General features: G+C 37.5%; 3 protein-coding genes across 8 annotated transcripts; 2 read left to right on the top strand and 1 right to left on the bottom strand.

Annotated features, from left to right (window-relative positions):
* Positions 1-27,644: 27,644 nt before the first annotated feature.
* ZNF214 (zinc finger protein 214) lies at positions 27,645-55,708 on the bottom strand. Of its 5 annotated transcripts, none has more exons than XM_050756187.1 (5): positions 55,444-55,708; positions 55,008-55,070; positions 54,398-54,484; positions 33,258-33,419; positions 27,645-32,101 (listed from the first exon to the last, which is right to left on the bottom strand). In XM_050756187.1, exons 4-5 carry the CDS (start codon positions 33,382-33,384, stop codon positions 30,408-30,410), a joined length of 1,821 nt encoding a protein of 606 aa, XP_050612144.1. In that variant the 5' UTR covers positions 33,385-33,419; positions 54,398-54,484; positions 55,008-55,070; positions 55,444-55,708; the 3' UTR covers positions 27,645-30,407. The 5 variants fall into 5 exon arrangements, with proteins under 5 accessions (XP_050612144.1, XP_050612142.1, XP_050612145.1 ...); XM_050756185.1 differs by having other exon boundaries at positions 33,258-33,404; XM_050756188.1 differs by having other exon boundaries at positions 33,258-33,400.
* A 94-nt stretch (positions 55,709-55,802) lies between these two features.
* Positions 55,803-114,262, top strand: NLRP14 (NLR family pyrin domain containing 14). Of its 2 annotated transcripts, none has more exons than XM_050756101.1 (12): positions 55,803-56,129; positions 73,337-73,646; positions 74,411-74,479; positions 77,073-78,669; positions 81,367-81,531; positions 84,322-84,489; positions 95,573-95,743; positions 96,169-96,339; positions 97,801-97,971; positions 100,434-100,604; positions 108,589-108,759; positions 114,053-114,262. In XM_050756101.1, the coding sequence occupies exons 2-12, from the start codon at positions 73,358-73,360 to the stop codon at positions 114,084-114,086; spliced, it is 3,177 nt and encodes a 1,058-aa protein (XP_050612058.1). In that variant the 5' UTR covers positions 55,803-56,129; positions 73,337-73,357; the 3' UTR covers positions 114,087-114,262. The 2 variants fall into 2 exon arrangements, with proteins under 2 accessions (XP_050612058.1, XP_050612057.1); XM_050756100.1 differs by lacking the exon at positions 114,053-114,262 and adding an exon at positions 109,476-109,865.
* Positions 114,263-126,516: 12,254 nt separating this feature from the next.
* On the top strand, positions 126,517-128,553 carry RBMXL2 (RBMX like 2). The gene has a single exon (XM_050756256.1). The coding sequence runs from the start codon at positions 126,771-126,773 to the stop codon at positions 127,953-127,955; it is 1,185 nt and encodes a 394-aa protein (XP_050612213.1). The 5' UTR covers positions 126,517-126,770; the 3' UTR covers positions 127,956-128,553.
* Positions 128,554-132,399: the final 3,846 nt, after the last annotated feature.

Genomic DNA, 132,399 nt, shown 5'->3' with positions numbered 1-132,399 from the left:
TGCAAATATGCTCACTCTGTTCAAACAATGTTTAAAGGCACCTAAATAAAAGATGTTTCTAGGACTGATATTTACAGACAAATCTAAAGATCAATTTTGGGAAATTTCACATTTTAAAAATACTGTGTCTTCCAATACATAAACGTGGTGTGTCTTAAAGTTTTTTATATCTTTTGTCAGTCTTCTGTAGGTTTCAGCATACAGAACTTACAAAGATTTTGTTAGATATACTTCCATGTAATTAACATTTTTAGTACATTATAAATAGTACTGTTTTTGTAACTTGAATTTCCATTTGTTCATTCCAGTGTATACAAACAAAATTATTTCATATTGACTTAGCTTCCTATAAGGGTGCTAAATTCACTCTAGTAGTTTTTTGTTATCTCATTGAGTTTTTTTATATAGACAATCATGTCATCTGTGACTCCTTTTTAGTATTTTAGTTCTGTCTTCAGGGAGGATACTGGTCTTTTAATTGTACGTCTTGGTCTAGTTTGGATTAGACTAATGCTGGTATAATTAGGTGAGTTGGAAAGTTGTTCCTTATTTTCTATTTTCTGGAAGAATTTCGGTAAAACTGGTATTATTTCTTCCTTAAATATCTGATAGAATTCTCCAGTGAAACCTTTAGGCTTTGAGCTTCCTTCGTTGGAAAGTTTTAAATTATGAAATCTATTTTTAAGAGAAATAGAGCTATTGAGGGTTATTTGTTTCTTCTTGAGTGAGCCTTAGCACTTGGTGTTTCAAGAATATACCATTAAATATTACACAGCCATAGAAAAGAATGAAATCATGTCCTTTGCAGCGGCATGGATGGAGCTGGAGGCCGTTATCCTAAGCAAATTAATGCAAGAACAGAAAACCAAATACCGCATGTTCTCACTTATAAGTAGGAGCTAAACATTGAGTACACATGTGCATAAAGTAGAGAACAATAGACATTGGGCCTAGTTGAGGGTGGAGGGTGGCATGAGGATTGAAAAACTACCCATCAGGTACTATGCTTATTATCTGAGTGATGAAATAATTTGTACATCAAACCCCAGTGACACACAATTTACCCATGTAACAAACCTGTACGTATCCTCCCCAAAACTAAAATAAAAAATAAAAGTTGGAAAGAAAAAACAATGTTTATATCATCTAAGTTGTGGACTCTATAGGCATAATATTCTATGGAAAGAATTGTTCACAATATTATCTTGTTTTCCTTTTAACATCTATAGGATCTGTGGTCCCTTCTTTCCTGATAGCGTAACTTGTATTCTCCATTTATCTCTTAGTCTGGCTAATGGTTTTTTTCATTGATTATTTTTCTATTTTTAATTTCATTTTTATAATTTTGTTCCTTCTGCTTGATTTGGGTGTACTTTTTTGTTTCTTAAGGTGGATGCTTATTTTTTTAAGTATATGGGAAGTTGACATTTCTTTTATTACTTATTACACTTTAAGTTCTGGGATCCATGTGCAGAACAGGCAGGTTTGTTACATAGGTATACACGTGCCATGATGGTTTGCTGCATCCATCAACCCGTCATCTGCATTAGGTATTTCTGTTAATGCTATCCCTCCCCTAGCCCCCTACCCACTGACAGGCCCTGGTGTGTGATGTTCCCCTCCCTGTGTCCATGTGTTCTCATTGTTCAACTCCTACTTATGAGTGAGAATATGCAGTGTTTGAGTTTCTGTTCTTGTGTTAGTTTGCTGAGAATGATGGTTTTCAACTTTGTCCATGCCCCTGCAAAGGACATAAACTCATCCTTTTTTATGGCTGCATAGTATTCCATGGTGTATATGTGCCACAATTTCTTTATCCAGTCTATCATTAATGGGCATTTGGGTTGGTTCCAAGTCTTTGCTATTGTGAATAGTGCTGCAATAAACATACATGTACATGTGTTTTTACAGTATAATGATTTATAAATCTTTGGGTACCCAGTAATGGGATTGCTGGTCAAATAGTGTTTCTGGTTCTAGATCCTTGAGGAATCTCCACACTGTCTTCCACAATGGTTGAACGAATTCATACTCCCACCAACAGTGTAAAAGGGTTCCTATTTCTCCACATCCTCTCCAGCATCTGTTATTTCCTGACTTTTTAATGATTGCCATTTTAACTGGCGTGAGATGATATTTCATTGTGGTTTTGATTTGCATTTCTCTAATGACCAATGATGGTGAGCTTTTTTTCATATGCTTTTTGGCCGCATAAATGTCTGCTTTTGAGAGGTGTCTGTTCATATCCTTTTGTTTGTTTTTTTCTTGTGAATTTGTTTAAGTTCTTTGAAGATTCTGGATATTAGCCCTTTTTCAGATGAATAGATTGCAAAAATTTTCTCCCATTCTGTAAGTTGCTTGTTCACTCTGATGATAGTTTCTTTTGCTGTGCAGAAGCTCTTTAGTTTAATTAGATCCCATCTGTCTATTTTGGCTTTTGTTGCCATTGCTTTTGGTGTTTTAGTCCTGAAGTCTTTGGCCATACCTATGTCCTGAATGGATTGCTTAGGTTTTCTTGTAGGGTTTTGATGTTTTACGGTCTTACATTTAAGTCTTTAATCCATCTTGAGTTAATTTTTGTATAAGGTGTAAGGAAGAGGTCCAGTTTTAGTTTTCTGCAAATGGCTAAGCACTTTTCCCAACACCATTTATTTAATAGAGAATCCTTTCCCCATTACTTTTGTCAGGTTTGTCAAAGATCAGATGATTGTAGATGTGTGGCAATATTTCTGAGGCCTCTGTTCTGTTCCATTGGTCTATATAGCTGTTTTGGTACCAGTACCATGCTGTTTTGGTTACTGTAGCCTTGTAGTATAGTTTGAAGTCAGGTAGCCTGATGCCTCCAGCTTTGTTCTTTTTGCTTGGGATTGTCCTGGCTATATGGGCTGTTTTGTGGTTCCATATGAAATTTAAAGTAGTTTTTTCTAATTCTGTGAAGAAAGTCAATGGTAGCTTCATGGGGATAGCATTGAATCTATAAATTACTTTGGGTGATATGGCCATTTTCACAATATTGGTTCTTGCTATCCATGAGCTTGGAATGTTTTTCCATTTGTCTGTGTCCTATCTTATTATACATTTCATCTCCTGATTACTCTGAATTACATTTTAACGTCTCTGTGTGGCTCACATATATGGGGCTTTTTTTGTTTGTTTGTTTGTTTGTTTTGAACAGGCATTTTGGTATGTAACAAGGTTTGAAATCAAATTTAAACCTGGGCACAGGTGGCTCACACCTGTAATCCCAGCACTTTGGGAGGCCAAGGTGGGTGGATCACTTGAACCCAGGAGTTCAAGACCAGCCTGGGCAAAAGGGCAAAATCCCATCTTTACAAAAAACACAAAAGTTAGCCAAGCATGGTGTCACATGCTTGTAATCCCAGCTACCAGGGACGCTGAGGTGAGAGGATCACCTGAGCCCAGGAGGTTGAGGCTACAGTGAGCCATGAGCATGCCATTGAACTCCAGCCTGGGCAACAGAGTGAGACCCCATCTCAAAAAAAAAATTACTTATATTCATGTCCCTATTTTCTAGGTAAATGTTTTAATAAAACAAGGCTTGAATAAAACAAGCTGCTTCTGGTTTTCCAAATGCCTCTCTAATTGTTCATTACATTCTATGATTTCTTTGCATGAGAATTAGTCACTGGCCTATCTTTCCATTATTATGCCATGTGCTGATTCTTCCTAATAAACTGGGTACTTTGGTGTTGAATCACTGGATTTTATTCAGGTTTCCATTTCTAAATGAAAACCAAAATGTGAATTTATTCCATGTCCTTATGCTTTTAAGAAAGAAAGAGCCCTCATATTGACAATTAGAATCTCAGTAACAGTGACTTTGCTTCCAAAGATACACTTGTAAACTGTGAAAGAACATGTCAAGTACATTGTCACTTTAAAGGCCATTACAATTTCTGTTTACTTTCCTGTATCAAATTTTCTCTAAATATACATTTGAGCTACTCATTGTAGAATTAAGAAAACCCACATTTTTCCTGATTATCTTAATCTCTGATTACTGAGGTATGATTGCCACCACAGAGAAAAAGCTCTACTAAAAAGATATACTTTTTTTCCAAAAGCAAACAAGAAAATTTTCAACCTATGTGTACAAATAACTTGAATGTACTCCATTTTAAATTTTGACTTTGGAATCACATAAATGTTTTATATAATTAAACATAATTGCATCAGTAAAGTGAAAATAGCTAAAAAAAAAAAAAAAAAGTTAAAACTAATGAACCCAACTATATATTGGTAGTAAAAGCACAGAATTATCTCAAGATTTAAAATATAGTATACTTACTAAACATGATGGATTATGTCCTAAGAAAAAAACTGCAAAGAGCTTTAAACTACATAATAATGCTCTCATCTTTCATAACTGATATTAGCATTGGTAGTCTGTTATTTTTTATTGTTTGAGATGGAGTCTCGCTTTGTTGCCCAAGCTGGAGTTCAGTGGTGCAATCTTGGTTCACTGCAATGTCCACCTCCTGGGCTCAAGGAATTTTTGTGCCTCAGCCTCCTGGGTAGCTGGGATTACAAGCACCTGCCACCATACCTGGCTAATTTTTTGTATTTTTAGTAGAGATGGGGTTTCACCATGTTGGCCAGGCTGATCTCAAACTCATAACCTCAAGTGATCCGCCCGCCTTGGCTTCCCATAGTGCTAGGATTACAAGCGTGAGCTACCACACCTGGCCAGCATTGGTATTTTGAAATATATATCAACCCCTATGACATATTCTTGTTAAAACTCAATCTATTCAAACTTCTAGATCTATAAGTGCAGAAAAATATGGAAATATGAATAATACAGGATGATAACACTACAAAATGCAATCAGTGAAAATATAAAAATCTGTACAGAAAAAAATGATCCAATTTCTTTAACAAAATGCATGAGAACAAGTTATAGATGACAAGCGACTTAAGAGGCATATTAACCAAGTCCAATGTCTTGCCCTTGTTTAGATCCTGATCCGAACAAATCTACTGTAAAAAGATATTCTTGTAACAATTGGGAAAAATTAAACATGGACTAAATGTTAGAAAATATTTGGTATTTACTGCTATTAACTTTGTTAGGAGATAAAATGTATTTTGGTTATTTTTTAATCCTTGTATATTAACAGTACACACTAAAGTGTTTACGGATGAAGTAGTGCTTAAGATTTGCTTGAAAATACAGATGAAAACGAGATAATTTAAACAAGAATGACAAATTATTGACAATATTTAAGCTTGGTGATGAATAAGTGGGCATTCAGTATACTGTTCTCCCTGTTTTTGAAATTTTCCATCCTGAAAAGTTTTTAAAATAATTTACCCTCTCTATCTCACTTGTGTCAGTGTGCAGGTACCTACTACAACATATGCTCTGCTTCTTACTGAGCACACAACTAGATATTCCCAGACTTCCTTCCTTGCAGGTACATGTATACATGTGATAGTTCTAAACAATGGAATGTGCACCAAACATGATAAATGAAGCTTTCAGAGCCGCCCCATACAGCCCTGTGGGGGAACTCTATCGTGTTCTTCTCCCTTGCAAGTGATTGGTAGAACAATGACTAGAGCAATCTTGAAAGCCAAGTGTTGAAGATGACAGAGTGCAGATATCCAGAGTAATCTGAAGGGTCATGTGGAGCAAATACCCCTTCAGCCAGCTTTAGCCCTGGACTGTCACATGAAAAAAAAAAATGGATTAAGTTTGGATCACTACATTTGAGCGTATTTCTTAGAGAAGTCTGCCTCCTTAACTAATAAGAATCATCTCTTGCCTGAATCCTGACTGCCTAGCACAGTGTCTGAACATAGCAGATGTTAAAAAATGTGTAAGTATAATAATCCTAAATCTTTTCCATCACATCTGTCAACAGTGAATCATATCTCCTTCTATGAGAGATTATTCTTCCTCTGTAGCAGAGTTGTTGCTCCTCTGCATTTACATAGCTCTTTGGGCTAGCTTGTATTGCAGTCTTTTCATTGCAGTTTGGTAATACCTTCTCCTCTATCTCCCTGAAGATAGGAATAAATTTTTCTGTACTATTTTGTATCCCATCACCAATCAGAATGCCAGGAATATAGTAGATGCTCAATAAATGCTAACTAATAAATGCCTATCATAGAGAAAGCATAAAATGGATAGATTAAAACATGAAAATCTTTGAGTTCTTTGAGTGCATATCTTTAAAAAGGAGCAGAGAAGAAAAGTAAGAATTATTAGATTTTTCTTTAAGAGGATAAGCCAAGAAATAGGAATTAGAGATACAGAAAATTGTTAGGAAGAAACCTATGAAATGATATTATAAGTTCACACATTCTGATTCAGTCTTAGTTAAAATTGTTATCAAAACCATAGACATAAAGTCAAAACAATATTTAGCAAGAACTCAAGCTGGGAAGAGAACGTTGATACAGGTGTTTTGAGTACATAAAGCAGGGTTAGCCATTGTCTTAGGAATAAACTGGAAAATGTTAAAGAGTACTTACAGAATAGCTAACAAATTTTAAATTAAAGTCATTTTTAAACTACATATTGTCACTGTAAGGTTGTTTTTGCCAAGTCTGTTTACTAAAGGAAAATTTTTTCCCTGTACTACTCAGAGATTTGTTTTAATAGTTGTCTTCCCAAGACTACTCATCTGGAACCTTGAGACTGCCTACTATAATCTGGGAAACCACATTAAATGTTTGAGATAATTATATTTGTTAATTTAAAGTTATGGATCAGGCATCAGTAACCCCTCCCCCTTTTTTCTGTAAAGAATGAGATAGTAAATAATTTAGGCTTTATAGGTTATATAGTCACTCTTTGTCAAAACTACTAAATTTTTTACGAAAGCAGCCATAAGCAATACATAATGAATGGGTATGACTATGTTAAAATAAGATTTTAGTTACGAAAACAGGTGACAGGCCAAATTTGGCCCATATAATTCATCAGCCCCCTTTAGACTAAGTTTATCCTACGAGACTTTTTTTTTTTTTTTTGGCCAATATTGTAGCAGTTTATTTCCTATAAATTCACAGATTGTTTTTTATATTTAACTCAATATTGAATAACTATAAACACTGTAAACTCTCCTACTAAATTGGGAATGTATCTAAGGTTTTCTCCTTGCAGGAGATTTTTGCAAGTAAAATTCATGAGTGATTTTAATAAATGGATTTTAAATTAGAGTGGAAGATCTTTTACTTTCATAAATTCCAAAACTCTTATATAAATCAATGGAAGGTGGAATTTCAAGGAAAGTAGAAATCTTCCCTGGCAAATGCCAAAGAAATTTTGACAGAGATGAAACTAAAATAATTCCATTATATTTTCCCATAAAATGATTACCAGGACAGTATTAGTAGAGTAGTGTGAACTATAAAATTGTAGAGCTCAAGAGGCTAGAAAGAGCTGATCTGTGGAGAAATTCAGACTCTGTATTTCCAATGTCATAAAATAGCCCTCAGCATTGAAAGGATTTTTAAAAATCTTTTAATTTGGAATTTTTGTGGGTACATAGTAGGTGTGTATGGGGTACATGAGATATTTTGATACAAGCATGCAATGTAAAATAATCACATGGAGAGTAGGGTATCCATCCCCTCAAGCATTTATCCTTTGTGTTACAATCTGGTTACACACTTATCTTTAAATGTACAGTTATTATTGACTACAGTCCCATTGTTGTGCTATCCAATAGCAGGTCTTAATTAATTTTTTTTTGTTCCCATTAGCCATCCCCACCTGCCTCCCTGCGCCCAACTACCCTTTCCAGCCTCTGATAACCATCCTTCTATTCTCTATGTCCGTGAGTTCAATTGTTTAGATCTCACAAGTAAGTGAGAACATGTGATGTTCGTCTTTCTGTGCCTTATTTCATTAACATAGTGATCTCCAGTTCTATCCACATTGATGCAAATGACTGGATCTCATTCTTTTTTATGATTGAATAGTACTCCATTGTGTATATGTTCCACATTTTCTTTATCCATTCCTCTGTTGATAGACACTTATGTTGAATCCAAATCTTAGCTGTTGTGAACAGTACTGCAACAAGCATGAAAGTGCAGATATTTCTTTGATATACTGATTTCCTTCTTTTGGATACATACCCGACAGTAGGATTGCTGGATCAGATGGTAGCTCTATTATTAGTTTTTTGAGAAACCTCCAAACTGTTCTCCATAGTGGCTGTACTAATTTACATTCCCATCAACAGTATACAAGGGTTCCCTTTTCTTTATTGCCTGTCCTTTGTGTATACGCTATTTTAACTGGGGTGAAATGATATCTCATTGTAGTTTTGATTTGCATTTCTCTGATCAATTATGTTGAGTACCTTTTCATATGCCTGTTTGCCATTTGTGTGTCATCTTCTGATAAATGTTTATTCAAATCATTTGCCGAGTTTTTGACTGGATTATTAGATTTTTTTTCCTGTAGAGTTGTTTGAGCTCCTTAAAAGGAATTATTTCTTAAAAGTAAAAACAAAATAAATCTCATGTAAAAGTGGCCTGAGTATCATAAAATTGATTTATTTTCCAAAAAGTCTGATTAATGTCTTAAAATATGAAATGTTGAAACAGAGACCAAGGATGCTAACATCTTATGATGAAAATAAGGGCCCAGGTGAGGTACATGAGAATAAATTCAGAGAACTGGCAGCGTTTAATTGATGAAGAAGCACCTACATTGAATTCAGAAGAGCATATGAGCTAATCAGTATACAGAAGATATGTGAAAATGATGTTGCAGTATTGAGGGAACTTAGCTGACTTTTGTCTTATTCTCAGACAAAGGAAACTTAGAGGAGTTTTTGTTGTTGTTGTTTTATTTAATAATTCCATTTAAGAAGAAATTGGTTCCTCTCTGGCTAGCAAATACTTTTTGGTTCTCACCTGGAGAGGTAACTTACAGATTATTTTATTCTCCACTAATCATCACTCTTCCCCAAGGTCCAGCTGAGTGATTACAATTGGCTTGAAAAATCAGTATCTTGTTTGTGGAGAGAAATGTACATGTATATGTTTTCTGTTTCTTCTATCAGTTTCCTGTGGCTGCTATAGCAAATTACCACAAACTTAATGGCTGAAAACAACACATCTTTATGTTCTTAAAGTTCTAGATATCAGACGTCTGAGATCAGTTTTAATGAGAAAAAAGTCAAGATGTTGGCAGCATCGTGCTCTTTCTAGAGGGTCTGGGGAGAAGCTGTTCCTCACCTTCTCTAGCTGGCATTCCTGGGCTTGTGGCTATATCACTTCAATCTCTGTCTTTGTGGTCGTATCACCTTCTCTTCTGTGTGAAGTTGATAGGGACTGAATTGTGTCCTCCAAAATTCATGTGTTGAAGCCCTAATTCTGAATACCTCAAATGTGACTGCACAGTAGTCTCCCCTTTTCAATGGTTTCACTTTCTGTGTGGTCAACCATAGTCTAAAAATATTAAATGGAAATTTCCAGAAATAAATAATTCGTAAGTTTTAAATTCTGAGCCATTCTGAGTAGTCTGATGAAATTTTGCTCTCCTGCTCTGTTCCACCATGTCCAGCACAGGATGTGAATGATCCCATTGTCCAGCATATCTGTACTATAAACTCTACTTGACAGTCACTTAGCAGATACCTTGGTTATTAGATTTTTAAAATTTTGGTGTATATAAGGCTCTGTACTCTCCGAGGTTTCAGGCATCCACTGGGGGTGTTGGAATGCATCCCCTGTGGATAAGGAGAAACTATTATATTTGGAGACTGGGCCTCTAAAGAGATGATTAAGTTAAAATGATACCATTAGAGTGGGCCATAATCCAATCTGTCTGGTATCCTGATAAGAAGAGGAGATTTTGACCCACAGAGAGACCCAGGTATGCATGCAAATAGAGAAGGAACATATGAAGACAGAACCTGCTGACACCTTGATCTTGGAATTTCAGCTTCCAAAATTGTGAGAAAATAAATTTCTGTTGTTTATGCCATCTAGTCTGTGATATTTTGTGATAATGAATACACTCTTGTGACAACAAACCCACTCCTAAGATAACATTAATTCATTCATAAGGGCAGAGCCCTAACAACCTAATCACTCAGAATTGAAATATATATACTCAACACTGTTACACTGAGTTTTAAGTTTCCAAAACATGAACTTTGAGGGACACATCTAAGCCACAGCAAAAGGAAATCATAAAGATCAGAGACTCAAATCTGGGAAAAGGCAATAGCTCACTGTTGGTGAATTTCACCTCCATCAGTGTAATATCTCTTTTTTTCTAACTAACATTACTGAACATTTACTACCCAGCAACTGATTCAAAAATAATGTTTTCTCCCATTTATATGAAATGTCTAATATAGGTAAAACAGTGTTCAATTAGTGAACCCAAGTGTTCAGTAGGAGAGTGGATAAATTTACTATGATATATTCATAAAAATAATACTCAGCAATAAAAAGGAATGTGCCCCTACACATGCAACATGGATGAATGTCAAAAATATGCTGAGTAAATGAAGCCTTAGAAGAGAAAATAATCTATGGTTTCATTTACATGAAGTTCTTGAACAGGCAAAATTCATCTATGGTGGAAAACATTCAGAACAGAGATTACCTCTGGTGGATGGTGTTGGGGACTGATTAGAAAAGGGCATTTGACAAAGCTCAGTGAATATACATTTAGGAGCCAAGTTGAAAACAAATATTGGACTCTGATTAACATGTATGCTGCAATATGTAGGAGATAGTATACTGATGTCTTTAGTTTCACTTGAAATGATTGAAAAATAATATGGATTGATGGATAACAGAAAAATAGACAGAGGAACAGATATGATAAATCCAATATGGTAGAAGGTGAATAGAAGATCAGGTGTAGTGGCTCACACCTGTTATTCCAGTGCTTTGGGAAGCTGATGCAGGAGGTTCACTTGAGGTCAGGAGTTCAAGACTAGCCTGGGCAACATAGCAAGTCTCCATCTCTACCAAAAAAAAAAAAGTATTCACTGTAAAATTCTTTCAACTTTATGCTTGAAAATGTTCATAATAAAATGCTGGAAACATGGTTAATATAATCCACCTATATACTTAATTTTAAAACATTAATTGGAATTAGTTGAATTATAAGATGAATAAAAATGAGAAATGTAAACTCATAAAATTGAAATATGTTTTCCAGCTCTATCACCGCTAAGATAGTGTTGCTGCCTAACAACAGCAGCACTTCTGCTCACTATTGTAATAAAATTACCGTGTCTCCCATTGCCTAAATTTTATACTGTTTTAAAGCTCTTATCCACCAAAAGGAACAAGCACACCTTGCCATATAATGGAATACAAATCTTGGATCAGGACAGCATAAGGAGGGATATATGTGCCAATTATCAATTTATTGTCTCTCAGCCCCCAGTCCCTTTCTTTGTCCAGCTCTATGATACTGTACTCTGAGTGACATAGTAGCAATACTGTTTCCAAGAATATCAGGGACAATGTTGAAAGGATAAAGGAATAAATCTAAAGGGACTCCTGCTAGCAAATTTTACAATTTGCTTATTGCATAACACAGTAATAATAAAATAATAACAATTGTGGTATATTAGAACAAGCTGAGTCTGTGAAAAACCACAGATTTATAATAACCTGATTTTTAAGCTTTTAAAAGAAGAGTTTATCTAGATGGACATTGTGTCTCTTCTATTACTTATATCTGTTTATAAGTATTTGCTCTTTCTGTCTGTGTAAGCAGGAAAGACAAATACTGTGAATAAGCCAAATAGTCCAATTAAAAGGAGGAACTATTTTAGGAACAGTAATGAGTAATCAGTGCTGTGATTTCCACATAACATCCAAGTAGAAGAAGGAGGTTAAGCAGCATGTTTAAATGTCCTAAAGAGGAGAAGTAACTCAGCCGAATTGATTCTTCATCTCCTAACAGGTAGCTCTATTAATTATAATAAAATATTAATAAAAATTTGTTGCTTTTAAATGTTATTAACAGACTAAGTCAAAATATAATGACATATAATGACTTATAAAGTATTGACCAAGAAAATAATTTTAAAATATATTGCTGAGACGACTGGGGATAGTGGGGCAAGAAAATAAAACCTACATGACAGCTATAAATGTGATAGACTTACAGATATAAAATGTATTTTTTCAAAGTTTATTTTATTTTGTTTTTCAACCAACTTCCTGAAATGTAACCTAGAAAATTATGTCAATCATTAATACTAAAAAGCAACAAGCACACACACACACACAAAATTTAAACGCTAAAAATGAAGTTCAGCCCAATGATCGGTGGTTCAGGATTATATTATTTTGGAAGAAGCATTAAGTTCCTTTGTCAAGAATCAATCAGTTAATAACAAATCTCAGAAGCTATGTATGTATGCCTTTTGTGTTTGCTCTGTTAAAATTACTGCAGTCATTGGAAGAAATCAAAATAATACTAAAACTCCAAGAAAAATTAAAAATACAGCTTATTTTGCTACAACAATTACATAAAAATTAAAATAATAAATGAAGTAAACATATGTTATTTTAGAACAGGTTTAGGTGTAACTATAGCAATGTTCTGGAATCATTATAAATACCAGTTTGATATTTAATGGTTTGGAAGTGATTCAGAAGGCTCTACAATACTAAATTCACTTGCAATTGTTTAAAATACTTCAATCAAAGTTTTAATAAGTCAGTGCTCTAGAAAAATTAGTTTTCAATGTTTGAATTATTAAACATTTTAGTTTAATAAACTAAGTGTACAAATAATTTCAGTTTTCCTTTTTGTTCCTGGGTATTAAGTAATCTATCAAAATCAGCCAGTCATTTGAAAAATGAAATTAAACTGATCTTAGTTTACTTTTTATAAGAATATAAATTCCAAATGTATCAAAGTTTTAAATATGAGAACTAAAATAATTTTTAAAAACTAAAAGAACATAGATATATCTTTTTAAAAATATTATGAAGTGGAAATAGCAAACCCAGAGACATTGTTTTAAACCTGTTAAAGCTTTTATATATTAGAAAATATGAATAAAACCAAATTAAACTGGGAGAAATCATTTCACTACATATGGCAAATGAAGTGCTAATATCTCTAACATAAAATGCTGATAAAAATAAGGAAAAATAAGGAAAAGACAAAGCATCAAGTAGAAATCTGGCAAAGGATATAATCCAAAATGCTACAGAAAATGTCCAAATGAATGTTAAATACATATAAAGGTGATAGGCTTATCTAATATTTAAAGAATTATAAAGTTTAACACCAATACAGCATTTTTTCTCTTATGAGACTAAAAGCCTAAAACATGTGATAGTACTCAGTATTGGTAAAAGGATATAAAAATTAACATACTCTCAAACTCTATCTTTGGTGGTATGAAGTGGTAAAATATTTCAGGAAGATAATTTGACAATGTCCATTATTATTACTATTATTATTTAAGATGGAGTTTCACTCTTGTTGCCCAGGCTGGAGTGTAATGGCACCATTTCAGCTAACTGAAACTTCCACCTCCCAGGTTCAAGTGATTCTCCTGCCTCAGCCTCCTGAGTAGCTGGGATTATAGGCACCCGCCACCACACCCAGCTAATTTTTTGTGTTTTTAGTAGAGATGGGATTTCACCATATTGGCCAGGCTGATCTTGAACTCCTGACCTCAGATGATCCGCCCGCCTCGGCCTCCTAAAGTGCTGGGATTACTGGTGTGAGCCACCACGCCTGGCTGTCCCTTAACATTTTAAATGTGTCTATGACCTCCTTTATTCAATATATGCATGAAGATATTTGCCACAGCCTTGGTTGTAATAACAATATGGAATTAGGTCAAATATTTATCAGTAAGAGACTAAGTCATATTGTGCATATATTGAAATATGTGATAAAACTAAATTTACTGACAATCTGCCCATGATTTACTTTTATGGGAAAAAAGGAAGGTGAAATTTATTGTATATGGTATGATTCCATAGTTTGAAAACTACAATATAAATTGGTATGTTGCTACCTGCACAAAGAGGGAAAAATTACATAAACTAACTTTTTAGAAGCCATTTTATCCAGATAGTAAGATTAAATTGGGTTTTCACAGTCTTTTACATTTCTCTTATTGAAGTAAAAAATAGTTAAAAAGAGAACAGACCAGTAATACGTTCCAAAATTGAATCAGTGATAAAAACCCTACCAACCAAAAAACTGCACTGGTCCAGATGGATTAACAGCCGAATTCCACCAGATGTACAAAGAAGACATAGTATCAATCCTACTGAAACCATTCCAAAAAATTGAGGAGTGGGGATCCTCCATAACTCATTCTCTAAAGGTAGCATCACCCTGAGACCACAACTGGCAAAGGCACAGTGAGAAAAGAAAACTTCAGACCAATGTCCCTGATGAACATAGACACAAAAATTCTCAACAAAATACTAACAAACCAAATCCAGCAGCATATCAAAAAGATAATTCACCATGATGAAGTAGGCTTTATTCCTGGAATGAAAGGTTGATTCAACATATGCAAGTCAATAAATATGATTCGTCACAAAAATATAAAAGGAAAAAAATCTCAATATTTACATAAAAAGCTTTTGATAACATCCAATGTCCCTTCATGATAAAAAGCCCCAACACACTAGGCACCTAAGGAACATACCTCAAAATAATAAGAGCCATCTATGACAAACCCACAGCCAACATTATACTAAACAGGCAAAATCTAGAAACATTCCCCTTGATAACTAGAACAAGACAAAGATGGCCACTCTCACCACTCCTATTCAACTTAGTACTGGAAGTCCTAGCTGGAGCGATCAAGTAAGAAAGAAATGCATCCAAATAGGAAAATAAGTCCAGCTATCTCTCTTCACTGATGATATGATTCTATACTTAGAAAACACTAAAGACTCTGTAAAAAGGCTCCTAGAGCTTATAAACAATTTCAGCAGTTTCAGGATACATAATCAATGTACAGAAATCAGTAGCATTTCTATACACCAATAACATTTAAGCTGAGAGCCAAATCAAGAATGCAGTCCCATTTACAGTAGCCTCAAAAAGAATAAAATACCTAAGAATACAGATAGCCAAGGAGGTGAAGAATCTCTACAAGGAGAGTTACAAAACACTGTTAAAAGAAATCGAAGATGACACAAAAAGAAAAATGTCCCATGCTCATGTATTGGAAGAATCAATATCATTTAAATGGCCATACTGCCCAAAGCAATTCACAATTCAACACTATTCTTATCAAACTCTCAACATAATTTTTCACAGAATTAGAAAAAACTATTCTAAAATTAATGGAACCAAAAAAGAGCTCAAATATCCAAAGCAATCCTAAGTATAAAAGAACAAAGCCAGAGGCATCACATTACCCAACTTCAAACTATATACTACAATGCTACAGTAACCAAAATAGCATGATTCTGGTATAAAAACAGACACATAGACCAATAGAACAGAATAGAGAATCCAGAAATAAAGCCACACACCCACAACCATCTTATCTTTGACAAAGTCAACAACAATAAACAATGGTGAAAAAACTCCCTATTCAATAAATGATGCTGGGATAACGGGCTAGCCATACGCAAAAAAAAAAAAAAAAAAAAAAAAAAAAAAAAAAGAAAAAAAGAAACTAGACCCCTACCTAACACCATAAACCAAAACTAACTCAAGATGTATTAAACACTTAAATATAAAACCTCAAACTACAAAAATCCTAGATGAAAACCTAGGAAACACAGCTAAGTCCTCTTGCAACAAAACCCAAAATTGACAAGTGGAACCTAATTAAACTAAAGAGTTTCTGCACAGCAAGAGAGATCATCAAAGAAGTAAACAGACAATCTAGAGAATGGTAGAAAATATTTGTAAACTATGCATCCAACAAAGGTCTAATACTCAGAATCTATAAGGAACTTAACAAACAAAAACCCTATTAAAAAATGAGCAAAGGACATGAACAGACACTTTTCAAAAGAAGATAAACAAGCAGTCAACAAATATATGAAAAAATGCTCATCATCACTAATTATCAGAAAAATGCAAATCAAAACCCCAATGGGATACCACCTCACACCAGTAAAAATGACTTTTGTTAAAAAGTCAGAAAAATAACAGATGTTGGTGATGCAGCATCTGTTTCTCTGTTTCCCTGCAGAGAAAAGGGAATAATTATACATTGTTGTGGGGATATAAACTAGTTCAGCCAACCGTGGAGAGCAGTTTGGAGAATTCTCAAATAACTGAGGGTCGGACTACCATTTGACCCAGCAATACAACTTCTGGGTACATACACAAAGGAAAATAAATCATTTTACCAAACACCAATATGTTCATAGCAGAACTATTCACAATAGCAAAGACATGGTGACCACCAATGGTGGATTATTTAAAGAAAATGTGGTACATATATACCAAGGAATAATATGAAGCCATAAAAAAGAATATTATCTGACAAAGGGCTAATATCCAGAACCTACAAAGAACTCAAACAAATTTACAAGAAAAAAACAAACAACCCCATCAAAAAGTGGGCAAAGGATATGAACAGACATTTCTCAAAAGAAGACATTCATACAGCCAACAGACACATGAAAAAATGCTCATCATCACTGGCCATCAGAGAAATGCAAATCAAAACCACAATGAGATACCATCTCACACCAGTTAGAATGGCAATCATTAAAAAGTCAGGAAACAACAGGTGCTGGAGAGGATGTGGAGAAATAGGAACACTTTTACACTGTTGGTGGGATTGTAAACTAGTTCAACCATTATGGAAAACAGTATGGCGATTCCTCAAGGATCTAGAACTAGATGTACCATATGACCCAGCCATCCCATTACTGGGTATATACCCAAAGGATTATAAATTATGCTGCTATAAAGACACATGCACACGTATGTTTATTGCAGCACTATTCACAATAGCAAAGACTTGGAATCAACCCAAATGTCCATCAGTGACAGATTGGATTAAGAAAATGTGGCACATATACACCATGGAATACTATGCAGCCATAAAAAAGGATGAGTTTGAGTCCTTTGTATGGACTTGGATGAAGCTGGAATCCCTCATTCTTAGCAAACTATCACAAGAACAGAAAACCAAACACCGCATGTTCTCACTCATAGGTGGGAACTGAACAATGAGATCACTCGGACTCAGGAAGGGGAACATCACACACCGGGGCCTATCATGGGGAGGGGGGAGGGGGGAGGGGGGAGGGATTGCATTGGGAGTTATACCTGATGTAAATGACGAGTTGATGGGTGCAGCACAGCAACATGGCACAAGTATACATATGTAACAAACCTGCACGTTATGCACATGTACCCTACAACTTAAAGTATAATAATAATAAATTAAAAAAAAAAAAAAAGAATATTATGTCTCTCACAGCAACATGATACAGCCAGAAACCATTACCTAAGCAAAATAACACAGAAACAGAAAACCAAATACCACTTGTTCTCATTTATAACACGGAGCTAAATATTGGGTACACATGATCATAAAAATGGGAAAAATAGACACTAGGGAATACAAGAGGTAGGAGGAAAGGAGTGGGAAGAGTTGAAATAAACTACGTTTGGGTACTATACTCACTAACCGGATGACAGATTAATTTGTGCTCCAAACTTCAGCATCGTGTAATATACATTTGTAACAAACTTGCACATGTACCCCCTGACTGTAAAATAAAAGTTGAAAAAAGATAAAAGCAAAAGAAATAAAAAGAAATCCACATGTATGCATCTGGTATGTATATCTATCTTTTGTGATCTTTTCAAGAATTCGTTTAGAATGAGCCAGTTGCCCTGCAGCTTATTAACTCAGAGAAACTAGTCACAGTCAAGTTTCTGAAAATGCAAAGATGCAGGTAGATGATAAAGCACTCACCAAAGTAATAACATCCATTGTAGTCTCTAGTAACCAGTCAATTGTTCTTCTACTATAAACCTGACATATCACAATATGCCGCCTTTCAAATTGCACCAACGCCACCTCTGACAAATTACATGGCATTTCAGCATGTAGGGAGGAAGGACTTACCTGGGATTTGGCCGTTTCTTCTTCTTAGGAGAGTGGGAGAACTGAAAAAAAAAAAAGAAAAAGAAAGAAAAAGAAAAGTAATTATAATCAGAGCGTGCCTTACAGCTCCAGATTGATCACTTTTAAAACTTCACTTATCGGCCGGGCACGGTGGTTCACGCCTGTAATCCCAGCACTTTGGGAGGCCAAGGCAGGCGGATCATGAGGTCAGGAGATCGAGAGCATCCTGGCTGACACGGTGAATCCCCGTCTCAACTAAAAATACAAAAAATCAGCCAGGCGTGGTGGCAGGCACCTGTAGTCCCAGCTACTCGGGAGGCTGAGGCAAGAGAATGGGTGAACCAGGAGGTGGAGCTTGCAGAGAGCCGAGATCGTGCCACTGCAGGCCAGCCTGGGTGAAAGAGCAAGACTCCGTCTCAAAAACAAAACAAAACAAAACAAAACAAAAAAAACCTTACTTATCAACTATATCTAAGAACATTCTGTAGGAGACCGAATCCCTGCATCCTATGTAAGGAAGAACCATGTCGAAGTAGTAAGACTTGTCAGATTCAATGTTAAGTAAAAATTTGGAGCAACAGCAATTCATAATCATAACCAATGCATAATCTGTTCAATTACCTTGTAGAGAATTATACCCATGACTTCCTCACATCGATAGGGAGAACACACTGAAGGAGGCAGAATGAGGAGCACTAAGCACTGCAGTAGAAGATGGGGACGGCAGACTCAGCTTGACTAAAGAAATCAATCACATCTTGGCAAAGTAAGCCACTCTCATCTGTGTCTGGATTGGAGTATGATGAACATCAGAAAAGGGCTCTGTAATCAGCCTTCTTTACTAGGCCTTAATGTAACTGATTTTCCCTTTATTATCTCCTAAATTCCGAATTTTAAACAGCATATAATACAGCCTTTTTGTGCAGCTTTCTATCCAGGCACCAAGAGGGGAAACCAGCTCTTATATGCAGAACTGACATACAATGCCTTCCTCCAAAATGCTAACAACGACCAACCCTCTACCCTCAAAAGTGAACTGGTTGAGGGCAAGACTTAGGTGTCCTATCACACCAAATCCCAGATAAAGCAAACAAGACAGAACTAAATTGGCCTGTGTTTGTTCTTCAGCCTCCCCATCAGAGTTGAACTAGAGATGACTCAAACACAGAATCATTAGGGTTCCTGGGGTTTGTGGTAAAATGGAATATGAGATATGCTAAAGATGTTTTCACTACAAAACACTCATAATAACCAAATAAATATAACATGTTGATAATTTTGAACTTTACCTGAGCTATGTGATCCTAGAATCCTCTTAAGAATCTAGAGTGCAGTGGCTGATGCCTGCAATCTCAGCACTTTGGGAGGCCAAGGCAGGCAGATCATAAGGTCAGGAATTTGAGACCAGCCTGGCCAACATGGTGAAACCCCATCTCTACTAAAAATATAAAAATTAGCCAGGCATGGTGGCGGGTGCCTATAATCCCAGCTACTCAGGAGGCTTAGGTAGAGAATTGCTTGAAGCCGGGAGGCAGAGGTTGCAGTGAGCCCAGATCGTGCCAATGCACTACAGCCTGGGTGACAGAGTGAGATCAGTCTCAAAAAAAAAAAAAAAAAAAAAAAAAAAAATTATGTTGATGCAAAAGTAATTGCAGTTTTTACCATTAAAAATAATGGTAAAAACTTTTGCACCAAGCTAATACAATTGACCTCTGGGAAAAAACATCAGCACTCTGATCAAACATCCCACTTTCCCAAACCTACTTCTTTCTAGCCATGTTTACACCTCCCTGTAAAAGAAGTAGACATGGGCTCTGGAGCAAGGCCATTCTTTCTGGAGAAGATAATTATTCACCCTTTGAATAGAAGCTTCTGACATACTACTAGGCCCTAGTGGAGACTGAACACCTACCTAGAACATCAAATGACTAGGTCACCACACCCACCCATGAGCTGGGTACTGTCAGATCAACCAAATTATAAAATTGGATAGGTACTATAGCAGTCCATCATAGGAGGGAAATGGTATGTTTGAGATTGATTCAGAGGGCTAAAATTTCATTAATAGGTGGCCCAGACTCATGTTCCCTAGTTCTGCTGCACTCTTGGCTCTTCATAAACTTGTATCCATGGCCCTAAAGGTAGTTTCCTGTGACCAGCTGACAGAGGAAGTGAAAACACTGGCCTGGGTCACAGAAGAATTGGCTCAATATTGCAATTGCACCAGACAAATCTGGTTCAACTTTTATGTAACAAGGTTGTGAGTTATTTTTCAATTCCCATGGACCCTCAGGTCATGTAACCTGAGTATGCCCAGATGAACCAAGCCTGCAACCATAGGGAGAACCTAAATGCTCAGACCTAGGAGCAGAAACTGAATTAAGAAGCAGACACTGTATGTCATAACTCAGGATCAAATCAAATTGAGCTCTGGCATCACCTCCATGGCAGGATCCAATCAGATAATGCCTTCCAGCACCACCTTATTGCAAGATCCAATCAGATCATGCTTCATTGCCCTATGCTTATAAAACCCAACCCTGCCCCTAGCTCAGGGAGACAGGTTTGAGCCTTTCTTCCTGTCTCCTTGCAGGTCAAGTTGCAATAAAGCTTTTTCTATTTTCGAAAGTTTGTCCCATGGTATTGGTCTCCATGTGTATCAGGCAGCAAGCCCATGGATTACTTCATTAACAGTATGTTGGAGCCAAAATCATACTGCTGCTGTTCCTCAGCCTCACTCAAGGATAGCCTTAAAGAACAATGGTGAAGGGAAATCTTTCCAGTGGCAAACTCACAAAAAAATGGTGAAAAACTTCATCTGTTAAAGTATTATACACAGAACTGTGTATAGAATATGCTACTATTTTTATTTTAAAAAGATAGATATGCATATGTATTTGCTCATGCATGTATTAAAAATGCTTTTAAAGAATTCATTAGATACCAGAAAAAAATGGCTGCCTCCAGAGATAGGTACTGGGTACGTGAGAGATAGAAGTGAGAGGGAGACTTACACCTTACAACCTCTGTATCTTTTGTATTTACAGCCACATTAATGTATTATCTATTTTTTAAAGGAAAATTAATGTTCAGTATACAATGGAATACTATCTTTCAAAAATTCTTAAGAATGTCTTTCTGTTGTCTTTATATATGAACAGCTATTAGGTGGATATTACCTAATTCTAATTTGTCAATTGCAGATCCCCAACACACACACACGCACACACACACACACAGTGGACTTTGAAAAAGAAAGGTGATGAGAATATATTTGTTCCTACCGGATATATATTCACATTATAAAATCGAAGTTATTTAAATTAGTGTGACACACCTGCAAAAATTCAGCAGACCAGGAAAAATGAGAATCAAGCAACAATTATAAGAGCTTGTTTATGAAAAAGAATCACAAGCCAGTGACTGGAGAAGGCATTATGGAAATTGGCAAAATATGTAGGCATAGGCAAGAAATCAGGTTAGCATCACACTTGATATCCATACCAAAATGATATACTCCTTTTCAAAGCTTTCCAGCCTCTCACCATGTGAGAAGCGTGTTTTCATCAACGCCCTGACTTTAATCCTGGACAAGCTGCCTGGCCTGTGGGAAAGGGCATAGAGTCTCAGGTTGCAAACCTTATAATAATCATGGTAGAGTTCTGGACAACCGCTTACTATTTCTTTGCCTGCATTTCTTCATGGTCGAAATGGATGGGTCCTTGTTATCTGCGGTTCCACTTTCCCCCAGCCTCCCTGCTTCCCTCCAGGATGTACAGCATCAGCCAGTGTACAGGCCCAAGGTCTGGACACCCTCCCTGCCTCTGGCTCCTCTAGGACACTGCCCATGGCAGGGTTGGCGCTAGGGAAGCACACACCCTTGGGGCTGGTACTCCAGTGCTCCCCCTCCCGCCGCAGTGGACGAGGGCCCTACCCTAGAGTCCCTCAGGCCTCCTGCACTTACTGCCACCAAACTCCAAGTCACCCCTACACACCCACAACTGCTTTTTTACTTCCTCCTTAAGAGCTCAGGCTCAGCCTTCCTTTTCCCTCTGTGCTGTCAGTATCTCATCTCAGTTCAACATTTGTAAGTAAGCTAAACAATGGTTTAGAATCTTTATGACTTCTACACTTCTAGAATTCTCATATTTTCATTGCATGGTTCATATTTTCATGATTTTGTGTCCAAATTCTACTTTGCCCCTGACTTTCTGTAGGATTAATTGTAACTCCTCATGTGCTAATATTTTAATACCACTTTTAATTTCCAATATAGTCTCTTAGATTGACCGGTTAGCCAAAGCAAGCTTATTATTACTACAACTAGTTACCTGTCAATTTGTCAGCATGCCACTGGCTCTACTGGCATCTCCCCATGAACCGCCTCTTGGTGTTCATAACATTGTGTAGTCCCCTTCCTGTGAATCTAGGGTGGTCCTGTGACTCTTTTTCCCTAATAGAATATGGCAGAAGTGATAGTTTGGACCTAAATTTCATGAAGGACTAGAAGTTTCTGCTCTTGAGCTCTAGGATTCCTGAGAAACCCAGGCAGAATCCAGGAATTCTGCTGGAAATGCCATGTAGAAACTATGTGAAGAGGGAGAAGTCCTGAAACTACACGGAGAGAGAAAAAGCACAGCCCAGCTTGTTCCTTAATGCAATCACACGAATGCACACTGGCAAGACCAGCAGAACCAAGTAGCTCAGCTCAGCCTAGCCCAGACTTCACAATTGTGGGCAAATAAAATGGTTGCTGTTATGTAAAATGGCAATAGATAATCAAAACATCAGTGTTAGCAAAGTGGTATAATTAATATATTGTCAAAGTTGTATTTCAAGAGCCAAGACTGCTAATAATGGTCAAAGAATCTGTGATGCTTCCGCAACTATCAATAGGATAAACATGCTATAAATAATATGACAGGATATCAACTTTGTCTTAAATCAACCTTTTTACACTAACAGTAAAGTGTAAATAAAATGTGTAAATTGTCCTCAGAGGGAAAAATACTCAGCTATATTAGATTTCGAGGACAGGACTGACAGATTGTGCTGTGCCACAGAATTATGTCACTTGCTGTGAGAAAGCTGTTCCTCACCAAGGGGCCCATAGAATCAACCATTGGGACTTTTCTTTCAGCGTCTACAATGAACACATTTCTAACAACATGTACCAGCTCTGAGGTCTGAACTAGTCATCCAACTATGTATGCTTTTATTCTGGGACATCTGACCCAGATTAAGGTTCTGGCTAGTCACATTATTGTTAAGTAAACAGGAGCACAGGAGAGCTATGGTAATACTATTTTTAAATCAACTCCATCTCAAAACTAGCAAGGCACATTCCTTGCCAGTCACAATGCATAGTCATAACATGTTTTTGGTTAAGGAAGCAGTTAATGCTTGCAAGGATAAACTCCTATGATGGCCTAATGTCCAGATGTCCTAATATCACATAACAATGTATGCTTTTAAGATATAGTCATACTTTGATGTACTTATGCACTAAAATGCCAAAGAAAACTTTTTAAAAACAACAAAGTACTAAATTTTGTCATGCTGTCAGCCTACCCCCACATAGACATAATAGCTTTTACATAGACAAGACCCCTATACAAGAAGAGTTTAAAACAAAGAAGGCACATTCCTCCATTTGCTTTCTGAGGACACCCTACTCTGTATCTGCGTAGCTTTCAACAAACTCTTATCACTGTACTCTGCAATTCACCTTGAATTCCTTCCTGCTTAGACCCAAGAGTTCTCTCTTAAGGTCTGGATTGGGATCTCTTTTTCTGGCAACACTATTTCCTACTTCATTTTAGCCTCTGATCCTCAGAGGAATCACTTTGAGCTGATTCTTTTTGTATCTATCTACCTATTTCTAAATACTGCACTATGCTTATGTAGTAAAACTGACAATTTTAGGTACTCCCTTCTGATTTTTTTCTATTATGGGAGACGGAAATTTGGTGTTTACATACTCCCTCTCACTTCCCCTTCCCTGATCCTACTAACATAGTTTCTATCAATTTTTTGTTTATTTTCAGTGATAACATTTTTATGACTATGCCATATTGTCCAAATGGAGACAAGCAGTGTTCTGTGATTACATTTTCTTCCTTATCCTATTTTTTGTTCTTCTTATGCTTTTGATTGGCTTGCCTAGATTTTATATAGTTTAACCTCATTACTAATGGATTTCATATTTGTAAATTCACCTACTCACTACAATTTATTTATAACCAAATTCAATACTTGTAGCGCTTTCCCCAGTCATTTGTACACAGGTGCAGAGCAGAGCAAATTTCAAGTTGCCCAAGGTGCATGTGACCAGCTGAGGTTGAACAAAGCAATGCCGTACCTTCTTGTTTTAGCTCTCCTATCATAAAAAGCATACTTTTCACAATATATTTACTGCTGTTTTAGGATTTTTGTGCTTTCTGTTGATTTTTGCAGTTTGAAATGGTCCCAAGTATAGTGCTAAGGTGCTGTCTAGTGTTCCTAAGTACAAGAGGGCTGTGATGTATCTTAGGAAAAAATACATGTGAAAGAGAAGCTACCTTCAGGCATTATAGTGCTGTTGTCTTGTGAGTTCAATATTAACAAATCAATATAATAAATGTTATATATATTTTATATATTATATATTGTGATATATTAATATTGTTTATCAATAAATACTAATATCACATATTATTAAAGCCAAATTATGTATTGATCCATTGACAAAAATGTGATAAGAAACTCGTAGGAACCTCACCCTCTGGTGAATCATGAACTTTTCTATGCCACAATTTCTCTTGACTATAGAATATGCCTTGTGGGACCTTTCTCAAAGCAGTTGTGAAATTTTAATGACATTAAACTTTTAAGACTTCTGAGAATCAGTGTGCTGTGAAAATTAACACTTTATTAACATTTATTATGTGAATAGGCACTATTCTAGAGAAAAGATAAATTGTTTGGGCAGTAGCCTAAGGACTCATTTTATTTCAACATTGTATTTTATAGCTGAGGCTGTGTAAGCTCAGAGAGGTCAAAAGATTATCCCAATCCCATACCCATCAGTAAAGGACAGATTCTGGGTAAAACCCCAGTGAGCCTTTTGAATCCTTCAGCCACTGTGCTGTCACTGTTCACCAGGAAATTATTTTAAAGAATGTTAGAGTTGAATTCATCTGACGATTAATTTTAAAGTTCAGTGAAGGATATCTTATGGGTGCAGTGATTGTGGTCTGTATTCCAAATTTTAGGGCCTGATTAGACAGAAACAGAAACACACCATAGCATTGCCTTTTTGACTGGATCATACTTTTTCAGCCTCTGCATACCCCATATTAATATTCAATATATATTAGGATTTAATCATTCAATTTGATAGGAATTTCTGACAGGAACTTCCTGACTCTGATACTTTTCTCACCAGAATTGCCGATGAGAGTCTGTATTCCTCCCAGTTCACACTGAGCCAATGATTATGTTTGTTGACATTAGGTAGAAATATACGTTGTCTTCCCGAAAACTGATCTCAGCTCAGGAAGCCTTACTCTTAACCACTAGGCTATATTTATTCCTAAAACTGCATTTTTCTCACTTTGCTTGAAACACTTTTAACTCCTCCTTGTCCACCCCCTCAGGTTATTGCAATCTATTCTGGACTAAGATGAGAACCTCTCTCTGGAAAGCCTACCCTGACTCCCCAAAGTTGGGCATGACTACTCCCATGGCACAACTTGAACTTTATATTATCCAGATGAAAAATAAAACCCTCTAGTCCCTTAAGAGTAGCTTAAACCTCAACATTGATATTTGAAGTTAATGTTTTAATCTTAAAACATTAATCTAGACAGACTGATTTCACTGTCCCTAAAACACTGTGTTCAACTGTAAGATTTTACAAGCAATTCTTCCTGTCTGTAAAGTAGTAAAGGATTTTGGCCTCCTTTTTACCTATTAAAATACTACTTAAAGTCCAGTTTTAAAATTAATTTCTGATATATTCATCATGGTCAAAATATATCCAAAATTTGATTATTTCTGTCACCTCCACTGTTAACACTATTTTAACACTTTATCTCTTTTAGGGGTAACTGCAATACCTCCTAATTGGAATCCCTGCTTTGGCTCTAGCCTCTACTTTGTCAATTCTTAACACAGCATTCAGAATAAGCCTGTTTAAATTTGTTAGATTATATCACTTAAAACCCTCCAGTGACTTTTTACTTCACTTAGAATAAAAGACAACACCTTTACAATTCCTTACAAGGGCCCCTATTACCTTTAACTTCATTCCCTATTTTCCTTCTCCCTTACAGTGCTGCAGTACATTCCAGGTCCATTCCTAGCCTCAGACCCTTTGCACTTGCTCTACCCTCTATACGGAATTCTTTTTCCATGGAGAGCTCCATGGCTCACTTGCTCCCTCACTTCTTTTAGTGAGATAACATCCTGGGATCTGTGTATGTGCATATGAGATTCTACCATGTGATGTTATATAACCCTGTTCTTTACATGAGATCACTTGAGTGGATCTCTGTTCTTTACAAGCCCCCTAACAGTATGAAACTCTACTTCCATAGAACATATTCCTATAGAATTACTGTAGCAAAGAGTAACAGCAATTTTAAGGCTCAGGATTGGCCAAATTGTTTTTCCAAAAAGTCGTTACCAATTTACCCTCAACATAAGTATACATTACTCCATACTCTTGCTGAAAATTGCTATTGTCATTTTTATTAATAAAAGTGATACTTCATTGATTTAGTCCGTTTATGTTGTCAACATTTTAAACTAGGTGTCTATTTAATTAAAAAGAGTTCATACTGTCATAATCATGGCAAATATTTCTCCTATTTTTTTCTGACTTACATGTTTTTCACCCACAGTTTAAAAATTTTTATGTGGTCAAATTATGTATTTTTTCTGAGTGTTTAAAAATCCACTCTAGAGAATTTTAAATATTTTATAGTGGAACCTCCTTTATAAAAATAAAATCTTAAGTTACTTTTGCATATGAAGAGATAAAATGTGGCTAAATTTGCAGTTCTTTTGCTTCTGAAGATACTAGTCTTCATGAAACCACATGGAGGTCCATGGAATACAGCTTAAAAACTTGTATTCAATCGATGTTTTATTCTGATATAGATCATAAAATGAAAGTCTTGTTAAAGAGTTAAATTATGATCTTAGCACTATTTACTGAATAATCCTCCTATTCACAGATCTTTATCATGTGTGAACTCTATAAGCATATGCACTATATGTTAAAATACACATATATAATCCATACACTGGTATATTTCTAAACTATTTAGTGACTTAGAATCCTAACCTTTTTTTTTTCAAATATACAATTAAATTCTCCATTATTACAACTTCATATACCAATATACAATTTATTATATGTTAGGGCAATATCATTAATCTTTCTTATAATTATCTTTGCTCTTCTCCAATGTCTATTTTCCTTAAAAGACTAGAACACCTTTATCTCAAATTCATTGGAATTTTCATGAGATCTAAAATAAATATATAAATTAGGAACATTCCCTTAAGGAAAATTAAGACTTCTCTAGTCAAGTCCTCTTTTATATTTCCCCTTTATTATTATTTTCATGCTGCATTTTTATTTGTTCCTCTTTAAATTATTAAAAACCAGATTTTTTTTACCATTACATTTTCTGAATTATGCAAGAGTTTAGAATACTAATGATTTTATATTTTTACCCAACTTAATGAGTTTAACTTAGTGCATTTTTAACACCTTTAAAAACATATTGTAGGTACTCCTTTATGTTTGTCTAATAAACCTTCACCTGGTCTCACATTTAAGCAATATTGCCTTTTCATCTGTTATAGCACATAATTAGAAATTTTTAACCCAGTGTTTTCAACATTTTAAAATGAAGCATTGAATATATTTTGATACATTCAGCTTTAATCATCTTGATCCATTTATTTTAATATTTTAGGCCATCTTCTTGGGGATTGTTTTGGTAGTCATTGCTATAGAGACTGAATAATTTGTGCTTTTATCTTCTCCCATTTTGAAAGGTATATGAAATTTTTTAAGTTGTAATTTTAGGTTTGAAAAAAAATACCTTTCTTAAATTGTCAGTCAAAAAGAAAATGTTATTATGAGTCCCTGCTATTTAAGATCACAAATGTGGCACTTATGCTCTCTCTCCGGTTGCTGGATGTAGCAAATAAAAACAGAAATGACCAGTTAAATTTGAATTTCAAATGTATGACATTTTAGTGTAAGTCCCATGCAATATTTGGGACATCCTTATGCTAAAACAATTATTCTTTGCTTATATGAACTGGGTGTCCTGACTTTACTCTCCTACCCAGACTCAGCATTTGTACATTTTACACTCAGCATTTATATATTTTCTTGCACATTTAATTTTTTGAAGTTGTGGAAACTATTCAGACAACTGCATGTTTAATTGATTTCAGTGCTCATCACTAGTCCTTTTATACCATGATTTCCACATTCACAAACTCTTTAAGGCACATGTATGCTACACTGTTTTCTTGCTTATCAAAAATATTTGTTTCCTGAACATATGAAAGACACTTTTGTTATAAAACTGTTTGGTGATAATAAACTTTCCAAATCTCAAAATTCTGAAGGTGCTGTTCCATTGCCTTCTGGTTGCAGAGGTCTGTATCCACCCTCCCTTTTTGGTTTTACAGATAACCAGAATTTTTCTTTCTGCATGCTTTTAATTGCTTCTTTCTAAACTGTTTCTAAGGTTGCTTTAATACTGGTTTTGCCTAAAATTTAGTGACCGTATACTTTTAACTCAGAAAAAGTTTCTTAATGTCTTTGATCATTGATTCCATGCCAAATGTTCTTTCACCTTCCTTAGAGAAACCTATAATTCTCACACTGGACCTCCATCCTCTAATATTCCTATCTGTCTTTTCTTAGTTTTCATCTCATTATCCTTTTCAGATACATTTAAGATCAGATCAAGTTTATCCATTAACTATCAATTATTTTACATTCTTCAGTGTTAATTTTACTTTTTATTGCATTTATTTTGATACAGCATTTCAGAGCTCCGTGAAGTCCTTCTTTGTTGTACCTATTTCTCTTTTTACTTTAGAGACTCTTCTCTACTTGTGTTTTTCTACTCTAGTTTTATTGAGTTCAGGTTCTCTGTTATGCCACTGAGGACACCAACATTTTTGGAAATTTCCTCTGAAGCCTGCAGCAGCTAATTTTCAGGGCAATACGTTTCCAAGTCTTTAGGATGATATTCTTTTCTTCAGTATTGCAATTCCAATTTTCCTAAACATGCCCACTTTTTTTTTCTCTTGGTATTACTTATTTGTATATCAATAATTAGGACTGTGTATTCCTATTAACTTTAACTATTCTGACATAATGGCCAAACCCTCTTCTTACATAATTAGCTTCAGGGTTCATCGTTGCACAGAGTTCTGAGTTCAATGCTGTCCTTGCAGATATTTCTCTATTACCACTCCGTTCTACTGAGATTAAATAAAATTCTACTGCTTGGATCTCCAATTCCGAACCAATAGAGTATCTTCCATTTCTAGCACTTTTGTCCATACCCTTCACACCTTACTTAGAGAAAATTCTGTACTTCTTGTTATTTGGTATCTGAACCTATTATTAAGCGTGGAAAACCAGGAAATGGAAGGGATAAGAGTGCACTGTGGTCACCTAAAAGTGAAGCACCCCTGCAACAGAAGGACAGTCCCTGGGTTTTCTGGTTGACAGAGATAACAACTCAGAGAACACTGTCTCAGACACAAGGTCATACAATGCTTTCCTATCTTTTATTAGGTGGCTTGTGTCCATAAACAACTGAATTCTACTGGCCAAAACTGAGTTTTAAGTTCTGCGTGTTTCCATCTTTTCTGTTACTTTCTAGGGACTTTTTAGGGGAGATAAGAGATGTTGTTTAACAGATGGCCAGCCAGTTTCAATTCAAACCAAAATTTAAGTGTTTTGAAGTCAGTGAAAATACAAAGTTGAACACACAATATAATTTCACGCACACTAAAATGCACAGAAAAAAAGACTAGAATGAAATAGAATGAAGAGTTTTCTCCTTAAATGTTTAATATATTTTATGACTGTATTATATTTATAGTAGGTAAAGAAAAATACACAATAATTTTAAATATATGGGGATTTTTCTAAAGATCTCCTTTTGAAGCAAATAATTCTTAGTGGGAGATGGGGAAACTGTAAATGTTGCTTGGGATTACTTGTGTTATTTATAAGATTTCCTTATCAGCAGCATTTTAGGGTTTAAAGGTTAGGTAAACTTTGATTGAAGCTGTTAACTAAATGAACAATATTTATAAGTTTCCTCTTCTATGATTATTGTGAAGATGTGAATTATGATCAAATCCCTTATAATATTCATGGCATTTATAAGGTTTCTCTCCTGCGTGGACTCTTTGATGAATTCGAAGAGCTGAGCTATGACTGAAACCTTTACCACACTTAGCACATTGATAAGGTTTCTCTCCTGTATGGACCCTCTGATGAATGTGAAGATTAGAACTGTGACTAAAACCCTTTCCACAATCATCACATTTATAGGGCTTTTCTCCTGTATGGACTCTCTGATGAATGAGAAGATGTGAACGCTGACTGAATCCCTTGCCACACTCTTCACATTTGTAGGGTTTCTCTCCAGTATGTACTCTTTGATGAGTGTGAAGCTTTGAACTCTTACTGAAGCTCTTCCCACATTCAGGACAAGTATAGGGTTTCTCCCCTGTATGGACTCTCTGATGAATGCGAAGATCTGAGCTGTGACTAAAGTCCTTCCCACAGTCATCACATTTATAAGGTTTCTCTCCTGTATGCACTCTCTGATGAATTTGAAGATTTGAGCGTTGGGTAAAGCCCTTACCACAGTCTTCACATTTATAAGACTTCTCTCCTGTGTGTACTAACTGATGAATTCGAAGATTTGAGCTCTGGCTGAAGCCCTTACCACACTCATTACACTTATATGGTTTTTCTCCTGTGTGGACTCTCTGATGAACATGAAGTACTGAACTCCGATTAAAACTCTTACCACACTGATTGCACTTAAAAGGCTTCTCTCCTATGTGAAGTCTCTGGTGAATGTGAAGTAATGAATTCCTACTGAGGTCTTTATCACACTCAATTTTATAGAATTTCTCTTCTGTGTGAACTCTTTGATGATTGTGAAGACTAGAGATTCGGCTGAAGCTCTTACCACATGCATTACAGCTGTAAGGTACCTCCCCTATGTGAACTCTCTGATGAAAGTGAACTCCTGAGCTCTGATGAAAGTTACTGTCAACTTTATCACATCCATACAGCTTCTTACCTATGTGGATTCTTGGATGTCTACACAAGGCTGATCTCTGAGAGAAGCATGCTTTATGGATAGAACATTGACAGAGGTTTTCTCCAGGTTGATTTCTCTTGTGGAAAATACACCATGAGTTCCAACAATAAATTTCTTTACACTTATTACATCCACAGTAGTTTTCTTCCATTGAATCTTTCAGTAGGTCTTTCTGACATATCACCCCAACATACTGTGGAAGGGCTTCCTCCACTGGGATATAAGAACGCTGAACTATGAGCTTCTGTTCTTTTTCCATGGAGAGGTTTTTCCTGGATATGCCAAGATGGTATCTGCCCCCTTGAAAACCATGTGAACCACTCATGTAGATTTCTCTACCATAGTCTTGGGTGGTTTTTGTTTCTAAGGACTGCCAAGGTATAAAATTTTTATATTTTAAGTTCCTGCGATTTTTGCTTTCAAAAGTCAGTTCATAGTTCCCACACCCTGGTACTTGTGTGGAAAGTATTAACCATTTCTGACACTGGGAGCGATCTTGCTGTGTTAAGTCTTTGGAATCTTTCCCTTGAACAGTTTCCCCATAGTTCTGATTCGCACACATCTGAGCACCAGCATTCCACCAGCCTTGCCAGCAGGAAAAATTTTCATATTCTAAGTATCTGAATTTTTCTTCTTGGGATTTGTAGCTCTTATTCCAGTTTTCTAGAAAAATAAGATAATCCCATAGTGAGATAAAAGTTGTGTTGAAAAATTTCCAACTATCTAAATCAATGATCTTTAAATGATAGGAATATATGTGTGGGTGGGGGTAGGAAAGGAGGGTTATGACTCTGGCTGCTCCATTTGGGTCTGAAATTCATTTGTTTTGTTCATTCATGTATGTATTCATTCATTCACTTATTTATTCATTCCACAAGCATGTTTTGAACAGGCACTGTTAGAAAGATTTAACTTCTATTTACCAGGCACTGTTAGAAATGAGAATAATGCCAACTGCTTAATGGAAATAGTCTTAAAGACTGAGATATAATTAGATTACTTTATTTTGGATATTATTATAAGAAACAAAATATATTGTTCCTGTTTTTCTGTTCTAGAATAGCACGGTAGATTGAGAAAAAATGACTACATTAACTCACTACTTTACCTACACCTTTGGTATTCTCCTTCCACACTCTCTCTATGCTTGGCTACACAACTTGCATTGGTAACTGGGAAAATAACAAAAGTCACACAAGCAGAGACTTGAAAAGCCCCTCCCCTTTCTCGATGCTTTTAAAAATCCTGTGACCCCCACCATGTAAGTGTGCTTGGGTTGGCTTGTTTGAAGAGAGATATGTGACCAACAAATTCCCACTACCTCCACTGATACTGAGCCAACTGCCCCACATGTGAGCCAGGCCAAGCAGCTTAATCTTAGACCAGTCAGCCACAACCAAATCTCTCCAAGATAAAAGATCTATCCAGTCAATGAGAATCATAAAAAATAATAAAGTTTGTTTTTAAGCCACTAAGTCTGGCACAGTATGTTATACAACAAAAGCTAACTTATACAAATAGCATGAAGAGAGAAAAAATTTAGGACCACACAAAATTGACTACGTATGGAGATATGTGTTTTAAGGGCAAAGCAGAAAATAACTAAAACTAATAATCACAAGTATCTATTAATGATACAACCTAGGTGTCCTGGAATCTGTCTTGCTTTATCTTTTATTTGTGACCTGATTTAAGAAACATTTTTGAGAATATCTCTTCTAACACCTCAATATAACACCCAGATAAAAAAACAAAATACTCAACAAAACTGTTCCTAGAAGAAACTCTGACTATTCCCTATGAGGTGGGATAATTTTACCTACTGACATGACATTTGTGTAGTTCTCCCACATGACCTCCCTGTAGAGCCTTTTTTGAGAAGAATCCAGGAATTTCCACTCCTCCCAAGTAAAAATAATAGTGACATCTTCAAATGTTACTGCCATCTGGTCAAAGATCAGGCTTTCTAGGAAAAAGAAATCTAAGTGAGAAGATGGACAAAGATAAAGACATTTAGCAGATTAACATAAGTGGCAAGCCAAAAAGAACTTCAACAAAGAAGAAAACCAAGAAAGGTAAGGAGAGGTATAACAATAGTAGTCAAACAGCTAAATAATATATCCAATCATGAAACATCATCACTATCAAAAGAAACACCTATACAGCACTTGTCTACTAACTACTAAGTTTTTTACCTATATTTCAGTTACTCTTCACAGAAATCCCATGTTGTAGGTAGCTTTCTACTACTATTATGCATTTTAGAATGGAGAAGAGATAAATATATGTATTAAAACTGCCTAAAGTAATTCTTTTAGTGGAAAAAACAGATCATAAATTGGTTATGTGGCAAATCCATTTTATTTCTTTTTAAATTTTTCATTGTATCTATTTGATCACACATTCTCAATTCTAAATTTCAATTTAAAATATTGAGTACCTACTAAGAATAAAGGAAACAGATACTTTTAAGGAGTTTACAATAAAATGGAAGGAAAGCCAAATGCTATCATTATCAGCAGCAGCACCATCTTAGCTGCAGCTATATCTTATTGAACATTTATGAATAGGGCTATGTTATCTCATTTACTCTCAGAACAATCCAATAAGGTATTGTTATTCACACTAAATGAATACGCAAACTAACGTTCAGCAAGACTAAGTTACTTATACAAGATTATGTAGTTACATCATAGAGGTTTTTAAACTCAGCACTACCTATTAAATAAAAGTGAGATAAATTAAAAACGTTTGATAAAGTGTTTCAGCTGAGATTTCCATATACTGTCATAATGTGTTAATGTAGGGTAAAGGAAAGATGTACTGAAATATTCAAGGGTAAAAAATATGCAGCCAAACTACTATTTTCCAAATAAACTACATGAAAATATATGTCTAAACAACAAAACATTAACCACAAATAAGAACTCAAGAATGAGAACATTCAGAGCCATATATTTAAATATCTAGTGGCCTATTTTTAATGTTTATAAAATAAATTTAATAAATTTTAAATATAATGAATCCACTTTAAATATATAAATTAAAAAAAGAAAAGAAATTTGGGATGCTCAGAAACTCAAACTACAGGAGTGAAACTGTGAAAGTTGTATCTGTCTAGAAAATAAATGGACTCACTGATCTCTAGTTTTATAAAAAGTACAATAAAAATAAAATTCAATCTGTAGTTATTGGATTTGTTATTTTTTTTAAAAATTTAAGGATTTATTTTAAAAACATATTAGCAATCAGGAGTCTAATTTCTTTTACTGAAAATAAGTTCATAAATATTTAAAACATTGAAATAATATAAGTAAAAATTAAAAGCCTACCTTCCCCCAAATAATTTAAGAAATAACCACTATAACCAGTTTTCACTGTGTTTTTTCTAACCTTCTTCCATGTATACACAACACACATTCATACTTCACTGATATTTTTCCTTAATAAAGACATGGTAATTCTGCAATTTTCTTTTTTTCATTTAATACATAGCGTACAACTTCCCACTTCAGTACAGGTAGACCTATCTTATTTATGGTAATTTTTAAATATGCCCATAAATTATTTGATCCTTTCCTTTCAAGAAGTGAAGCCTAATTCCCCACCCCTTGAATATGGGCTGAACTTAGTGAGTAACTTCTGATGAATAGGAAATAAAGTGGATAAGGAAGTAGTGTTATGCAACTTTGGAGGCTGGGTCATAAAAGTCACTGCAGCTTCTTTCTTGCTCTCTCTAGGATCACTAGCTCTGGGAAAAGCTATATGCCATGTCATGAGACAACTTAAGCAGACCTGTGGTGAGGAATTGGGACCTTCTGCTTTCACTGAGAAATGAGACATCTTGCCAACAGCCATGTGAGTAAACTATCTTAGAAGCGGATCCTCCAACCACAGTGCAGCCTTCAGATGACTGCAGTCCCTGCTGACAGCTTCACTGCAACTTCATGAGAGACCTTGAGACAGCTTTGCTTCTTTCAGATTCCTCACCCTCAGAAACTGGGTAAGATAATGTTTGCTGTTTTAAGTATTAAATAATTTGTTTTGCAATAATAGATAACTAATATTATTTGCAAAACTTATGTAGCATTTCATTTTATTGATGTCCAAGACTTAACTGTTCCCATATTAATGGACATTAAGATCGCTTCCAGTTTCTTGGCTATAACATATAGCAAAAGAATTCTCTTAAATATATAATTATTTCTATTGTAATAATATTTCTATATGACAATGTCTATATGATAAATACAAATATTTCTATATGATAAATAGATATATTTCTGTATGACAAACCTCTAGAAGTGAAATTGTCAGGTATCTGTATTTCAGTTTACTAAAAAATACTATAAAATGTCCCTTGAAAATAGTTTTTAAAATGTTACAAATATTTTCCCCTAACGGAACAATAAAAGCAAGACACCTATATTCAATATTAGCAAGTACAATAAATCTAAACAGAAAAAAGAATTATATAAACAATAAACTAAGATGACAAGTAAGCCTATTGATAGAGAAAAGGATACTAAAATTGAGTTTTAAAATAAAGTGGCATACTGCTTATAAGAGATATACTTCAAACTAATGAATTCTGAAGGATTAAAAATGATCTGGCTAATTTTTTCTTGTGGCGTTTAAGTTCTTTATTTACTTCCTGTTAGCTGGTTCTTTTGTTCCAGAGACTAGATTAGACTACGGTTCATTTTTTCTGACAAGAATACCTGCGTATATACTTCCTATAGTACATTTTAGTTAGCTAAACTGAACAATGGCTTCAGGTGCTATCAGCCCAGTCCTTCCATTCCAAGATTCTCTTAAACCTTTCATTAAAAGTTTTAGCAATAAATGATGATCATTTCCTGGATTTGTGATTTCATTAGGTTTTACAAATTGGTTGTCTAATTCTGTAATTCTACCATTCCTTGTGCATACATATGCTATAATTCTTCTATAATGAAAAACTTGCCATTACAAATTTTCTGGTTATCCTGAAATGTAATCCTAATGAAAAAGATAAGATAAAATGCTTGATTATCTCCCAAACTTACTCTCTGTTAAAAATCAATTTTCAGAGTAATGAGACGGGGCAAAGCAATTACCAACTATGACCAATGAGATTTGTATTATTTTGCTTTTCAATGTTTACATACTCACTGATTCTTACATAGTGGATGGGTTGCAATTAAATTGCAATCATTTTTCTTTTAGATGTGCAAGATTCTCTCATCTCAGACTAGTAAAAATCCCTTCAGGTTGGCTCCTAGGTTTGTAATATGACCATTTTTGGTGTTTGAGAGCTTTCCTTACTTTCTGGCACAACAAATGTCCAGGTTCATTCTTGTTCCATTTCCTTGACGAACCAGGATGTAGTATTTCTCCCAGGAGTTTGGTAATTTTCCGCTCCTTTTTTGGTATATAAGTAACCCTCCAACAATATTATATAAACTTGATATCTCTTTTGTCTTCTCATCTATGAACATAGCTCTGATTATTAGTTTTCTTTAAGGTCCTTTTCAAGAAAGATCAGTTAAAATCATTCTCTATACATCTGGAGTTTTGATTCCTTCTTTTAATATTGTCAGATTTTGCTTATACAATTTGAAATGGATGCTTAGCTATATATTAGTTCATGCCTAATACATCTGCTTGATGGATCTTAACCACTGTTTAACATGATTGACCTTTTATTGTGAAATTAAATAGGTCTCTTGTAAAGAGCACAGAGCAAGATTTCTGTTTTTCACTCAATCAGTATGACTCAGTTATTTTATTATCCATGTTTATTTATTGTGATTACTAATATAGACTTATTTCTAACATATCGTTTTTTATTCTTCCTTTCCCATCTTTTAGATTGGCTGACAGTTTTATGCTTAAATTTCTTCTCATCACCACCTTTTCATCTATATAGGTTTCAATTTCACACATAGTTTCTATTATTTTAATAAGTAACCTAAATATATTTTAAACATATACTCTTACCTATTTTTCTAATAAGTCAATTAAGAAGAGAAAAAAATTCAGGAAAGGCTGCATGAAATATGACAAGAAAGGTGATCAAGTACCTTGGTAAAGTTTATTGTTATCATAAAACAAAACTAACAACAAAAAATATAGCAGAGCAAACAAAGAAAAAAGGAGACATAGAAAGTATGTCAATGCCTACATATCTGAACTACAATTCTTGACAATACAAACATGAGGGGAGAAAGAGACGGACATAAGAGTGTGTTGAAGTCCACGTCTTACTAAAAAAATGACCTAGATATTAATACATTTAAAAAGTCAGTAGGGGCAAATGAAAGTCATTGTGGGTTTTAAGTTAAGATATTAATACATTTAAAAAGTCAGTAGGGGTAAATAAAAGTCATTGTGGGTTTTAAGTTAAGCACAACCATCATAAGAACCAAAATGGAATCTATGAAAAACAAAATAAAAACAGAAGACAACTTGCTCCATGGGAAAACAGAAAATAAGAAAAGAAAAGATGGCAAAATAATATAATAATAATTAAAATAATTTTAAATAATTTAATCTTACAGATTAAAAGACCCATAGATTAAAAAATAAGATTTAGCATGTGGTTTAGAAGAGATACACTAAAAAGAAAAATATTTAAAAATACAAGGATAGAAAAAGATTACAAAAATATGAATCAAAAGAAAGCTGAAATAGCAAACTTAATTTCAGATGAGTAAAATTTATGGCAAACATACCATAAGGGACAAAAATGTTTTTTATATGAACAGTAAGAAAAAATATCCAAAATAAATTGCATCCACAAATAAAACTTCAAAACATACCAAACGACAAGTGTCACAAATGTGAGGGGAAATATATATACCATTAGTTGTAATGATAGATATTAATATGTCCCTCTCAAAAAATTATAGCAAGCAAACAAAAAAACACTAATAATATGAAGACTAAACACCACAAATAATAAGCTTCAGTTATTTTATCTGTGTTGAACTCTGCACCATCAAAATACAAAATACACATTATTTTCATGAACACATAGCACTATAAGATAGACCATGTATTAGTCCATAAAATAAATCATGATAAATTCCAAAGCATCCACATAATACAGAATACATTCTCTAGCTACAATGTAATAAAATTTGAAATTATTAACAATAGAATTTTAAAAGTCCACACTTCTGAAACCCAAGTAACATACTATATTATTAAGTAATCTTTGGATTTAAAAGAAAAAAATAACAATTCTTAATTTTTTTTCCTAAAAATCTAAATGTAATAATGACAATAATTACACAAAAAATGTGCAAGATCCAAATGAAATACTTGAAGGAAACAAAAATGGCTAGAGCAGCTGGGCAAAGTGGCACACACCTGTAATCCCAGCACTTTGGGCAGATCGCTCGAGCCCAGGAGTTTGAGACCACCCTGGGCAATATGGAGAAATCCCATCTCTACAAAAAATACAAAAATTAGCCAGGCACGGTGGCACACACCTGTAGTCCCAGCTACTCAGGAAGTTGAGGTAGGAGGAGCGATTGAGTCTGGGAGGTTGAGGCTGCAATGAGCTGTGATTGTACCACCGCACTCCAGCCCGCAAGACAGAGCGAGACGCTGTCTTAAATAAATGAATAAATAAATATTTTTTTAAAAAACCCAGCTAGACTAACATCGTACTGAATAGGTGAAGGCTCAAAGTATTTACCTTGAGAACCGGAAAAAGACAAGAATGCCCACTCTCATCACTCCTATTCAACACAGTACTGGAAGTCCTAGCCAGAGCAATCAGGCAAGAGAAAGAAATAAAAGGTATCCAAATAAAAAGACATGAAGTCAAACTATCTCTGTTTGCAGATGATATGATTCTATACCTAGAAAATCCCAGAGTCTCTGCCCCAAAGCTCCTTTAGCTAATAAACAACTTCAGGAAAGTTTCAGGATATGAAACCGATATACAAAATACAGTAGCATTTCTATATACCAATAACATCCAAGCTGAGAGTCAAATCAAGAATGCAATCCCATTTACAATAGCCACAAAAAGAATAAAATATCTATGCATACTGCTAACCAGGGATGTAAAAGATCTCTACAACAAGAATTACAAAGCACTGCTCAAAGAAATCAGAGATGACATAAACAAATGGAAAAACATTCCATGTTCATGGATAAAATCAACATAATCAAAATGGCCATATTGAAGCAATATACAGATTCAATGATACTTCTATCAAACTACCAATGACATTCTTCACTGAATTAGAAAAAAAAACTATTTTAAAATTCACATGGAACCCAAAAGGAGCCCAAATAGCCAAGGCAACCCTAAGCAAAATGAACAAAGCTGGAGGCATCACGTTACCTGAGTTCAAACTACAAACCTACAGTAACCAAAATAGCAGGGTACTCATATAAAAACAGATACATACACCAATGGAACAGAATATAGAGCCCAGAAAAAAATGCCTCACACCTACCACCATCTGATCTTCAACAAAGTTGACAAAAACAAGCAATGGGAAAGGACTCCTATTCAATGAATGGTGCTGGGATATTTGGCTAGCCATATGTAGAAGATTGAAACTAGACCCCTTCCTTACACAGTATACAAAAATCAATTTGACATGGTTTAAAGACTTACATGAAAACCTAAAACTGTAAAAACCCTGAAAGATAACTTAGGGGATACCATTCTGGACACAGGACTTGACAAAGATTTCATGATGAAGACACCAAAAGCAACTGTAACAAAAACAAAAATTGACAAATGGGACCTAATTAAAGTAAAGAGCTTCTGCACAGCAAAAGAAATTATCAACAGAGTAAATAGACAACGTACAGAATGGGAGAAAATATTTGCAAACTATGCATCTGACGAAGATCCAAAGTCTAGAATCGATAAAGAATTGAAACAAATTAACAAACAAAAAACAACCCCATTAAAAAGTAGGCAAAGGACATAAATACTTTTCAAAAGAAGACATACATGCAGTCAACAAGCATATGAAAAAAATGCTCAACATCACTACTCATCAGATAAAGGCAAATCAAAACCATAGTGAGATACCATCTCATATCAGTCAGATGGCTATTATTAAAAATTCAAAAAATAGTAAGATGCTGACAAGATAGCAGAGGAAAGGGAATACTTAAATATGCTGATGGTGGGAATGTAAATTAGTTCAGTCATTGTGGAAAGCAGTGTGGTGATTTCTCAAATAACTTAAAACAGAATTACCATACCCAGCAATCCCATTACTGGGTATATGCCCAAAGGTATATAAATTGTTCTACCATAAAGACAATAAGCATGTGTATGTTCATTTCAGCACTATTCACAATAGCAAAGACATGGAATCAACCTAAATGCCCATTAAAAATAGACTGGATAAAGAAAATGTGGTACACATACACCATGGAATACTACACAGGCATTGAAAAAGAATAAAATGATGTCCCTTGCAGCAACATGGATGGAGCTGCAGGCCATTATCCTAAGTGAACTAATGCAGAAACAGAAAACCAAATACTGCATGTTCTCACTTATATGTTGGAGCTAAATATTGAGAACACATGGCCACAAAGAAGGGAGCAACAGATATCAGGGCTTACTTGAAGGTAGAGGGTGAGAGGAGGGCAAGGATCAAAAAACTACCTATCTGGTACTATGCTTTACCTGGCTGACAAAATAAATTGAATGTCAAACACCCATGACTCACAATTTATCTATATAACAAAGCTGTATATATACCCCTAATCCTAAAATAAAAGTTAAAAAAACGTCTAGAAATAAAGCATTCAGGTCAGGAGTGTAAAAAAGAGAAAACATCCCCCATTAAAAAAAAAAAAAAAAAAGATCAAACTTCAAAAAAGAAAAATAAAGTGGATGTCAAAGATATAAGAAACAAATAAATGATTGAGAAAATGCATAAAGCCAAAAGATGTTCTTAAAAATTTAATGTCAGATCAATGAAAGTCAGATTTCTAATAAGACCGTTATGAAAAAAATACTGGGCAAAATATGGAAATAACTTTAGACATAAGATTTTTCAAAGATGCAAAGGTGTTCTCAACTATATATATAAGTATATTTATCAGCTACAGGCAAATACACCTAAATATGTACCTAAAGGGATCAACTCCCAGTAAAGTACAAAAAGGAAATAATAAAATGGCAAAATAGATGAAAGACTAATAAAAAATTATATAGACTAGTCAGTACTAAATTAAAATGGCAGCCACGCTCTTCCTCCCTCTCCGTAATCCCAAAGCTCTAAGAGCTTTATAGTTGAGTTCTAGCAAACATGTAATTAACTTAATTACTATTATAATACATTGAAAACAAAGTAGAGAGTGAAAATTGCCAACTTATTTTATGTAGCTAGTGTAATCTTGGATTCCAAGGCCAGATAAGAACGATACAAATAAAATTAAATTATGGGCACATTTGTAAATTTTGTAAATATACAAAAATCCTAAATAAAATATCAGCTAATTAAATTCAGTAACATATCAAATATATGCATCGTGATCAGTTTATTATAGGAATGCAAGGATCGTTCAACATGAGAAAAATCTATTAACGTAATTCACTGTATTAATAGAAAATAGAATAAATCCATGATAATCTCAACTGATGCAGAAAAATCATGTGATATAAAATTCAGGAAGCACAACACCCATATATTCTCTTAAAAACACTTTTAGCAAACTAGAGGAAAAAATAAACTCCCTACAGTGGCAAAGGTTAAATATCAAGAACTTTAAGCTTAATGGAGAAACTTCACATATATTCCCTTTACAGTGGTAACAGGAATGACCACCATCACTGCTGCTTTCAACATAGCACTAGAGATTCTGGCAAATACTATAAGAAAAAGAACTAAGAGGTATAAGGATTAGAAGCAAAAATATAAAATGTCATTATTTGCACAGTTACGGCCATCTACCTAGAAAAAGAGTACACAGTAAACTATAAGAGAGTTCAGCAAAACTATCAGATACAATACAGAAATAGTTTAACTGACTCAGCAATCAACTACTAGAAAGTAAGATACCATTCACACCAGAAAAAAAAAGAAAAAAAAAACCCTATCTTAACCAAGAATACAAAGAATTCTTTAAAGAAAACTTTCACATTCCAATAAAGAAGAAAGATTATCTAAACAAAAGGAGAAGCATGCTTCCATGCTCTTGGATGCAGTGACTTAAATTCAATACATTCCAGTCAAATTTCCAGATGGCTATTCTGAGGAACAGAATAGACTTCTGTTCCTTAAAATTGACAAAGGAAATAAGTTGGTAAAGACAAGTAAACCGGCGGGGGGGAGGGGGGGAGGGGGGCGGAGCAAGATGGCCGAATAGGAACAGCTCCAGTGTCCAACTCCCAGCGCGAGCAACACAGAAGACCGGTGATTTCTGCATTTTCAACTGAGTTACTGGGTTCATCTCACTAGGGAGTGCCGGACAATCGCTGCTGGTCAGCTGCTGCAGCCCGACCAGCAAGAGCTGAAGCAGGGCGAGGCATCGCCTCACCTGGGAAGCGCAAGGGGAAAGGGAATCCCTTTTCCTAGCCAGGGGAACTGAGAAACACAACACCTGGAAAATCGGTAACTCCCACGCCAATACTGCGCTTTAAGCAAACAGGCACACCTGAAGATAATATGCCACACCTGGCCGGGAGGGTCCCACACCCACAGAGCCTCCCTCATTGCTAGCAAAGCAGTCTGCGATATCATATCCCGGCAAGGCAGCAGCCAGGCTGGGGGAGGGGCGCCCGCCATTGCTGAGGCTTAAGTACGTAAACAAAGCCTCTGGGAAGCTTGAACTGGGTGGAGCTCACAGCAGCTCAAGGAAACCTGCCTGTCTCTGTAGACTCCACCTCTGGGGACAGGGCACAGATAACAACAAAAGCAGCAGAAACCTCTGCAGACGCAAAGGACTATGTCTGACAGCTTTGAAGAGAGCAGTGGATCTCCCAACATGGAGGTTGAGATCTGAGAAGGGACAGACTGCCTGCTTAAGTGGGTCCCTGAACCCTGAGTAGCCTAACTGGGAGACATCCCCCACTAGGGGCAGTCTGACACCCCACACCTCACAGGGTGGAGTACACCCCTGAGAGGAAGCCTCCAAAGCAAGAATCAGACAGGTACACTCGCTGTTCAGCAATATTCTATCTTCTGCAGCCTCTGCTGCTGACACCCAGGCAAACAGGGTCTGGAGTGGACCTCAAGCAATCTCCAACAGACCTACAGCTGAGGGTCCTGACTGTTAGAAGGAAAACTATCAAACAGGAAGGACACCTACCAAAACCCCATCAGTACATCATCATCATCAAAGACCAGAGGCAGATAAAACCACAAAGATGGGGAAAAAGGGCAGAAAAGCTGGAAATTCAAAAAATAAGAGCGCATCTCCCCCGGCAAAGGAGCGCAGCTCATCGCCAGCAACGGATCAAAGCTGGACGGAGAATGACTTTGACGAGATGAGAGAAGAAGGCTTCAGTCCATCAAATTTCTCAGAGCTAAAGGAGGAATTACGTACCCAGCGCAAAGAAACTAAAAATCTTGAAAAAAAAGTGGAAGAATTGATGGCTAGAGTAATTAATGCAGAGAAGGTCCTAAACGAAATGAAAGAGATGAAAACTATGACATGAGAAACACGTGACAAATGCACAAGCTTCAGTAACCGACTCGATCAACTGGAAGAAAGAGTATCCGCGATTGAGGATCGAATGAATGAAATGAAGCGAGAAGAGAAACCAAAAGAAAAAAGAAGAAAAAGAAATGAACAAAGCCTGCAAGAAGTATGGGATTATGTAAAAAGACCAAATCTACGTCTGATTGGGGTGCCTGAAAGTGAGGGGGAAAATGGAACCAAGTTGGAAAACACTCTGCAGGATATCATCCAGGAGAACTTCCCCAACTTAGTAGGGCAGGCCAACATTCAAATCCAGGAAATACAGAGAACGCCACAAAGATACTCCTCAAGAAGAGCAACTCCAAGACACATAATTGCCAGATTCACCAAAGTTGAAATGAAGGAAAAAATCTTCAGGGCAGCCAGAGAGAAAGGTCGGGTTACCCACAAAGGGAAGCCCATGAGACTAACAGCAGATCTCTCGGCAGAAACTCTACAAGCCAGAAGAGAGTGGGGGCCAATATTCAACATTCTTAAAGAAAAGAATTTTAAACCCAGAATTTCATATGCAGCCAAACTAAGTTTCATCAGTGAAGGTGAAATAAAATCCTTTACAGACAAGCAAATGCTTAGAGATTTTGTCACCACCAGGCCTGCCTTACAAGAGACCCTGAAGGAACCACTAAACATGGAAAGGAACAACAGGTACCAGCCATTGCAAAAACATGCCAAAATGTAAAGACTATCGAGGCTAGGAAGAAATTGCATCAACTAATGAGCAAAATAACCAGTTAATATCATAATGGCAGGATCAAGTTCACACATAACAATATTAACCTTAAATGTAAATGGACTAAATGCTCCAACTAAAAGACACAGACTGGCAAACTGGATAAAGAGTCAAGACCCATCAGTTTGCTGTATTCAGGAGACCCATCTCACATGCAGAGACATACACAGGCTCAAAATAAAGGGATGGAGGAAGATCTACCAAGCAAATGGAGAACAAAAAAAAGCAGGGGTTGCAATACTAGTCTCTGATAAAACAGACTTTAAACCATCAAAGATCAAAAGAGACAAAGAAGGCCATTACATAATGGTAAAAGGATCAATTCAACATGAAGAGCTAATGATTCTAAATATATATGCACCCAATACAGGAGCACCCAGATTCATAAAGCAAGTCCTTAGAGACTTACAAAGAGACTTAGACTCCCATGCAATAATAATGGGAGACTTCAACACCCCACTGTCAACATTAGACAGATCAACGAGACAGAAAGTTAACAAGGATATCCAGGAATTGAACTCATCTCTGCAGAAAGCAGACCTAATAGACATCTATAGAACTCTCCACCCCAAATCAACAGAATATACATTCTTCTCAGCACCACATCACACTTATTCCAAAACTGACCACATAATTGGAAGTAAAGCACTCCTCAGCAAATGTACAAGAACAGAAATTATAACAAACTGTCTCTCAGACCACAGTGCAATCAAACTAGAACTCAGGACTGAGAAACTCAATCAAAACCGATCAACTACATGGAAACAGAATAATGTGCTCCTGAATGACTACTGGGTACATAATGAAATGAAGGCAGAAATAAAGATGTTCTTTGAAACCAGTGAGAACAAAGATACAAATTACCAGAATCTGTGGGACACATTTAAAGCAGTGTGTAGAGGGAAATTTATAGCACTAAATGCCCACAAGAGAAAGCTGGAAAGATCTAAAGTTGACACACAACATTACAATTAAAAGAACTAGAGAAGCAAGAGCAAACACATTCAAAAGCTAGCAGAAGGCAAGAAATAACTAAGAGCAGAGGAGAAGTGAAGGAGATAGAGACACAAAAAACCCTCCAAAAAAATCAATGAATCCAGGAGCTGGTGTTTTGAAAAGATCAACAAAATTGATAGACCACTAGATAAATAAAGAAGAAAAGAGAGAAGAATCAAATAGATGAAATAAAAAATGATAAAGGGGATATCACCACCGACCCCACAGAAATACAAACTACCATCAGAGAATACTATAAACACCTCTACGCAAATAAACTGGAAAATCTAGAAGAAATGGATAATTTCCTGGACACTTACACTCTTCCAAGACTAAACCAGGAACAAGCTGAATCCCTGAATAGACCAATAGCAGGCTCTGAAATTGAGGCAATAATTAATAGCCTACCAACCAAAAAAAGTCCAGGACCAGATGGATTCACAGCTGAATTCTACCAGAGGTACAAGGAGGAGCTGGTACCATTCCTTCTGAAACTATTCCAATCAATAGAAAAAGAGGGAATCCTCCCTAACTCATATTATGAGGCCAACATCATCCTGATACCAAAGCCTGGCAGAAACACAACAAAAAAAGAGAATTTTAGACCAATATCCCTGATGAACATTGATGCAAAAATCCTCAATAAAATAGTGGCAAACCGAATCCAGCAGCACATCAAAAAGCTTATCCACCATGATCAAGTGGGCTTCATATCTAGGATGCAAGGCTGGTTCAACATACTCAAATCAATAAACATAATCCAGCATATAAACAGAACCAAAAACAAAAACCACATGATTATCTCAATAGATGCAGAAAAGGCCTTTGACAAAATTCAACAGCCCTTCATGCTAAAAACGCTCAATAAATTCGGTATTGATGGAACGTATCTCAAAATAATAAGAGCCATTTAGGACAAAACCACAGCCAATATCATACTGAATGGGCAAAAACTGGAAAAATTCCGTTTGAAAACTGGCACAAGACAGGGATGCCCTCTTTCACTACTCCTATTCAACACAGTGTTGGAAGTTCTGGCTAGGGCAATCAGGCAAGAGAAAGAAATCAAGGGTATTCAGTTAGGAAAAGAAGAAGTCAAATTGTCCCTCTTTGCAGATGACATGATTGTATATTTAGAAAACTCCATCGTCTCAGCCCAAAATCTCCTTAAGCTGATAAGCAACTTCAGCAAAGTCTCAGGATACAAAATTAATGTGCAAAAATCACAAGCATTCTTATACACCAGTAACAGACAAACAGAGAGCCAAATCAGGAATGAACTTCCATTCACAATTGCTTCAAAGTGAATAAAATACCTAGGAATCCAACTTACAAGGGATGTAAAGGACCTCTTCAAGGAGAACTACAAACCACTGCTCAGTGACATAAAAGAGGACATTAAAAAATGGAAGAACATACCATGATCATGGATAGGAAGAATCAATATCATGAAAATGGCCATAATGCCCAAGGTTATTTATAGATTCAATGCCATCCCCAACAAGCTACCAATGACTTTCTTCACAGAATTGGAAAAAACTGCTTTAAAGTTCATATGGAACCAAAAAAGAGCCTGCATTGCCAAGACAATCCTAAGTCAAAAGAATAAAGCTGGAGGCATCACACTACCTGACTTCAAACTATACTACAAGGCTACAGTAACCAAAACAGCATGGTACTGGTACCAACACAGAGATATAGACCAATGGAACAGAACAGAGTCCTCAGAAATAATACCACACATCTACAGCCATCTGATCTTTGACAAACCTGAGAAAAACAAAAAATGGGGAAAGGATTCCCTATTTACTAAATGGTGCTGGGAAAATTGGCTAGCCATAAGTAGAAAGCTGAAACTGGATCCTTTCCTTACTCCTTATACAGAAATTAATTCACGATGGATTAGAAACTTAAATGTTAGACATAATACCATAAAAACCCTAGAAGAAATTCTAGGTAATACCACTCAAGACATAGGCATGGGCAAGGACTTCATGTCTAAAACACCAAAAGCAACGGCAACAAAAGCCAAAATTGACAAATGGGATCTAATTAAACTGAAGAGCTTCTGCACAGCAAAAGAAACTACCATCAGAGTGAACAGGCAACCTACAGAATGGGAGAAAATTTTTGCAATCTACTCATCTGACAAAGGGCTAATATCCAGAACCTACAAGGAACTCAAACAAATTTACAAAAAAAAACAAACCACCCCATCAAAAAGTGGGTAAAGGATATGAACAGACATTTCTCAAAAGAAGACATTCATACAGCCAACAGACACATGAAAAAATGCTCATCATCACTTGCCATCAGAGAAATGCAAATCAAAATCACAATGAGATACCATCTCACACCAATTAGAATGGCAATCATTAAAAAGTCAGGAAACAACAGGTGCTGGAGAGGACGTGGAGAAATAGGAATACTTTTACACTGTTGGTGGGATTGTAAACTAGTTCAGCCATTATGGAAAACAGTATGGCAATTCCTCAAGGATCTAGAACTAGAAGTACCATATGACCCAGCCATCCCATTACTGGGTATATACCCAAAGGATTATAAATCGTGCTGTTATAAAGACACATGCACACGTATGTTTATTGCGGCACTATTCACAATAGCAAAGACTTGGAATCAACCCAAATGTCCATCAGTGACAGATTGGATTAAGAAAATGTGGCACATATACACCATGGAATACTATGCAGCCATAAAAAAGGATGAGTTCATGTCCTTTGTAAGGACATGGATGCAGCTGGAAATCATCATTCTCAGCAAACTATCGCAAGAACAGAAAACCAAACACCGCATGTTCTCACTCATAGGTGGGAAGTGAACAATGAGATCACTTGGACTCAGGAAGGGGAACATCACACACCAGGGCCTATCATGGGGAGTGGATAGGGGAGAGGGATGGCATTGGGAGTTATACCTGATGTAAATGACGAGTTGATGGGTGCTGACGAGTTGAGGGGTGCAGCACACCAACATGGCACAAGTATACATATGTAACAAATCTGCACGTTATACACATGTACCCTAGAACTTAAAGTATAATAATAAAAAAAAACTTTAAACTTTTATAATAACATCAAATAAGAAAAGCCATATGATTATTCTAATGGATGCCAAAAAGTATACTTCTTAAAATTCAAAACGCATCTTTCATTTAAAACTACAGACAAAGCATGCAAAACAAAACAAACCAAAAGACATACAAACATATCTTAAACGCAAAGGTAAAACATTAAAGTCATTCTCGTTAAAACTGGAAAGTTGACAAGGATACTGCAAATCCACAATTTTTAAACTACTGTGAAACTACATGATAATGCAATTAGACAAAATTAACTGTAGAGGATATGACTGCACATCTGAGAGAGCCAAGAAAATCAGCTGAAAACTAATGGCAATCATAAGGGAATTCATGATCCCAGAAATTCTGCTACTAGAATTATAAACTAGTGATTACACGTGTATACCAAAAGATCTGTACAAGAACAGAGCATTATAAATGTTGTAACAGCAAAAAAACTAAAAACAATCCAAAAAGTCAGTAACAAAACAGATAAGTTGTTCATACTATGAAACAGTACACAGCTGTGAAAATGAACAACTACGTGAATCAACATTGCTGCACTGTAAAAGTTAACATTATGCAAAAGAAGCTATTCATGGAAGAATACATACAGTGATTCTATCTATATAATGTTCAAAAATATGCAAAACTAAACAATTGTGTTAGAAATGTAGATGTAGTTAAAAGCACAGGAAAAAAAAAACTAAGGCATAACAACATTTAAGATAGTGGCTGCCCCTTTAGGAAAGGGGTGGGAAATAAATTTTGGAGTCATCAGGGGGCTTTTAAAAGTATATGCTGATTTAGGCTGGGCATGGTGGCTCATGCCTATAATCTCAGCCCTTTGGGAGGCTGAGGCAGGCAGGTCACTTGAGGCCAGGAGTTCGAGATCAGCCTGGCCAACATGGGGAAACCCTCTCACAGAAAAAAAAATATATATATATATTACCCGGGAGGTGGAGGTTGCAGTGTGCTGAGATCATGCTACTGCACTCCAGGGTGGGAGAGAAAGCAAACAGTCTGTCTTAAAAAGAAAAAACAGTATATGCTGAGTTCAATGGTGGATATTCATGTTATTATAAATTGTACATATGTTTTCATATATTCTTTTGCTTATATGAAATACATCACAATAAAGTTCAAATTACATAAAATTTAAGAGTATAGAAAAAGAGTTCAGACATATAAATTATATATATATATATTTTTTGAGATGGAGTCTCGCTCTGTCACCCAGGCTGGAGTGCAGTGGCATAATCTCAGCTCACTGCAAGCTCTGCCTAAATGAAATGTGTAATAGCAATAAGAATATAAATTCCTAAAAATAAATTTACCAAAAATACTCAGAACCTATATAAAAATAGTCTTAGAATTTGAGGGCTAAAAATAAGGTTGGGGCCGGGCGCGGTGGCTCATGCCTGTAATCCCAGCACTTTGGGAGGCCAAGGCGGGCAGATCACTTGAAGTCAGGAGTTCGAGACTAGCCTGGCCAACATGGTGAAACCTTGTCTCTACTAAAAATACAAAAATTAGCCAGACGTGGCAGATCACACCTGTAATCCCAGCTACTTGGGAGGCTGAGGCATGAGAATCACTTGCACCCAGGAGACAGAGGTTGCAGTGAGCCAAGAGTGTGCCACTGCACTCCAACCTGGGCAACAGAGCAAGATGACTCTGTCTCAAACACACACACACACACACACACACACACACACACACACACACACAAAACCTTGAAAAAACAAGATGACTCTGCTCAATCTTAGGAGAAATAAATATAATTTTGTTCTAACTAAACTTATCTCTGTTTTCTTTTTTTTTTTTGAGACGGAGTCTTGCTCTGCCGCCCAGGCTGGGGTGCAGTGGCCGGATCTCAGCTCACTGCAAGCTCCGCCTCCCAGGTTTACGCCATTCTCCTGCCTCAGCCTCCCGAGTAGCTGGGACTACAGGCGCCCGCCACCTCACCCGGCTACTTTTTTTTTTTGTATTTTTTAGTAGAGACGGGGTTTCACCGTGTTAGCCAGGATGGTCTCGATCTCCTGACCTCGTGATCCGCCCGTCTCAGCCTCCCAAAGTGCTGGGATTACAGGCTTGAGCCACCCCGCCCGGCCTTATCTCTGTTTTCAAGCAGGTTTAATCAAGATGTTAATCTTGATTTTGATGTGGGGGAGAAGGAGCTGTAACAAACTGATTTTCAAATGCTTTTGAAAGAAAACCATTTTGAAAGTGGAATAATGAGGAAAGGCTAATTCAATGGCATATTAAAACTTTAACAAGGACTCTGTAATTCATAACATGACTTGACATAGAAGCAGAGAAGATCAATGGAAACGGGTACAAATCCAGAAATGGACACGAGTACAACAGTGCATTTTACACATGAAAAAGGTTACATCAAATTTGTGGGGGAAAGATGGCTTATTCAATTAATGATGTTGGAACAAACGATGACATCTGGCAGAAAAAAAAATGAAGCTTGATTCTCTGTCTCAGTTCTTATGTCTTAGTGACTAAAAAAATTTTATCAGATATGCATTATAGTTCAAATAATAGCTAACTTAACACAATCAATTATTAGTGAGTTCTTCATGTCCAGCACTGTTGTAAGTTATTTTTACATGTATGATCTTGTTTAACATTCTTAACAGCCCTACACAGTAGCTGTTATTTCTCCAATATAAAGATAAAAGACTGGCTAAGTGATTCAATCTAGTTCACAGTACTAAGAAGTGATAGACATGCAATAAGCTTAGGTAGTAGATGTGGAGCCTGTACTATGACCAATGTGCTATACTGATTAAATATAATGAAAGATTAACATATACGTATTATTGAAAACTTATTATATATATGTTCCTTTTACATCTTTTTGTCCAAAATGGAAATCATCAGAATATTATTCTGTGGAAAAAGTCATCCTCTCTCCTTTTTATCTTCATTGAGTGAAAAAGAAAGGCTACATTCTTCTTCATTGCCTATTAAATGCACTACATATAAAGGACAACAATAAAAACATTCTGATACCAGTATAAGAATTAAGAAGAGGGTCCACAAAACAAGACAGCCTCAAAAGTAATCTTCATATACATAATGTATATGTGTAATTTTGTAGATGAAAAGGTAGCACCACAGTCAGTAGAGAAGATAAATGTTAGCAGAAAAATTAAATAACTAGGAAGTAAAAAGAATGTTTAAATCCTGTCATTTCTCACATCAAAATCAATTCTTGACAGGTTTAAAAATTAAAAGTTTAAAATACTTAACACAATAAACAGGAAAATTAAAGCAATTACATATTAAATTTGGAAGTGAAGAAGAGATTTCTAAGCACAAAACCATATAAGTAAAAGAAATAAGATTTCATTTTATGCAAATTTAAAACTTATATAAACAAGTCCTTAAACTAAAAGGCAAATGATAAACTAGGAGAAATATTTATAACATATGACAAATGATTTATATGTTTTACACACAGAATATCTACTATCAAATGGAAACAAAAACTTCAGTAGGAAAACAGTGACATATATCAAAAGGCGATTCATCAAAGAAGGAATATAAAGAGTCAATGAATATATGTAAAAAAATCAACCCTACTGAGGATTAAAAGGATGCAAATCAAGGCAAAATTTAAAAATTAATACTCAATGCTGGCAAAGGCTCAGTAAGACAGAATCATTAATCAAATGGTTGTAGGAGTTCAAGATCATGTAACATTTCTAAAAGAGAACGTGAGTTTTTCAAAAGCCTAAAACATGCTTATATCCTTTGATTCTGTTTTCCTATTTCTCAGAGTATATCTTGAGAATATAAAAAGACATATACTTAATAAATTATGTTAAGTATTATAAGATATTTATAACAACAAAATATTGGGAAATACTTAAATTTTCCCCAATAAAAAGCAAACTTAATGGGAGGCCAAGGTGGGCAGATTGCCTGAGCTTAGGAGTTCGAGACCAGCCTGGGCAACATGGTGAAACCCCGTCTCTACTAAAAATACAAAAAAATCAGCCGCGTGTGGCAGCATGCACCTGTAGTCCTAGCTACTTGGCAGGCTGAAGCAGGAGAATTGCTTGAACCAGGGAGGCTGAGGTTGCAGTGAGCCAAGATCACGCCACTGCATTCCAGCCTGGGCGACACAGCGAGACTCCGTCTCAAAAAAAAGAAAGAAAGCAAAGTTAAATAAAGCATAGTATATACCTAGAATGGAACACTATATAGTCATTAAAACTCATGCTACCAAAGTATGCTTGGAAAAATGCTCATTATATGTTAAGTGAAAAATGTACATAAATAACAGCTATTCATACATTGAATAAATATTTACTGAGTGCTTAGTATATGCACAATACAATTCTATATACTGGGAACATTTCCTTCCCTCATGAAGCCTATTTGTCATGACTCAAATTGTTTAATAATATTTTATATACACTAATCTTTTTATATACATGTGTGCACACGGGTGCATATATGTTCACATTTGTACATGTGTACATACATGTACAAATGAACATGTACACATACATATCAGTATTTGTACAGACAAGTGAGTATGTATATACAATAAGTATTAGATAAAAGACTACAAGTAAATATACCCAGAGGTCAACAATGGCTATCTGTCAATATGGTTCATGTGAAGAGATGCACAAGAATAAATAACAAATTTAAACATTAATTGCCCTCCACAATGTGGCTTTATACATTCATGTTACATTTCCTTGTCAATAGCCTGGTTTCCTTATTTGTTCCCTCAAATTGTACCTGAGACTAAATGATGGCTTTCCTATTTAGAATGATATCTTCCTACTCATAATTGTTCAAATCTGAGTTTCTGTTGCTGTGTTTTAAGTGCCACTCATTCTGGCACTGTTTAATGTGGATAACTTCAGAAATTATTATTAATCTCACACAATTTGTTACCCTCAATGTTAAGACTTTTTTTTTTTTTGAAAGGGAGTCTTCCTCTGTCGCCCAGGCTGGAGTACAGTGGCACCATCCTGGCTCAATGCAACTTCAGCCTCCCGGGTTCAAGCAATTCTCCTGCTTCAGCCTCCTGAGTAGCTGGGATTACAGGTGCCCACCACAATGCCTGGCTAATTTTCATATTTATAATAAAGATGAGGTTTCACCATGTTGGCTAGGCTGGTCTCAAACTCCTGACCTCAAGTGATCCACCCACCTTGGCCTCCCAAAGTGCTAGGATTACAGGCCTGGCCATGACATTTATTCCTTTATCTCAGAACACCAAGAACAGCATGAATTATAAAGTAGACTTGAGTGACTGAATGAATGAATGAGTAAACATTTGGAAAAGACACTGGGTTGGGGCAGGGTCAAGTCTGCATGCTTGAAAATTTCTCAGGCAAGCGAGGAACATTTTCTGTCCAGTCATCCATCCATCCTCATTGCCACTTCCACTACTTCCACCACCCATGAAGAATGCAGGGACAATCATCCTCACCTGGGATCAGACTATGAGGAAAACAGTGTACATTCCTTCCTCCTTTGTGTTCCTCTTCTCGGGAAGGGTAGTGCTGAGATGGCTGAGCTGAGGAGGAAGGGGGATTGAAAACCCGGTATGACTTTAAATTCCCAAACTCATTAAATTCCCCATATACTAACTGGGTACGATGCACAAATCTCCTAGCATGAGGTCAAAAAGAAGCCTATGAATGTTCTTGTTTCCTTTCAACGACCAGAGAGCTATGAACACTGGCACCTTGAAATTTATTTGCAACCCTCTAGAAACTTCAAAAGATACAACTCATTTATTGAGATTATTACTACTACTACTAATAATAATAGAAAAGCACTAGCAAACTTAAATAGTATCTATTTTCAAGGTATTTTTCTTATTTTGTTCAGTTTAAGTAGAAAATCATTCCGTTGTCCTCCCCTACTTGCTAAACAGGAATACTGGATTTACTATCAGAAAGGTACCCGCAGTCTTAGAGAAGTATCCCAGAACTGGAGCTCCCAGGTCCTGATCAAAGTCTCAACTCTGTCATCAAGCACTTTAGAACTTTAAAGCAGACCAAACTTCTAGATCTTCAAGGTCTCAGTTTCCTTACCTGTAAAATGGGGGCATGAGCCTTTGCCAACCCAGTCCTTCCTTGCTGATCACAGGTAGGTTCCTGGGCAAAATGATAAGCAATTAGTTAAGAGCCCTTATTCTCTAGGAAAAAAACGTTTCATGCGTGCTCCAAGAGCAGGACAGGTTTGGGCTCCCCCAACGCGTCACGGGCTGCCCAAGTGTAAGCACCAGAGAACCAGACACACAACGGTTCTCTAGGAGCGGGATCTCCAGGTCTTGGCCACAGATCCGGGGGTCCTCTGCTCCTGCAGTGAAGACGCGCGCGGCCTCCGTTGCTTATCCAGATCCCCGGCCAGAACTCTGCCCCAGCACCGAACGCCGGGCACCCATACCCCAGAGACCAAGCTGCTTCTGCCCTCCTCTACTTGCCTTTATTCAGTCTTAACGTGGGAAAGAAGCCGTGATGTACCCACCTACACCGGTGTCTCCGGTGTTTCTAAACCGGAGTCGCTTCTCAGTCCCTGACCCTCGATTTTCTGCCCCTCTTCCTTCAAACACAGCTTGTCTTGCCCTGTTCGCTTCTGGCTCAGTCCTCCCAAGAGTTCACGTCACTTAACGGAGCCTGTGAGAGTGGACCGTTATGGCCAAAACACTCAGTCCACACAAACAATGGCCGCAGCCCTGCTGGACCGAAACGGAAGTCCTAGGTCTTGGAGTAGACACTTGCAGTGTTTCCGTGGATACGGGAGGGGCGGGGCGGGAAGAGACAGCGCGGTGGAACGTGACTCCTGATTGGCCAGAAGGATCCCGCGCCTCCCGACCTTTGGCTGCTGGCATTCCGGCGCAGGAGAGCAGTGCGCTCGGGAGTTGCGGGCGCTCGGTAGCTGCGGGCGCTCGCGGAATGAGGCGAGGACGCACCGGCATTAACGGAATAGGAGTACTACCGAAGCATTTAGGGCCCCGGGAAAGGGGGCGTGGCTGGAAACGGAGCGACTGGCTTCGGAGAATTCTGTGACCCTCACCGCCGCGACCGACCCCGAGGAAACGCTGGCAGGTCGCCTTTGGTTGGCAAGGCGTGGTTGTCCTTGCTGTCCCGCGCCCTCGGCGGAATGAGCACCCTACTAGCCCTGGCACTAGCTAGCATCGCTCTAAACTCGAGGTTAGAGCTTTTCAAATTCCGTCCTATTGTTGCCAGAGACCCTCTTCGTTCCTGCTCCAGTGAGGCTTGCCTCCCTCCCGCCTTCCTGCCAAATCCCAGGCTCCTCTGGAGACTCCAGGCAGAGAAGGGAAATGCACAGTGGAGCTGAAATGAAGCCATGAAAAGGAGCCCCTCCTCAGTGTCCTGGGACCACAGAGTTGCAAGAGCCTGTTCTGTTATTTACCTGAGTGTGTTATATTAGGAAAATATTTTCGCATCTTTGGGCCCTGTCCCTCAAACTTGGGCTTGATCAGTAATATTCAAACATTTTATTAGGCAAGGAACTTTTGGTAGGATAGTCGTTAAAAGCAAGGGACTCCTTGGATTCTAATCTGGCAACACTACTTATGAGATCTTGGCTGGACTACCTAACCTTTAAGCATCAGCTTAATAGGCATAATATTGATGGCCAATAATAATAGTAACTATTTCACAGACTTGTTAGATTGAAATGAGTTAGTATAATTAAAATGCTTAAACCAGCCCCTGGCACATAGGAAGTACTCTGTGAACTATATATTTACAGTTTGATGTTTAGCAGGGATGGGTGGCCCAGCGCCTATCTGCTTGAATTCACCACACAATAAACACCTGCATTTTTTATGACTCTGGAGACCACGTTTTGAAAATTACTGGGCGTGGACCCTCCCTCGTTTGAGCATTCAGAGAGTATAGCATAGCATTTTAAAAATGTGGGCTTTGTTGTCTGACGGAACTGACGTTAAAAGCTATCAATCATTGTTATCTACTAGGTGATGTTGAGCAGGTTGTTTAACCACTCACCCTTAAGTATTTTCACCTGTAAATTGCAACATATTTAAAGCCACAATTGATAGTTGAATTACTGAATGCAGAGACATTGACCAGTAAGAAGGAACACTGGAAGTGGGCTGTTCTGCCACACTGCTTCCAACCTGAGAACCTGAACCTCAATGAACTAACCAAAATTAAAAGAAAAAAAAAGCTAAGAGGATCCAGTTTTCAGAGAAACAAAATGTGTATCTGAAGAAATATACCTGCTAAAGGGTAGAGGCCAATATGAATAACGAAGAGCACCAAGTATAGCATACACAAGACTTTTAGGAATGAATTCTACCCAGTTACAGTTTGGGGTTTAGCAGGGGTGGGCAGCCCAGAGCCTATCTGCCTCCGTCCACCACACAATGAGCATCTGCATTTTTTATGACTCTGGAAGCTACATTTTGAAAATCATTGGTCATGGACCCACCCTGGCTTGAACATGCAGAGACCCAAAGCACCATCTTTGATGAGGGTCCTGGGAGCAGTCACCAGATGCCTAGAGATGTACCCAGGGGAGGAGTGAAGAAACTGCCTTGCATGGGAAGAGAGGGATAGCCCAAGTTCCTAGTCCAAGATGTTGCAGATTCTTCATAGCAAATAATTGAAGAATCTAAGAATAGGACTGTGGCTTGAGGGCATAGAATTTTCCGTAATTTTGGTCAGTGTCACGTAACTAAGAACACAAATTGGAGTCAAGTCTGACAAGACAGCAAGGAATGTAGGGGCCAAGATCCTGATGAAAAGGGAATCTTTAAGCAGCCAACCTAAAACCTGGTGGTTTTCTCTTCAAACATTAGCAGAATTCTTAAGATGAACAGGAAAAGAAGATAAGAAGAAAACTGTTGAAGTGCACAGAAAATTTTCAGAGGTCTCATCACAGATCAGAGGAAATAGGAATTATAGTTCAAAACCCACCAAGAAAGAGATACCCAACTAGAATTCCTGGAGAGCAAAAGAATAAGTACAGAAGCAAACTGGCAATAAATAGAGATGGAGCTGCAATTCAACTTTGAGTCAGCTCCATACCTGACTGGATTGTTATTATCTGCCCCCTCTCTAACTGCCTATGAGAGGAACTCTCTCAGGAGGAATGTTATCATTCAGAACTACTACAGTGTTTCATATACAATGTCTGATAATTCAACCAAAAATTATAAGGTCAGAAAAAAAGACAATAGAAACAAATGCATGGATGACTAAATTATGAGCTAACAAATATATATTTAAACATAATTGTGATTAATATGTTCAGTAATGGAGAAGAGTTGACAAGATCGAGAATTTTAATTGAAAATCAAATTTAAATTTTATGAATAAAAATAAAATTGAGAATGTAATAGATGTGTGTAACAGCAGATCAGATCCACCAGAGAAAAAGAGGAAAGAATACAGATACCTAAATGAGAAGATAAATTTTATATACACATATAAAATGTTAAATATATGTTTAAATTTTAATTTTATATATATAAAATCTTAAAATAGATATTTTAAGATTTATAAAGTATATTTGTAAAATTAAATTATATAAATTTATAAAATTTTAAATATATAATTTTATTTATGTTACATATAATTATATTACATGTATAATATATTACATATAATTTTAATTATATTACATATAAAATATATATATTTCATATGTTTAGCTTGGAGAGTTTTTAAAAACATTTTATATAAAAATGTTTACTATAAAATTTTTATTTTATATATAAATCTATTTTTACGTATAAAATATAAATATATAAGCATTTATAAATATATAAAATAGATTCATATATAAATATTTATATTTATATGAATATATTATATTTATGTATAAAAATCTCCAAGCTAAAGTACAGAGAAGAAAAGAACATAAATTGTATTAGGTAATTCTTGCATTGTATAAATAAATAACTTGAGACTAGATAATTTATAAAGAAAACAGGTTGAATTAGCTCACAGTTCTGCAAGTTTTACAGGTAGCATGGTGCTTGCATCTGCTTGGCTCTTGGGGAGGCTTCAAGAAGCTTACAATCATGATGGAAGGTGAAGGGGCTGTGGGCATGTCTCACATGATGGGAGGAGCGAGAGAGAGAGAGTAGGAAGGGAGGTTCCACACACTTAAGCAGATATCATGAGAACTCACTATCATAAGGACATTACCAAGCCATGAGGGACCCACCCCCATGACCCAGATACTACCCACCAGGCCACACCTCCAATGTTAGGGATTACATTTCAACAGGAGATTTCGGTGGTAACAAATATCCATACTATATCAGAAACATAGGGAACACAATGAAAATATCTAACATACACAATTAGAGTCTCAGAAAAGATAAAGTGAGCAAAGATCAATATGTGAAGAAATAATGATTTATAATTTTCCAAGCCTGATGAAAAATTCTAACTCACAGTGTATAATTTCATTGTAAGTCTGAAATGGTATATTGAAATCCTACAAATATTTCCAGGGATCCCTGGAGCCATGGTATTGATCCTTGACCAAACCAGAATAGAATATACTACATAGGAATTAATGCAGTTTTGTGCTAATGTAGTTTTCCAAAAAATACCAAGAGGGAAATCTGTAACAGCTTGCCAATATTGTTTATAGAAAATGTATTGATGAATGGTTTGCATCTGGTTTCTGTTATGCTATCTTGGTTTCTGCTATTGAACCTGGTCCCATAGCTTGGTTTCAGCTACATGACAGTTGTAGTATAAAAGACCCCTACTTGAATAAGCTGTGGCTTCCCTGAAATCAAAATATCTTAGTGGTTCACTTGCTGGCCATAAAGCACAACCTTGTGACTGAGAGAGGTCTCTGGAATCTGTGTAGGTATTGTGGACCACCTTTCTTACCCCTGCTGCTTTGTATCCATGTCTGTCACAAATCTTTCATGAGTGTGTGTGTATGTGCATGCATGCAAGTCTATGTTACATTGTATTTTTATAAATATCTCTAATAACCTTAGAACATTTGTACATTTGAATGAGAAAAATATGTGAGTACAATGTGAAAAAAGTCTAATTTTTTCTAATCAAGCATGTTAGCAATTGAGGTGGAGGAGGAAAAATGGTCACTTTTTGAGCCAAAATGTATCCTTTATGATTTGGTTAAAGAAATACCTGAAAGCATAGAAGAGGAATAAGATAGAGATGGAAATAATGGAAAAAGATCATAGGCTTAAATAGTAGATCTATAAGACCTAATATGCAGACACAAAAGTTTAGAAAGAAAGAGAGAGAGAGAGAGAGAAAGAGGGAGAGGAAGGAAAGAAGGAAGGAAGGAAGGAAGGAAGGAAGGAAGGAAGGAAGGAAGGAAGGAAGGAAGGAAGGAAGGAAGGAAGGAAGGAAGGAAGGAAGGAAGGAAGGAAGGAAGGAAGGAAGAAAGAAAGAAAGAAAGAAAGAAAGAAAGAAAGAAAGAAAGAAAGAAAGAAAGAAAGAAAGAAAGAAAGAAAGAAAGAGAGAGAGAGAGAAAAAAAAAGGAAGGAAGGAAGGAAGGAGAGGAGAGGAGAGGAGAGGAGAGGAGAGGAGAGGAGAGGAGAGGAAGGAAGGAAGAAAGAAAGAAAGAAAGAGAGAGAAAAAGAAAGAAAGAGGCCGGGCGCGGTGGCTCAAGCCTGTAATCCCAGCACTTTGGGAGGCCGAGGCAGGCGGATCACAAGGTCAGGAGATCGAGACCACAGTGAAACCCCGTCTCTACTAAAAATACAAAAAATTAGCCGGGCGTGGTGGCGGGCGCCTGTAGTCCCAGCTACTCAGGAGGCTGAGGCAGGAGAATGGCGGGAACCCGGGAGGCGGAGCTTGCAGTGAGCCGAGATCGCGCCACTGCACTCCAGCCTGGGCGACAGCGTGAGACTCCGTCTCAAAAAAAAAAAAAAAAAAGAAAGAAAGAAAGAGAAAAGAAAAAAAAGAAAGAGGAAGAAAGGAAAGGAGAAGAAAAAGAAAAAGAAGGGAAAGGAAAGAGAAAGAAAAAGGAAAGAGTTTATAAAAGTGAAGAAACAAATGACTAACAGAATAATAGAAAATGCCTTTTTGTGGAAAATTTTTGAGAAGGCATGAATGTAGACCAAATAACTCACTACATTTCAGTCTGGATTAGTGAGTAAAGACCCACTAGACATAAAAAGGCATACTTTCTATACTGTAAGGATAAAGAGAAAAGCTTTTAGGTTAAAAGGGTAAGTTATCTAAAAATAAAAATGACATTGGACATCTCTTTTGTAATGTTGGAAGCTAAAAAATGTTCAATAGCAGTATAGACTAGTAGGCTAAAGGGGCTTCAATACATCAGCCAAAATATCATTTCTCCCTAATGTAGTGAAAGAAAGGTTTAAGGATTTTCAAGAATTCAGAGCCTGTATCACTCAGATGTCACCCGAGTTAACAATTCAAGAAAGTACTCCAAATAAATAACAAACCCAAAACAGAAATACCCCACAAAAAATTATAGACAAGGAAACAGAGAAAGCTATGATATAAAATAAATAATAAACCAAAAGTTGCATGTATAAAGAATGCAATAAATTATTAGTCATTGTACTAAATGTGAATGGACTGAATTTTTCAATAGAAAGAAACTCTCAGAGTCACTCAAGTAAAAAAATCCAACCATATGCTGTTTTCGAGAAACATCTGTGAAGTAAGTAAAAAAAGATACCAGGCAAATGAGCAAAAATTTCAAATAATTGAAAGTTAATTTAAGAACTAAATAAAGAGATTGACCTTATATTTTGATAAAAGATACAATTTATGAAGAAGTATAATGCCATCAAACCCGCTAAATACATGGAGCAAAAATGCATAAATTTGACTACTTGATTAAAAAAATACAGTTCTATGGGGAAATTCAATATATGTGTTTTAGAATTAGAACTAGGATACAATAAAATAAAGCCATGCACAGTTTGAATCGTGTAATTAATAATCTGAATTTCAAAGGTATATATAGAAATCTTGTAACCCTAGAATTGATGGTATATTTTGTGTCCATAGAACATTTTCAAAACTGATTATGAGTTTTGCCATCTTCATCCTCAACTGTTGAATGTGTTTTTAATTGCTCTGAGAATATAAGCAAAGAGAACTTCCATACCCTTGCCCATCCACACAATGCATTCACACACCTACCTGCATCAGTGCCCCTTTTCAGCTAGAAGCCTGTTCATGTAGTGACTAGTTTCTATCCATTCTTGCTCACATGACCTAACTCCAGTAATTCCCCTCCCTTGCAATGTCAATTTTTCCCTCTATACTATATCCTTCCCATTATCAAGTATGCTGTCATTTCTCCAAAACAAAACAATAAAATTTTCTATGGCCCTGTTTTAGTTAGTGTGGGCTGTTATAACAAAATACCATAAACTAGATGATTGACAACAACAGAAACTTATTGCTCACAGTTCTGGGGGTTGGAAGTCCAAGATCAAGGCACTAACAGATTCAGTTTAGTGAGGGGCTATTTCCCAGTTCATTTATGGCTGTCTTCTTGTGGAGACCTCACATGGCAGAAGGGACCAGGGAGCTTTCTAGAACCTCTTTCATAAGGGCACCAATTCCATTCATGAAGGCTCTGCCCTCACAACCCAATCATGTCCCAAAGTCTCCACCTCCTAATACCATCAGACTGAGGATTAGGTTTCAGCGTATGAATTTGGGAGGACACATTTAGTCTATAGCAGGCCCACTTCTCCCTCAGCTACTGTATCATTTCTGTCCTTCCTTTTGAGCCAAACATCTTAGAAAGTAGTCTATTGTCTTCCATTTTTTCTCCTTCCAGTCTTTTTTGGCCTTATTTCAATTAGGGTTTCACCCTACCGTCTCACTGAAACTACTCTTCTCAAAATCACTGATGGTCTCAATGTTGCTAAATTCAATGGTTAGTTTTCAGTCTCATCTCATTCTATCAGCAGAATTTGGCACAATTGATTTCAAGAATTTGGTACAATTAATCTCTCTTTCTACCTTGAAACATTTTCTTCACTTGGAGATTTAGATAGCACACTCTTCAGGTTTTCCTCTCCGGATGTTCTTTTCCATGCTTTTTTGAAAACAATTGTATTGCCGCCTCCCAGGTCTGCTCCCTCTCTGTGACTTCTAAACAGTAGAGCGATTCCTCAGGGATCAGTCTTTGAATGTTCTATTCTCACTCCCTGAATGATCTTCCATGGCTTTAAATTCCACCTATAAGCTAGTGACTTATAGTTTATATCTCCTGCTCAGACTTTGAATTCTAATTCCAAACTCCTTCTTTGTCAATTTGACTTCAATGTTTAATAGGCATCCCAAATTTACTAAAAATGTACTCCTGAAATGCCTCACAAACTTGCTTTTTTATTTTTTTGCAATCTTCAATCTCTCTTCCAAATTCCCAAGTCAGTATCTTAGATTTCCCTTTGACCCCTTTCTTTTCTCTTACCTCCCAATCTGTTCTGTCAGCAAATCTTTGCAGTTCTATCTTAAATACTCAGAATATGACTACTTTCACTACCACGACTGCTACCAGCCTCGCCCTAGCCATCATTTTCTCTCATCTGGATTATTATAATAGCCTCTTAATTGGTCTGCTTGCTTCTGTCATTACTCTGCTCCAGGATACTTCATATAGAACCAGGATGATTATCTTAAAACATAATAGTTATTATTCACTTTGCCCCAAACCCTCAGTTGGCTTCCTAGTTTACTCAGAGTGAAAGCCAAGGTATTACAGTGGCTTATAGGGCACTACATGATATCTATCTTCTTACCTTTCTCATTTCCCCCCCGTTTTTCTGATTCGTATTCCACTATTTTGCTCCCTTATCCCATATTAGCCATTCTGGACTAATTGTTATTTCTTAAACTTGCCATTCTTGTTTTCACTTTACTCTCTTCTTTCATTAATGAAGTGCTGTTGATTGATTCATTCACTGCTTTAAGTGCTGAGAATAAAAAACAGAATGAAATAAATAAAAATCTTTCTTTTATGGATCCATTCTCTAGGTGGGGAGGTGTGGAGTAAGGAAAGATCAATAGCCAGTAAATAAATAAGTAAAATTATTTATTGGATGAGAGTAAAAATACAACCAAAAGAGTAATTCAAATTTTGTTATTCATTGTATTTGTGTATGTGACTGTTAATTTAATTATGCAGCATGAAGAAAAAAATGTAAAAGGATACATACCAGAGAATTGATATGTTTAATGTGTATTGTTTATTGGGAGGGATTGATGTAAGTACAGACAGGAAGAAATTAGGGGCCTATAAGGCAATCTCTCAAACTCTTAGTAAAAATGGAATACTACCACTTTTATTTTGCCTTTATGCTTGTGATAGAGAAGCAAAGTGACAAGTTCTTTCAATTTGACAAAGAAATCCTACAAGCATTTCTACCTTTTTACAACACAGAGATGTCATTTAAAGTATATTAAGAGCAATGAATGAACAAGTACTACAGTCACTCATATTTGCAGACTTTTTAGATATTAAAGATCACTTTCACAAGGCATTGCAATAATTTCAAAAGTCCAGGTTTCTTATAAGATCCCTCTGAAGAAATAACACTTCCAAATATAAGTTTACATATAAACGCCTCTATCCTCTTCCACACATTTACCACAGAAGATATAGTGTTCAATATAGGATCCTCTGTGCTCAGCAAACCTGTGGGCGCACGTCCTTCTGAAACGAAAATAGAACAAGATAATAACAGTATGAATATTTATACAGATATCCTTCATGGGACAGCAAAAATGTTCTATTTCATGGTTTTCTGTGCATGTTAGAAACAATTTCAAAACCAAACCTTCTAGAATTTATAGTTTCTCTTCAGATGTACATATTCGTGAATGTAATATTCAGCACATTAGCACATTATAGCAATTTAACATAGTATGTTGGAACCAAACTAAAAAGAGTTTGCCTTTTCTCTCACCCTACACTTGGCTATCCTTTTGAGGTAGTTTTTGTATGAATACTTATAATCTAAACCTCTGATTTCTGGCTGTTATTGAGGTTGTTGGACCTGTCTTGCTAACTAGCATGCCTGAGTCCTTAGTATCAGTTGCCTAGAGTGCATATTTTCTTAATGCCAACGAATACTGGCTCCTCCTTTGTCAATAAAGCTTGAAGTTCTCCATGAAGAGTCCAGCTGGAAAAATGCTACCTTAAATAAGGATAAATCACCCAAATCTTGCTGCTATAAGAATATGAAAACTTGTTCCAAATGGGTAATCCTTAGAAAAAGGAAGCCATCCGAACAGAGCATCCATTTACCCATGCGATCCAGAGGTTTCTCATCTGAGAGGCAATTCTCAATCCTGAAGCTCCTAGATCTATTAGCTTCTAAGACCGTCTTCAGGGTCCAAGGCCATGAATTCATCTTAGAACAGTTCTAGTCATGTGGGATTTGAATGAAATTGCACTATCCATAAATCAACACAGAGCCTTGGTGACTACTGTGGTCAATTTGACTCAGATGTTCCTTAAATATGTCGAGTAGGCTCTTAACTGAGGGTCTCTGTGCTTGCTATTTCTTCCTCCTGGAATGCTCCATCTCCCAGATATCTGCATTGCTCACACTTTCACGTTTTGCAAATATCACCTTAGTAGTGTCTTCTCTTCCTATTCAAAGAGAAATAGGACCCATCTCCCACTTCTCACCCCCAGCGCTGTATTCCTTGCCCATTCTGATTTTCTCCACAGCAATGATCACCACCTGGTATACTACAATTCATTATCTGCGCCCCTTCAACAGAATGTAAGCTCCATGGAGGTAAGGGCTAGATGAGCAAGACTTTGGATATTTTATTCACTGCTAGACAGGGCCCAGAAAACTGACAGGCACAAATAAGATGCTCAATAATTGTACGGATATTAGATGGACGAATAAAGGGACACTGCTTATTGGGAGTCAGCCAGTCTGGGAAAGGTCCTTCAAAGCTAGGGTTCAATTCCCCGACTTCCTCTTCCCCACATCGGTAAGGCAAGGAGGAAGGACGTGCGTCCACAGGTTTGCTGAGCGCAGAGGATTCTATATTGAACACTGAATCTTCTGCGGTAAATGCGGGGAAGAGCATAGAGGTGGAGAGTGAGAGCAGCGCTCCCTTGGCCCCTCCAGCCAATGGGAAGAGAGATTCGCTAGGTCAGGCGGTGGGGTCCAACCACCCAGGCTGGCCCGCAGCCCTCTTAAAGGGTTTGCTCCTCTCGCAGGGGAGGAGGGAGATGAGGCATTAAGGGCCAGAGTGCGTTCCCCTTTGTCGTGGAACAACAAGTGCCTGTTGATACTTTCCTGTCCCTCTGAGGCCTGGCTTTCGGCGCTTTTACCCTTTGACACCAACGCCTGGTGAGAACGAGGTATGGAATGACTCTCCTCTTCTCTGGATGCGTACTTTGTCCACTTTAAAATGGGAAGTTGGGTTCTCTGTGAGTCCATCCAGCGCCCACATTCTGCGTGGAAAATGAAAGGAATGTGGACTCAGGGCCCAAGAGGATGAGTTGCCAGGACATCCCAGGGTGGGACACTTTGGGGCATGGCGCCGGACACGACCAGAGTGGAAAAGCGACCTTGAGGGTGCGAGTCCACGGTCACCTGCAAGTAGCCTTTGTCTGGAGACCTAGTGTGGCCTGTATCCATTTGTCAAATTCCAAAGAGATAAAGAAATGAATGCCTGCCAACTGTACTGGAATTTGGCAGGCACTGCCTGCGGTGCCCACTTCTAGAATCTCCTGGATTAAAACGATATGAATAGTCCCACTTTCACCAGGCTTGACGAATGCAGGCAAGTCCCTCGCCTCTCTACCCAGGAGCAGGTGTTCGTCCTTCAGTCTGAAGCTATTCCCGCCACCTGTGTTCTGCCGTCTTTCATTCACTCTGGGTCTCCTCCTAGCCCCTCTCCCTACTGAAAACGAAACAAACCACCTAAAAACTGCTCTGCAGGTGCACCAGGTTATCGGTATCTGTCTCTCCATCTCTCCCTAGCAAAGTTCAAGAAATATTAGTAAGGTAGTACATGCTTGCTCCCTGCGTTGGTATTCCTCTAGCCTATAGTGCTTTAGTGCTTTAACACCCCCACTCCCTCCACTCCAGCAGTGACCCAAAATTGCTCTTTCTATGCAAGTTAGCAATTATTGTCAACACGCCAAATTCAAGTAGAGATGCCAGACATTCATTTCTTTAACTCTTTGGAATTTGACAAATGGATATTGCCTTTTTACCTTTTTATTTCTCCACTTATTTAAGGAATGTATTCTGATGAAAGATAATTGTCACAAATTGTCCTAAACTCTGTTGTGTTTTGAGTTAGGACAATTTGTGACAATTATTTTAAGTACTTTTTTATGTAGAGGTTTTGATTGCTTAGTTGTAATCTTCATATAACTGCCATCTGTTTTGCTGTATGATGAGGATATTTTAATGACTAAAAAATCAAGTGTGTGCTATATTTTTATACATTTATTATAATTGAATCCTTATTGTCAATTATTTACTATTCTAAACAAACACTCTTATGCACAAAACTTTCTTTTCTGTATTTAGGATTTTTTTTTTCCCAGTGGATAATTTACCAAAGAAGATACTGCTTGAAAACTCATGCATGTTTGTAAAATTCTCAGTAGACATGCAGACATGCAGTTTTTCAAGAGTGTAGCAATAACATATTAACTCCTTACTTTTATATGGTACTGTTTTTTAAAGCTTATTTTTGTCATTTTGAACTTTGAGAAGGGCTGTTTCCTGGTTTGCATTAGTTGTGCTAAATGCTTAAGTTTGAAAATTTTCTGAAATACTTGTTAGCCATTTGCTTTTTGCTTTTTCCCCCTTCTATGAATAGGCTATTCACAATAAATTTGCCTTATTGCTATTCTGATCTATTTGTATCATGTCATTTTAGGGATATGAACCTTTTTAAAACAATATTTTAATGTGAACTGTAATTCATAAAAGACTGCACTAAGTATAAACAAGCACCTTAGTAAATGATTACCAAGTGATCACTCATGTAAACCATCTGCAGGTCAAGGAATAGGACATTAATTACCAGGACCTAAGGCCCCCTTCATCCTCCTCCACCTCATCTCCACAGGGGTATTAGGAAACCGACTTTTATGATAGCTACTTCATAATCTTGTTTGATTTGGCTTCTTTCACTAATTACGAGATTTATTCTAGTGGCATATAGCTGCAATAATATATTTTCTTTGCTGTTTAGGATTTTGTTGTATGAATTTACCACAGTGTATTGATTGGTTCTACTATAGATGAACTCTTGGATCTTTTCAAGTGCTTAGGAATTACAAGCAGTGCTGCTGTAGTTATTGCATATCTCCTGCTATACCTACACACATATTTCTATTGGATGTTTTCTAAGAACTTTAATTGCTATTTCATAGTGTATGTATATTTCCAGTTTTAAGGAATAACCATTTAGACTAGTATTTATTAGAATTACAGAAATTTCTTGTGTACCTGTCACCCAATTTCCCCAATTTTTAATATTGTGCATTACAATGGTATATTTGTCACAATGAAGACAATAAGGCAATTAAGTTGCACTTAATTTGAATTTCACTAATTTTTCCATATTGTTCTTTTTCTATTCCTGAATATTACATTTAGTCATTTTGTCTCTGTAGATTCCTCTGGTCTGTGAAAGTTTCTCAGTCTTTCCTTGTTTTCTGATGACCTTGACAGTTCTGAGAAGTACTAGTCTGGTAATTTGTAGTTTGTCCCTCACTTTAATTTTTTCTTATGGCTAGACTAGGATGCTGGGTTTGGGGAAGGAATATCACAGTGGTAACATGCCATTCACAGTGTCAATAGTACATGCTATCACAGTGACTTATGGCTGATAATAGTAGTCTTGATCTTGGGAGAGTGTTTGTCAGGGTTCTCACTAAAAAGGTTCTCCACTCTCCCCACCTACTCCCATACTCCTCTCCTTGGGAGGAAATCAATAAGCACACTCAGTGCTCTGGAAGGTGGGGTGCAGTTGGGTTAAGAGCCATTTCCTGGAGGGGAGAATATCCTACATAAAGTATTTGGAAATCTTCTCTAAGAGAGATTTGTCTCTTTTCTCTCATATATTGGGACATTTATCTATATCTATATGGACTCATGGATACTTGCTTTGTACTTTGGGCTATAATCCAATACTGTTGTTTATTTTGGCCATTGGGAACTCTTTCCAGTTGTATCTTCAGTCTCTTTGCATACCCCATTATTTTCCTTTCCTTATTTCTGCCACTATGAGATGCTATAAGCTCATCGTATCTATTCCCTATCCTAGCCCTAGAATCAGCAGTTTCTCAGAGGATCCCTGATTCCTTTTATTGGCAAATGGTACAGGTTAGAAACCAAAATTTGGACCTGGGTGGACATCTCCAATTTTAGTACTTAATACAAACAGTTTTAAAGTGGTTTTATTAATTTACACTTCAACTGCTTATTTGCCATATTCCCTGTAAACATTTTGCTGTTTTTGTTTGGCCATTTGTGTTTGAATTTTAAGGACAAGAGGTTTTAATTTCAGCATCGTTAACAATATGTCTTCAAATATTCATTGTGGTTCTTGGTCAGTTCCCTTATTGTGTCCAAACTGGTAAGTCCCATCTTTCCTAAGTTGTGATGAATGTTCTTTGCTGTTTTCTCCTCCCTGGTTTGAAGTATTAATGATACTTTCCAGATATAATTATACCTGGGATGATTTAAGAGGATACTAATTAATTGTCAAAATGGTTTACAAGTTGTCCTAATGAATGACACTGAATTCTTTCCTCCCAATTATGGTATCTCTTCTATAATATATTGAAATCCAATGAGAATGTATTTTCTTGGCTGTCTACTCTTTTTCTTTGATTTAATTATTATGATAGAATTAAATCATTTGTACATTTAGGCCAGGCACCATGGCTCATGCCTGTCACTGTAATTCCAGCACTTTGGGAGGCCTAGGTGGGCAGATCACTTAAGGTCAGGAGTTGGAGACCAGTGTGGCCAACATGGTGAAACCCTGTCTCTACTAAAAACCCAAAAATAAATAAATAAAAAATTAAATTAGCCAGGCATGGTGGCAGGCACCTGAAGTCCAAGTTATTTGGGAGGCTGAGGCATGAGAATTGCTTGAACCCAGGAGGGAAGGCAGAGGTTGTAGTGAGCAGAGATCCACCACTACACTCCAGCCTGGGTGACAAAGCGAGACTCCATCTCCAAAAAAAAAAAAAGAAGTTGTACACTTAGCAGTAGTGGTTAGACTCTTGAATTTTTTTCAACTGGGGGGCAGTTTGCTGCCCTGGGGTCCTTTGTCAATATATAGAGACATTTCTTGTTTGTCACAACTGTAGAAGATCCAGGGTTCTAATTGGCATCGAATAGGTAGAAGCCATGAATACTGCTCAACATCATATAATGCACATATAGTGTCCCCCAAGGAAGTATCCAGCCTAAAATTTCAGTATTATTGAGGTTGCTATAGGAGATTTAGTTAGAGCGACCGAGAAAGGAAATCAATCCAGACTCTATGAAAAGGGTGGAAACACCCGACTTCCTAGGTCAAATCTTACTTCCCTGAGACCTCCATATTTCTACCCTCTCTAGGTAAGAATCCCTTGTCCCTTTGTGTTCTCCTAGAACTACTCTGGCCCAAATGATAGTCATGCTGTATTTAGAGGTCTTCCTCTTCCAGTCGTGTTCAGCACAGGGTCTGCTATCACAGAGCATGGCCACACAGATTTTGTATAACTCTGCATTTCCAGTGCCTAGGAAACTGAAGTGAAATTAAAAGGCAATGCTATGTAGTAGAAAGAGAGTAAGCTTTGTAGTATGATAGGCCATTTGTCAAGTTTATGACCTGGGCAAATTTCTTAATTTCTGAGACTCCGTATCTGTAAATGTGGATAAAATCAAACTTTCAGGTCTGTTTTAAAGTGTAGAGAAAATTTTTATAAAGAACCTATACACACTAGGTCCTCACAAATGTAGTCATTAATATGAGCTAATTATTTTGAACAAATATGTTTTGTTATAGGCAAAAATTTACATCAATTTGCAAATTGAAATCCTTGTAGACCATGGGTTCCCATTTTAGTTCAGGGCATTTTTGAATGAATGAATGCCTTCCTATAAGAGAAACAGCACCAAACATGTGTTCCTTTTTCTAAAAAGGTAAAAAGACAAAACAAAACAAATTTCTTCAAGAACAGCATAAAACCTTTGGGAAGGAGACTACAGTATATTGTACTCTATTATAATTATAGATATCATATAGTAGAAAGCTAATAGGATTCAGACTCGTATAGATCTCGGCTCAAAGGGACACCCAGAAAGGAGGAGGAAAATGAAAAAAGTGTGGGATTACAACAGCAAAGAGGCAAGTAAATATCAAGATGTAAGGCTTTGTTAAAATAGTATTATTGACGTATGGCACCTTGTTGAAGTTAGGTGCATGCATTAGCTTTTTCAATCCTTGCAGAGGTAGGTACTCTTGCTACTCCTGCTTACAGATGGGAAAATTGAATCCCAAAATGCCACTTGAATTTTGTAACAGGGAAGTTTTTGGTATGAGTTATTTCAGTGGAATTGTGGTGGCAAAAGTTCTATCGCAGTGGATTGAGGAGGTATAATAGGTGATAGAGTATAGAAGACTGAAGGAGTTTGACTATGAAGATGAAAGGGATTTGGAGTAAAGGGAAAGTTTGTAAAAGACTAAGTTAAATTTGGGCACATTTAAGTGCTAATGAGTAGGACTTAGTGGACAGGGAGAAGTTGAAGATCAAGAAGATAGATTTCTAATGGATTAAATCCCTTTGGGAACAATTGCTTATGAGATTTAGATAAGAGGTGGAGAAATAAGCTATAGAAAAGGGAAGAGAGCTCCCCTCATTTGTTACAGGAAAGACAAAGATAAAAATGAACCCACATGCAGTGATATCTGTAGATTTCTAGATAGGAAGTAGAAGATGTGTTCTGTGCCTTGCTTTCCCTCACCTACCATATTCTGTATGTCCTGGAGAAATTTCAGAGTTCTTTTTTGAAGTTTCCTCAAATCTTTTCCTTTTCGCTTTTTAGAAAATTACTATAGGACTTGTTTTGTCAGATTTATCTGTAATCTAGAATGTTTGTACCATGTAGTTAAACAAACAACTTTAAAACAGCTGATAGCTCACCAATTACTGTAGGATAAAATCCAGATTTACTATATAAGTTTGGAGATAATTCACCTTCTGTTGAAAAGGAAAACTCTCCCTTCTATCTACTTTTATTTCCCCCATCCATCTTTCTTTTCCAATCATATTAGCAAGAATCGGGGGAGACATTATGAAAGACTGGAAAGGGCAGGAATTTTAGTGAAAGATCTAAGTTGAGTTCCAGCTGCACCATTTACTAGCTCTATCTCTTCAGGCAAATCACCAAAAAAGATTAAGAAAACTTGATGGTGCTTTGGAGAATATGGATTAAGTGATTAACTGGAGCACCCATGTTGACTAAGAAATTGAATAAGCTGATGAGGGGAAAACACAGGGCTCAAAAGGATTTGATGGTGTTTGAAGAACTGTCACCGAGTAAGGGCATGAAACCACTCAATTAACCAGAAGATATTAATAGAAAATGGGTTATAGGAGTTTGCAATTTAAAAGTCTGAGTAGTCATTGATAAAGCCTAGGGTGAGAGCATCAGAGTAAATTGCTGGAGAGCAGTAAGGTCATGGGAGTTGATGTCAAAGACATGAGATGAGGATGTTTTGGATGAGCTGAACTCACCCAGAACAGCTGTGGTGTTGGGGAAAGTATACTAAAGGAGCTTGTGTGCTAGGGAAGACTATTAATAATTATGTATGAGTTTATGACCAGAGATGACATGACAAGAAGAGGTAGATGGTAGCATATTCTATTGCATGTGTTTGATGAATAATAATGTGTTGGCAGGGGTGCAATAACAATGTTTTATGGACTGAGATATATATTAGATGTTGGTGGGGGATAGAAGGGATGAGGACGGGCAGTTAGCAATACTTAGGAGGAGCCAGTTCTGTGCCAAGTGATATATGAACCCTACCTTATTTGATCCACATGAAAATTAGAGGTTGGCTCTGTTATCTCCACTTAGAAGAGTAAATTGAGGTTCAAAGAGAGGAATTACCTTTATTTATATCGCTCATAAGTGGTAGGACTGGGAATAAATCCTAAGAAGATGGAATAAATATACAGTATAGTGGTCTATATTAGAGGAATGGTTTGTGAAAGAAGATGTATTACAGAGGACACTAGGTCAGTACCAAGCCTAATACAGTGGGCTTCTGCACATGTTTGTTAAATTAATCTATGTAAGTATTTCATTTTCAAATCTTTTTCATGTGTCCCATTTATTCCATGTGCTTTTGGTTATTTTTTTCCCCCACAGAGGCCTGAATATTTGGACAAGATGGCAGATTCATCATCATCTTCCTTCTTTCCTGATTTTGGGCTGTTATTGTATTTGGAGGAGCTAAACAAAGAGGAATTAAATACATTCAAGTTATTCCTAAAGGAGACCATGGAACCTGAGCATGGCCTGATACCCTGGAATGAAGTGAAGAAGGCCAGGCGGGACGACCTGGCCAATTTGATGAAGAAGTATTATCCGGGAGAGAAAGCCTGGAGTGTGACTCTCAAAATCTTTGGCAAGATGAACCTGAAGGATCTGTGTCAGAGAGCAAAAGAAGAGATCAACTGTGAGTGATGCTGGGGCAGATCTGGGGCTAGGCAAGAAGGAAGTGTTTCCTGGAGTCCAATGGAATGTTTCTGTAAGAGGGATTTAGGGATTAAACCATGTTGGGGGACATAAGCTCCATGGTGGTCTTGTGCATGGGGAGCTTGTTGGATTATCTGAGGAAGGAAAGGCAGATGGGTTTTGAGTACTGTTACTCAGCCTAGCTCCTTAATCGGGGGCAATTCATCCATCTTGTACCAGTTGAAATGATCAAAGGAATTGAGTGATAGGAATTGTCCCATAAAGTGCCTTCACCTAAACTACAAGTTATAAGTTAGGCAACATTTTGAGAAATCAAATATGATTTAATGTATTTGCTGAAATATGAGGAATGGGCTGAAAATTATTATTGGACATAATCCAAGCCAGTATTTATAGTCATTCTCAGGTATGAAATGTAAACATCTAGAATTCCTTACTCATATACAAGGCTTTAGATATATATGTATATATCTCAGGAAACTGAGGCTTACACTACACTATTTGCCCTGGAGCTACAGGGTGGGGGCCATGGCAAGAGGTCTCCTACTTCAGTGTTGTCTGTATCACATTGTTTCTTCTCTCAACTAAGCTTATGGAGTCTGAGGCTCTGGCAGCTTTAGTTTTCTTAAACCCAGATAGTCATAGAATTGGACCACTGATGAGAATGCTGGCCTCTGTTCTAGGCATCGTGAAAGCTCACTTTGTTTTCATTAAATATCATGATCCTATTGGAACCTGTTGCAGGGTCAGCCCAGAGTATAGGACCAGATGATGCCAAAGTTGGAGTGACACAAGACCAGGAGGCAGTGCTGGGTGAGTAGTTAGGCCTTTCATCAGATTTGGGAGGCATTCAAAATTTTGATACAGGATGGGGATTTATCTCCCAGAGGACTTTTGTTCAAATCTTGTTAACTTCTTCTAATACCCCACCTGTTCCCTGAATGTCACCCAAAAAGAATTAGCAAAACACTCTCTGGCCAAAGTCAGGATCAGGGCCTTGTTAATTCGGGTCCTCAAGAGAACAGTGTTTAGAATGCCTGCTAAAAGAAGGGCTGATGCACAAAGGTACATTAATGTTTATATTTTATGTACTAAAAGTCACTGAGTTGGCAGGAAACTTTTCATTTATCACACCTACTTTCTTTAAAGATGGTACCGTAATTAAATTCTAGGAGTGGTGACCAACTGGTTCATATAAAAACTCATGTCTAGAACTGAGTCTTCTCAGTCATAGTTAACACAGGGGTCCCCAACTCCTAGGCCACAGACCCCTACTGATCAGCAGCCCCTCAGGAACCAGGTCACATAGCAGGAGGTGAGTGGTAGGCCAAGCGAGCCTTACCACCTGAGCTCCGCCTCCTATCAAATCAGCAGCTGCATTAGAGTCTTATAGGAGCACAAAGCCTATTGTGAATTGTGCATTCAAGGGATTTAGGTTGTATGCTCCTTATGAGAATCTAATGATAAATGTAATGCAATTGAATCATCCTGATTCACCCCTGCCCCCTACATCCATGGAAAAATTGTCTTCCACGAAACTGGCCCCTGGTGCCCAAAAGGTTGGGAATTTCAGACCACTGGCTTATTAACACCATTTCCCTACTTTGTTTTGAATTCTACATAATTTAATTCCAATTTATATAAGTGGAATTACAGTAGAAAGAAAATTAGATCAAGTGAGAAACCTTTATTCTTAACCCAGCCACATTCTAACAAGCCACATTATTTCATTCAAGAAATAATTGAAAACTTCATCCCAAGCACTAAAATATAAAAATTGCTTGTTATATTAAATGACCTTCAATATAACTTCCCACTGTGACTTTCATTTCTGATTCAATATAAAGAAGTTTATCTTTGTGGTATGAGAAAAAAACTCATGGGCTAATAATTTTTGTTTTATTATTTCAAACCTAATGGCTATTTCCCTCTTATGTGCAGATAATTGCACACAGATAGCTAATAAATGCCTTCAAATTATTATTTGGAAATTGTGATAAAAGTAAACTATTCATTATAGGAACTTTGGAAAATACTGTAAGTACAAAATAGAAAATAAGAAGTACAGCAATGATTTACTGATTATTTTCTCTGTGAGTGTACCAACATTATGCTGTTTGAATTACTATAGTTTCATGGTAGGTTTTAGTTCTGGGTAAAGAGTGTTTTTCTTCTCTCTGCCTGGCCAATCATTAGTTTTGCTTTTTGGAATTTCTTAGTTATCATTTGTTTATGTTTTATCTTTGTTTTTAAACTTCACATAAGCAAAATGAGCTATTTTTTTTAAAAAAGATTCAAATACTGTAAAAGTACATAAAGTGAGTTTCTCACTCTGTCCCACTCCCCATCCCCAATCCTACTATTCAGAAATAACCAGTATTAATGTATTGGTGTATATGGTATAGGTTTTCAGATACATAAAGTTTGTTCATTTTATTTCCAGGAGAGGATCATATTTTACATAATTCCTAGAAACTTCATATCTTTTCTTGTTATTATTTGGGGGGACATTAGTACCTATAATTATACCTTATTCAAAAGTTGTAAAGTACTCAATTATATGATTGTATTCTCTCATTTTTTTATTGCACAAATGTATTTGACACTTCTTATGTGCAAGGAGATGTGTTAGACACTGAACATGCAGTGATGAAGCTGCCAGCCAAGTGCATCATTTATTTAAACAATAAAGTAATTATAGCTAGTGACATGTACTGTGAATGAAAAATATACTGTTTTGAGAATATATAAAAAGGGGAAATACTCTAGCGATGAGGTTCAGAGAGGTCTTGCCTGAGATCCTATATTTTTAATAGAGATCTGAAAGAGAGATCCGACTGAAACAGGTAAAGATTAATTATATTTTCATTCTATTTCACTTAGGATGTTTTTCTTTTTTTCAAACTATTATTTGAGCGATGATTCAATGTTTATTTCTATTAACTTTTTACTTGTACAGAGAAAATTATTTTGATCTGTAAATTCAAATCTGTCTTGGGGTCTTCCCTATTATTGCTAATGGTTGCCTCTGCTCTTTTTTTATCTGGATGACACTTCTGTTCTCCACGTCTGTCATCTTTTTTCTCTGTAGAAGGAAAAGTACAAAGAAGAAAAAAATATCTCTAAAGTATATCCAGTTTTATTTCCCATCACAAATTAATTTTTCTGCATCAATTCTGGTTTATATTACAGTATCTAATACAGGTTTTAAATCTATAGGAATATTTTTATTTGATTTATATTATTTTAAAAAAATCAAAACCAGCTCTGATTTCAGCCTACATTCTTTCTTGTTCCTAACTGCAAGTTCGGTATTCTTGACATTACATTTCATAGAATTTGTTTTGATTATGTGTTTTTTTGTTTTTGTTTTTGTTCTGTTTTTACCTTTGCCATTCTGACTTAGGTGATGGAACAGAATACAGAATTAGAATAAAGGAAAAATTTTGCATCACTTGGGACAAGAAGTCTTTGGCTGGAAAGCATGAAGATTTCCATCATGGAATTGCGGAGAAAGATAGAAAATTATTGGAACACTTATTTGATGTGGATGTCAAAACTGGTGAACAGCCACAGACCGTGGTGCTTCAGGGAGCTGCTGGAGTTGGGAAAACAACCTTGATGAGAAAGGCAATGTTAGATTGGGCAGAGGGCAATCTCTACCAGCAGAGGTTTATGTATGTCTTTTATCTCAATGGGAGAGAAATTAACCAGCTGAGAGAGAGAAGCTTTGCTCAATTGATATCAAAGGACTGGCCCAGCACAGAAGGCCCCATTGAAGGGATCATATCCCAGCCAAGTAGCCTCCTGTTTATTATTGACAGTTTTGATGAACTGAATTTTGCCTTTGAAGAACCTGAATTTGCACTGTGCGAAGACTGGACCCAAGAACACCCAGTGTCCTTCCTCATGAGTAGTTTGTTGAGGAAAGTGATGCTCCCTGAGGCATCCTTATTGGTGACAACAAGACTCACAACTTCTAAGAGACTAAAGCAGTTGTTGAAGAATCACCGTTATGTAGAGCTACTAGGAATGTCTGAGGGTGCAAGACAGGAGTATATTTACCAGTTTTTTGAAGATAAGAGGTGGGCCATGAAAGCATTCAGTTCACTAAAAAGCAATGAGATGCTGTTTAGCATGTGCCAAGTCCCCCTAGTGTGCTGGGCCACTTGTACTTGTCTGAAGCAGCAAATGGAGAAGGGTGGTGATGTCACATTGACCTGCCAAACAACCACGGCTCTGTTTACCTCCTATATTTCTAGCTTGTTCACACCAGTAGATGGATGCTCTCCTAGACTACCCAACCAAGTCCAGCTCAGAAGGCTGTGCCATGTCGCTGCCAAAGGAATATGGACTATGACTTACGTGTTTTACAGAGAAAATCTCAGAAGGTTTGGGTTAACTAAATCTGATGTGTCAAGTTTTCTGAGCAACAATATTATTCAAAAGGACACAGAGTATGAAAACTGCTATGTGTTCACCCACCTTCATGTTCAGGAGTTTTTTGCAGCTATGTTCTATATGTTGAAAGGCAATTGGGAAGCTGGGAACCCTTCCTGCCAGCCTTTTGAAGACTTGAAGTCATTACTTCAAAGCACAAGTTATAAAGACCCCCAACTGAGACAGATGAAGTGCTTTTTGTTTGGCCTTTTGAATGAAGATCGAGTAAAACAACTGGAGAGGACTTTTAACTGTAAAATGTCACTGAAGATAAAATCAAAGTTACTTCAGTGTATGGAAGTATTAGGAAACAGTGACTATTCTCCATCACAGCTGGGGTTTCTGGAGCTGTTTCACTATCTGTATGAGACTCAAGATAAAGCCTTTATAAGCCAGGCAATGAGATATTTCTCAAAGGTTGCCATTAATATTTGTGAGAAAATACATTTGCTTGTATCTTCCTTCTGCCTTAAGCACTGCCGGTGTTTGCGGACCATCAGGCTGTCTGTAACTACGGTATTTGAGAAGAAGACATTGAAAACAAGCCTCCCAACTAACACTTGGTAAGTGTATTAGGGCCATTCCCTGGAAGTGCCCTGTAAGGCAGAGAAGAAGTAGATTTTGTCAGAGGGAGGAGTTGTTTAGCTGAGGTCCCAGAGCTGAGATAATCCTTCAGAGTTGTCCCATCTTGAGGCAGGGAGGCTAAGCATTTAAACCCCTTACTGACCAATCATGGCTACTGGTGAGGAGTGGGCAAAAACTTTCCTGAGATGGCTTTTTTGGCCTGAAGGCAATACCAGGAGAGGGACTGGGCTGAGGACTCTCAATTGTTGACAATCCCAACAACTCAGGGGGAATGAGCACTTCAGTCTTCAAGGAGGAATGTGGCACGGCACAAACTTGCATCCATGATAATAAGTATGTTTAATTTATAAAGATAATGTCATCCAGAATAATAAGGGCCCAGAAATTTCCTTCTGAACCTGGTAAACACAGGTTATTTCTCTGTATTACATTCCTCTGCACTCTACTGACCTAGCTTACTTTCCCCATTGCCCAGACAATGATTTTGGCCTTTGTTTTGTAGTTTGTGAAAGGTCTCGGCCCTTTAATGCCTATCTGAAGACATTGGAGGTTAGTAAGAAAGAGTAGGTGCTAAATAAACATTTTTGAAAAAGGAAATGAACCTTAAGTATTTTATGTATATTCTACTCTACCTCCTTTCTCAAGTTGCCTTTTCTGACTACCTGTCTAAATCTGAGGAAAGAACTGAACTATGGAATTCATTCCCAGATGTATATAAAATTAATTGAGGACTTTCCATGTGCTATATAGTTGTATAGTGAATTGGATATTTAACATAATATCCAATTTAATGTTGTTGGCAACCATCTCTATGTATTTTTAAGGTTACGAAACTCAGAGACATATACCTAGAAAATTTCTTGATTCAAACACACGTCAAATAATAATTAAGTTGCTGAGTGCTTGTCACATAACCTGACAGTTTTCTAAGTCCTTGATCTCGTTTAGTCTTCTGATAGTCCTATTAGGTAGGTGCTATTTCCATTTTACTTAGGACACACAAAATTGTGGTACCAAGAAGGCATATAACTTGACTGAGTTCACACATCTGATTGTAATTTCTTGGTTTGCTAACTTTATCCAAGCTGTTTCAGTACCATTATATACAATTCAGAAGCACTCATTTCTTATAAGAGCATACATTTCATTTATTTGCAAACTGTGGGAGTAGAAATTGTGGGCCCTGATGCTATGACCTTTACCTACCTTGGAAAATTGTGAGTAATCTTCAGTCAATTTTCTTAATTCTGACTTCAGAGTTCTGTTTAAAGAATATGTGATTTAACAGAGCATTAAAACGTCTTTTATGCCTAATAGTAAATGTTAGAACAGTATTCTGGCCACTAGATTGCCAGTTCTCCTGCTAGCTTTTCTTACCTATGTTGTAGAGTTATCCAGTACTAGAGTTGGCATTGTTGCTAAAATAAGGAGCCAGAGAACCCAATGTTTTGAAAGAAAAACTGTAGGTGACCTCAATCTCTTCTATAATATAACTACATCGTAAGCTTTATGAGAGCAGGAGCTCTGTTTGGTTCACCATTTTATCTAGTGTACGCACAGAGGAAACACTTGAATGCTTGAATGAATAATTTATGATCTTGTTTTTATAAATTTAAGACCTCAAGTGATATAGAACATCACTATGAATTGTCATTCATTCCAACTTAAGATATGGGAATGAATATTTACTGAGTAGCTATTATATATAAGGCAACATACTAGACTTTTATATATTTTAATATATATTATACTTAATATATACACATATATGTATATAACAGTTACTGATTACTAGGAACACTTACAGCATGAGACATTTGCTAAGCATTTTCTATATATTGCCTTATTGAATCTTCACAGTAATCCTAAAAAAATAGATACTGTTATCTTCATTTATCAAGATGATGAAGCTGAGGCTCACATGGGTTAGTAAATTTTCCAGAATAACTCAGTTTAGTGAGTGGCCGAGCTGAATTGGGACTCAGAGCTGCTCCATTGTTGAGCTTATAATCACCAGGTTGTCCCCTGTTTTATTACCCTTTATTTGTTCATGAGTTTATTGACAATATTTCTAATAATTAAATCATAAAGTATTTAAAGTTTACAGTGTGCTTTTGTGTACCCTTTAAAATGCACTATTAAATTTCCACAACTCTGTGAAAGGAGATAACATTTCCATTTTATAGATGATGAAAACTTGTAACTTAAAGAATTGATGCAACTCTCTTAAAATAATATGGCTAGTAAGTGGTAGACCTGGGTCTCAGGCCTGTGGTTTTTAATCTACACCACTTTACACCTAATGTCTACCCACTAATCCTAATCATATTCTTTGTGACCGAATTTTATTTTTCTTTTTGATATTGGCTCTTCAAGTATTTGAATACTTCTCTCTTATCCCTCCTGAGTTGCTTCATCTAAAGTAAAGCCTCTCTGGTTTTTATTTTGTGTGTGTTGAGGGGAGTGGATGGGAAGTGGGAGAGCTGTTGGACAAATAAGGCCTCTAGAGTGCCCAGAGGAAGACTCCCTTATGGACTGTGCCCATGGTGGAGCTGCACTGTATGCTCTTGCCTTTCCAAAATACACTTACTTTTACCCCAATACTATCTTCTGAGAGTTGCCTAGGCTGAAATAAAATCAGCATTGTTTTTCTTTTTTTAATTATTTATGCAAAGGGATGGTGATCGCATTACTCACTGGTGGCAAGATCTCTGTTCTGTGCTTCATACAAATGAACATTTGAGAGAACTGGACCTGTGCCATAGCAACCTTGATAAATCAGCAATGAATATCCTGCATCAAGAACTAAGGCACCCAAACTGTAAACTACAAAAGCTACTGTAAGTCTGGTATGAGAAAATTTAATGGAGTAATTCTAATTTCTTTCTGTGTTCCACCTTCCACTCATACTCGTTAGGGGAAGCCAATGCTAGCAAATACTTACAAGCCACTGTGTAAAATACTCAAACAGGAACAACAGAATCCTCTGGGGACATGAGATCATTACTAACTTGTTCTCAGAGTGATTCCACAGGGCATAGGAGCTGTTTACATGGGTTTTTCAGGCTTGATTAAGAACTTTCTAAGTGAAGAGCACAGAGCTAAAACATTCTAGGCAGGTCACCAATGCACTTTCAAGGACATGTTCTGGAACTTACTATCTTCTTAAATTTTTTCTGTTGAGGAAAAATTTGCATTTAATAAAGTGCACAAATAATGTTCAGTTTGTTGAGTTTTGACAAATGTAAACATCTTTGTAATCAACACATCCAAAACGATAGAAAATATTTTCATTTATCTCAGAAAGTTCCCTTATACCCCTTTTCTTTTTTTATTCTTGAGACAGGATCTTACTCTGTTGCCCAGACTGGAATGCAACAATGCCATCGCAGTTGGAACTCCTGGGCTCAAGCAATCCTGCCACCTCAGCCTCCCAAGTAACTGGGATTACAGGCATGTACCACCATGCCAGGCGATTTTTTTTTTATTTTATTTCATAGACATAGGATCTCACTGTGTTGCCCAGGCTGGTCTGAAACTTCTGGGCTGAGGAGATCCTCCTGCCTCAGCCTCCTAAAGTGCTGGGATTACAGGCATGAGCCGCAATGCCCAGCCTATCCCTTTCTGTTCAATTTTCTCACCCCATCCAGTCCCAGAGACAATAATTTGTGTCTTTTTGGAATCATTTTGATTGATTCCACAGCATGTATTTTTTTTTAAATTTATCTTCTTTCTTTTTCTTTTCTCTCTTTTTTTTTTTTTTGTGACAGTCTTGCTCTGTTGCCAGGCTGGAGTATAGTGGTGCAATCTCAGCTCACTGCAACCTCCGCCTCCCAGGTTCAAGCCATTCTCCTGCCTCAGCCTCCTGAGCAGGTGGGACTACAGGCACGTGCCACCACACCTGGCTAATTTTTATATTTTTAGTAGAGACGGGGTTTCACCATCTTGGCCAAGCTGGTCTCGAACTTCTGACCTCAAGTGATCTGCCCACCTTGGCCTCCTAAAATGCTGGGATTACAGGCATGAGTCACCACACCTGGCTGTATCCATCTTCTTGTGCTCAACAAAACATCTTCTAAAATTTATCCATGTTGTTGCAACTTTCAGTAGTTTCTTTTTTACTGCTGATTAGTATTCCATTGTATAACAATACTATAATTTGTTTATTCATTCTCTTGTTAAAAGACCCCTGGCGGTTTCCAGTTTTTAACCTATTAAGAATAAGGGTAATCTTTGCCAACATTTGCTGCTGTCAGTCTTTTTAAAATTTTATCTTAATTTGATTCTAGATACTCAATCACTTTAAAACGTTGAATGTTCACATGTCTCTTACCCTTTTCTGTAACCACTAGGAGCTGAAACTGATCCTAATCTCTGTATTTTGTGTCTGTAAATGTGTGCAAGGTACATTTGTCGTTTGGTATGAACTGAATGCTGAACAAATGATAGATCTTTGTTTCCATTAGTACTAAAAATAGATGTTATTTTGGGCGGGGGGTGGGGACAGGCTTCTCATCAAATATTTTCCTCCCAATCTCAGTGTTTTTAGTGAGTTCTGACCTTGGATTTCAAGCATCTAGAGTAGGTCTGGCCTTCCATATAGATGTAGTAAGGCAACTAGATGTATGTTATGATTAAGGGGTTCCTGGAAGTCCTTTCCACTCATCCCTAAACATTTACCCCATATTGTCCCTTCACAGGATGTCATCAATTCAGATCTTCACCATAGCCAATCCCTTCTGGGTTAATTGACTTCCTTTCTTAGAATGGGAGGGTTGCATCAGTGGGAGGATGCCATGATGACTGTTCTCTGTCTGCCACCTTAATGTGGTCTTACTGTGGTCTCTTTTCCCTAATAAGTGAGATGGTGCCATTTATATTTACTGAGTGCCTTAGGCACTTTTACTAGATGAGGATGGTTAGTGCTGTAAATGGGTAAAATCTTTATTTTCCTGTGTGTACTTGCCTGGGGTGAGGGGAGTGGGGGTGGGTGGTGGGCAGAAGGGAGGAAAGGTGGTGTTACAAAGCAAGGTTTTGGACAGTGAACAGAAGGGCATTGGGGACTAGCAGAGACACTATAGAAGAATCAGAAATATCTGACATTGACTGAGTTAGCAGGTAGAAAGTAGGACAAAAATTGGCAGATTTAACTTCATTATTTTGCTTGGGCTGCCTCTGTACACCTGCCTCCTACAACTAGCAAAGTCCCCAAGATGACATAGTATGTTTTGCAACAGTGTTTTGTTATTACTGCACATCAAACAGTTGATGCTAATTGTGAATTAACCTTGGATTATTTAAAGATTTGGCTATTGTGAATTAATGTTATTTTAGTACTTGGAATGGCCCTGATAATTTTTGATAGTCATTCCTGGGATTACAAGTTTAAGAGGCTCCTCTTCTGCTTTTCATGATGTTATCACCTTCTTTTGCCTTAAGGTAAAAAAAACTTGGGAGTGTCAATTATCAGGACATAAATAGAAATTGAAGTTATAACCCAATTGTTTTAGATGAAAATAAGATAAAAGAATATTCATGTAATATCCAAGAATTAGATTGAAAAGAAAGAGATCCTGTAACCAAGGAGATAAATGATTTTGTAATACCTCCTGCATGCTTTTCTTCTGAAGGTTGAAATGTATCACTTTCCCTGATGGTTGTCAGGATATCTCTACTTCTTTGATTCATAACCAGAATCTGATGCATCTTGACCTAAAAGGGAGTGATATAGGGGATAATGGAGTAAAGTCATTATGTGAAGCCTTGAAACACCCAGAGTGTAAACTACAGACTCTCAGGTAAGCTTTGAGTTGTTTTCTCTTGTTTTGTTTTTATAATGAGGTTTTTGTCTATCCAAGTAGACTCTTACAGCCTGGATTTGCTATTCATAAGACTGGCTTAAATCTACTTTCATGATATGGGGTAGCAAGCATCAGTAGAATCAAGCTGATTTCGTTCTGGTAGGACTTTCACTCCTCCTATCTCCCCAGGAAGATTTCTCATTGTGTGGTTCTCTGTGTCTCCTAAATCTGCTGGTGGAGGGAATAAGAGCACATTCAGAATTTATAAACATTTAACACCTCTAATATTTAAGTGCTGGAATAGATTTGTTGTATCTTTGAACTCTCATAGAAAATAACACACTGGGGGATGTTCTTTAAGTAACTGGGGGCAGTGCTGGGACAGACTCACTTTTATTTGATTTTTGATGGTGACTCCCCCTCAATTTAGAACTGCAACTCAGTGACCAGCCCAGAAGGCTGAGAAAGAACAGCGTGGAAATGGTTCTCTTTCGAGGTGCTTGCTGGCTACCACACACTATTGATCTTAGTGGTGACTCTTCTTTGGCTGATGAAAGTGAGAGGATTAGCAATCATACTGTTCTCCACATTGTGTGACAGGTTCTAAGAAATATTTTATTTTCCAATGAAAGGCAATGAAATAGGTTTCTGACAAAACCAGACAAAACAAATAGTTACAGTAAGTTTTACATTAGAAGTTTTTATAAGCCCTGGACTCAGTTCAAGGTGGCCAAGACTGAAGCTTGATGCATGAAGGGCCAAAGTAGATCTGTATTTGTAGGAAGCTAATTACAATCCAGGTTAGGAAAAGTAAGTGAAGTCTGGAATAAGACTTTCTTTGACATTTTTAAAACTCTTATCAGTTTTTGTAAGATGGAATTCACTTACAGCATATCTGGAAAGTTGTTGGATAATTCTCAAACATAGGTTGAGTTCAGTTGTTAGCAAGACAGGTCAGAGTAAAGGTTTTACCTACTAAGTAGTTTTAAGATATTATGAGGAATTTTCTGTAATCTACATCTCTGGTCTGAAACTCAGGTGAGAAGTATGTCACCGATTCCTATGTCTAAAAATAAAATGTATTAGTAGCAAAAAGCTGTTAAATTGAGGAAAAGAGGAAAGATGTTTTCTTACAGTGGGAGCTGTGGATCCAAGACAAAAAAAGCTTGGCGCTTGACAGACCAGTGGAACTTGATAAGGTCCCTTCCATTTGAGGTTTGAGTAATGTTGTCTGCTGGTAAGCCTTGATACAGACCAAGTTGCCAGGATTTCAAATAGAAAACCATCTTTCTGAGTCAACTAGTAGGGCTCCTTGCAACAGTGAATACAATGCTTTGGCAAAAGTCATCAGAGCTTTGTAATAATCTAATACTCCATTATGTGGGACTGCATGTTCCCCCAGTGTGGGTGGCCACTGAGGAGTAATCAGTGGCCTTACTAACATTTCCTGTGGGAGAAGGTCCAGTTTTCTGTTTGCTTCGTATCTCATGTTATAAGAGTCACAGGTAGTATGAATATCCTCATTAGTTTGGTTTGTGTATAGACCATGCACAAGTTTCTAGAATTGCATTTTGGTGTTATACTCTCTCTGTTTCTAGATGATGTAAGCAATGTTGATACATCAGTAGGACTTTGCCAGCCTGTCTTGCAACATATGATCCCCAGTTATTATTAGAACTTGGCTAATTTATAAATAAAATATCTTTTAAAACTTTAAATTGCTCACATGAGCCCCTGTACATGAACATACCGAAAGGATACATAATCGCTAATTTTCTTCTTTCTTTTTTTGAAACAGAGTCTCGCTCTGTCACCCAGGCTGGAGTGCAGTGGTGTGATCTCTGCTCACTGCAGCCTCCACCTCTGCCTCCTGGGTTCAAGCGATTCTCCTGCCTCAGCTTCCTGAGTAGCTGGGACTACAGGCCCACGCCACCACGCCCGACTGATTTTTGTATTTTTAGTAGAGATGGGGTTTCATCATGTTGGCCAGGATGGTCTCAATCTCCTGAACTTGTGATCTGCCTGCCTTGGCCTCCGGAAGTGTTGGGATTACAGGTGTGAGCCACCGCACCTGACCCATAATCACTAATTTTCATGAGAATACCTTACTATAATATTTACCAAAGGCTTCCCTCAAGAAGAGGAGAAAGATCTATTCTCTTTGTCTTGATAGATTTTTCCACATTATAGGCCTTATAATGGGTCTTAAAATATGCTTTAAGGTGAGTTCTTAAAATTTGCTGAGCAAGGAGAGGCCAAAAACAAAAACAGAAACCTTGGCATAGTCCAATAATTTCTAATTGTGACCAGAATCTCTTCTTAGTTTGCATATGCTCTGCCACTGGGGCTTCGTAAGCAAGGTAAGGGAACGATTGTTGCTTCCACAGCACAGCCACCTGAAGGGTACCAAAATGGCATATAAATGCAGAGCACTCTCTATATCTTCATAGACTTTGAATTAGAAGACTAATATTTCAGAAAGGGGGCATCTAGAAGAGTTAGATAAGGCCAGATGTGGTGTCTCACGCCTGTAATCCCAGCATTTTGGGAGGCTGGCCACTCCGGATCACTTGAGGCTAGGAGTTCAAGACCAGCCTGGCCAACATGGCAAAACCCCATCTCTACTAAAAATATAAAAACTAGCCGGTCATGATGATGCACACCTGTAATCCCAGCTACTCAGGAGGCTGAGACAGGAGAATTGCTTGAAACCTGGGAGGCGGAAGTTGTAGTGAGGCAAGATGGCACCACCGCACTCCAGTCTGGGCAACAGAGCAAGACTCTGTGTTAAAAAAATGTCAAAAAGAAGGAAGAAAGAAAAAAAAATAAGCTGGCTAAGAGGAACTTGCCTGAGAATGGCAAATATCCACAGCTGTGTCTCATTATCAACTAGCATGAAATATTACTTAACAGGTAGATAGCATATGGACCAATAGAAATTTTTGCTTTTTCGGGAGTGAGGAACCTTTGTGACTCATTACAGTTGTTTATAATCATGAAGTGTCTAATGAGTCATCATAAATGTAAACAGAATTTGGAGAAATGAGAATACACACTTTAAAACCGAGGTTCTGCCACCTGGGCAGACTACCCAGCAAGCAGAGATTAAACTACCAGTCTTCTTCTCCATTCAAAATGTTTCTTTTATTCATTAATAAACCATGATATATATAGTATACACAGCTTCATAATCATACCAAATAAAGTTTAAGTGAAATATCCTTTAAAGGTTGAGATCATAACGTTTTGAACAGAAATAATATGGATTATAAGGCAATATATTGATTTTTGATGTCTTTATTTTAATATGAAGAACAAATTGTGTGGTAAGAAAGTAATTTATTTTCCCACTTTGAAATTAAACCTCTCTAGAAACATTTAGATAAACTGTGAACTAATCTTTAAAATACTATATTACTTCAACATTTCAAAATCAGTAAGTTTGGAAACTGTATTTAAGTTAATATTAGGAATAATATAACCACTGTTGATAACTAACAATATAGCCAAACAATGCGATACCTCAAAACTTGACCACTTGACCCAGATAGTATAAAATATTTATAATCTTGGCTGATTCCCAGATTTATAAGCTTCTGGTTTATAAGATGCTGGTCATTTATTTAACTCATTTAACTCATATCTATATCTATATCTATAGTTATAGCTATATATATATATAGCTATATATATACACTTTAAAATATAAGTGTAAGTAATATGTCCACAGGAGAATTGTAGGATACTTAGGAAATGCTTTAATTTAGATTTCTCATTAAAGAAATGTAGAACATTTTGTGATCTCAAAAGCTATCGTTTGTATTTTTTTCTGAGAGGATTTTGCATTTTTTTACTTTCACTTTTGTATTTTCAATTTTTGTAGATACATAGTAGGTGTGTATACTTATGGGTCACATGCAATATTTTGATACAAGCATGCAATGCATAATAATCACATCAAGGTAAATGGGGTATCTATCACCTCAAGCATTTATCCTTTGTATTAAATAATCCAAGTATACTCTTTTAGTTATTTTAAAATGTACAATTATTTTTTACTATAGTCACCCTGTTGTCCTAGCAAATACTCAGTCTTATTCATTATTTCTAACTATTTTTTGTACCCATTAACCATCCCCTCTTCCCCTCTTTCCCCCACTACCCTTCCTAGCCTCTAATAACCACCATTCTACTCTCTGTCTCCATGAGTTCAATTATTTTCATTTTTCACTCCCACAAATAAGAACATGGAAAGTTTGTCTTTCTGTGCCTGGCTTATTTTGCTTAATATAATGATCTTCAGTTCTATCCATGTTGTTGCAAATGACAGTATCTCATTCTTTTTTATGGCTGAATAGTACTCCATTGTGTATATGTACCACATTTTCTTTATCCATTCACCTTTTGATGGACATTTAGGTTGCTTCCAAATCTTGGCTATTGTGAATAGTGCTGCAGTAAACGTGGGAGTGCAGATATCTCTTCAATACACTGATTTTCTTTCTTTTGGGTATATACTGCACAGTGGAATTGTTGGATCATACGGTAGCTCTAGTTTTTTTTTTTTTTTTTTTTTTTTTTTTTGAGGAACCTCCAAATTGTTCTCCTTAATAGCTGTGTCAATTTGCACTGCTACTAACAGTGTAAGAGGGTTCCCTTTTCTCCACAACCTCACCGGTATTTGTTATTGACTGACTTTTGGATAGGTCATTTTTACTGGAGTGAAGTAATTTCTTGTAGTTTTGATTTACATTTCTCTGATGATTAATGATGGTGAGCACCTTCGCAGATGCCATTTGTATGTCTTGAGAAATGTTGATTCAGATCTTTTGCGCATTTTTAATTGGATAATTAGATTTTTTTCCTGTAGTGTTGTTTGAGCTCCTTGTATAATATATTCTCATTATTAACCCTTTGTCAAATGGGTAGTTTGCACATATTTTCTTCCATTTTGTGGGTTGTCCGTTCACTTTGTTGGTTGTTTCTTTTGCTGTGCAGAAGCTTTTTAACCTGATATTATCCCATTTGTCCATTTTTGCTTTTGTTGCCTATGCTTGTGGGGTATTACTCAAGAAATCATTGACCAATCCAATGTCCTGGAGCATTTCCCCTATGTTTTATTTTAATAGTTAAATAGTTTGAAGTCTTAGATTGAAGTCTTTAATCTATTTTGGTTTGATTTTTGTATATGTTGATAGATAGAAGTCTAGTGTCCTTCTTTTACATATGAATATCCAGTTTTCCCAGCACCATTTACTAAAGAGACTGTCCTTTCTGCCATGTATGTTCTTGGCACCTTTGTCAAAAACGACTCCACTGTAGATGTGTAGGTTTATCTCTGCATGTTGTATTTTTATTTCTCATTGTGGTAAAATCAAAATCTCAAATTACAGAGCCAATCAGTTTATCTAATGATTCACCTTGATTTAGAATAGGCACATGAAGCCTATCCTGTTAGTGGAAATGGTCCTTCTCTTGGAAATATCATTCCTCTGTCACCTGCAGTACATTTATATTGATCCTTAGAAACAAACAGGTCCTGAAACCATATAGCTTCAGCAACAACTCTCCTGTTATCTCTTAATTTCTAATACATATCAGAAAAATAATCTCATACTCAAAAAACAAAAATAAATTATGAAGTTCTTGAGAAACCTGGAAATTACACAGCAAACATTTTCAGAAGGGAAAAATACATTTACATGGCTTCTCTGAGTTCCTGGGAGTTCATCTTCAGGAGTAGCAGTTCCTCTTTACTGAGGAATGGCCCCTTTTTCAGGTAATGGCAGTTTTCTGATTCTTGTTTGCTAGCAGGACAGGAGAACTTACTCCAACAGGGCTCAACTCATAAAGAAAGCTCCAGTGTCTTGCATCATTTAAAATCCTACCCTGGCCAACTCTCAAACCAAGAGCATATTCCAGGTAGATGGAACATGGGTTCTCTAAGTCGACAGCATCCGTACCATCTTACGGACCTATACCCAATAACAGCCGGTCAGTGCTACAGACAGCAAGCAATAAGGACAACAAAAACATTCATAACTTGCTTACTTTTAAGGAGCTTTGGGCTTTGGAAATTTTTAGCCAAGGGTGTCATTTTGGTAGCACTATTAAGAGGAAGTTGTGCAGGCTCCTAAGAAGGACCTAAATATAAGTGATAAACTAATTTGTCTCCCATTTTGCTGGCTTATATTTAGGGGTCAGTTTGGAGCCATAATCCTCAGCTTTTGGCTTCCCTTTTGATTGAATCACTGGTGATTGATGTTACATATTAATACAGGTGAGAAAAAAACCTCCAAACTCTAGAAAATTAGGAAAGGGTTATATTTTTTATTACTTTATACATGTGAGAGGAGAATGTTAATGATTTTTTTCTGATTTGAAAAAATCTTTTCAATATTTGTAAAATTTAGGAATTCAGAAATATCAATGTGAATATTACACCAGTGACACAAAGTAAGACAACTGATAAAAAGTACAGACTTAATAGTAGGTAAGGGTTGTTTTCACAAGGCATAGCAATAATTTCTAAAGTCCAGGTCTCTTATAAGATTTCATTATTACAATAAAACAAAATTATCCTTATAAAAGATTTTCTGATTTATAATACTCTCTGCTTTTCTTTGCAGCTGCAGGGGAAACAGGGCACATTTTGTTTTAATGAGGCTAATATTTCATACATAAAGAGTTAGGCAGTCCCATAGCTGAAATTCTATTACCACTAATACAAAAAAAAAAAAAAAAAAAACCTCAAGAAACTCATAACATGGGAAGGATAACAGAAAATGAACTACCAACTATTTAATAATTGTATCTACAGTTAGAAACTTTTTGTTTTGTTTTGTTTTGTTTTTTATTATTATACTTTAAGTTCTAGGGTACATGTGCATAACGTGCAGGTTTGTTACATATGTATACTTGTGCCATGTAGGCGTGCTGCACCCATCAACTCATCAGCACCCATCAACTCGTCATTTACATCAGGTATAACTCCCAATGCAATCCCTCCCCCCTCCCCCTCCCCATGATAGGCCCCGGTGTATGATGTTCCCCTTCCCGAGTCCAAGTGACCTCATTGTTCAGTTCCCACCTATGAGTGAGAACATGCGGTGTTTGGTTTTCTGTTCTTGCGATAGTTTGCTGAGAATGATGATTTCCAGCTGCATCCATGTCCCTACAAAGGACACAAACTCATCCTTTTTTATGGCTGCATAGTATTCCATGGTGTATATGTGCCACATTTTCTTCATCCAGTCTGTCACTGATGGACATTTGGGTTGATTCCAAGTCTTTGCTATTGTGAATAGTGCCACAATAAACATACGTGTGCATGTGTCTTTATAGCAGCATGATTTATAATCCTTTGGGTATATAATAGGATGGCTGGGTCATATGGTACTTCTAGTTCTAGATCCTTGAGGAATCACCATACTGTTTTCCATAATGGTTGAACTAGTTTACAATCCCACCAACAGTGTAAAAGTGTTCCTATTTCTCCACATCCTCTCCAGCACCTGTTGCTTCCTGACTTTTTAATGATTGCCATTCTAACTGGTGTGAGATGGTATCTCATTGTGGTTTTGATTTGCATTTCTCTGATGGCAAGTGATGATGAGCATTTTTTCATGTGTCTGTTGGCTGTATGAATGTCTTCTTTTGAGAAGTGTCTGTTCATATCCTTTGCCTACTTTTTGAATGGGGTTGTTTGTTTTTTTCTTGTAAATTTGAGTTCTTTGTAGGTTCTGGATATTAGCCCTTTGTCAGATGAGTAGATTGCAAAAATTTTCTCCCATTCTGTAGGTTGCCTGTTCACTCTGATGGTAGTTTCTTTTGCTGTGGAGAAGCTCTTTAGTTTAATTAGATCCCGTTTGTCAATTTTGGCTTTTGTTGCCATTGCTTTTGGTGTTTTAGACATGAAGTCCTTGCCCACGCCTATGTCCTGAATGATATTACCTAGGTTTTCTTCTAGGGTTTATATGGTATTAGGTCTAACATTTAAGTCTCTAATCCATCTTGAATTAATTTTTGTATAAGGAGTAAGGAAAGGATCCAGTTTCAGCTTTCTACTTATGGCTAGCCAATTTTCCCAGCACCATTTATTAAATAGAGAATCCTTTCCCCATTTCTTGTTTTTCTGAGGTTTGTCGAAGATCAGGTGGCTGTAGATGTGTGGTATTATTTCTGAGGACTCTGTTCTGTTCCATTGGTCTATATCTGTGTTTTGGTACCAGTACCATGCTGTTTTGGTTACTGTAGCCTTGTAGTATAGTATGAAGTCAGGCAGCATGATGCCTCCAGCTTTGTTCTTTTGACTTAGGATTGTCTTGGCAATGCAGGCCCTTTTTTGGTTCCATATGAACTTTAAAGCACTTTTTTCCAATTCTGTGAAGAACCTCATTGGTAGCTTGATGGGGATGGCACTGAATCTATAAATTACCGTGGGCAGTATGGCCATTTTCACGATATTAATTCTTCCTATCCATGAGCATGGTATGTTCTTCCATTTGTTTGTGTCTTCTTTTATTTCACTGAGCAGTGGTTTGTAGTTCTCCTTGAAGAGGTCCTTTACATCCCTTGTAAGTTGGATTCCTAGGTATTTTATTCTCTTTGAAGCAATTGGAAGTTCATTCCTGATTTGGCTCTCTGTTTGTCTGTTACTGGTGTATAAGAATGATATTCAATCGCCGATCCTCTTTCTTCCAGTTGATCGAGTCGGTTACTGAAGCTTGTGCATTTGTCACGTATTTCTCGTGTCATGGTTTTCATCTCTGTCAGTTCGTTTATGGCCTTCTCTGCATTAATAATTCTAGTTATCAATTCTTCCACTCTTTTTTCAAGATTTTTAGTTTCTTTGCGCTGGGTACATAATTCCTCCTTTAGCTCTGAGAAGTTTGATGGACTGGAGGCTTCTTCTCTCACCTCGTCAAAGTCATTCTCCGTCCAGCTTTGATCCATTGCTGGCGAAGAGCTGCGTTCCTTTGCAGGGGGAGATGCGCTCTTATTTTTTGAATTTCCAGGTTTTCTGCCCTGCTTTTTCCCCATCTTTGTGGTTTTATCTGCCTCTGGTCTTTGATGTTGGTGACATACTGATGGGGTTTTGGTGTGGGTGTCCTTCCTGTTTGTTAGTTTTCCCTCTAACAGTCAGGACCCTCAGCTGTAGGTCTGTTGGAGATTTCTTGAGGTCCACTCCAGACCCTGTTTGCCTGGGTGTCAGCAGCAGAGGCTGCAGAAGATAGAATATTGCTGAACAGCGAGTGTACCTGTCTGATTCTTGCTTTGGAAGTTTCCTCTCAGGGGTGTACTCCACCGTGTGAGGTGTGGGGTGTCGGTCTGCCCCAGTGGGGGATGTCTCCCAGTTAGGCTACTCAGGGGTCATGGACCCACTTAAGCAGGCAGTCTGTCCATTCTCAGAACTCAACCTCCATGTTGGGAGATCCACTGCTCTCTTCAAAGCTGTCAGACAGAGTCGTTTGTGTCTGCAGAGGTTTCAGCTGCTTTTTTGTTGTTGTTGTTGTTGTTTAGCTGTGCCCTGTCCCCAGAAGTGGAGTCTACAGAGACAGGCAGGACTCCTTGAGCTGCTGTGAGCTCCACCCAGTTCGAGCTTCCCAGTGGCTTTATCTATTTAAGCCTCAGCAATGGCGGGCGCCCCTCCCCCAGCCTCGCTGCTGCCTTGCAGTTAGATGGCAGACTGCTGTGCTAGCAATGAGGGAGTCTCCGTGGGGGTGGGACCCTCTTGGCCAGGTGTGGGATATAATCTCCTGGTGTGTCCATTTGCTAAGATCCTTGGTAGAGCACAGTATTGGGGTGGGAGTTACCCGATTTTCCAGGTGTTGTGTGTCTCAGTTCCCCTGGCTAGGAAAAGGGATTCCCTTCCCCCTTGCGCTTCCCAGGTGAGGCGATGCCTCGCCCTGCTTCAGCTCTGGCTGGTCAGGCTGCAGCAGCTGACCAGCATGGACTGTCCTGCACTCCCTAGTGAGATGAACCCAGTACCTCAGTTGAAAATGCAGAAATCACCTGTGTTCTGTGTCACTCGCGCTGGGAGTTGGAGACTGGAGCTGTTCCTATTTGGCCATCTTACTCCGTGTCTAGAAACTTTTAAATGTTTTCGGTACCATTTTTGCTTCATAAGTGGTATTTATTTTCTTTCATTTTTCTTTCTGTACATTTATGTCCAGAAACTTCCAAGTACTATTGCCTGTTTTTAACTTAAGGTGATTATTAGTTATGGGTTGGTGCAAAAGTAATTGTGGTTTTTGGGCAAGCTGAGCTTTTTCAGCCTTAGGCTATGTTCTAGGTCCTCCATTAAGATCTAATTCTGGGCTTAGGAGGAAGCTTCTCCTGTTCCTTCCTCTATATATCCTGATTTTGATGAAAAGAAACAATTCTTGAGTGACTCAAGTTGGTAAGTCCTTGATTAAAGGGAATACCCAGAGAAATTCCAAATATCAGAAATGCTGCTGCTGCTGCCTGACTCATTACAATGGGTTAGTATTACTCCCAACCATGTACAAGGCACAAGTTGTCTCTAAATATGAGTCTCTCTACATGTCCTTTTTCTGTTTCTCTTAATCTTTAGAAATAGTTTTGTTTTATTTATGATTTACGTATTGTTTTTCACTCTTAAGGACTGGATTCCTCAGAAAACATGGGCTCATGGATAAATGAGCTCACGGGAGACACAGCTTTTGCTCCCAACTTCCTATCTATTTCTGTTCTGTTTCAGAAGTCAGAGTATAGAAGAATACACTCATCCTTCAAGCCATATCTTCCAAGTTGTAGTTAGAGGAAATTCCTCCCAGACTAAAAACTATTATCATTTAAAGATATTTTTGAATGCTCTCAAATATATTTTTATAGGGAATTAAGGGGGTGGGAATGTGATAAACAATCTCTTTCCCTTCCCTCCTTAACTCTGTCAGAGCCTTATGCTTTAGTTAAACAACTTTTTTCCATGTAGAGAAGTTGGATTTTCAGGCAAGATCCCAAAGATTAGGAAACTTCCTGCCTTTGGGCTCGGTGGGTGTTGGTTGTACTACTTCTCTAAGGATGGTCATTCTTGTCTTTCTGTGTTGTTTTCCAGGTTGGAATCCTGCAACCTAACTGTATTTTGTTGTCTAAGTATATTTAATGTTCTCATCAGAAGCCAGAGCCTGATATTTCTGAATCTGTCAACCAATAATCTGTTGGACGATGGAGTACAGCTTTTGTGTGAGGCCTTAAGACATCCAAAGTGTTATCTAGAGAGACTGTCGTGAGTGTTTCTGTTTTGTTTTCTGTAGAGTCATTTTGCTTGGTTCTGTGTTGCTTAATTATGATCTGATGGGGGAACTGCTTGGGTCTTGACACTAACTGACTCATTTGTCAATCCTGAATAAGCTCTACATGTATCCCCCTTCTCTTCTTCTACTTCCCTCTCTTTTACTTCACTTTTAGACCTATCTTTTTTTCTGATTGAGCTCTTTACTTTCATTCTTTTCTAAGCTTCCCCTCTCCCCTTCCATGTTTTATATCCTGCAAACAGCTGCATTGGAATTCATAATTTAAATAGGTTTGTTGAGGTTAATTTTATAGTCAAGATATGAGGGTTACAAGCACCACTGATTTCCCTGTGAAGGAGAAGAGAAGCATGAGCTTTGGGAATTGACGGATCCCTTCTCATCTCTGTTTCTTTTTCAGCTTAGAAAGCTGTGGTCTCACAGAGGCTGGCTGTGAGGATCTTTCTTTGGCTCTCATCAGCAATAAAAGACTGACACATTTGTGCTTGGCAGACAATGTCTTAGGAGATGGTGGAGTAAAGCTTATGAGTGATGCCCTGCAACATGCACAGTGTACTCTGCAGAGCCTTGTGTAAGTGTCTTCAAGTTTTATCCTTAATATATATTGTACATTTTGAAATATGTTTAAAATAGTAAAATGTTATGAACACATTCTGTTCCTTGCTTTTTCCCTGTTACCCTTAATGAAGAAGAAGGTGAAAATGATATTAATAATTGACATTTATTGTGTCCTAACTCTACCCTGGATCTTGTGTTAAACATGCTTATTGTGCAAAATAGTATCTAATGCTGTCAAATTGGCCACCCTATTTTGAGGGGCCTCCCTCTACAGATGAGGAATGTGAGCCTTAGGAAGATAATACACCTTGTTTAATATCTCACAAGAAAATGATGAATTCAGAACTAAAGCCTACCACCTATCCTACTCTAGAATCTGAGCTCAGAACAGAAATATAGCACTCTGTTGTATGTCTGAATCACATTGTGATTATTCTGTTCATTTTTGTTAGATAATTTTCTAAACATTGAATTAATAAGCCAAGGTTTTAATTTGATCAAATATGGTTAAGTTGCCTTCCAGATAGATTGTTTATATTTCCAGCAGCAGTCTAGGGACCTGCACTTTAACACCCTCATTGGACATCTATAATCTTTTTGACCTATATTAATTAAAAAGTTGAAAAGTAACTTTTAAAGTAATTTAAATGTTGAGCATCTTTTCAAGTTGTTTTGATCTTTTATATTTAGGAATTTCCTCTTCATAGGCTGTTTTTTCCTGATGTTTTCTATTATATATGTTATATATTATAGTTATTAATTTCACATATACAATATTATTTTATATATATTGCAAACAATTTTCTCAGCATGTTGCTTTATTTCTAACTTTATGGTCATTTTTAGAATAGATAAGTTTAAAATTTTTTGTGATGTCAAATTCTGCCTCACGACTTCAAGAAGTTTTGTCGTAATTGGAAGTACATTTCTTTTTTTTAAAAAAATACACATATATCGTCTCATACTCTTTATGGTTTACTTTTAACATTTACATGTTAAATTATTCCAGATTTATTTTGTTATAAGGCTTAAACTTATTTTTCCCCATATATCAGATCTATTGCACAAAAGCAATAATGGTATAATACGGATTTTCCTTACTGTTTGAAAATGCCGCTTCTATTACGTACAAAGAGTACTTACGTTATTATGACTACTCTTATTCTACTCCATCTGTCTGTTCTTCTAGTCCATGGAGATACTTCTGCAGTAGAGTACTATGTATATGTGTAATGTAATGAGATTAGCATTTGATTTATTGTAAGAAAAATGCTGAAGAATATGAGTCTAGTTTGTAGCCCAATTTGATGTAAATCTGTTTCCCAAGTGAGACAGGCTGACAGTGAGGGTGTTTCATCTGAAATGGAATGTTGACAAATAGATAAGGGATCAAATCATGAAATCTTTTCAAAGAGAGAAATCTCTGGACAGTACTGCAGTAATTCCATCTTTCTTCACATTGTCCTTCCTGTAGGCTGAGGCATTGCCATTTCACTTCACTTAGCAGTGAATATCTGTCAACTTCCCTTCTACACAACAAGAGCCTGACGCATCTGGATCTAGGATCAAACTGGCTACAAGACAATGGAATGAAGCTTCTGTGTGATGTCTTTCGGCATCCAAGCTGTAATCTTCAGGACTTGGAGTAGGTTTTCTGTTGCTTTCCTTTTGTGTAGTTTCAACAACAGCGTCTGGGAGATACTGAAAGAAAGGCTGAGAACCGAGTATCTGTCAGAGAAAAGAATATACAGCTGATTTTCCCTCTCTCTTCTGCCTGAGACAAGCTGGGGAAGTCTGCTCATCAGATTTGTAAAAATAATTACCATAGTAATTCTAATAAACTTTCCTCAGGTAATAAGGACCAGAGGCATCAGGCTGAACAGTGGCCATTTTATTCTTTCCTTGGTTGTGCCCCAGTGAATCTACTGTGTGTCTTCTACTTTTAATCCAGAAGCTGAAATTGTTCTCTACTAGTTTTTCTCTTAGATTTATGTTTAAACTCAGGTTTATAATTAGGTCGACTTCCAAATAAATTGGGAAGGGGATTTTTACAACATCCTACATTCCACTGCTGAACAGCAGCCATTTTATTCTTTCCTTGGTTGTGCCCTAGTGAATCTACTGTGTGTCCTTTACTTTTAATCCAGAGCTGAAATTGTTCTCTACTAGTTTTTCTCTTAGATTTATATTTAAACTCAGGTTTATAATTAGGTCAACTTCCAAAGAAATTGGGAAGGGGATTTTTACAACATCCTACATTCCACTGCTGAACAGTAGCCATTTTATTCTTTCCTTGGTTGTGCCCCAGTGAATCTACTGTGTGTCCTCTACTTTTATCCATGAAGTTGAAATTGTGATCTACTAGTTTTTCTTTTAGATTTATATTTAAACTCAGGTTATAATTAAGTAAACTTGCAAATAAATGGAAAGGGGATTTTTAACAATGTCCTACACATTTTTAAACTCCAACTATTTTCATTAATATTATGTTTTCTCAGTCTGTGAGCAGGTATACATAGATATGAATTGCATGTGTATACATAATTTTGATTGCTGTATGGATATGATTTGGGGTTTCCTTTTCACTTGACAGTATTTCAGAAATACATTTATCAAGGTGTGCATGCTGAGAATAAAGAAGAAATACATTTAAATACTTATTTCAAATTATCTTCTTGATTATTTTAATGACTGTATGGTATTTTGTATTTCATTGCATAAATACTTTGGCCGGCATGAATCAAGACAGAGGCATCACTTAGCAATCTCAGCTCCCTTTCCTACCAGGGCCTCCCAAGTGACCAGTAACTTTTGTGAGTCATTAAGGGTCTAACCCCAGCATAGTTTTTCAGATCTGTAAAGTCAAGCTCTTTGGTAGACCAAGAAGTATTTGTCTTGACCAGACTGACTCATGATAACTAAACTTCCAAATGAGTTTAATAGTTTAATGTGACAACTCTAAACACAAAGGCAATTACACCATAGGGTCCAATCAATACCTTTACTTACTTTAGGAAAGTGTAGATGATATGGGTTATTTTGTGATTCTCTGATTCTCTGGAATTTCGTTCATCATTATTCAACTGGAAGACAAAGATTTACTTAATGGATGTTGTTAAATCCAATGTCTTCATTTAACTACAGAGATACAATTTCTAAGTGACCTATATACTCAAGGTCTTTGCTAGCCAACTTTCTCTCCTTAGCAATGCTGTAAACAATGCTGTACTTGCTTAGTTACCTTCCAAAGCCTCTATGCAGACCATGTCAATTCTCTTAACCAATATTTTCAACCAATATGAACTAGATGCTAAGGAAACTAAAAGTCACTGAGGTGATGCTTTTGTCCCCAAATAACATAAAATGCTGATTACAGGGAAATAAATATAAAGCAAATTACAATATATTCCATACATTGTTATAAGGATATGACAACAGTCTCAGGGATTAAGGTTGGGACTTCTCAGTGGAGACAGAGTTACTTTAGGCTAGAAAAATGACGAAGATTCTGTTATGTGGGGATATGCTAAACAGAAGGAAAGGAGAGAGAATAGAAGAGAAACAACAACAAATATGGTTTAGTTGGAGAAAAATTCATGTGCGTGGTTAGAAAATACTGTGGGGACAAAGTATGGAAAGAGAAAGCTTGAGGTCAGATTGTGAGTGCTCTTGAATACCACGCAAAGGACCTGGAATAAATATCTTTTTATATGTAGCTTTCTTCTTTGAAGATAATACTTTGAGATGGATTCCAGGAAACTTTTTTCACTTAAAGATATATTAAAAACTGAAAGCACAGAGATCTATTGGTTCCTTGGGAAGGCTTATATTTATTTTTTTAAACTATTGGTAAAAATAAATGTTTATACCCTTGATTTTTAAAGCTCTGTAGATAACAACCTGTTTGTGGAAGACAACAGTTTTACCTGCTGGTTTCTTCTGCTCATTAAGAAATCCCATCTGTTTTTACTGATAAATTAGACTCTCCCATGTATGTCCTGGATTGTAGATAGAAAAGAGGTTCAAATACCTGGGTGTATCTCCTAGGAGGAAACTTATTAAGCCTCACAACGGAAGGATTCACTTTTCCTATTGTAATTCTTACAGATTGATGGGCTGTGTTCTCACTAATGCTTGTTGTCTGGATCTGGCTTCTGTTATTGTATACAACCCAAACCTGAGGAGCCTGGACCTTGGGAACAACAATTTGCAGGATGATGGAGTGAAAATTCTATGTGACGCTTTGAGATATCCAAACTGTAACATTCAGAGGCTCGGGTGAGTTCATAGTTTTCCTTTAAGAAAATGATGCCTATTTGGTAGCTAGTATAGCTAGAAGATAATTAGTGTATGGAGAGAGGATACAAACTAAATGGGGCTAGAAGGTAAGTTACTCTCAGAAAAAAGAATCTAAATTTCAAATAAGTGGATCAATGTACTGCATGTTCTTTACTATAGAAGCCATATTTCACATTTCTTTGTGTCCCCTTTAGTACTTTGGACAGATGCTTAGTACCCAAGTGGTACCTGGTTTGGGTCTTCCATGTTCTATCATTCGTCAGATAGTCCACTTGTCTTTGAATTAATTTTTTATTAAATTGAAGATTTTTACTAATTATCTTCTATCTGTAAAATGCTATGTTCTTAAAGAGCTTGTAATCTAATAAAATCACATTCTGTGTTGTGGACATTTCTTATGTTCAATTCTGTATTTAGATTCTTGTTTAATTTTGAACTGATACTGGCTAGTACATTTTCACTTATACAACATGAATTATTGACCTCAGGGTCAAGAATTGTGCTCTGTGTGTGGGAAGCTCAGACATAATGACATATGTCATCCTTTAGAAATTTAACAGTCTTCCAGAGATATCTCCCCTGACTCTTCCAAGAAAATGAAGCTCTTATGTTTTCATTGACTATATATTTTTATAATAGCAATGATGATGATGTAACTGTTAGGTCTGAGATTTAATTTTATCCTACTTACAACCTAATAAATTCACCTGTTACTGTTTCATGGATGCTGGCCAAAAAACAAAACCAAACTCACAAGACTCTTATCAGAGACAAAGGACTTTATTGCTTGTAGCAGAGCAAAGCATGAGTATTAGCATGTTTGTGTCAGTTCCTTTTGTCTCCCAAGTCTCACAGGGCTGATGGAGAGGGTCCAGATGGAAGAGGGTCCAGATGGAGATTGAGAGACCCAGGATTTTACAGGAGGCAGTAATAAGCCTGCTCTTTGTCCTCAAGGTTGCTCATTACAAACACAACCCTGGAAAATGGCCGAGGTAAACAGTTGTCAGGGCCTTCCATTTTTGTTAGCAAACATGTAGGGGAGAGAAAGACCTATGGAAGAATATCTCCCCAAAATGTCTACCCCTTGTTTCTACACAGTAAAATCTTGGCTTCTGGTGAATTTTCACATGAATATGCTACTCCACTGGCCACTCTGATTAACAGAGATTGGGACCAAATCTGTTCAATTAATCTCATCTACCATTTAATTAAGGCCACTAATAACAAAACTCCAAGCATGGGATGAGGCCAATGTGTAGTATTGATTTCAAACATTCCCACAGGGGTCTGACTCAGTCAACTGAGTAAGTTCCAGGAAGGACTACTAGGTCTTTTATGCATTAGAACTCATACAAGGGAGTCTAAAATGACCTACCATTCTTTGATGTCACTGGCAATAAATAAATAAAGATTGGCCAAAAGCAGTCCTCCTCCCCAGTAAAGAGACAGTTAGCAGTCCGCTCTTCCCCACAAGCAAACACGTAACTGAAAGTAGAGGTCACTCTAATTTTCGATTTGTTGTTATATTTTATTTGGTTAGCCATTGCACTAGTTTGATTAAGCCAGGTGAGCAGTCTCACTGGTAGTTGTAGCTGTCTCATTCTCATACATGGTATATTCCAAGGCTGTTCTGGCATCAAGAGAAGCTTGCAGATTTGTATCGAATTGAAACAAGGTTGTGCTAGTGATTGTATTTGTATACATATGATAAGGCTTCATATTGGGAGGCTGCTATTGATGGCATCAGGCACAGCAAAGTAGTTCAGGACCTGCTATGTCTATATTAGATTTTCTGTTTTCATAGTGTATAGACAGGCATAACAAACCAGGTTGTGGGTCAGTCTGTTAGCTGCAGTTGCTGCATAGACTCCATGGACCACATAATTATTTTGCCAGGCTGAAGTTTTGGATCTAGGTGAAAAAATAGAGCATGAATTGTTCTCCTCACTCGCCACACCTCCAGGTTCTAAGGTGTTCCATTCCAAATATTGTTGCTGCTCTTCCCCTACACCGATGAAATCAGTTTGTCCCATCCTAGTGGCTAGAACTTCATCTATTCTCCAATTATCCTTTACTTGCATGGAGACCTTCGGTCTGGAGGAATCATACAAATGGGAGAGAAAAACATCTTTACAATATTTACAGAAACCCATTATATCTTATACATTATATTCTAATTCTATATTATCTCTGAAATATCAAAGGCAAATTATGAAGCTTTGGAGCCTCTAATCTACCTTTTAAAAATATAGGTAGATGTAACGTTCTATTTTATAATTTTCCTATATACTCATTTTTTTTTTTCCAGCAAAAGGTATTGAAATTTTTCTCCCCTCTGCTTGGTAGGGACATCTTTGTTATAAACCACATTTTCATTGATGCATGGATCTGTTCCTGGGTTCTGTTTTCTCTTCCACTGACCTGTTTGTAATTCCCAGTTCTAACAATGCTGTCTTAATTAATATAGCTCTATAATAAGCCCTGGTACCTACTACAGCAAGTATTCCCATCTTCCTAAAGAGAATTTTGGCTCTCCTTCCCCTTTACATTGGCAAATAAATTGGAAATATCAACTTATCAAGTTACATACATATGCACTGCCCCCCAACCTACCTATATGTTGGTGTCTTGAATCAAATTGCATTTATTCTATCAGTGAGTCTCCTGATACACCAAAAAGACATATCTCATTTATTTAGGTCTGTAATAAAGCTTAGTAATTTTTTCTTGAGTGGTCTTGTATTTTGTTGCTGGTTAACTTTATTCCAAAGTGCTTGCTATATTTCATGCTGTTGTAAATGATTGTTTTAGTTATTTTTTTCATTGTGTTTATACATAGAAACATAGGATTTTTTAAAAAGTTGGTTTCTTATCCAATAGCCTGCCACATTCTCTTGCTTATTCTAGTTGCTAATTTGTAGATACTTTTGTATTTTCTAGGTATACAATCACATCATTTAGGAATAATACAATATAGTTATTTTTTCCTTTTCTGTTCTTACATTCTTTTTTTTCGTTTTTTATGTGCCTTAGTAACTGTTAATATATGTGATATAATGTTAACATGTCTGGGGATAATGAACTATCATATGTTGTTCCCAATGTTTAAAGCACAATTTCAGTGGTTCACCAATTTATCAATTTAAGGAAATTGCCTTCTACACCTAATTTGCTAGGAATATTCTTTTTCTTTTTTTAAATTATACTTTAAGTTCTGGGATACATGTGCAGAATGTGCAGGTTTGTTACATAGGTATACACGTGCCATGGTGGTTTGCTACACCCATCAACCCATCATCTATATTAGGTATTTCTCCTAATGCTATCCCTCCCCTAGCCTCTCATCCCCCAACAGGCCCTGTTGTGTGATGTTCCCCTCCGTGTGTCCGTGTGGTCTCATTGTTGAACTCCCACCTACAAGTGAGAAGATGGGATGTTGGATTTTCTGTTCCTGTGTTAGTTTGCTGAGAATGATGGTTTCCAGCTTCATCCATGTCCCTGCAAAGGACATTAACTCATCCTTTTCTATGGCTGCATAGTATTCTATGGTGTATATGTGCCACATTTCCTTTATCCAGTCTATCATTGATGGACATTTGAGTTGGCTCCAAGTTTTGGATATTGTGAATAGTGCTGCAATAAACGTATGTGTGCATGTGTCTTTACAGTAGAATGATTTCTAATCCTTTGGGTGTATACCCAGTAATGGGATTGCTGGATCAAATGTTATTTCTGGTTCTAGATGCTTGAGGAATCGCTACACTGTCTTCCACAGTGGTTGAACAAATTTACACTCTCACCAACAGTGTAAAAGTGTTCCTGTTTCTCCACATCCTCTCAAACATCTGTTGTTTCCTGACTTTTTAATGATCACCATTCTAACTGACATGAGATGGTATCTCACTGTGGCTTTGATTTGCATTTCCCTAATGGCCAGTGACAATGAGCTATTTTTCATGTGTTTGTTGGTCACATAAATGTCTTCTTTTAAGAAATATCTGTTCATATCCTTTGCCCACTTTTTTATGGGATTTTTTTTTTTTCTTGTCAATTTGTTTAAATTCCTTGTAGATTTTGAATATTAGCCCTTTGTCAGATGGATAGATTGCAAAAACTTTCTCCCATTATGCAGGTTGCCTGTTCACTCTGATGACAGTTTCTTTTGCTGTACAGAAGTTCTTTAGTTTAATTAGATCCCATTTGTCAATTTTGGCTTTTGTTGCCATTGCTTTTTGTGTTTTAGTCCTGAAGTCTTTGTCCATGCCTATGTCCTGAATGGATTGCCTAGATTTTCTTGTAGGGTTTTCATGGTTTTAGGTTTTACGTTTAAGTCTTTAATCCATCTTGAGTTAATTTTTGTATAATGTGTAAGGAAGGGGTCCAGAGCCTGTTTTCCCAACACCGTTTATTTAATAGGGAATCCTTTCCCCATTGCTTGTTTTTGTCAGGTTTGTCAAAGATCGGATAGTTGTACGTGTGTGGTGATATTTCTGAGGCCTCTGTTCTGTTCCATTGGTCTATATATCTGTTTTGGTACCAGTACCTTGCTGTTTTGGTTACTGTAGCCTTGTAGTATAGTTTGAAGTCAGGTAGCATGATGGCTCCAGCTTTGTTCTTTTTGCTTAAGATCGTCTTGACTATACGGGCTCTTTTTTGGTTCCACATGAAATTTAAAGTAGTTTTTTCTAATTCTGTGAAGAAAGTCAATGGTAACTTGATGGGGATAGCACTGAATCCATAAATTACTTTGAGCAGTGTGGCCATTTTCATGATATTCTTTCTTCCTATCCATAAGCATGGAATGTTTTTCCATTTGTTTGTGTCCTCTGTTATTTCCTTGAGCAGTGGTTTGTAGTTCTCCTTGAAGAGGTCCTTCACATCCCTTGTAAGTTGTATTCCTAGATATTTTATTCTCTTTGTAGCAATTGTGAATGGGAGTTCACTCATGATTTGGCTCTCTGTTATTGGTGTATAGGAATGCTTGTGATTTTTGCACATTGATTTTGTATCCTGAGACTTTGCTAAAGTTGCTTAGCCCTGAAGAATTTTGTCAAATGTGATGAATCACATTGATGTATGCATTATATGAACTTTGCATTTTTGGAATCAAACCAACTTGGACATATCTCCTATGTACATTGTGTAATTTACTTTATTAATGTCAATATTAGTGACAGCATTTAACAATTTTGTTCATAATGGACATAGGTTATAATTTCTTTTGCAGTCTTCATCAAGTTTTTGCATCAAAATTACCGTATTTTCATGAGTTCAGGAGTGTTCCTTATCTTTTAGTTTCCTGAGAGAATTTTTGTAAGATTGGAATTACTTCTTCCTTGAATTTTGTAAAAATTTCTGGTAAAGCTGTCTAACCTGGAGTTTCTTTGTGTGTAAAATTTTTGACTTCTGATTCAATTTTTTAAATAATTAGGTTTTCTCTTTCACATAGAGTACTTTTGTTAAGTATATACTGTTGATTTTATCTATTTCATCTAAATTTTAAAACTTATTGGCAAGCATCTAATATTTTATTATTTGCTTAACTTCTTAATCATCTATAGTGATATGTTTTTTCTCATTTCTGATATTGAATTTGACCCTTTCTTTTTCTTTTTTTTTTTTGAGACGGAGTCTCGCTCTGTCGCCGAGACTGGAGTGCAGTGGCCAGATCTCGGCTCACTGCAAGCTCCGCCTCCCGGGTTTACGCCATTCTCCTGCCTCAGCCTCTCGAGTAGCTGGGACTACAGGCGCTCGCCACCTCGCCCGGCTAGTTTTTTGTATTTTTTTAGTAGAGACGGGGTTTCACCGTGTTAGCCAGGATGGTCTCGATCTCCTGACCTCGTGATCCGCCCATCTCGGCCTCCCAAAGTGCTGGGATTACAGGCTTGAGCCACCGCGCCCGGCCATTTGACCCTTTCTTTATTTTTGTATTCAAAGAACACAACGTTGATCCACTCTGTTGTACATCTGCATTCTGTTTCATTAATTTCTGTTTTTATCTTATTTTTTCTTGTACTTTTGTTGGGTTTATTTTACCATTTGCTAAATTCTCGAGTTGGATGCTTAGACATACATAGTCCCTTTCTTCTTCTCCAACAAAGATATTTAAGGTTACAACTTCCCTTCAAATGACTGCATTAACTTAATCATAAAATTTTGATATTGTATGCAGTATTTTTGTTATTTTTGAGTCCACAACATTTGTAAACTTACCTAGAACTTTTTTCTTCAACTAACAGGTTATTTTTAAACATACTCCTTAATTTTCAAATACGAGGCTTTTCTTTTTATATTCAGTCTGTAGAATTGTTTTCTGAGAACATACTGTGCATGAGTACAGTTCTTTGAAGTTTGTTGTCATTTGCTACATGACTTTTTAAACATACTTAAGAACATGAAAAATTGTTATTTCTAATTTAGTTTTTAGTTTTTCTAAGTACAGGGGGTTTTTCTGTCATGTCTGGCTTTTTTTTTTTCTTTTTTGGGCTGGGGGCGGGGGGCGGGGGAGGAGTGATGAGATCTTACTCTGTTACCCAAGCTGGTCTTGAATTTCTGGCCTCAAGCTACTCTGTTTCCTTGGCCTCCCAAAGTGCTGGGATTACAGGTGCCAGCTACTGTGCCCAGGCAGTTGCAGTATTCTGTATCAGTGGATTAAGATTATTAATTCTGTTTAAACTATCTAAATTTTAGTGACCTTTTTCCCAGAGAACTCAGTTACTGTGAAAAATGTTAAAATTTTCATTAAAATTCTAGATTTGAGTCTTTCACTTTGCAGTTCTGTTCGTTTCTGTCTTCTATATTTTGAGACTGTAATTTGTGACTGAAAATATAAAATGATTATATTTCCTGATGAATTCATGATAACACTTTGTTTTATGATGCTTTTTCCACTAAGAAAGATTTTGTGTGATATTTACATACCCTGTCTCATAATTAGTGGGACCATCTCTTCATCACATAAATGTGATCACTTAACAAAAAAAAGTTTCGTATGCTCAGCATCTGTATAGGCACTCAGTTGTTCAATGGCCAGGTAAACATAAGGTAAAAATTAGATTCAAATTGTTTAGGAGAATGTTAGATGCAGAAGGTTGAGTTTGACATGCTTCCTCAGTTCATGTATATACTATTATCGGCTTGTGCAGAGGCCCTTGACTGACAGATGGGTGGGTTGGTTAATTTATCTCAATTAGCCATTTTCTTTCCCACCTATAGGCAGCTGACCTAATGTATTCAAAATATGCCATAGAATTGCATTTTTATTTGCATCAATGGCATGATGCTAGAGACCTTATTATGTTTCTTGCTTATTTTATTTTATTTTATTTTTTTGATACTGAGTCTCATTCTGTAGCTCAGGCTGGAGTGCAGTGGTACGATCTCAGCTCACTGCAACTTCCACCTCCTGGGTTCAAGCGACTCTCCTCCCTCAGCTTCCCAAGCAGCTGGGATTACAAGTTCATACCACCACCCCCAGCTAATTTTTGTATCTTTAGTAGAGACGAGGTTTCACCATGTTGGCCTTGTCAAACTCCTGACCCCAGGTGATCTGCCCGCCTCAGCCTCCCAAAATGCTGGGATTACAGGCATGAGCCACCATGCCTGGCCTATTCCTTGCTTTTTAAACACTCACTACCAAAATTCCTATATCTAGTTATAGTGATGTATTTTTAGTGATGTTCAAGGATTCAACTGCTTCATAGTATTTTGTAACATGAGTGTATGTTTTATTTATTCCTTAATAATTACGAATTTGTAATTCATGATTTTGGAAGGGATAAGTTCAGCCTGGAAATATCTGGTAATAATGAATATTATAGGTGCTTATAGTCCTTGAATTTATACTGTGCTCATTTTTTAAAGTTTCTGGAATTATCCTCCATTCTGAGTTCACAGATCTCTTGTGGGCTTTGTTGTGTCATCGAATAAATTCATTTTTGTCTTTTGTCTCTCTTCTCTACAGGTTGGAATACTGTGGTTTGACATCTCTCTGCTGTCAAGATCTCTCCTCTGCTCTTATCTGCAACCAAAGACTGATAAAAATGAATCTGACACAGAATACCTTAGGGTATGAAGGAATTATGAAGTTATATAAAGTCCTGAAGTCTCCTAAGTGTAAACTACAAGTTCTAGGGTAAGTCTCCATTAGTTTCTCAGGGGGAGCATTTCCTGTAATGAAGGATTTGGGGAGCCACTCATTTACTACAGGCCTCAGAATCAACCTAATTATGTATCCTTGGGTATTTTCTAGACACTTATTTGTTTTTCTCTCATAGAACACTGAATTTTGAGAGATATAATATAGCACAGTAGTTGAATATTGAGCACCCTGAAACCAGCCTAGATGAGTTTGAATTCTGTCCCTACCACTTACTAAATGTTTAATTAAAGCTAGTCCCCCATTGCTCTTTGTTTTGATTTGCTTATCAGTAAAATGGGTGAAATGATAAAATCTACCTGTAAGGTTATTATGAGCATCTGAGTCAATATAGACCAAGTACTTAGAATGGTGCCTAGCATAACAATAAACAATAAATGTGTTAGTTGTTTTCATTATTATCAGTAGTAGTATTAATTTTGCTTGGATAGCAAAAGGCTCTTGGAGGATCCTTTTTAATTTTAATTGGTTTCTCTTTCTCTTCTGTTAATTTCTTCTATTTTCCTTCAACTGCTGTATCTCCCTCACTATATCTCTCAGTTCCCTTCCCCACTCCTCACCCATGTTATAATATTCTCTCTCTATTTTAACAGAACAGTTTTTTTTTCTCTTGAAATAAATCCTTTACAGAGAAAGTGGAGGGCTGTAGGGAAATTGAATACAGGAAAAGAGATGTTCCCTTGTTTTCTCAGGTTGTGCAAAGAGGCATTTGATGAGGAAGCCCAGAAGCTGCTGGAAGCTGTGGGAGTTAGCAATCCACACTTAATCATTAAGCCAGATTGTAACTATCATAATGAAGAAAATGGGTCTTGGTGGCGGTGTTTCTGATTTGAAGAAACTGACATTCCTTTAAAAATATAAATATAAATACATACATACATAGATACATACCCAGACTTGGGTGCTTAACTTCAGATACTCTATGCCCAGAAATTGTGCACTTGGCAGCTGTCAGATACGCACTTCTCTGTAAAATATCTGTTCTACTTCACACAGTGGTTGAGAGGCTAAAATAAAATAAAAAGCATAAAACTCTCTGAAAAGTATAATATGTTTTTAATTGGATACAGAGCTTAAGAATGCGGATAAGGGAATCCTGGATATGAGGCTGGAGGACACGGACAGGGAAGATCAGTTAAAGTGCCTTGTTTTTTCCTTACTTCCACTGACATGGCTTAGCTCACAGCCTCACTGTCTCTGGCACCTTTTATTAAAATGTGTCTCCATGTGTGTTCTTGGGATCACCAGTGTCAAGATCACTTGGGTATCTGTCTTAAAATGGAGATTCCTGAACCCCACACTAGACTTACCAAATCAGAATGTCTGGGTAAGGGTCCTTGGAAACCAGCATTTTGATAATTTCCCAGGCAAATTATTAAGTATACTAATAGTTGAGAATCACTAATTTCAATAGAAATAGGAGTCTACTTCTACAATGAACACTTTCTATAGCTTATTGTAAAGATAAGGAGGATTAATTTCCTTTAAGGGATTATAAGGTTATTTGGGCTAGAGCTAGAAAGAGAGTCTTTCATTTGGCAAAAACATGACACAATAAAATTTTTTTGTGTGTGAAAGACTGTTCTGGTTATTTATTGGTTGTATAACAAACTATCCCAAAACTTGGTGGCTTAAAACAATAATGATTTTATTAAATCTCATAACTTGGATTGGAATTCAGAAAGGGCCCAGCTGAGCATTTCTTATACTCCATAAGGTATCACTTGGGGTCCCTTGGTGGTATTCACCTGGCAACCCGATTGCTCTGGAGGTCCCAGATAACTTCTATATGTCTGCTGCCTTGGCAGGGAGGGCTGAAAGGCTGGGTTGAGCCAGACCCCTCTTCCTGTTATCAGCCAGAAGACTAGTGATTCTCAGAAGTTTTGGTCTTTGCCCCCTCAGAGGAAAGAATTCAACTGAGAGGCAGAAGTAGGTTTAAAGCAGAGGCAAAGTTTATTAAAAAAAAAAAAGCAAAGTACACTTTAAAGAAATCAAGCAGGCCACTTGAGAGATTCAAGTGCCTCTCTTGATCCTTGGTTTGAGACTTTATACATTGACTCGTCTTCCAGGCTCTTCTCCCCTGCTGATCCTTCCCTTGGGCAGGTTGTTGCTTGATTACCCGTGTGCAGTGGCCTGCCAGCACTTGTGAGGGGTCCCGTGCACAGCGTGTTTACTGAAGTTGTATGCATGCTCCTTTGGGACGACTTTTCCTTACTGGTCATATACAGGAAGGTCATATACAGGTCAAAGTCCACCATCTTGCTCCCCTTTGCACACACTTGATACTTTATCAGGGATTGTGGTTCGCTGGCTCCAGGTGTTTTCTATCTGTTGGAGGACTCCTTTCCCTTCTGGTGGCAGTTGTGGCCACTTATTGTCTCAGAGGGATAGTTTTATGCTCACCTGTCCTTCACCTGATGAGAGCCAGACATTTCTGGGGGCCCTCCCTTGTCCTGTTCATTATCTCAGAGGAAAAGGTTTATGATTGCTTGACTATGGCTCAACCATTGCTTGGCATTCCTGGGGGGCCTCTCTCCTACCCTGCTCTCATATCTGTCTACTTACTCTAGCATTGCCTCTAGTCTTAGGACCTCTCCATGTGGTTTCCGCAGGGTAGGGATTCAGGATTTCAAAGGGCCAAGAGGAAGCTGTCAGTTATTTTAAAAGCTAGGCCCAGAACTGGCATAAAGTCACTTCCATAATCCTCTATTGGTGAAAATAGTACAGGCCAGCTCAGATTCTAGGGCAAACAATTGTTGATGGGAGTAGTGTCAAATAATTTGTGGCCTTCCTTAGTTCACCACAAACTTAATGTTTTTCTCCTTGTCTGTGGGAGAAAATAAAGCCTCTTAGCTTATTGTAAGGCAAAAACCAACACTTTTTCTTTGATAACACTGTCAATTCCTGCACAGTTCTGGTCACCAAAATATGTGGGTTTATACCACACCAAGCAATTTTCCAAAACCAGCTGGGTGTCCTATAATTCAATTCCATTCTGACATTATCATCCTGGAGGTAGCATCATGTCCCACAGGTGAAGATCTCAGTCCCACAAGACTCTGCCCTATTTGAAGTACCAATTGCAAGTTCCAGGTTGTGACCTGTACTTCTGACAAACTGGCCATAAGTCAGGGTTCCCACAACTCTCTTTTCCCTGGGTTCCATAATTTGCTAGGATGGCTCACAAAACTCAGGGAAATACTTTACTTATGTTTACCTATTTATTATAAGAGAATATTTCAAATGATACAAATGAACAGCCATATGAAAGAGACACATAGGGCGAGGTTTGGAAGGTTCTATCCCTGTGCATTTGGCTTGTGCCACCTTCTCAGCACATGGATGTGTTTAGCAACCAGGGAGCTCTCTGAATCCCATCTTTTAGTGGAAGCTTCATTAGGTAGGCATGATTGATTAAGTCAGTGGCCATTGTCATAAACTCAACCTTCAGCACCCCCTTGCTTCTTTGGAGGCTGGTATGGGGAGTGCTGAAAGTTCCAACCCTTTAATCACATAGTTGGTTCTCCTAGCAACCAGCCCCCATCCTGAGACTATCCAGGAGCCTCCAGCTACCAGCCATCTCATTAGCATACAAAAACACTTATTGCTTCAAATATTCCCAACGTTTTGGAACCTGTGTGCCTTGAAAGGGGCTAGGAAATCACACTGTATAATATCCCGTGGGTCAATGTGGAGGACTGGAGAACAGACCTTGGCAGTCAGAGGGGGCAAATGGTTTTCGTAAAAATTTGCAAGTAATGTTACTGGGGCTTTTATCCACACAGAACAGTAATACTGCTGCTGACATTTGGCATAGGTGATACATAGAGAGGTGGCTTTACTGAGATTGATTCCCAGTGAGGACAGTCTTACTAGTTAGAGAAAGCTAACCGGCGCTATTATAACAAACATAGAAAAGAAAGTATATACCAAAGTGGCGACTTCTTTCACGTGATAGCCTTGGGCCAGTCACCATCTCATCCTTCACAGACAACAGGATTTCCAAGCTGCCCAAAGAAAAATCCAACAAAAGTAAATGTTTCTTAAGATAATTTCTACCAGACTGTCAGAAAAAGGAAAATTCTTATATTTCTGAAACCATTTCAGGGCATTATAGAGGAAGACAGCTTTTCTAATTGATTTTTTAAAGATGAAAACTATTGATAATAGAGCCTGACAACCAAAATGAGTGATTGAGGCATAAGTCTCAAATCGTCAAGATTTATTGAGCCAGCTTGAGAATGCATCTGGGAAAAATAGGGGTCACAGGTGCATCTGTGGCTGTTTTTTCTTTAGAGGGTCTCAAAAGGTTTAGTATTTATATATTTTCCTTTAAAAAGGGGATGTGGCAGTGAGATTAATGATTATATAGTTTTCAGACTTTAGTACCCAGTAAATCTACATTTTATATAAGGTAAACATTTGAAGAAAAAAGGAATACAGGAAGCAGATGTCTCAGGAGTGAAGGAATAATTAATCTATGTCTTTTTGGCGTACCTGGGAAGATAAACTAGTCATTGACATTTTCAGTGTGGAGTCTTTTGAAAGGGCTGGTTTCTGTTTAGACTGTAGGGAAGAAAGCCTAATGTTAGTTAGCTAAGGGAAGGGAATAATGTGGTGTGTCTGACCTCCCATCTCTCCTGACATGAATGGGAACTCAGCTTCTGAGGTTTTTCCAGAGTTCCCTTGGCCAACTGGGGGTCCATTCAGTCAGTTGGGGGCTTTGGATTTTATTATTTCTCAAGCCTAATGGCACTATCAAGAAATTTAAAGATGAATGTCACTTATGACTATGCAAAGACCCAGTATTAAAAGTTTTGAACATTTCAACATTTAATTAAAATATACTATGATTAATGTGACTTAGAAGTGCAAGAGTGGGCTGATGTTAGGAATATTATAATTTATCACATTAATTGGATGGTGCAGAAAAACCAATTACCACAATTTATGTTGAAAAGGTGTTTAATAAAATTCAATCTCTTTGTGGGGTAGTTTCATAACATGAGGAATGTTTATCTTAAATTAATAGCAATACACTTAGAAGCATTAGCACTTAAATGTTAAAAACATGCCTGGTGGTATAACTGAGCCTATGTTATAAAAATCATTATGTGTTCATTTTACTTTGTCCTTTTCTTCTTCCATGCAAGCAAGCATGGAGTATAGAGTCATTTTGAGAGAATATAGTCACTAGTAATTGTTTAACTTCATATCCTAAATTCTGGGGGCAACCAGCAGGATTAATGGACTCGTTTTTCTTTTAAAGAACAATGATCCTTAGGTCATGCAGACCTCCTTGATTGCATGCAGAAGTTTGATTACCCTAGAGACGCAGACAACTTTGATCATCGGGGATCTCCCCTCCTGCATATCTACCTTACTCATAAAAGCCCACAGTTATGTTGAAAGGCAGGTCAGATTTGAGAGCTCATCTCTCCTGCCCTCTCACTTTAGCCAAATTGAATAAACTTTTCTCTGCTCCTAAGTGCTGATGTGTCAGTGTTTTACTTACTGCACATCAGATATATGAACCTAAATTTTGGGGTTCTACAACAGTGTCACCGCTGTAGAACAGTGGTGATGGTTAGAATAAGTCAAATGAAAATTTTGATATTTTGATCATTATGGATATTTTTGCACTAACTTTTATCTCCAAAAATAGTATTTCTCTTGATTACTAAGTTTTTTTGTATCTCCTTAAATTTGTGCATCAGGCAAGTCACTCCCCTCATGCTAAAATCAGCTCTGGGGAAGAAAGGGTTTGCAATTTTAAACAGAGTCGAGTTGGATTGTCAAAAAAGCAAATAGAGTCTTCAAAACTAACTTTAGTTTTTTTATTCTTTATGTTTTATCTTTGTTTTCTTTTTAATATTTTGTGAATTGTTACTGCATTATTTCTGCTGTCTTTAAATTTATTCTGTTAATATACTAACTTCTTAAGTTGGATTTTTCTGATTCCCAGCCTTCTCTCTTTTATTATAAGCATTAAGGCTATTAATTTCCCTTTACATAGCTGATCCTCTCTGGCCACTCAGCTCCTCTTCCTGCTCCTTACAGAGCTGGCTCTGGATGATCCCTTAACCAGCAGTTGAAATATCACCTCCTCAGAGAGGTTGAGCACTCCATCTTATATATCACCATCTCCCCCTCCCCTGTCCTACCAAAGCACCATGTTTCTTTTTTTTTCTGCCACTATCACAGATATGTAATTATTTTATTTCCCATCGCTTATGTAAGTTCTATGAGAACAGAAACTATGGGCCTTTTCTTCACTGTTTTATTCCAGCCTACAGCACAGTATCTTCTTGCACATGTGGGCTATGATTCAAGAATGAATGAATGAATGAATGAATAAAAACTGATGAATGAATGAAGAATGAATAGAAGCAAAAGCATCCTACTCTTCCAGGGAACACTTGTATTATTTTCCAACTTCCCAGCAACTCGGTGAAGTAGGTGATCTGGTTATCATGGGAAGCCCCGCAGACTCCAGCAGCCTGGGAAGTCACTGCCCAAGACACCTAGCTCTCTGGAGACTCCCTAGAATCGCATCCAGTGGGAGTCCTGGGATTCTGTCCCAGGGTGCCCCACATTTCTGGTTGTATTTTTACATTTCTTTGTGTGTGATGAATCAGCTCTCAAGCCCAGACCTTCCACTCCTCCTTCTGTATCCCTAAGCCAGACGCCCTCAAAACTCAGTGCGGGGCGCCTGGTAGGGGCATGGATGCAGCTGGAAAGGAGGTGACCCCAATTCTGCTCTCCATCACCAGAGAAAGCAGGACCCTGGACAGCGCCAAGCGCCCACAACCACTAGCATTCCTCCCTTTAGTTCTCAGTTCCTTGCCCATAGGGAGCAATTTCGCCAATCTGAGCCGAGGTCCCAGTCTCTGAAGCCACTCTTCTAAAGACAGAAATGAATTCCTGAAAAGTGGATGCTTACCGTTCATTGAAGTAACATAAATATATGTGAATTAAAAGTCAACCACTCTTTTGGTTCATACTGTTTGAATAAATGAGGGTGTATTAGTCGGTTTTCACACTGCTGATAAAGACATACCTAAAACTGAGCAATTTACAAAAGAAAGAAGTTTAATGGACTTACAGTTCCATGTGGCTGGGGAGGCCTCACAATCATGGCAGAAGGTGAAAGGCATGTCTCACATGGCTACAGAAAAAAAAAAGAGAGCTTGTGCAGGAAAGCTCCTCTTCTTAAAACCATTGGATCTTGTGAGACTTATTCACTATCATGAGAATAGCATGGGAGAGACCTGACTATGTGATTCAGTTACCTCCCACTGGGTCCCTCCCACAACATGTGAGAATTCAAGATGAGATTTGGGTGGGGACACAGCTAAACCATATCAGAGGGGGTGCCCAGTAGTCAAATTCATAGAGACAAAAGAATGGTGGTTGCCAGGGTCTGGAGGTGGGGTGGGGGGACACTGGGGTTGTTTAATGGGTATAGAGTTTCAGTTTTGCAAGACAAAGAGTTCTAGAGTGTTTGCACAACAATGTGAATGTACTTTACTGGACTATACATCTAAAAATGAGATGGAAAATTTTATGTGCATTTTTACCACAATTTAAAAAATAAATTGAATTAAATTAAGTTTAAAAATTGAATTAGGCTGGGCGTGATGCCTCACGCCTGTAATCCCAGCACTTTGGGAGGCCAAGGCGGGCAGATCATGAGGTCAGGAGATCGAGACCACCCTGGCTAACACAGTGAAACCCTGTCTCTACTAAAAATACAAAAAATTAGCCGGGCATGGTGTCGGGCATCTGTAGTCCCAGCTACTCGGGAGGCTGAGGCAGGAGAATGGTGTGAACCCAGGAGATGGAGCTTGCAGTGAGCCGAGATCACGCCACTGCACTCCAGCCTGGGCAAAAGAGCGAGACTCTGTCTAAAAAAAAAAAAAAAAAAAATGGAAAGAGAGATTAAATTATATTTTAAAGAAATTAGAGGGCTGGGCATGGTGGCTCACACCTGTAATCCCAGCACTTTAGGAGGCCGAGGCGAGTGGATCACCTGAAGTCAGGTATTTGAGACCACCCTGGCTAGCATGGTGAAACCCTGTCTCTACTAAAAACACAAAAGTTAGCCAGGCATGGTGGTGGGTACTTATAATCCCAGCTACTTGGGAGGCTGAAGCAGGAGAATTGCTTGAACCCGGGAAGCAGAGATCGCATCATTGCACTCCAGCCTGGGTGATGAGTGAAACTCCGTCTCAAAACAACAACAACAAAAAAAAGATTAAAACTTTTAAAAACTAGTAGGTATCCAAATTGGGAGTCCCCCTCCCTACTACCGAAGAATTGTGGGGTGGTATAGAGCCATGGGGTTGCTCCTCGTGTCTGGACCATTGAACCAGAACTCAATCCCTGAAGATAGTGGAAACAAAGTAAGGGTCCCAGGCCACAGGCACTTGGCTCTGCTGAAGGGAAATTTCCCTGACCTTTCTAGTTGGAAAGAGTCTCCTTTAATTGTCTTAGGGACTTATAGCCTGAGGAGATAGGGATTTGCAAGACAATTCTTTGCATTCTCCAACTTTTCCTTGTCAGGACATAGCCCTATGCAGATTTTCTGGGGGGGGGCCAGGGGAAGGTGATTCCTCTTTCTCTATGGTGGATACACTTATCTTCCTCATCTTGGAGCTTCTCTGCCCCCTAAATTCCCATCTAGAGTTACCTGTTCCAGTTACTCTCTTGGAGGATACTGAGTCCAATGTAGCCACTAAGATACTCTGTAGAGAATGCCCCCTCTTTGCCTGGTTCTCGTTCCTTTGGTGTACTCTTCTTTGTTCACCGATATTCACACCTTCACTCATCATTCATATCTACCACAATTCTCTGCCATTAGTTGTAAAAGGAATAAAAAATAGTCATTCTTTGTCATGGTCACACAGAGAACAGTGTATAAACACATAAAATATTCATCGATTATATTTTTGCAATTTCAAGTATTATAAGTATACATTAAATTATTACTTAATTTTTCAAAATAAGTGGTCTAGACCATGGGTGTTAGAATTTATGAAGCCCATATATGTTAGAACCTCTTCATTGCAGTTGACTTGTGTTGGAAGCAAATGCTCAGTGCCACAAAGAAGAACTAGCACTGAGACAAAGGACAAAGGGCCTCTCAGCAAGGCAAATTTACTTCTGCAGAAGGGTATATCTCATGTATGGAGCAAGGGCGAGAGCACATAGAACAAATGAAAGCAGGGGTTTTTATTATCTCTAATGCAGCTTCTGTTTCTGTGTCTTTCCCCTATTGGCTAGGGTTGGACCCCACAATCTAAGCTGAATCCGGTTGGCTAATTTGAAAAGTGCAGGAATACAGTTACACTGGTGGGAAGGCAGGAAGATCAGTGTCAGTGTGAGAAGCCATTGCGATGGGAGGGGTAATTCATAGCATGGGTAGCAGATGTGGAATGTGGGCTCTATAGAATAGGACTGGCAGGAAGGTTGTTTACCAGGGAAGGGGGAACACAGAGAGTAAGGAAGTCTGGCTTTGAAGGCAGGAAACAAAGGACAAGGAAACTTCAGCAAGCTAAACCTTTGAAGAAGAATTTCTTACTGTATCTAACAACTTGCCAACTGTTTAGGTATCCTGGGGACCCCATTTGCAGCTGGCATCTGAAGTGAGGGCAGCCTTATTGGGACTAAACCCTTAAAGTGTGGGTCTACACTAATTCCTGGTACTTAGTGTCAGAATAGAATTGTAGGACACATGGTTGGTGTTGGAAAATTAAGAATTGCTGTTGGAAAATGATATACTATCTATCCTTGATTACTACAGTAGTCTCCCAGCCAACTTGGGGGCTCCTACAATCCCCTCAGATTCAATAATTCACTAGAACCATTCACAGGACTCAAGAAAGTACTATACATTTTGTCATGAGCAATGCTAGGTTAGAAATGACCAGGTCCATGCATGTGTGTGTCTTTCCACAATGTCAGACTTTTATTGATGCTATTTCAATCACAAATGCCACCTGGAGTTCCACGGAGACAATTCTCCATAGCACTTCCTGTTTACTCCCTAGCCAGAGCTATGGTCACACAGGTTCAAGTCACTCCACAAGTCAGCCAATATGGCAAACCATACATAGTAGTGTGCTTAACCAATATTTAAATGTTATATGTTAAACATTTCACAAAAGCAAAATAATATTTATCACCAAGAGGAAAAAGAGAAATGTAAGAGTTAAAGAGGAAAGAAACATGAAATATGGCTTGGCAGTCAAAGACAGGTTTTCTTTAGTTAAAACATGGCTGATTGTGGTCAGGAGCACTTTCTCTTACAGACTAAGAGTATATATTGGTTTTAGGGTGAGGGGGCTTATCACAAGCTTGGAATGTTTATGTGTGTGGAGAAGTTTATGGCGGTGTTGGAATCTCTCAGGGAGGAGGGGAGGTTGTCTTGCGGCAGAAATCTTTCTGGCCCGGAGAGGGGTTATCTCAAGGCTGGAATCTTCCTGGTCGGAGGGGTCTTATCTAGGGGCTAGCATGTCTTTGGTTGGGGAGGAGTTTGAAATGTTTCTTGTTGGAGATGTTATTTGTGGTTTATGGTCATGCTGACCTTAGCCATTAGGCTGATGCCCTTTGGATTTAGGCAGTTTTTTTTTTTTTTTGGTTTTTTTTAAGGTGAACTTTAGAATTAGGGCCTTGACCAAGATGGTGATGCTTCTGCTCTATCAGATAGGAGAAATGGTTAACGAATCAGTCCAGGGAAAGTGAAGAAGAAAGAGTCCTGGTCTGAGCCAAGTGGTCTGGGTGGTCTGTTGGTCTTGCAAGGCAGAGTCTTTTTTTTTTTTTTTTTGAGATGGAGTTTCACTCTTGTTGCCCAGGCTAGAGTACAATGGCATGATCTTGGATCACCGCAACCTCTGCCTCCCAGGTTCAAGTGATTCTCCTGCCTCAGCCTTCCTGGTAGCTGGGATTATAGGCATGTGTCCCCATGCCCAGCTAATTTTGTATTTTTAGTAGAGACGGGGTTTCTCCATGTTGGTCAGGCTGGTCTCAAACTCCCAACCTCAGGTGATCCACCCGCCTCAGCCTCCCAAAGTGCTGGGATTACAGGCGTGAGCCACCACGCCCAGCCCAAGGCAGACTCTTTGACTGCAAGATAGTATCACCCAAGATGGCCATTTTGAGCTGCTCAAGGGCTAATCTTTTATAGTCATGTTGTCCTTTGATGAGAACTGATAGTGGAAGAGTTCTTGTTTGTGTCTTTATGTGATTGGATGCCATCTTTTTTTTTTAATTTGCTTATTAAACAAAACATCCTTGTTGGCAAAGTGTCCTATGAAATATAAAGTGGAGTCTTTTTCTAAGATGGAGTTAGTTATGTCAAGGGTGCTCTATACACTTGTGATTACAGTTTATTATAAAGGATAGGAGGGAACATCCAGATGAGGAGGTACATAAGGCAGGGAAGGGGGAAAAGTGTACAGTTTCCATGTTCTCTCTGGCATGCCACCCTCCCAGCACATCCATGCGTTTATCAACCTAAAAATTCCCTAAATCCCACTGCTTGGAGTTTTTGTACGAGATCTCATTATATAGATGTAACTGATTAAATGATTGGCCATCAGTGATTAAACACAACCTCTAGTGCCTCTCCTCTCTCTGGAAGTCAGGGTGGGAGGTAGGGCTAAAGTTCTGACCCTCCATTCACAGAGTTCGCTTCTCTGGTGAACAGCCCCCATCCTACAGTAATCCAGGGCCCGGACTATAAATCACCTCATTAGCATAAACTCAGGTATGGTCAAAGGGGCTTTTTATGGATAACAAAAGACAGTCCTACCACTCAGGAGTCTCCAAGGGTTTTAGAAGCTCTGTACCAGGAACCAGGATAAAGACCAAATATATATATTTTTATTATATCACAGGATACCCCTTGGTCTTTGAGCATGGGTTCTTTATAGCAAAAGGATCGCCTGTCCGAGCAACATTTTGAGGAAGGAGTGTGGTATAGGAATAGGAGGCTTTTAACTCATTTTTTCCAATTCATTTGACTATTGGTATTGGTATTATAATTTTTATCAACAATGCAAGTGTAAAACAATATTACATTATGGTAGATGTAACTAAAAAATTAAAAGTCAAAAAATGCTGGCATACTAGTAGAGTCCCATTCAGTCCTTAATAATTAGTTCAGTCTATTATCATATTTCATGAAAATGTCTCCTGGGATGAGGTCACTCCAGTTTGCAGGCTTTCATTTGATCCTGCCTAGTTCCAATACCAGGAGTGGTGTCAGCAATAGATGGTTTCACCCTTCGAGGCATCAGATATAACTGAGTAAAAGATAATAACATCTTTTGCTCTGAGCCTCTTTCAAGGTGTTAAAGTACTACTGAGTTTCCCTCATTACAGAACCCATTTATTTGTTGCATTATCCTCATCTACTATTTCTCCTTCTCTCCATTTATACAAAATTTTCTACCTTTGGAAGTGACATTAGGTTCAACCACTGTGCTGGTCTAATTGCAGGCAGCAATACTAATCTAGTAAGTACCTCTCCATCAGCCCACTACCATTCATATAGGTAGTGTTAAATAGTTATAGAAATGGGCTATTTTTACCATTAGACAATATAATTGCGTTCACAGTCAATCCCATTATTTCTAGATGAGGTGAAGGCACAATCTGCCCCATCAGGCCCACAGAAATTCTGACATAAAGTTTAGAATGCAGCTATACTTTATTGTTTAGGAATCATCACTGCCTTCAGCACTTGCAGTTGCAGCCTTGAACCTGTGGCCATGAAGTAGGAAAAACAAAGTTAAGGTGACATGGGGAAGAAAGTATAGTCATCAGTCACCTTTCCTGTGGGAAAAATTGCATAGTCATACCAGCATCTTCTCCCACTCCCTATCCTGCTGATCTACCAGAAAACAAGGAATCTATCTAGGAGACTCTTGTCTCCTTGTTGAGTGTGAGCACACATTTGCAAAGGCGTGTAAGCCAGCTCTTCATGCTTTTATATTCTCCGATTTTAGGCAACCAGTGTTTCAAATGCCCATTCCAATTCTCTATTGAATTATTATATTACTCTGAGGAAAATACCTCTCTGCCCATTCTTGAAATTATAGATTGTGAAAGGTGTTTCTCAGTCTGAAGAAATGTTACTTGGTAGTACAAATTGATGCAATATCTTATATTCTGATTCTTTGACTGTTCTCTGAACATTTGCATCTATCACTGGGTAAGGAAAGCCAAGTCCAGTGTCTATTCCTGTCAAGACCCACTCATAGCCAGCATCAATCCCACCTACCAGCTTGTTCAAGGTCTTCTCCCAGGAACTGTTGACACACAGCCATCTGCAGTGTCTATCTCTTATTTTTGGAAGACAAAATAGTTTTTAGTGGTATTTTGTGCTTCAGAGGTGCAAGAGGAATATGTCTAGAGTTAATCCATCTCTACATTGCTTCAGGCCCCCAGTGTCCCCTCATTTCATGGACCCAGGTGGCCACTTCAAGCAAGCATACTGGGATATCTACTGGTCAATTGCAGTCACCTGCTGAACCTACAAATGTATTCTTCTGTTGGGTGTCAACATGTTCTACCTTAATGCACTCCTCCCCAAATTCCCTTGCTGGTTTTCCTATGGGTATGCCTTTAATAGGCAGTTTTCCATTGCTCTCTGTCTGGCCATATGGTCAGGCCACTGGTCACCATCCACAAAGCAGTAAAAACTCAAGCGGGGGATTTTTATCTTTGTTCAATTCTTCCATCACTATAAGGAAAGTAACACATAATATTTCCCATTAAACTGGTTTGTTTTTATGTTCTTCAAACATAGAGGTGGTCTTCCAAATAGGATGCTGTCCATTTACCTTGAAACTGCTATTTATAAACCAAACAACTTTCTGCTGGTCATTTGAGAACTATTCACAGGGTACTATCCATAGTATAGAATCTGACACCTCCTCACAATATTCCAAGTCAGTCCTGGGGAAAAGAATCTACCTGCTCCCCCAGTAGTGTATTCCTATTGTGACATAAGAAATATGTTTCATTTCTGCTCACAGTTACTGACACAGAGGTCTTAAAACCTTTGGAACTTCCTGGGAGATACGAGTACCCTTTGTTTTATTGAGGTGACCCTTGGCGGGCTCCTGGATAGCTTTGGGATGGCCACTGGTCACCAGAAATACCAAGCCATGATTAGAGGTTGATAATTTTCAGCCTCACACTCCATCCTCCAGGGAGGGGAAATGAGCTATAGATTGACTTAATCAATTGTGTCTGTGTCGTGAAGCCTCCATAAAAATCCCAAAAAGGCTGCCTTTGGAGAGCTTCCAGGGCATAATGTCCTTAAGGTTCATCCATGTTGTAGTATATGTCAGAATTTCCTTCTTTAAGGCTAAATAATATTTCATTATGTGTATATAGAATAGTTTCTTGGTATTTATGGGGAATTGGTTACACGACCACCAAGGATACCAAAATCCAAGGGTGCTAAGTCCCTGATACAAAATGATGTAGTATTTGCACATAACCTGCACATATTCTCCCATATACTTTAAATCATCTTTGGATTACTGATAATACCTAATACAATGTAAATGCTACAGAAATGTTTTTTATAAGGTATAGTTTATGAAATAGTGACAAGAAAATGAAGTCTGTACATGTTCAGTACGTACACAGTGTTTTGTGAAATATTTTTGATCCTCAGGTGGCTGAATCCATAAATGTGGAACCCACAGATATGGAGGGCTGACTATGCTACATTTTTAAATTAATTAATCTGTCAATGGATACTTTCATTGCTCCTACTTCTTGGCTATTGTGAATACTGTTGCTACATGTGTGGGTGTACAAATATCTAAGAACCTGCTTTCGAATCTTTTGGTTATATATCCACAAATAGGGTTGTTGAATCCTATGGTAATTCTATTCCTAATTTCTTGAAGAACTGTTAACTATTTTTAATAGTGGCTGTACCATTTTATACTCCCACCAGCACTACACAGGGGTTCTAATTTCTCCACATCCTTACCAACACTTATTCTTTTTGTGCTTTTGACAATAACTATCCTAATTGATATAAGATAATAAGATTATTACATTTTCTTCAGTCATGGGGCAGTTTCAATTAATGTCTGAGATTGAGCTAGTAATCGACTCAGATGTAAATTCTCCACTTCAAAGTCCCTGTAGTTGTTGGTTGGAGGCCCTCCAGGCTTTTGCCACAAGCCCTAATCTACCCTCCACACGGGTCCATTGTACACAGAATTTGTGCATCCTAGCACTTCAGGTTTTATTCTACACTGTGTGGGCTTGAACAATCTTGTTCCTTCCTATTTAGCAAATATAATCAATATTGCTTAAAGGTGGAATTTATATGCCTTGTGTTTTATAACACTAGGCAGGGAAGCATTCCCCAGTCAGACACAATATCCATTCCCAAAATACATTCAGGTAAAAGAGACACAATCATTTCACATAAAGCCCATGTAAGCATTCCAGTTTTCGCCCAAACTTTGATATTGATCCTATCATTTTTTTGCAGAGCAGAGACCCTGTTTTAGGGGCCTGTGCAACCCCTCCCCTACAAATATGGAAATAAAGGAAAATCTGGAGTTCCTTTAAGGGAAATTCCATGCACCTAGCTAGCCCTGAGGAATGAAGTGAAGGAACTTCATCAAATTCCTTAAATGAATAAGGAAATTAATAAGCAAGAAAGTAATAGGAACCTAAAACAATAACCATGGAAGTTAGAGTCAGGAGATTTTTTGTTCCCCTATAGACACTAAATATAATGTCTTAACATATGTCCCTGAGTTGTCTTTCCGAAACCCAGATCCCACCAAACAATTCCACAGGCAGGTAGAACTCAGATAAGAGGGAACTGAGGACTAAACTCTGACAATCATTTTTTGTTCTAAATATCTTCCTGAGGGGCCTGGATGGAGTCACACTCAGGAGCCAAAGCTCATTCTTCTCTGCTGACTGCAAATTCTCTTCCTTCACCAACTGCAAATCAGAAAATCTTTGAATCTACCTATGACCTGTAAGCCCCCCGACTTCAAGAGCTATCTCTCTTTTGGGCCAACACCAATGTGTAACCTCCATGTATTGACTTATGATTTTGCCTGTAACTTCTGTTTTCCTGAAATTTACACTTTCCTTTAAAAATCTTTACCTGTAAGCCATGAGGGAGGTCAGAATTTAAGAGTAGCTGCCTGGTCTTCCTTGCTTGGAGCCCTGCAAATAAATGCCCTCCTTTTTCCTGCTGCACACCTCGGTGTGGATATCTTGTCTTATTGTGCCAGGAGAGCATATCTCAGGTTTGATTAATAAGTGGCACAAGTGAACCATCTGGAGTGATGGAAATGTTATAGATTTTAATGTGGGTCATGGTTACATGGATATACAAATATATAAAAGTTAAGCAGTAACTTATAAAGTATTTACTTATAAAGTAAATTCTTTATAAGTAATTTTATTTATAAAACTTGATTTTATAAGTAAATTTATAGACAGTATTTTTAAGTTAGCATTCAATAAAAACATTAAGGGCAGTCATTCAAAAAAGTAGAAATAGAAGGCATAACTTCTTCCATAGTAGAGGAAAAAGAAACAAAGACAAATCACTTATTACAAGAAAAGGCATGAAAGATGGAAAAAAGGAAGAGGAAAAGGCATGGCTGATAGCAAAGATTTAGGAAGAAATCGCAAAAGTACTGAAAGATATAAGCGTCACACAAAATGGACTAAGGAAAAAAGATTTTTACGAATGATGAGGATCATTACATAAAAAAGGTATTCACCAGAATACGTAGCAATTCTCATTTTTTATATATCTCAAAATACAACCTTAAATTACATGAAGCAAAAACCAGACATAAAAACAGAGAAATTTACAAATCCACAATTATGGTAAATTTTAAGAGAGTGCTAGTGTTTGCCAATTCTATCAAATAAAAAATAAGTTAGAAAAGGGAAGATTTAAATACCACAAAATAAGAGAGAACTTTGTCAAACATTTAGAGAATACACTTTCTGCTCAGTATATATGGAACATTAATTACACCATATTAGGTCACAAAGCAAGTCTCAATGAAAAACAATGGATATCGTACTGAGCATATTGTAAAATAACCAACAGGTACATATGTTTGAAAATTTACAAACATACTTCTTTAATACATGGTCCAAAAAGGAAATAATAAAAATGAGAAAATATTAGGAACTGAACAACAGTGAAAACAACATATATAACTGCTCAAGGCATGATATTAACCGGTGCCTAGAGAATAAGTTCTAACCTTAAATATAACAATTAGAAGAAATATTTTTTAAACTCTTAATGTGCTAAGTGCCTTATTTAAAAAATTAGAAGAGAATAATATAAACAATAAATCCAATAAATGTAGAAAGAATAAAGACAATAGCACCAAATAAAATCAAAACAAGATCGAAAAGGCTAAAAGCTGATTATTTTTAAAAGATCAGTAAGATAAAATTTAAACTTGTAAACTGTTATTACTCTATTTTTCAATAATTGAAAAATGATTTTTAACTTAATAATTTTAGTAATAATTAAAATTTAACTATTTTTTTCTGTTTGAAAATGGTTTGGGTAACTTAGGTTTGGGATCATTATAATTGTTCTCATTAAAAGAAATAGAAAAAAATTTTTTCCACCTAACGGCTTTTCCCTGAGCTTTCAGGAGGCCATTAAAGCCGTTAAGCCCGGGTCAGGTGAATAGGAAGTTAAAGACTAAAAAGGAGACACAGAACTGCCGACTTTCCCGACGGCGAATCTGCCCTCCGCAGACAGCCGACCAATCACAGGCAGTAGGGGCGCGCCCTGCAGCAGGCTAAGGCAGCGGTTCCGGGGACTAAGCCACTACGCGCCGCCCGACCGGTAGGAGCCGCCCTAGACGAGCGAGCTCGAAGGCCTCGACTGGCGCCGCCTCATCGCCTCCCACCGCCACTGACCGACCGTTCGACCGGCAGACATGGTTGAAGCGGATCGCCCAGGGAAGCTGTTCATTGGAGGCCTCAACCTCGAAACCGACGAGAAAGCCCTCGAAGCCGAGTTTGGCAAGTATGGCCGCATCGTCGAGGTGCTCCTGATGAAAGACCGAGAAACCAACAAGTCGAGGGGCTTCGCGTTCGTCACCTTCGAAAGCCCCGCAGACGCCAAGGCCGCCGCCAGAGACATGAACGGCAAGTCCCTGGATGGTAAGGCCATCAAGGTGGCCCAGGCCACCAAACCGGCGTTCGAGAGCAGCCGGCGAGGCCCGCCGCCTCCTCGCAGCCGCGGTCGCCCGAGGTTCCTGCGCGGAACCCGCGGAGGTGGCGGCGGCCCGCGGCGTTCCCCCTCCCGGGGCGGGCCCGATGACGACGGCGGCTACGCGGGAGATTTCGACCTGCGGCCCTCCAGGGCCCCGATGCCTATGAAGCGCGGGCCGCCGCCGCCGCCGCGCAGGGCCGGCCCACCCCCGAAGAGGGCCGCGCCGTCGGGTCCGGCTCGCAGCAGCGGCGGTGGAATGCGCGGGAGGGCCCTGGCCGTGCGGGGGCGAGACGGCTACTCAGGACCACCGCGCCGAGAGCCGCCGCCCCCGCGCCGCGACCCCTATCTGGGCCCACGGGATGAGGGCTACTCGTCCAGAGACAGCTACTCGAGCCGAGACTACCGCGAACCCCGGGGTTTTGCCCCCTCGCCCAGAGAGTACACCCACCGCGAATACGGCCACTCCAGTGTCCGGGACGACTGTCCCTTGAGAGGCTACGGCGACCGAGACGGCTACGGGTGTCGCGACCGTGACTACGGGGATCATCCCAGCAGAGGTTCCTACCGAGAGCCCTTTGAGAGCTACGGAGACCTGCGCGGCGGCGCCCCAGGACGGGGGACACCGCCATCTTACGGAGGAGGAGGCCGCTACGAGGAGTACCGGGGCTGCTCGCCGGATGCCTACAGCGGCGGCCGCGACAGTTACAGCAGCAGTTATGGCCGGAGCGACCGCTACTCGAGGGGCCGAGACCGGGTGGGCAGACCAGATCGTGGGCTGTCTCTGTCCATGGAAAGGGGCTGCCCTCCCCAGCGTGATTCTTACAGCCGATCCGGCTGCAGGGTGCCTAGGGGCGGAGGCCGTCTAGGAGGCCGCATGGAGAGAGGAGGAGGCCGGAGCAGATACTAAGCAGGAACAGACTTGGGACCAAAAAGCCCTTTTCAAAGAAACTAACAAAAAGAAGAACCTGTTGTATGGTAACTACCCAAGGACTAGTACAAGGAAGAGTTGTTTTTACCTTTTAAGAATTTCCTGTTAAGATCGTCTCCATTTTTATGCTTTTGGGAGAAAAAAACTTAAAATTCGTTTAATTTAGTTTTGGAATTGTTAACGTTTCTTTCAACAAGGTCATGTTAAAAGTATATGAACCTGAGTACTAGTCTTCTTATATTTACAAGTAGAAATTCGATTAATGGCTTCTTCCCTTGTAAATTTTCCTGATAAATGAGGCAAACAGTCCTAAGATCTTTCATAAACATCTGCTCACCTAAAATGGAAAAATGGATCATTCTGCTCATTTAAACCAACTAGATTTTGGGTGGAGAGTGGGAGGGATTGGTGTATGCTACTCTTAAGATTTCAGGGTATCTTTCAAACTGAATCTCTGTTTCCAGTATTAAAAACCAACCAGCAACAACAACAACAAAAGTGATTTAGATCAAATGTTTATGTAAAGAAAATTATATTCAGTCAGTAAATCTGAAAAGTAAATGGATAATGTTGGCCATGTTTTGCCTTTTTGCCTTTTCTTTGGGAATCTACAGGATCACCTGTCCCCTCAGTCCCAAAAGTACTATTTATGTTTTGAACAACAGTGGAATACTATATAAAAGGTTTGGCCAACCAACCACAAAGCTACAAAACAAGCAAACCCAAAATCCTTCAATTGATAGCATTCATTTTCACCACCAACAAATTATTAAGAAACAAGTAGAAAATAAACCAGTGGTGGATTTGGGGATCATAATGGCTTCCATTCCTAACTCCAAGCTACTTGCCTTTGGCTCTAGAGCCAGCCACTGAGTCCTGTGGAGAGAATTGAGCTTCTTCTCTTAGGGGTGGAGGAATCAAAAGTGAGCAGCTTCAGAGCTCGGGAGCAAAGGTCAGAGAATCCCTGAAAGAGCTTGGCGTTTCAACCTCAGAGGATCTCAAACTGGCATGAAGGGGCTGGTTTTCCTGTCCACAAAAGGCGAGGGGTTGGATGGGTTGTCTCCTAGTTCTAAGGTAGGGAGAAGGGCTTCAACCGAAAAAGATTAGAGTCTTTCTCCAAGGTGTGTCAGGAGGAACATAAGTTTCCTCTTAAACATCTTTTCCATTCAGCACCTGTGGATCCCCCAATTTATCTGTGAGAAAGTTAATTGTATAGTCAAGGGACTGTAGCAACAAGAGAAAGAAGGATCGGGTTAAGGAGTATGACCCATGTTCAGTGTAATAATTGCTGGAGGAAACAGATAAGGGAACAACAACAAAAAGTACTTAAAGGGATCTGAATGCAACACACTCACATACACAACTTTTAAAAACATGATTTTTTTGACAAAATAATAAAGTAGGTGCATTAAAGGAGAGGACACACTAGTGGCTCAGAAGATCAAATGCAAGAAATAGCTAAAACATGATCCAGGAATTAATCTAGCAAAAATAAGATCTTTATGAAAAAATTGCTAATCTTTATTAAAGGACATAAAAGAAGAACTATAAGAGATTGATATGCTTATGGTTGGGAAGACTTTATTATAACTATTCTCAACCTCATCAAATTAATTTGGAAAAACAATACAACTTTAAATGAAGTCACTTCACGATTTCTTTCACACAGCTCACCTCCCCTCTTGCCTAATAACACTGTTTATTTGTGTTGATCAATGATGGAATAATAAAAGATTTGGTAAACCAACCACAAAAAATATCAATAGCTTCATTTCACCACCAACAAATTATTAAGAAACAAGTATTTAGAAAAGAGACACTACTGGGAGAGAGAGCTAATCCTCAAATTTGCATGGTGGAATAAAGAACAAGAAAAGCCAAATCAATTCAGATGAACAGTTGTTAGGAAGTACTCATCCTACAGATACCAAGACTTATTACAAAGCTCTAGCAATTTAATGGTATGGTATCAGCAAACAAGGATAGACCAATAGACCAAAACTGTGATCTTAGAAACGAGTCCACTTCTGTCACATTATACAACAGAGGTAATTTTTAAAAAGTCATTGGTGGCAAAATGCACTTCTAAAAAAAAAAAAGACTATCTGTTAAAAGATAAACTGAGATTCCATAACAGCATATACAAAAATACATTCCAGATGGTTTGAAGATTTAAATGTGAAGAGGAAATTTTTAAACACTTAGAAGAAGATGAAGAAATGTGTTCACCACATTGGGGTCGAGAATTCCATTTTAAGACAAAAAGCACAAACTTAGAAGGAAAGTATTGATAATGTTTTCCACATTATTATTAAGGTATTTTAATGATAAAAGTGATGATTAACAAAGTGAAATTTCAAGCCATAAATTGGAAGAATATATTTACATTGAAATGACTTCCAAAAGAATGCTTAAAAATCAGTAAGAAGAAAAAAATACCAAGAAAAAAATGGACAAAGGACTTATATTTTTGATAGATGTGTAAATTGATACAATCATTTTGGAAATACTTTTAGTAATGCCTAGTAAACTTGGAGGGTGCATACTTTAGGACCCAGAAATTCCATTTCAAGGAATGGACTTAGAGAAATTTGCACATGTTCACAAGGAGATATGCACAAGATTGGTCAGTAAGGCACCCTTTGAATGTTTACAACAAAAAATAGTCTACCTGGAGTGGATCAACTGAGATTTACTCTTATGATGAAGCTCAGGGTAGAAGCCAATATGAATCAGCCAGGTCTACATGTATCATTGTGGGTAAATATCAAATTATTAATATTTGGTGGAAAAGGCAAATTGCATAAATATAGGTATAGTAAAAAACAAAATAGAATTTGAATGATAGCATGAAAAGTCAGGATATTTAGAGTTAAGAGGAAAGGAAAAAGATGGGATGAGGAGTGGACTTCAGTAAAAAAATAAAATTTGAATGATAGCATGAAAAATCAGGATATTTAGAGTTAAGAGGAAAGGAAAAAGATGGGATGAGGAGTGGACTTTAGCTGAATGTTTTATGTCTTTAAAAGTGATGGCTCTTAAGCAAAACTGACACGTTTAACATCTTAAATTTCTGTGGTCTGTACATTGGCATCTCTTAATCCATAAGTTCAAAATATTTTATAATACAAATTTTAATATTAAAAAATAGAGCTTAGCATACCACCCAGCATGTAACTACTGAAAAACGTTTGTTATTAATATGCTGAAACTCAGCTGCAACACTCTTGGCAATCATTATTTCTCCTGGCTTTGTTCTTTCATCAATATGGATGATGCCTTATTCTATTTTAATGAGTTCTTAAAACCTTTCTATCCTGGACTGTGCCCACAGCTTGTTTACCATAATCTCAAGGGTAGAACCTGCAATACCTGAGAACCAGATCTTAGAGGAAGGTGCAATTTTTCCCTCTGTCGTCTGTTTTGAAGTGTAATAGCGATGAAAAACATTTTCCAATCAACAAATAAGCTGTTTCTGAGGAGTAATCTCCTGAATATTGAAACTATTAATAAAAACAAAGTATTAACATTAGGAAACTAAAGATTCACTGGAGTTCAATGAGTTAATTTAAGAGATTGTAGCATACAAAGGTTGTAGAGCTCTCATAATACAACAGTCTCAGTATTTACTGAAAATTAATTTATTAGAGCTATCTTTGTAGGAAAATATGCCAGAGGTCTTGTCAATTGAGAACTCTTTATAATCACTTTCATAGTGATGAGAGAGAGAGAGAGAGAGCTTATCACATGTTTTCCAGAACTCACCCACTGAGTAAGATGTAAAGAATTTGTATCTCAGTGAAAAACCTTTATATTTTCTATCATGTACTTTTCTCCAATTACTCCTGAAACCCCATCTCCTCCATATTCCCTTCCAAAATGGTTTCAGGAGCATTCAAATTGTCCACATGGCAACTGACAGCATTACTGAATCCCCCACAAGGTGAAGCTTGAACATCTGTTTCTGATCACAACCTGAATCCTACTGTGGCTCCTGGGACTATCTTGGAGTGCTAGAGGTAGAATTTTTTTTTCCCCATAGGGCAATAGTTTCCTTTTCCCCCTTACCTCAGGCCAAGTGAGATAGAGAACGCTTTTCTGCTAGTGTTCCTCCTAACTGGGGCCTCTAACATTTTCAACCTTTATGTGGTTTCCATGCCCCCTCCCTTTTAGCCTTTATTTTAAAAGTGATATAACTTTCCTTCTTTTCCTCCATATAAATGTTCTCTCTGGGGATAGTTACTATGTTCTCATAAATGTTTTCCTCTTTAGAATGTGTTTAAGAACTCACCAAGCAAAATGAGGCTATATTGCTGTTGCTGTGCACACATGATATCCAATGCTCGTGGAAATTTCTTTCAGAACCTACATGTTCTATTTGTGGTGAAGTTTATTCTGAAGCTAATTACTCTTACAGTGTAGC

This window comes from Macaca thibetana, chromosome 14 (assembly GCF_024542745.1).
Source record: "Macaca thibetana thibetana isolate TM-01 chromosome 14, ASM2454274v1, whole genome shotgun sequence".
In the NCBI taxonomy this organism is placed as follows: domain Eukaryota; kingdom Metazoa; phylum Chordata; class Mammalia; order Primates; family Cercopithecidae; genus Macaca; species Macaca thibetana.
The sequence above is the reverse complement of the archived record's forward strand: the minus strand, read 5'-3'. Positions and strand labels throughout refer to the sequence as shown.

Bases quoted from the DNA above. Each gene is read 5' to 3' on its own strand.
- NLRP14 (XM_050756100.1), top strand. From the start codon at position 73,358: ATGGCAGATTCATCATCATCTTCCTTCTTTCCTGATTTTGGGCTGTTA. The intron at 96,340-97,800 runs GTAAGTGTCTTC...TCCTTCCTGTAG, and splicing joins TGTACTCTGCAGAGCCTTGT to GCTGAGGCATTGCCATTTCA. The intron at 97,972-100,433 runs GTAGGTTTTCTG...TAATTCTTACAG, and splicing joins TGTAATCTTCAGGACTTGGA to ATTGATGGGCTGTGTTCTCA.
- RBMXL2 (XM_050756256.1), top strand. From the start codon at position 126,771: ATGGTTGAAGCGGATCGCCCAGGGAAGCTGTTCATTGGAGGCCTCAAC.
- ZNF214 (XM_050756187.1), bottom strand. From the start codon at position 33,384: ATGGCAGTAACATTTGAAGATGTCACTATTATTTTTACTTGGGAGGAG. The intron at 32,102-33,257 runs GTAAAATTATCC...TTATTTTTCTAG, and splicing joins CACAAATGTCATGTCAGTAG to AAAACTGGAATAAGAGCTAC.